Raw genomic sequence first — 121,896 nt, forward strand, 5'->3', positions numbered from 1 at the left:
AGCTGACCCTTGAATAGTGCAGGGGTGAGGGGTGCTGACTCCTGCACAGTTGAAAATTTGCACATGACTTTTGACTCCCCAGAAACTTAGCTACTAATAACCTGCTATTGACTGAAAGCCCTGCTGATAATATAAATAATAAGTTAACACACACTTTGTGTGTTATATATACTCTATACTATATTTTCTTACAATAAAGTAAGCTAGAAAAAATGTTATTAAGAAAATCATAAGAAAAAAAATACTTTTACAGCACTGTACTGTATTTATGGAAATCATGTTTTATGTCATCTGTTTATATCATCTGTCAGTACCTACATCAACATTGAATGTATTGAATGTTGAAACACTAAAACTCTGTAGACGTTATATGTATTACTAACACTAGACATTAGAAATGAAAATGTGGTGTGATAAATCATATTTATTTACAGATGCAACAGTTCATGCACTGATAATGAAGAAACAGCAATATGATGGCTTTATGGTAGCCTGGTATAATCGATAGGATTGCTTCACAGTAGCCTACCTTATACACTAATGGATAAATTGTTATAGAAATGTTATGGTATACAATATTACATTCATATTTATAACACAACATTGGAAACATTGTTATATTTTTTAAAAACCACTCACTTGTGATGATAGGTTAATACACAGTTTCTCTCATTATGAGAGAGGGGCTTACTCTACAGTAATTTAATTCTTTGAAAGTAAAACAATAAAACAGTAAAAAAAAAAAAACTAACACATTACTAAGTTTATATTAAATATCACTTCCCTTACACCTATGTAAGGATAGGCTGTCCACTTCAATACAAGTCTTACACACAATGTTCTCAGTTCAGTTCAGTCGCTCAATAGCGTCTGACTCTTTGCGACCCCATGAATCGCAGCACACCAGGCCTCCCTGTCTATCACAAACTCCCAGAGTTCACTCAAACTCACGTCCATCGAGTCAGTGATGCCATCCAGCCATCTCATCCTCTGTCGTCCCCTTCTCCTCCTGCCCCCAATCCCTTCCAGCATCAGAGTCTTTTCTAATGAGTCAACTCTTGGAATGAGGTGGCCAAAGTACTGGAGTTTCAGCTTCAGTATTATTCCCTCCAAAGAAATCCCAGGGCTGATCTCCTTCAGAATGGATTGATTGGATCTCCTTGCAGTCCAAGGGACTCTCAAGAGTCTTCTCCAACACCACAGTTCAAAAGCATCAATTCTTCGGCTCTCAGCCTTCTTCACAGTCCAACTCTCACATCCATACATAACCACTGGAAAAACCATAGCCTTAACTAGATGGACCTTTGTTGGCAAAGTAATGTCTCTGCTTTTGAATATGCTATCTAGGTTGGTCAAAACTTTCCTTCCAAGGAGTAAGTGTCTTTTAATTTCATGGCTGCAGTCACCATCTGCAATGATTTTGGAGCCCAAAAAAATAAAGTCTGACACTGTTTCCACTGTTTCCCCATCTATTTCCCATGAGGTGATGGGACCAGATGCCATTATCTTTGTTTTCTGAATGTTGAGCTTTAAGCCAACTTTTTGACTCTCCACTTTCACTTTCATCAAGAGGCTCTTTAGTTCCTCTTCACTTTCTGCCATAAGGGTGGTGTCATCTGCATATCTGAGGTTATTGATATTTCTCCCGGCAATCTTGATTCCAGCTTGTGTTTCTTCCAGCCCCGCGTTTCTCATGATGTACTCTGCATAGAAGTTAAATAAGCAGGGTGACAATATACAGCCTTGACACGATGATGATAGTGACACTTAAACATCTCATACAGTTCTTGCCATGCAGTATTACATTTTCACACTCACAGACATACACAACAGATAAGTTTACTAACTATACTGCATGATGATTAATTTCTATTCATTAAGGGAAACTGGATCATCGTTAAGGCCTTCATCCTTGTTGTCTTCACATTGAGTAGTGTGAGGAGGAAGAGGACAAGGAGAGGTTGATCTTGCTGTCTCCAAGGTGGCAGAAGCAGAAGAGATAGAAGAAGTGGAAGGGAAGGCAGGAGAGACAGATACACTCAGCGTACATAGTAATTTCCACCTGAATATTTTGCTTTTCCATTTCTCTAAAAATGTTTCTGTATGGTACCAATTCTTTTTTCACCATTTCCTTTAGTTTCAGTGCCTATATCACAGAAGGTTCTGTGTCATAAAAGAAGTCAAAAGTAGTCTTGAATAATCAAAACCCTTCTGCCAGATTGCCTAATGTCGATTTATTTTTTGGCACTGCTTCTTCTATGTCTTCTTTCTTATCATGTGGCACTGGTTCAGAAGCACTCATCTCCATCACATGGGCTTCTGTTCATTTCTCTGGGGTGGTGTCTATTAACTTCAAGAGCCATATCTCGAAACCTTTCACCCTCATCTTTTTTCCCCATATCCATAATCTTTTTCATGATTCCCTTGTTTGGCTCTGTAATAAATCCTGTGAAGTCATGCACAACAGCTGGGCACATTTTTTCCAGCAGGAATTTATTGTTTTAGGCTGGGTGGCTTTCACGACATTTTCTATTACAAAAATGATATCCTCAATGGTGTGATTTTTTCAAGTTTTCATGGTGTTCTCTCTGTTGAAGTTCCCTTCCATTGCACTGACAATCTTTTCCGTAGAGTACCATGTGTAATGAGGCTTAAAGGTTCTTGATTTACAGGCAGAATTAGAAATATTGTGTTTGGGGGCAAGGAGACCACTTTGATGCCTTTGGTGTTGAACTCATGGGGTTCGGGGTGGCCAGAAACATTGTACAATAGTGAAAGAACATTAAAAGGCAGCCCTATACCCTAAGTTCAGGGACAAAGCATCAGAGGAATAAATCCAGAAAATTTGATCTCATTGTTCATGGCTTCTTATTGTACAACCAAAAGACTGGCATCTGGTATTTATCTTTTTCTCTCAAGACCCAGGAGTTTGTGGCTTTATAGATAAAGGTAGTCCTGATCATAAGCTTAGTAATTTTCTTAATGGTGTCTGGGAACTCGTCTGCTGCCTCTTGGTCAGCAGAAGCTACTTCTTCTGCCATCTTGACATTTTTAAAGCCAAACCACTTTATAAAATGATCAGACCATTCTACACTTGCATTAAATTCTCCAGTTTTAGATTCTTCCCCTTATTTTTGTTTTAAGTTGTCATATAATGACTTTGCTTTTTCTTGAATCATATTAGAGTCTACAGATGTGACTTTTTTAGAGCAATCCTGAACCCACATAAGAGCTGCATTTTCAATAAGAGATAAAAAGGTATTTCTTGAAAAGTACAAGGTTTTCATGCCTTCTGTCCTGGCCAGAGTGACAGTTTCATGGGGGAATTTCTTTTTTTTGCAGGGGGGGTGGTGGTGGTGGTGGTGGTGTCATTTTGCTGGATTCATCTATCTTGGAATGGTGGGCAACCATCATTGCAGACCTCAATCTACAGTACATATTAAACAATTGAACTTTTTCTTGTCATGCCATGACTTTTCTCTGTTTCTTGGAAGAACTTCTAGCATCACTGGGGCACCATGGTGTTATTCAAGGTTATGGTATTGCACTAAACACTATGAAAAATACACACGAATCTCAAGAGTACAGTTTTTATTGCAATATCCAATTTCCTGGAGAGATGAGCTGTTCATGTGGAGATGATTAGAGTTACAAAGTGTCTCAAGAAAATACTTGCAACGCTTTAGTTCTCTGCAATAGCAACAGGAGGTGGCTACACAACTATTACAGCAAGACAGTGTGTACTATTTACATTATGTAGATTTGGGCTTCCCTGGTAGCTCAGCTGGTAAAAAGTCTGCCTGCATGCAGGAGACCCTGGTTCAATTCCTGGGTCAGGACGATCCCCTGGAGAAGGGATAGGTTCCCCACTCCATTATTTGGACTTCCCTAGTGGCTCAGATGATAAAGAATCAGTACTTCGTCTTTATGTTTGTTTACATTTCCTTCAACTGTGAATGCTACCATGTATAATGTGTATGCATAAGTTTTTATAAAGTTTCTCTGTAATAGATTTGTATATATTTTATGGTGGTAAATGATAGAATAGCATCTACTTCTGGGGTGGCACAGAGTCAGACATGACTGAAGCGACTTAGCAGCAGCAGCAGATTTTATGCATTCCTATCATAACTTTTTCTTAATTTTTTCAACATTTCAAGGCTATACAATTTATCAGCAAGTATTCTCAAATTCTCAAAGGTCTCCAAATTTTGTTTCCATAATATTTATTGAAATAAAATCCACATATAAGTAGACCCACACAATTCAAACCCATATTTTTCAAGGGTCAATCATACTTAGGAAATGATTCCACAGATGCTTTACTTTCATCTAAGGTGAGGTAATGATAAATCACACAATAATTTAAAGTTTTGAGTTCCTAAAAATATACATCATTATCTGCTTTCTAATGTCAATTTGAGAATGTGTCAATTTCTCACAATTTATATCAACTGAGTAAAATTTCACTGTCAAAATTATAGGATAAGTTTTTGAACAAAATGCCTAAGATTATAAATCCATTATTGAAAGACTACAATTTACTCTGCCATGCACATTTAAAAAGTGTCTGACTACAATGAAAAAAAAAAACACCTCAATATTTGAAATTTTGTTCATATGATGGCTTATAATCTGATTTGGAAAAAAATGTTGACTTTTTTACATGGTTACAATTTCAAAAGTGCTTAATTTCTTACAGAAGTCAGTCTGTATCAGAAAACATCACTACAGCAATCATTATATTAGTAATGGTGAAATTAAACTTGTTTACTGAAGGCCTCACTAAAAATTTGTTCAAAAGATATAGGAGGAACTTGGCGGGGCTGGGGGGGTGCAAATTATTTGAAAGATACAACACAGTAATGCAGCATATATTTTTCAGATTCTTCCTTTCTCCAAGAACTGTCCTAAATCTTTGGCATACAATGATGAATAAGGTAAAATACCATCCCCTCCTTTAGTGCACAGTAAAGAGAAGATCTCTGTCTAAAGAATGATGGTATGATCAAATGAATGTCATGGCAGAGGCGAAAACTCAATGCTGAGCAGGATGGAAAAGAAGTGCTAAGGTTTTGTTGAGGGCTGGGACTAAGGAAAGTTGTCGAACAGATAGTAGACTGTAAAAAGAGTCATTAGATTACATACTCCAAATTAATAATTCAAACTTGTAGAGTCATGGTCACATAATACATATATTTTTAGAAATATTACTCTGGCAACAATGTGGAAATAGATTAGAGTGAGTGAGGCTGAAACAAGAGCACAAGAAGAAAGATATTTCAAGAGGGAAGAATTAGGAGAGAGATGGGTAAATGGACAAGAAAATTATATGTGAGGATATTTAGAAGGTAAGATTCAGAAAACTTTGTGAGTGAGCAAAAAGAGGGAAATGGAATAAGAAAAGCAGTTAAGTCAATGGTTCTTATAGCAGGATACCTAGAACAGCAGCAGTAGCAGCCCCTGGGAACTTTTTAAGAAATGTATATTCTTTAGCCTCACTCCAGACCTTCTGAATAATAAACTCTGGGATCGGGGCCCAACGGTCCATGTTTAACAAGCTTTCTGGACAATTCTGATGCATGCTACAGTTTGAAAAGCACTTTCAGCTACAGCTGGTTCTCAAATCAGCTGCAAATTGAACAGGGATCTTAGAAAAAGAAAATTCCCATCCCAGAAATTCTCGTTTCACTGGGCCAGACTGTAACCTAGATGTCAGGATTTATATATTACTGGTGGTGGTTTAGTCTCTAAGTTGTGTCCAACTCTTGCGACCCCATGGACTGTAGCCCGCCAGGCTCCTCTGTCCATGGGGATTCTCCAGGCAAGAATACTGAAGTGGGTTGCCATTTCCTTCTCCAGGGGATCTTCCCAACCCAGTAATCAAACCTGGTTCTCCTGCGTTGCAGGCAGATTCTTTACTAACTGAGCTACAAGAGAAGCCTTGTGGCTTTCATGTTTCTTAAAGGGGATGCACCCAGATTTTCATGGACTGGACTGTAGGTCCTTACACTCTCTTCCCATTTAGCCAGTTACTGGAACACATGCCCATTGGGAACAGGCTTATCCATTCTACATTGCTGCAATCTCCTCCAGTCCCTATTAACCCAGTCACTGTTTCTGTATACAATATGGTTCCCATCCTAGGCCTTCTTAGATCTTAAGTTCATGGACATACACCTACATGGTTTTTTTCTTCAGGACACACAACTTCTATGGTGGGTCTCAGAAGACAGGTATCTCTCAATTTTACCATGGGATGTCCACTAAATTCAAGGGCCCCAACTCAGGCTACAGCCAAATACTACTGTTTCCAAACCATTTGCCCCAAATGATTATGGATAGATCCACAAATAATCTTCACATCTAGGGCATGAGATCCTGGTGCAGGGGCCCTTCAGACTTTCCTAGGAAGCCTCAAGAAGCAATATGAGTAGGCCAAATTTACACTGAGAGCTGTTCATTGCCTTCCTGCTATTTCTTTTGGGACACAAAAAGTTAAAGAGTAAAGGTAGCTTAAACAATAAGACCTAGGAGAGGAATGGAATAGGAAGTTGTCGGTTACACACACACACACACACACACACACACACATATATATATACACACATTCTTTTTGTATTCTTTTCTATTATGGTTTATCTGGAGAAGGCAATGGCAACCCACTCCAGTACTCTTGCCTGGAGAATCCCATGGGCGGAGGAGCCTGGTAGGCTGCAGTCCGTGGGGTCACTAAGAGTTGGACACGACTGAGCAACTTCACTTTCACTTTCCACTTTCATGCATTGGAGAAGGAAATGGCAACCCACTCCAGTGTTCTTGCCTGGAGAATCCCAGGGATGGGGGGGCTCGGCCTGGTGGGCTGCGGTCTATGGGGTCGCACAGAGTCGGACACGACTGAAGCAACTTAGCAGTAGTAGCAGCAGCATGGTTTATCATAGGATATTGAATATAGTTCTCTGTGCTGTACAGTGGGACCTTCTTATTTATCCATTCTATATATACATAAAAATTTACATCTGCTAACCCCCATCCCACCCCATCCTTTCCTCATCCCTCCTCTTGGAAACAGTCTATTCTCTATGTCCATGATTCTGTTTCATCAATAGGTTCATTTGTGAACCTATTTTAGATTCCACATGTAAGAGATCTTGCATTTGTCTTTCTCTTTCTGACTTTCTTTACTTAGTATGATAATTTCTAGTTGCATCCATGTTCCTGCAAATGGTATTATTTCATTCTTTTTATAACTGAGTAGTATTCCATTGTATGTACGTACCAATTCTTGTTTATCCATTCATCTGTCAATGGACACTTAAGTTGCTTATATATCTTGGCTATTGTAACAGTGGTGCTATGAACATACTGGTGCATGTACCTTTTTGAATTCAGTTGTTGGATCATATGATGATTCTGTTTTTAGTTTTTTGAGGAACCTCCATACTGTTTTCTATAGTGGCTTCACTAATTTGCATTCCTACCAACAGTGTAGGGGGGTTGCCTTTTCTCCACACCCTCTCTGGCCTTTGTTATTTGTAGACTTTTTAAAAGTGGCCATTCTGACTGGTGTGAGGTGGTACCTCATTGTAGTTTTGATTTGCATTTTCATTGCATTTGATTTGCAATAGTTAGCAATGATGAGCATCTTTTCTTAGACATCAGGATATTTAAAGTTCTCCCAGGTGATTTCAGTGTACGTGCACTTATGGTAAACTGCTGGTTCTTGCTGGGAGGCTGGGTAGACAGTGTTAATGCCAAGGAAAGAGTGGAGGTTTAAGAGAAAATCTGATACTGAATCTCTAAATAAGCACACAAGACCTTATTTAACTAGCTTTCTCTAGTCATGACCAATTCTTTGGGACCCCATGGACTATACAGTCCATGGAATTCTCCAGGCCAGAATACTGGAGTGGGTAGCCTTTCCCTTCTCCAGGGGATCTTCCCAACCCAGGGATCAAACCCAGGTCTCCCTCATTGCAGGCAGATTCTTCACCAGCTGAACCACAAGGGAAGCCCAAGAAAACTGGAGTGGGCAGCCTATCCCTTCTCCAGTGGATCTTCCCGACCCAGGAATCAAACGGGGATCTCCTGCATTGCAAGTGGATTATTTACCAACTGGGCTATGAAGGAAGCCCTTACTCTAAGCCAACAGATGAAAAATAAACAGCAGTATCAAAACATGAGCACATTACAAGGGTATCAAAACTTCGAAAGTTTTCAATAAAACTCTTTTCATTCTCTGAATCTTTTGCCAACTAATCTCCAAAAGCTTTAATGTTCTTCTACTCTCCTCTTCCTTTTATTGCTAAATATGGAACTCATCAGTGCTCCCTCTTCATTTAGTCAACATTTGGTCCTTAATGTAGTGGATAAGTACACATGCTTCAAATCCCTACTTTACCACTTGCTAACTCTGGGGGTTTAGCCAACTTAAATTCTCTGTCTGTCAGTTTCTCCATTTTTAAGTGGGAATAACAATAGAACCTGTTAGGATTGACCAAGGATTTAAAGCATTAATAGAGCTTTCCCGGTGGCTTAGTGGTAAAGAAACCACCTGCCAGTGCAGGAGACATGGGTTCAATCCCTGATCCAGGAATATTCCACAGGCCATGGAGCAACAAAGCCTGTGCAACACAACCATTGAGCCTGTGCTCTAGAGCCCAGGAGCCGCAACTCTGAGCCCATGTGCTGCAACCACTGTAACCCAAGTACTCTAGAGTCTGTGTTCTACAATGAGAGAAATCACCGCAATGAGAAACCCATGCACTGCAACTAGAGAAAAGCCCGCACAGCAACAAAGACCCAGCGTAGCCAGAAATAATAAAATTATTTTAAAAATAAGGCAGTCTACGAACAATAAATGCTGGAGACGGTGTAGAGAAAGAAAACTCTCTTGCACTATTGGTGGGGATGTAAATTGATATAGCCACTATGGAGAACAACATGGGGATTCCTTAAAAAACTAGAAATAAAGCTACCATATGAAAAGACACATGCACCCTGGTGCTCATCATAGCACTATTTACAACACCCCGGACATGAAACAACCTGGATGTCCATCAACAGATAAATGGATAAAGAAGATGTGGTGTATATATATACAATGGAATATTACTCAGACACAACAAGGAATGCATTTGTGTCAGTTCTAGTGAGGTGGATGAACCTAGAGCCTATTATACAGAATGAAGTAAGTCAGAAAGAGAAAAACAAATATCATATATTAATGCATATACATGGAATCTAGAAAGATGGTACTGATGAACCTATTTGCAGGGCAGCAATGGAGAGTCAGACGTAAAGAACAGACTTTTGGACATAGTGAGGGAAGGAGAGGGGGGGATGATTTGCAAGAGTAGCATTGAAGTATATACATTACCATATGTAAGACAGATAGCCAGTGGAAATTTGCTGTTCGACTCAGGGAGCTCAAACCTGGGTGCTCACTGACAACCTAGAGGGGTGGGATGGAGTGGGAGGTGGGAGGGAGGTTCAAGAGGAAAGGGACATATATATACCTATGGCTGTTTCATGTTGATATATGGTAAAAAACCAACAAAATATTGTAAAGTTATTATCCTCCAATTAAAAGTAAAATTAAATTAAAAATAAAGCATTAATAATCATAAAGTTTTTGGAACAATGCCTGGCACATGGTAAGTTCCATGCAAATACTATTAAGTAATTTTTTAAAAATTAGCTTTGACCATTTGGTATATAAACCAAGAGGCAATTCAAGGGCTTCCTAGTCCAAGAGAGGTAATTAGCATCAGGTGAGCCTCACTCGTGTCTCCAGGAAACACATACAACATTATAACTCCTGTAACTAGACTGCCAAATCCTTGCAGACAGTGTCATGGCTTACTCACCTTGTATTCCCACTTTCTATCACAAAGCTTAGCTGACGGTAATTAATAAATATTCATTGAATAAAGGAACTAAAAATGGATTATTCACTTCAGTCATTAATTTTTACTCTATGTAGAAAATAAGATCTCATATGGTATCTTCCTTGGAGAAGGAAATGGCAGCCCACTCCAGTGTTCTTGCCTGGAGAATCCCAGGGATGCAGGAGCCTGGTGGGCTGCCATCTCGGGGGTCGCACAGAGTCGGACATGACTGAAGCGACTTAGCAGCAGCAGCAGCAGCAGCATGGTATCTTCCAAGAGGCTATAACCATTTGGGCATGGTGATTGAAGCCAAAGTGTCCCAAGACAAAGCTAGAAGATAAAGAGAACCACTCTACATACCTTACCTCATTCAGCTCTAGCCAGAAAATCTGAGCCTGCAGAAGAATCTATCAGAGATTTTGGGAGGGGCAGAAGCAGGGAAATGGGCCTAGGGCTAACGTTTGGAGTGGATGGGGAAAAAAGATTTAGACAATCAGAAAATCATTCTGAAGCAGTTTTCATTAGCATAGCAGAAGAATAGCACAGTTTTCATTAGCATAGCAGAAGAATAGCACAGTTTTATAAACTCAGAAATTCTGCCAAAGAAATTAAAGCATTATTTAAGACTTGATGGACTTGGAATCAGGGCCAACTTTGCCATTAGCAAGCTCCTGACCTTGGATGAGTCACCTAGCCTCCCTAAGCCTCAGTTTCCTCCTCTCCAAAATAAGGCATTGATTAATGATTCAAAAGGTTCTTTATAGTTCTGTAGTTCTTTGATTCTAACAGCTGACTGAAAATTTCAGCTCTTCAAGGAAAAATAAAATGCTTTCTTCTAATTCATGGAGCTATTGTGGGGACTCTATATCTCTTTTCTGTGTGTAATAATACTATTTCCTCCTAAAATTCATTCTGTGTTTTAGACTTCCATTTGTAATATATGGACTGACACCCAGCTTAGAATAATTACCAAAATATAGAGCTTAATACACCAGACCAAATTTATTTTTAGCTTTGAGTCATCCATCATGTCTATAATAGCAATATGCTATGAAATTCATAACAGTCTCTAAAGAGCCTTTGAAAATATTATAATACCTATTTAGTTCTTGAACAATTTATTAATAAAACTTAAAACTTAATAAAACCTTTATCTGAGTTAAGTTTCTCTTTTAGGCTTACAAAAATAAAACAAAACAGAACCACTAACTCTGAAGCATGTAGATAAGAATGAGTCAAAATTCTATGACTTTTATGTTTCAATACAAGTTGTGTGTAACATACCTCAGGATTTGTGTCAAACTCCAGGCTTAAACAGTGGAAACCGTTTTATCTATTTACTTGGTTCAGAAAGGCTCAGTGCCTCTAGGCAATCAATCTAACTCTTTGCAGCAAGACATAAGTTATTTGAGATTTCTACCTCAAAACCTATTATGCCCCCAAAGTGCTATCTCTGATTATTGTTAAACGAAGTCTCAGTTGGCAGAAGAGTTCACCATACTAGAACTCTTGATAGCTTCAGAGAAATACTTTATTAAATTCTAAAGCACTCAAGCCATACCTCCAAAATACAGGCAAACCTCCAGAGTCTCCTTGAAAAATTACTCATGGCCCAAGCACTATTGGAGCCATAAAAGGCAAAGCCTCAGAACCACAGAGTTAAGGTAGAAATCATGTCTTTGCTCTGCTAACTCTATAAGGAATCTTTTTTGTTATTGGGATCTCTAAAGCCCCACAAAATACCATGTTCTTGTCAACACCAACTTCAGACAAATAGTCCAAACAAGAAAGTAGTTCCCAGCTACTGTAATTCAGTTCTTGCTTTGACATATAAGTGGAGCTTGTCATTCTCAATGCAACATTTATCACATTGAGTATGTCTAAGCAATCCAGAAGGCTCATGCCACATATCAATTTATCAATAGTTTTGCCCAGTTGTACATGACAAGTCTCTCACATAAGAGTGAGACATTAAGCTAGTGAGTAAATCTAGCTGAACACACAGCACCTCAAACTCTACAACAGTTTTATTGTTATCTACTTGCAATCATAAAAACATTGTTCTTTATTAAAAATCTCCTCTGAAGGATAGTCAAATGCTCACAATGGTGATTAAAATGCAGAGAACCAAAGCTCCCCATAGTTCCTAACCAGAAAGAAGTTCTTTGGAGGAAATTATATGCTCTGGTAAATTACTGTTATGTACATGCTAAAATTTTTGAAATGCAGCAGTTGCAAGTGTTAAATGTCTGCTTTCCCATGCAAAAGGCAAATGATAGTGAACACTGGTAACTCTTTGTTAAATCAACTATACAGTATTAAGAGTAAACAAGATCACAATGTAGGTGAAATTGCTTAGTAACCTGTAAATCACTTTAGAAAGAGAAAAAATTAAGAGTTACACAGAGACAAATACTGAGATGCATGATCATTTAAGATGCTGGAGTGTAAGAAAAGATGAGACCATTTCTGTAATCTTTCTGAGAAAACAAAAATTCCTAGTTGTATTTTGCCTCTATATTTTTCATACTTCCACAAGTTCCTGAACGGAAATCCTGTGTTTGGAAGAGCTACACGAAAAACAAAAAGAGAGAGAGAAACAGAGAGAGAGAATCTAGGATTAGAAATTTTATACATTGCGTGTATTTAACGATGGACAAGTGGAACTATAAAAATAACATCTTATAGTTAATGTGTGTCATCGTCTCAATAAACTAATGCGAGTTGCATGTTTGCTATTGGCTATGTTAACAGTATGGTAAAACTCCCTTCTGAGAAAGCATTTAAGAGAGACAAGTGTATTTTATTGGTTTATATTAGTCAAATATTAACCAATCCGAAAATTTATTACTTTGTGTTCCTAAATCTTAAAAAAGTTTAAATCTACTGATAAAATCAACACCTCAATTGAGAGCCCATATACATATTTAAATTTTATGTAAATATAGTTGATATACTATATTATGTACAAAGTGATTCACTTATACATATATATTCTTTTTCATATTCTTTTCCATTGTGGTTTATCACAAGATATTGAATATAGTTCCCTGTGCTATTCAGTAGGACCTTGTTATTTATCCATCCTATATATAATAGTTTGCATCTGTTAATCCCAAATTCCCAGTCTTTCCTCCCTCCAACTCCCCCCACCTCTCCTTGGCAACCACAAGTTTGTTCTCTATATCTGTGAGTCTGTTTCTGTTTTTGTAGATATGTTCATCTGTGTTGTATTTTAGGTTACACATACAAGTGATATCACATGGGATTTGTCTTTGTCTTTCTGACTTACTTCACTTTGTATGATAATCTCTATGTTGCTGCAAATATCATCATTCTTTTTCCTGGCTGAGTAATATTTGATTTTATATATATATATATCTCACATTTTTTTAGCCATTCACCTGTCAATGGACATTTAGATGCTTCCATGTCTTGGTTATTATATTAATAAAGAGTGCTGCTATGATATAGAGGAGCATGGATCATTTTGAATTATAGTTTTGTCTGGATATATGCCCAGGAATGGGATTGCTGGGTCATATAGCAATTCCATTTTTAGTTTTCTGAGGAACATCCATACTGTTCTTCATAGTATCTGAACCAATTTACACTCCCACCAACAGTGTAAAAGGGATCCCTTTTCTCCACATCCTGTCCAGCATTTGTTATTTGTAGACTTTTTAATGGTGGCCATTCTAACTGGTGTGAGTAGGTATAGCTCATTGTAGTTTTGCTTTGTCTATTTGTTAAATTAATAGAGAATTCTATTAATTAGCAGTGATGAGCATCATGTGTTTAATGGCCATCTGTATTTCTTCTTTGGGGAAATTCTTATTTAGGTCTTCTGGCCACTTTTCAATTGGATTGTTTTTCTATTATTGAGCTGTATGAACAGTTTGTATATTTTGGCAAAAGCCCTTTTGTGCACATCAGTTGAGCTATTTCAAATCCTAAAAGATGATGCTGTGAAAGTACTGCACTCAGTATGCCAGCAAATTTGGAAAACTCAGCAGTGGTCACAGGATTGGAAAGGGTCAGTTTTCATTCCAATCCCAAAGAAAGGCAATGCCAAAGAATATTCAAACTACCGCACAATTGCATTCATCTCACATGCTAGTAAAGTAATGCTCAAAATCCTCCAAGTCAGACTTCAACAGTACATGACCCATGAACTTCCAGATGTTCAAGCTGGATTTAGGAAAGACAGAGGAACCAGAGATCAAATTGCCAACATCTGTTGGATCATCAGAAAAGCAAGAGAATTCCAGAAAAATATCTACTTCTGCTTTATTGACTATGCCAAAGCCTTTGACTGTGTGGATCACAATAAACTGGAAAATTCTGAGAGAGATGGGAATACCAGACCACCTGACCTGCCTCCTGAGAAATCTGTATGTAGGTCAAGAAGTATCAGTTAGTACTGGACATGGAACAATAGACTGATTACAAATCTGGAAAGGAGTATGTCAAGGCTATATGTTGTCACCCTGCTTATTTGACTTATAGGCAGAGTACATTATGTGAAATGCTGGGCTGGAGGAAGCACAAGCTGGAATCAAGATTGCTGGGAGAAATATCAATAACCTCAGATATGAAGATGACACCACCCTTATGGCAGAAAGCGAGGAAGAACTAAAGAGCCTCTTGATGAGAGTGAAAAAGGAGAGTGAAAAAGTGGGCTTAAAACTCAACATTCAGAAAACTAAGCTCATGGCATCTGGTCCCATCACTTCATGACAAATAAATGGGGAAACAATGGATAGAGTAAGAGACTTTGTATTTTTGGTATCCAAAATCATTGCTCCTTGGAAGAAAAACTATGACCAACTTAGCAATTAAAAAGCAGAGACATTACTTTGTCTGTCTAGTCTTTTTTTCAGCAGTCATGTATGGATGTGAGAGTTGCACCATAAAGAAAGCTAAGCGCCTAAGAATTGATGCTTTTGAACTGTAGTGTTAGAGAAGACCCTTGAGTCCCTTTGACTGCGAGGAGATCCAACCAGTGCATCCTAAAGGATGTTAGTCCTGAATATTCAGTGGAAGGACTGATGCTGAAGGTGAAACTCCAATACATTGATCACCTGATCCAAAGAACTGACTCATTGGAAAAGACCCTGATGCTGGGAAAGATTGAAAGTGGGAGGAAAAGGGGACAACAGAGGATGAGATGGTTGAATGGCATCACCAACTCGATGGACATGAATTTGAGTAAGCTCTGGGAATTGGTGATTGGAAGCCTGGCATGCTGCAGTCCATGGGGTCGCAAAGCATTGGACACAACTGAGCGACTGAACTGAACTGAAAGATGACTTGCTGTCTTTAGTGAGACCCGAGAAACGAATTCTAGAACAGTATTTTTCAGAATTGGAGAGTCTTTCTGTGTCATCTATATAACTTGAAACTGAAATTCTGAATTATCTCTAAAATATCTCAAGCCACTGGAAACCCAAGTTCTCTTTGGAGACCTCCCATAATGAGGAATCTCACTGCTTCAGGAGATCTTCACTTAAATTTCAAAGAGTTCCATGGATTCTTTTAAAAATTCATATATTCACTTTAAATCTGCTCTTTCTACAGCTAATTTCACAGCTTAGTTCCAGTTCTCCATAAGAACCAAAGAATAATCCCACTTCTATATGAAAACTCCACAAATGTTCAGAGGTAAGTATCATAAGTAAAGCACCTGTAAGACACTCCAGCTTGTATTCAAATAAATGCAAGCTATTATAATTTCTATCATCAAAGTCATAAAAATATTTCTTTCTCAGACTCCACATAACTAGTTTTTTCATGCCTCTATTGTTAAATCAAACAAGGAGTCCATTAGATATAGGAGGTTCCATGCTATAGCAGCATACATAAGCAAACTAAAATTAATCCTGTAAATGCCTCAAGCTTACAAAATTGAAATGTAAGGACAACCATTCACCAACAGCCAACCAGGCTTTATGCTATAGACAACCAATAATTTTCTTTCTTTGCTTATGCACCTTTTCTATATTAGTAATTCTCCCAGCTCCTGTTGGTGAAGCACTCCTAAACACTTCTGGTTTGAGGCTGCCAAATTCCAATCAATTCTCATTCAAATGAATTCTTAAAAATTTTTAATATACTTTAGTTTATCTTTTAATACTGTAGTCCAGTACAGAGTTATACAAAAATCTGTTAAATTGTGTATTTTGAAACAGAGAATATGTCTTCTCTTTAAGTATTCAAAATCTGTCATTGAAGTGAACCAAACATTATACCACTAAGGAAACCTAAACATTCCAAAAGTTAGAAATAATGTTGGCCATTTTCTCACATCCAAAGTAATAAAAACTAGAAAGAATGTAAAAATAATTTTTAATTCATCTACCTGGAAATTAAAATGAAACTCTTTCAAACAATTCTGGATCAAAGTGAAAAACAGTCCAAATTACATATGATTTAAAAAATAATGATCATGAAAGTAATATGAACCCCTATATTCTCCTTCATCTACCTCTCCTCTGTTGCTTATTCCATGTAAATCTTCTGTTTTATAATAAGGCATCTAAGAAGACCTCAGTGTTCACCATACCAGAGAAAAGCCTAAGGGAAAAATCAAAACCCCAAACAGAAAGTTATGTCAAGCAGCAGGCAAGTCATATTGTAATTGGAAGGATTTGCCATTGAGATTAGAGTCAGATTCTAATTTGATGGTCAGTCATTCAATGAAATAAACACATCCACACAGTTGGAAATGGAGAAGCAAAATTCTCCTGAGCTCAAGAAAAACGCTACTTTACTCTTGAATTATTTTCCCATTGGCAACAATATAGTCACAATTAGAAAACACCATCTGGTTCTAGACAAATACTTCCATTCTGACTCCAAATTAGGATTTATGGGGTTTAGCTATAATAGAAAATAGATTTTTAAAAAATAATATATATGTTTACCTATATGTATATCTTCAAGCATTCATATTACCAAATAAGAACAAATAGTATTAACTATAATTATGCAATGGGGCTTCCCTAGTGGCTCAGATAGTAAAAAATCTGTCTGCAATGTGGGAGATCCGAGTTTGATCCCCGGGTCAGTAAGACCCCTTGGAGAAAGGAATGGCAACCCACTCCAGTATTCTTGCCTGGAGAATTCCATGGAAAAAAGAGCCTGGCATGCTACAGTCCATGTGGTCCCAAAGAGTCAGACATGATTGAGTGACTAACACTTTTATGCAATCTAAGAATTTAAAAAATAAAAATAAGTTGATTTTTTTTAATTCAGCAAATTAAAAAGAAGAGAAACAGTGAGCTGATAAATACACCTAGAAACTGGTACTTTGAATAAAGCAACAAAATATATTACTAACTATAATCAAATCAAGGAAGAAAAATGCCAAAACACAAATAGTCCAAATGGAACAGATGGAGGCAGCCAAGACACTGGTAAATTTTAAGAATTATTTGCTCAACTCTATGCAGATATACTTGAAAACTCCCATGAAATAGATTATTTTTTTATTTTTTCTCTTTATTTTTATACCCTATTCCCATTTTCCTTACCCCTTAGAGATCTAACTTACTGTATTTAATATTGACACTTTAATTTGTAAAATGTCTTTACAAAATGTGAGTTGATGTTTTATGTGCATTTCTTTCTAACACATGTAAACAGTATTGTACCATACATTTCCCTTCTTTTACTTAGTGTTGTTTTAAAAACACAAGTTTCTAAGATCCATCCATGTTGCCCTGTGTGCAACACCAGCACTTCTCATGGCTGCTTGTGTGTACCGACCACATTTTGCCTATCTTCTCTTCCAGCTACGAACACCCAGGTTACCACCAACTTACCACACTGCTAAGACTACAATGAACACACTGTGGCATGTCCACATGAGTATGGATGAAAACTTCATACAAATACCAGATTGTAGGATGAATTTCCTTAATCTCTCTGAAGAGTGCTTTCTCAAAATGGTTACACCACTCTACACTCCCACCGGCAATGCAAATGTGACTCTATTTTCATAGCTCTGCTAAACTTTGGCATCTTCCAGCTTTCTTATTTTTGTCAGTTGACTCGGTGCAAAATGGCATCTCATCACTTTTTAAAATTGAATTTAAAATTGAATTTTTTGCATCTCTTCATCTTTGATAAATTGCCAGCTCATACCCTTTGCCCATTTTTCTTTGGGGATGGTTGTCTTCTGAATGTTGACTTAAAACTATTGTAGCAAGAACACATCATGAGGTCTATGTACCCTCCGAAATTTTTTCAAATGTGTAATTCAGCATTGTTAGCTATTTCAAAGAAATATTAGCACTTTCATGCTCATTGACACACTATTCACAATAGCCAAGATGTAGAAACAACCAAATGTCTGTTGATAGATGAACAGATAAAGAAAATACAGTATATGTGTGCATGCTAAGTTGATTCAGTCATGTCTGACTCTTTGCAACCCTCTGGACTGCAGCCTCCCAGGCTTCTCTGTCTTTGGAATTCTCCAGGCAAGAATACTAGAGTGGGTTGCCACTACCTCCTACAGGGGATCTTCCCAAGGATTGAACCTACATCTCTTATGTCTCCCACATTGGCAGGTGAGTTCTTTACTACTAGCGCCACTTGGGAATATTGTTCAGCCTTTAAAAAGAAGGAAATTGTGTAATATGAGCCAATATGGATAAACCTTAAGGATATTATCTTAAATGAAATAAGCCAGTTAGAGATGGAGCTCTTCCCGTTAATTGATTTTAATCATCTTTTGTTTTTCTCAGGTTTTAGCAATTGCAAAAATTTGCTTTTGTTGTCTCTCCAGAAACCATGTCCATGGTATTCATCTTTTTAGCAGAAATTCTTCATTCTTAGTTTTGAGGTAAAAAGTTGCATCAATATTTTTTCCTTATGATTTGTAAGTTTTCTGTTTTAATTAATAAGACCTTCACTACCCTGGCTTAATGAGAACATAATAGTTTGCCTTTTATGTGTAAGTGCTTGATCCACCTACGATTATCTGTATATACAGGATCAAGATCAATTTTTATTTTTATCCATAAAGTTAAGTGATGATGTTTCATGGGGAAATGCTTGTAATATGTTGTTATATAAATGTATAGGCCTATCTTCAAACATTCTGTTCTGTTGCACTGGTAGTTTATATGTTTTTGTACTAATATTACACTGTTTTTAGAACAATGGCTTCATTGCATGAATAACTGCTTTTTATAGCACTGACTTAGCTCTTCACGGACCTCTATCCTTCCAAATAAATTTAAGTTTATTGAGTTTTTCAAGAAATTCAACTAGAAATTTAATTGGGATTATGTTGAATATATTGGAGAAGGAAATGTCAACTCTCTCCAGTATTCTTGCCTGGGAAATTTCATGGACAGAGGAGCCTGATGGGCTACAGTCCATGGAGTTGCAAAGAGTTGGACACCACTTAGTGACTAAACGACAACAAAATATTGAATATATAAATTTAGAACAAATTTACATCATTTTAATAGTAAATATTTTATCCAGAATCATGGAATACCTCTCCATTTATTTAGATCATCTTCCATGATCTTTTATTAATGTTTTCAAGTTTTATGTAAATAGGGGTTCAGTGTTTTTGATTAAAATAGTTCCTTAGATAGTTCATGATTTTTATCACTTCAAGGATTTAAATTATGAAAATATATATATTTTATTACACTTTCTAGTTAGTTTTTACTGCTATTGATTTTAAAAATTGATCCTTTGCCCAGCAATTGAATTCTCTTTTTAGTTGTAATCATTTGTCTGTGAGTTCTTTTGCTACCCAGGTATATGATTACAGCATCTGCACACAATGATAATTTTCTTTCTGAACTTCCACCCTGTCCAATCTCTTCTTTCTATTTTTTTCTTCATAGCATTGGCTAGGACCTCTGTCAAAATGTTAAACAGTAATTGTGGACTTATTTGTCCTGTTTCTCCTGAGAGTTAATTTCCATGCATATCTTGCATTTCTGCATGTCTTACAAGCAGAAATGCTGACTGCTTCTATATTCTCTTTTTAGAGATGCTTGTATCCAAAGTAAAAGGCAGATTTGGCTACATCCTTGGGATTAAGGGATAGTGTCTCTCTCCAGAGAGAAGGACAGGCATACTTCTCATGATACACCATTTGTGTTCCTAAATTAGTTCAGGGTTTCTCTCCTATAACACAGCCTTCATTGTGTATGCAGTGTCACTGAGTCCTCTGCATGTAACCTGTGGGAATTTGGGCTTGGGAAACTAGCACAAGAAAATACTGATTTCTGCTGTTGTAAATAATAAAGTCCTATATTTCTAAACCAGCAATCCCCTGTAGTCTGCTATGAAACTGCAGCAAATTAACTTGTAAGCCTGCAAGGATAAAATCTACAAGCATTTGTTTGTAATCACCCTAAATTGATGACACAAATGTTTATCTATGATGGAACTGATACATAAATTGTAGGCTGTTCATAAATTTGGAGTGTGATAAATCAAAAACAAAGAACCACTGTATTAAAAAACACGGAAGAATCTTGCACATATGATTCTGACTAAAGGAAGCTAGACTCAAAGGAGCACATACTTTCTTTTCAAGTAAAACTAGTATCTGACTACAGATTAGAAGTCAGGACACTAGTTATCCTTGGCATGCACTGTTGCAGAGGTGGTAAGTGATAGCTAGAAGAGATACATGGGGGCTTCTAACATTCTGGTTATGTGTTTCTTCATTTAGGTGCTATAACACAGAGAGCTCACTTTGTGAAAGTTTATGTATTTATCACTTGCACACTTTTCTGTATGCATGTTATATTCTAACAAAATTTATAATATATATATTATTTCACTAGAAAGGAATCAACAGAGAATAATTTGTATCAAAATAGACACAATTCATAGGGGAAATGATTATACCTTAAAGGTGTCATATCAAATCAGTTGAGAAAAGATAGACTACATAAAATTATGTTGAAGCAACTGGATAATGACTTAGGAAATAAAAATCAAGCAAAATCCTTTTCTAAATCCTTGTACCAAAATACATGTAGCAGAAAAATTTCAAATGCAATACGTGATTCAAATATGGATTCAATATGGATTCAAATGCAATTCATAGTAGTATAAAAATGACATAACTTATTTTACACTTTTGATGTGAAATATTTTGTGGGATACAAAGGAAAATGTCAATCAATTTGCCTAAAAAGTAAAAACTCCTTTTAAAAATAAACCATAATAAGATTAACAAGTACCCTTGAGAGACTATTTCTTAGACCCTGCTTCAACTTACCAAGTATTTGATTACCTCTAACTTGTTCAGCCATGAAATTAAAAATGCTTACTCCTTGGAAGGAAAGTTATGATCAACCTCGATAGCATATTCAAAAGCAGACACATTACTTTGCCAACAAAGGTCCATCTAGTCAAGGCTATAGTTTTTCTAGTGGTCATGTATGGTTGTGAGAGTTGGACTGTGAAGAAAGCTGAGCGCTGAAGAATTGATGCTTTTGAACTGTGGTGTTGGAGAAGACTCTTGAGAGTCCCTTGGACTGCAAGGAGATCCAACCAGTCCATTCTAAAGGAGATCAGTCCTGGGTGTTCATTGGAAGGACTGATGCTGAAGCTGAAACTCCAATACTTTGGCCACCTCATGCGAAGAGTTGACTCATTGGAAAAGACCCTGATGCTAGGAGGGATTGGGGGCAGGAGGAGAAGGGGATGACAGAGGACAAGATGGCTGGATGGCATCACCGACTCAATGCACATGAGTTTGGGTGAACTCCAGGAGTTGGTGATGGACAGGGAGGCCTGGCGTGCTGCAATTCACGGGGTCGCAAAGAGTCGGACATGACTGAGAGACTGAACTGAACTGAACTGAAATTGTTCAGCAACATAATTTATTTAGAACAAAAGGAGAGAATGACAATTTTCAACTTTAGCTGAACCCTTTGCTCCCAGAAAGCAGTAATGGTTGAGAGCTTTCCACTCTTTATTCTCTGGGAAATGGCTAAATCCAATGATCCACCATATTCTGGCATTTCCCAAGATAAAACCCACCTTCATCCTTATCAATAATTCCTTCGTTTACTTCCCTCTGTACAAACAAGGCCCCTTCCTTTTCTTTGAGTGTACTTGGTCGCTCAGTCATGTCCAACTCTTTGCAACCCCATGGACTGTAGCTTACCAGTCTCCTCTGTCCATGGGGATTCTCCAAGCAAGAATACTGAAGTGGGTTGGCATGGCCTCCTTCAGAGGACCTTCCCAACCCAGAGATCAAACCCAAGTCTCCTGCATTGTGGATTCTTTACCATCTGAGTCACCAAGGAAGCCTTTATTTGAGTAATTTCTCATTAATGAATGCTTTCCCAATTGCAATAGTCTGAATGAAATAATTTCCTAAAATATTAATAAACAAAATTATAATAGAAATGATAAATTCATAACAAATATCTGAACATATAATGTTCTTATTTCCTTAATACCAACAGACACTTATAAATCAATATTTTTTAATTAATTTATTTCTTAATTGAAGGATAATTGCTTTACAGAATTTTGTTGTTTTCTGTCAATCCTCAACATGAATCAGACATAGATATACATATATCCCCTCCCTCTTGGACCTCCCTCCCATCTCCCTTCCCATCCCACCCCTCTAGCTTGATACAGAACCCCTGTTTGAGTTGCCTGAGCCATACAGCAAATTCCCATTGGCTATCTATTTTATATTCGGTAATATGTTTCCATGTTACTCTCAACATACATCTCACCCTCTCCTTCCCTCTCCCCATGTCCATAAGTCTATCCTCTATGTCTGTTTCTCCACTGCTGCCCTGCAAATAAATTTTTCAGTACCATTTTTCTAGATTCTGTATATATATGTTAGTATACAATATTTGTCTTTCTCTTTCTGACTGACTTCACTCTGTATAATAGGCTCTAGGTTCATCCACTTTATGAGAACTGACTCAAGTGTGTTCCTTTTTATGGCTTAGTAATATTCATATTGTGTATATATACCACAACTTCTTTATCCATTCATCTGTCAGTGGACATCTAGGTTGCTTCCATCTTCTAGCTATTGTAAATAGTGCTGCAGTGAACAATGGGATACATGTGTCTTTTTCAATTTTGGCTTCCTCAGGGTATATGCCAAGGAATGAGATTGCTGGGTCATATGGAGGTTTTATTCCTAGTTCTTTAAGGAATCTCCATACTGTCTTTCATCATGGCTGTATCAGCTTACATTCCCACCAACAATGCAAGAGCGTTCCCTTTCCTCCACACCCTCTCCAGCATTTATCATTTGTAGACTCTTTGATGATGGCCATTCTGACCAGTGTGAAATGATATATCATTGTAGTTTTGTAAATCAATATTTTTTAACCTAGCAGATTGATCAAAAAACTTTTATTATTATTATTTTTTTATTTTATTTTTTAACTTTACAATATTGTATTGGTTTTGCCACATATCAAAATGAATCCACCACAGGTATACATGTGTTCCCCATCCTGAACCCTCCTCCCTCCTCCCTCCCCATACCATCCCTCTGGGTCGTCCCAGTGCACCAGCCCCAAGCATCCAGTATCGTGCGTTGAACCTGGACTGGCGACTCATTTCATATATGATATTATACATGTTTCAATGCCATTCTCCCAAATCATCCCACCCACTCCCTCTCCCTCTCCTACAGAGTCCAAAAGACTGTTCTATACATCAATGTCTCTTTTGCTGTCTCATATACAGGGTTATTACCATCTTTCTAAATTCCATATATATGCATTAATATACTGTATTGGTGTTTTTCTTTCTGGCTTACTTCACTCTGTATAATAGGCTCCAGTTTCATCCACATCATTAGAACTGATTCAAATGTATTCTTTTTAATGGCTGAGTAATACTCCATTGTGTATATGTACCACTGCTTTCTTATCCATTCATCTGCTGATGGACATCTAGGTTGCTTCCATGTCCTGGCTATTATAAACAGTGCTGCGATGAATATTGGGGTACACGTGTCTCTTTCAATTCTGGTTTCCTCAGTGTGTGTGCCCAGCAGTGGGATTGCTGGATCATAAGGCAGTTCTATTTCCAGTTTTTTAAGGATCTCCACACTGTTCTCCATAGTGGCTGTACTAGTTTGCATTCCCACCAACAGTGTAAGAGGGTTCCCTTTCCTCCACGCCCTCTCCAGCATTTATTGCTTGTAGACTTTTGGATCACAGCCATTCTGACTGGCGTGAAATGGTACCTCATAGTGGTTTTGATTTGCATTGCTCTGATAATGAGTGATGTTGAGCATCTTTTCATGTGTTTGTTAGCCATCTGTATGTCTTCTTTGGAGAAGTGTCTATTTAGATCTTTGGCCCATTTTTTGATTGGGTCATTTATTTTTCTGGAATTGAGCTGCAGGAGTTGCTTGTGTGTTCAGTATTGGTGAGAATGTCGGAGAAACAGTCTTAATATATTTGAGTTTATACTACCATTGTTGTACAACTTTTTGGTAGGCACATAGATAAATATGTCAAAACTGAAAAAAAAAAATTGGCCCAGCAATTTCAACTTTGGGAATTTACCTTGAGTATGTACTTGCAAAAAGGTGCCTTGGCATGTGTACAAGGATGTTCACTAAACATTATTGTTTTAGAGCAAAAAAAAAAAAAAAAATAGGGGAAAAATCCTTACATGCTCTTTAATAAAGAATTAACTAAATAAATTCTAGTTCATCTATGCAGCCAAATGGCTTCCCCGGTGGCTCAGTGATAAAGAATCCGCCTGCCAATGCAGGAGATTTGGATTTGATCCCTGGGTTGAGAAGATCCCCTGGAGAAGGAAATGGCAACCCTCTCCAGTATTCTTGCAATCTGACCCGTCTTACTTACTAAACAACAACGACAACAATGTAGCCAACACAGCCAAACATAAAATAGATTCCCGCCATCCCCATGGCTCAGTGGTAAAGAATTTGCCTGCCAGTGTGAAGGTGCAGGAGACATGGATTCGATCCCTGGGTCAGGAAGATCTTCTGGAGAAAGAAATGGCAACCCACTGCAGTATTCTTGCCTGGGAATTCCATGGACAGAGGAGCCCCTGACTACAGTCCATGGAGCTGAAAAGAGTCAGACACGACTGAGTGACTGAACAACAGCAACAACAACATATAATAGGAAATAAGTGCTTACATGAAGTGATTCACAAGATGATTTCATACATTTAACAACAACAACAAAAAAAAACAAGATGTAAGTGTGATTCCATTTATGTATCAATTCCATTTGTGAGTACACATGAAACTGCTGATAGTCATCGCTTCTGCACCCTGAAAGCAAGATTTTCTTTTGTAGTTTTGTATGTCTTTTTTTCCTTTGACATATCTTTACAGTTACATTTAACCCATTTTCATGTCTGACTTACTGGTTTTCAACTCCAGTCCTTTCTGGAACAAGTCGATTTTAAAATATAGAATCTGTGTCTATCAGTTTCTTTTTGTCTTCTATCCTGACCTTGCTGGGTCAGCCATATTCCTTCCAACTCCAATGCCTGTCACCAGCAGTGCCCCAGTATATTAGTCCAGATGCTTTCCTACTAGGCATTCATTTATCCTCATTCTCTCTCTCTCTGCCTTCCTCTCCCCATCATTTCTCCTTTTCCTCTATCCTCTCTCCATTGCACATTTCATTAATTTGATCATCAAATGAGAAATAACATGATGTGTTCAGTGACGTTTATGGTTGTGATATGCATCAGATGTGGAAATAGAGTGGAATGGAAAGGATAAATGCTCCATCACAACAGCTTCTCCTGTATTGTCATCTACTAGACAACCCAGAGCTGGTGCTGGCGTAGCATTTCACTGCGAAGAAAACCGCCACTTACAGAAAGAAGTACATGGAAACTCATCATTATGTATTCTAAACTTTTATGATGCTTTTCTTCTGAGCTTTTAAAATTCTGCTGCATAGGTATCATTTTCCTGTCTATGAAGATAGAGGAACTGAGCCATAGGTGAGATTAAGTGTCTTGTTGTAAGAGTTCAAAGCAAGCCTGATAAGAGTTAGAAATCATTCTGGTTGTTGAGCCCAGCTTCTCCACCACAGTGATCAGAGGATCAATATCACTTTTCACCTCTGCAGGACGACAATTTCTAAGCCTTTACTGTGTCTGTCATGCAAAATTTTAAAAATGCTTCATAAATATATAACCTTTTCATTTCAAATACACCCCAAACCCTGGGGTATTTCTCACTACATAGCCCAGAGACACTGCTGCCCCTGGGTGTAGAGACAAATTGAGAAAAGGAAGAAAGTACATTTAATTTCCACCTCAGTCCCTGAATTACAGCATCTTCAACAAGTGATTTTGCTTGTGTGCTCTGACTTCTCAGCTACAGAGTTTGGATAAAACTTTACTTCTCCTTAACTAAAAGCTATGGAGATAATTTGTTTAAAACCGTTGGACCTCAATGATATGAAATGAAAAGGAAGAACAGGAGCCATCTGTATCATTCTATTACTGAGTTAGGACCTCAGAAATCTGTATTGCTTCAGGAAGTTGTCTTCCCCAGCAATCCCTCTGATTTATTAAAGCTCACAGCGTGTTTGCAAAGGCAAGAAATCTAGAGAATAGGGCGTAAAAATGAACCGCATACAACTTTGCCTCTGTAAGCCATTGTTATGTCTCTGAATAACCTGGGTCAAATCCATTTACAGGCAGTGTAATTTTAGGTGGGTTATTTACTCACTGTGTCTCAATTCCTTTGTTTAGAGAAAGGGGTCTAAAACTGTTATCAATATCCTAGTATTGTGAAATTAAATTAGTTGATATGTATAGATAACTTAGAAGAATGTCCAGCACATTATATAGACTAAAAATGTGTTAGCTATTGCTATTGTTGTTATTGATATTAATTATATATTTATGTACAAATATATATAATTTATTATATAATATAGTATATATATTATATTATTGTTACATATGTTAGAATACATGAGATGTGGATTTGTCTAAATCTCACAAATGACCCAGTCATTCTATTAATTGGAGTTACTTTGCACTGAAATGTTCCTGTTTTAGATAAGCCAAGGATCAACAAATTTTTTTCTGTGAAGTGCTGGATAGTAAATATTTTTGGCACAGTCTCTGTCACAACTACTTAGGATTCAACTGTTATTGTACCTTGAAAACAATCATAAAAAGACTTAAACAAATGGGTGTGGTTATGTTCCAGTAAAACTACACTTCTAAAAACAAATCATAGCTTGCCAGCCCCTAAAATGAACTGAGAAACCTTTCATAGTCGTTGTTTTTACTTAGTGAAGAAAACTGGGACCTCAAGAAGGAAATTGCTCTTCCTCCCAAAAGACATGAGATAAAACATATTTCCCATTATTATGCCCCAGATATCACCTCAAGGCAAAACAATGATACTCCTACAGGACAGAGTGCTCAGATTACAAAGTAAAGCCATAGCACTGAGAGAGAAGCCACTCCTAGGGCAATGAGTAGATTCATTTTGTAAAGAATCAGAAAAAAAAAATCATCTCTGAAAACATGGTTGATGAAGTTTTGGTACTTAAAATGAATCTTGAGCCTTATTAAATGTAGAGACTGAGAAATTTCTGAAATACTAAGAAATGCTTTATTTAAACGGCTTCCCCTGTGGCTCAATGGTAAAGAACATACCTGCTGATGCAGGAGACACAAGAGACAGGGTTCGATCCCTGGGTTGGGAAGATCCCCTGGAGAAGGAAATGGCAACCCACTCCAGTATTCTTGCCTGGGAAATCCCATGGACATAGGAGCCTGGCGGTCTACAGACTATGGGGAAGCAAAAGAGTCAGACACAACCGAGCAATTAAATAGCAAACAGATCCCAGCACACATTGGTGTGGGTCAGGAACAATGTGGAGGTGGCAGGGGTGAGGGGGCATCACAGAAAAATTAAGGATCCAGCATAACACAAGCCATGCAGGATGAAGAGAAATCTGGACCAGAACAGAACCAAGAACTATTCTCATAGCTACTTAAGAGTTTTTATCAGGTCTATAGTGAAAAGAAGCTAAATAATAATATCGCAACTGCTTCAATTGTCACTTACAGTTTTAGTACTTCGCTGAGGATATTATTCAGTCCTCAGGGTATTAGCTGCTCAGTTGTATTCAACTCTTTGATACCCCATGGACTGTAGCCTGCCAGCCCCATGGACAGTAGCCATGCCTGCTCAGTTGTGTCTGACTCTTTGTGACCCCATGGAATTCTCCAGGAAAGAATACTGGAGTGGTTTGCTATTTCTTACTCCAGGAGATCTTCCCAACCCAGGGATTGAACCCAGGTCTCCTGCATTGCAGGCAGAATCTTTACTGGCTCAGACGGTAAAGAATTCTATCCTCAAGATACTGAGATATTGAAATAATGTCATTGAAACCTTGGAGACCTGGTGGCTCAGCTGGTAAAGAATCTGCCTGCCAATGCAGGAGACGCAAGAGTTGTGGGTTTGATACCTGGGTTGGGAAGATCCCTTGAAGAAGGAAATGACAACTTGCTCCAGTATTCCTGCCTGGAGAATCCCATGGACAGAGGAGTCTGGCAGGGTATAGTCCACGGGGTCACAAAAAGTCAGACACAACTGAGCAGGCATGAACAGCCCAAATGGGTCTAGGGAAAATAAGATGCAGGGCTCCTCCTGCATTACCTCATTACTAATTTAAGACTTGGTCAATTTGTTGTGCATAAGGACATTCTCATCCTAAGCATTAAATATTTACTGTATGGAATCCCTTGGGATGAGAGGTTTTTGAGAGGAATTTAAGGAAGAAGATAATTTGAAAAATGACTGGACCATAAGCTTCTTAAAGGCAGGAACTCTAACGTTCTGTTTACCATTAATGTACATTGTCTGAACCTTAGACATCCAAACAGATGTTGAATGAATGAATGAATGATAGTTTACACTGTATAGTTATATTTGGAATGACTGTGTCTGCACTCAGTTGTATCCTACTCTTTGTGAACCTATGGACTGTAGCCCACCAGGCTCCTCTGTCCATGGAATTTTCCAGGCAAGGATATTAGAGTGAGTTGCCATTTTCTCTTCCAGGGGATCTCTCCAATTCAGGGATCAAACCCACATCTTTTGTGTCTCATTCATTGGCAGGCAGATTCTTTACCAACTGTGCCACCTGGGAAGCCCATATAATTATGTTTAGAATAACTGTATATTATTTATGTTTTTATTCTATTGGATAAATTCGATCATTCTCAATCCACTCAGTGCTTCACAGAGCTCTATATTAAAATTCTCCTCCAGATATTATCTTTATTATATGGCAAGGTGGACCTTCAGAACTACCATGGTCAAGAGCATTGCCCAGATTGAGTAAAAAGAGCAAGCATTAACAATAAATCTATTTCTCTCTATAAATGTTCTATATTATCATATATAAGACTTCATAAACTAAAAGCCTAATGAAATGTTTTCCATGTAATTCTCTCTAGGTTGTTTTATAGTCTGTAATGCTACATTTTTAAAGTAACCAAAACAGCATTGGGGCAATAAATGCATCTTCACCTAAGCTATTCTGCCATAATCATAATTTTAATTTAAATCAATATAAATTTGCATTATTAAATAATTTGAAGACAGGATTTTAAATAATTGAGATATAAGCTTTACCATAAGTGAGACAGAGGAACAAGGCTCACTCACAAGAACTAAGAAATCTTTCTCCTCAGCCTCCTAAATGTTGTCCTGGTTAGCTGAAAGGCATTTAGAGTGTTTTTTTTTTAAGTGCGGGAGGATATTGCAGAGAGATGGAGATTTTGGTAAGTGGAAGGCTTACAACTTTCAAGAAACTCATAATATACATATATATATATACATATATATATATATATATATATCCCTTGGAGATATATATATATCCCTTGGAGATATATATATATCTCCAAGGGATCTTCCCAACCCAGGTTTCAAACCCAAGCTTTATGTTTTATATATATATACATATATATATATATATAAAATACAGGAGCCTGGCAGGCTACAGCTATGGGGTCACAAAGAGTCAGACACGACTAAGCGACTGAACACACTTGCAATATATGTGTGTGTGTGTGTATATATATATATATAACATAAAGCTTGGTCAAAGGTTGTCTATAAATTAAAACTTTGAAAAATTAGATATATCAAATATTCTTTCTGAGAAAGAAAAACAAACAAAACTTTATAATTGTCAAAAGTCATTGGAAGTGTTCCCAATCACGTGGTGCTAAAAGTGGGCAATTAGAAAATGTTTGTATGTGTTGTAATTAAGAATGCAAAGCCAGTCTACAATTTTAAAAATTGGCCCCATCACTTTCTAAGTGTGTGGGGACAACCATGTGCTTAATGGCATTAGGATAAGCTAGGCTACCATCCAATAACAGCCCCCCTAAAACACAGTGACTTACACAATAAACTTTACTTCTTACTCATACAAAGCTTGCTATAGGTTCTCACAGTCCTCCAGGGCAGCTATGATCCTTCAGTTGACCTAACATTCCAGACTGCTTGAATCTGATACATTCTTCATGTTGGCAAAGGCCTCCATGTCATCATAACAGGGAAAGAGAAAGCATGGAGAACCCAAGCATCAGTTCAATATTGATTATTGTGAAGTAGGCAGAAAAGAAAATTAAGACAAAGTTAACCTGAACTATTTAAAAACCATATCATCGAAATTCAGAACTTGAAAGGGCATAAAAATGATCCAGTCAAGCCCTGTATTTTACAGATGTGGAAACAGACACCAGAGAAAGTATAAGAACGTTTACCCAAGGTTATACAATCAGCAGTAGCACCGTCTGGAATGGAATCCAGATTTCTCTCCTAGCCCCCTACTGGCTGAAAATTCTACCACTAACCTTTGGAAGTGTAGTAACTCTCTTGCCCCTCTGTCATATGGTAGAGACCCGGGCAACATGATGCTTAGGTATCCTATCCCTTTTCCAAAATTACCTTTAATAGAAAACCCAGAAATGATGGTAATGATAGGGAGAATGTCTGCAGGCCTCAAATGTTATTGTGCCACTTATTATTTATTCCTACTCATGGCATTTTAGCAATGTGATACATATTATCCAACCCAACTACAAAGCCAAGGTTAAACACCATATTGAAAATTAACTGAGAACCTTTTTACTCACACTACTCTGCAAGGTCCATTGCTATCAGTAGGAAGAGTCAGAGTGCTGAGTTAGCTGTCACAGGTGACTTTTGTTTCCATTTGCTGAGTGAAAGAGAAATTGAACAGTATGTCAAGATTAGTGAAGGGTCTACTGTGTCTATTGAAGGGTATGGCCGGCAATGACTAATACAGTCACTTTTCATTTGCATAAAGTCAGGTTCAAAATGTAGCTCCACTTATCTTTAATATGAAAGGAATGATCAGAGTTCTATTACCACATCTATTTACTTAGATCATTACCATATGAACCTCGTCCTTTCCCTTTCCCTGCTTTGCTTCAGACTCCAGCACTGAGTGTGAAAAGGCAGCCTTCATTCATGTCACGAAGCTGAGCTGTGAAGGAATACTACCCTAGAGCATCCTGGGAAATATTGGACCAGAGCTATTGCTGTTACTTCTTTGTTAAGCCCCACATCTTTCAAAATTGATGATTTTTAAAATGAGTTAAGAAATTCATTTATTGTACAAAGCACCCCAAATACTCTGGTTAAAAATGTTTTTGTGAGGTAACCTCCCTTGTATGCCCTATATACTGTTATCTAACTTTAACAACTAGAAATTGTTATTTATTCAAAAAGCAGCTTGCTTACTTTATGACATTGGCATAAAATAGTTACATGCCTAAAGTTAGAATGTCTCCACCCGAAGAGTCTCCAAAATCTTGTTTAGTGTAGTAAGGACCGTAATGACATTCTTAAGTACAATAGATATTTTAAAAACAAACAAAGCTGGTACCTCCTATTTTCTTTAAAATAGCATTGATGATATTCTTCCTCCAGTGGATTATAGATCAGAGTTCTATGAGAATTTTATAAGAATAAAAGCAGCCCCTTAGCAGAGTAGCTTGGGCCTCTGAAATGAAAACAAGATGCTATTTTTCATTCACATCAAGCCTGAGCAAGTATTTGGGTTAGTTTTATATGTCAAAACCAAAAGGGTAGGCTTAGCAAAGACATTGTCTCTTGCTTCAAATAAGGCAGGCTGAGGAGATGTACATCATTTCGCTCACACACAGAACTCCCCTCCCTTTTGTTCCTGCTTCTCTCCTGCTTAGAGCTGACTGACTCCTCCTTCCTGCAGCTCTGAGGATCACAGGCTGATTGAAGAACACAGCAATTCCGATGGGGAGCTGTGCTCAGTGACTCTCTCTCGTTTTCTGTCTCCCAGTCTGTGAACCGGCCAAGCTGAAATCTACCCGATAATCTCTCTGCCTTTGAATCCAGCTCTGGAACCAAATGCATCATTTTACTGCTCTTAAAAAGTGAATAGAGTTTGATTACCTCAAGCCAAAGCTGCTTTGCTCCAAAGAAGGACCCAAAAGGATCCAGACATCATTGTTTTCCAGTCTACTTAAGGAGCTTTTGCTTTCATGCCTGAAACTTGCTGGTTTCAGGAGGGAGTTTTTGGCTTTTTTTTTTTTAATTGAAATGTTGAAAAGTTTCTTATTGCTGCTTTAAGTGGAACCCATTTTTCAAATATGAGTTGAGTCAGGTCTAATGGAGACTTGTCTGACCGTTTTCCGCAGGAATGACCGTGGAACATTTTGAGGGAAACTTGGTAGGAGAAAATGAGATCTGATTTGCAACTATTAATGCTTATTAATCGTGAGACTATTTACAGACCTATTGAAAAAGAAATTGAATATTGACCAAGGATAATGTCTGTGTTTCTCAGTAACTTATCAACAAATGACTCTAACTTGTGGAAAGGAAACCATAATTCGACAGACCCTTTAAATCCGCCAGGAACCGTGAATATCTATCTTTTTTGCCTGACATGCCTAATGACTCTGGCAGCCCTGGCAGGCAGCATTTATTCACTAGTTTCTCTGCTGAAAATGCGGAACAGAACTGTTGTGTCCATGCTTGTGGCTTCCTGGTCTGGGGATGATCTCATGAGCGTCTTGTCGGTGACCATCTTCATGTATTTGCAGTGGCCAAATGGGGTCTCTGACTACTTCCAGTCTCTGTGCACCATCTCTGCCTTACTTTATTTATGCCAGGGCCTCTCAAGCAACTTGAAGGCGACTCTCTTAGTCTCCTACAACTTTTACACGATGCACAGGGCTGTGGGGAGCCAGGCAACCTCCAGAAGATCCGGCCAGGTGCTCGGCGTGGCGCTGACCGTGTGGGCAGCCAGTCTGCTGCTCTCGGCGCTCCCTCTGTGCGGCTGGGGCGCCTTCGTGCGCACGCCTTGGGGCTGTCTGGCCGACTGCTCCAGCTCCTACGTGCTGCTCCTCTTCGCTGTGTACACTTCGGCTTTCGGAATACTAGCCGGCCTCTCGGTCCCGCTCACTCACCAGTTGCTGTGTTCCGAGCAGCCGCCAAGACTTCACGCCAACTACCAGGAAATTTCCCGCGGCACTTCCACTCCAGGGACCCCTGCAACTGGAGGGAGAGTGCTTTCCCTGTCCCCAGATGAGGCTCCAGGTCCGGCCCCGCGGTACTCTGGAGGATGCTCCCCGAGCTCGGACACCGTGTTTGGACCGGGTCCACCCGCGAGGAGCTCAGGGCCAGGGCAGGAGCCGGGGCACGGTGCTGCCGCTGTGGCTGGAGACTGCAGGCGCAAGAACCGGGGGACTCTCTTTGGCACCAGGAGCTTCACCGTGAGCGTAGCGCAGAAGCGCTTTTCTTTGATCTTAGCGCTGATAAAAGTCACCCTTTGGCTGCCCATGATGGTAAAAGTGCGGTTGCTCACGGTGTGCGGATGTGTGTTCCAGACAGTATGAGTGCGTGTTGAGACCAGCGCCCCTGGTTTGGAGGGTCACCCAGAGATGTTCAGTTTAGTCCGTTTACAAATGTATCTCGGTTGGTTTTCAAGAAGCACTTGGAGGAAAGCAGTTCACGAGTAGGACTAGCAGCCGCGAAGCCTTTGCTAAGTGCTTCTCGATTCAAAATTAGGGAGGAGGGCGGGGAGCGCTTTCAGGCGCGGTAGACTTAGTTTTCCCAGATCTGTCATGGTCAAGGGTGTTCTCTCTCCGAGCAACGTCTGGGAGTATTCAGAAAAGGAGGGAGGCAGTGAAGGAAAACAGTGTATGCCTCTATTATTCCCAGAGTCTCCTATCCTGCGCTCATCTTTGCTCCATTCCTCCATAGTAAGGTCGCAGCCCATCCCCATCAGGAAGAGAGGAGAGGCATAACCACTAGTAGAGAGAACAGAGAGTAGACAAAACCGGCTTTTGTTCACGCCTCCAAGAGAGAGCCAGAGGAGAGAAGTGGCAGGTGGTGACCTAGAGTGACAAGCATGGCCTGGCAGGGCTGAGGGGCTAGGGATATGACAAAGGACATCTGGAGTACCAGGTACAGGTTTCACAGATGCTTGCCTGTTTTCTGGGATAGCGTTTTTTCATGTTGTGAACTGTGCTTTTCTGGTGGAAACTTGAGCTGGCAGCCAGCACAGACCAGGCACTCAGGAGTGGAAACCCTCAAAAGCCTGTGCAGTCCGAGGAAGCTGGCCTCTTCCCAAAGGATCCTGGTAGCCCAAAACCAATGATGCCAGCTCAGGAGCCGAGCTTCTAGCTCTCAGATAGGAAAGGGGCCTGGAGAAGGGAGCTGAAGGGAAAGGAGCCTTTCCCCTTGGGGGAAAAGGCTTGGCAAAGTGGAAAACATTTTCTTGGGGTAGGTCTGAAGCTCTCTGCTTTTACAGATCCACATGGCGGTCCAGCACATCTTGGGGTTTAAGAGCCTTCCCTTTGAGATGCTCAGCTTTATGCTAACCCTCCTGGCCACCACTGTAACTCCAGTGTTTGTCTTGTCTAAACATTGGACACACTTGCCCTGTGGCTGCATCATCAACTGCAAGCAGAACACATATGCAGTGACATCGGATGGGAAAAAACGTAAGTCCTGGATAGTGCAGAGGTTGAGAACAATATGCAGAGGGTCAAATACAGAAAGGTGGTCTTTTGAGAAAGTTGCCTTAGTAGGTGATGAAGAGTCCAAGGACAAGTGAAATGGTACATAAAAGGAAGAAATGTTAAACAATTATCAGCACAGTGCTGGAGTAAATTTTAAATGAGACGGGTTTAAAACAACTCTGTGGACTGCATGTACATTGAATGGTTATTTTAGGTGATTAAAAAAAGAGAGAGAATTCATTCAACCCAGCATGAAATCAACAAAGGACTTTAGATGTTATATCCACCATAACTCTTAGCTGAGTAGAAAATCAATTCCCCTCCCAAGTCTACATAGGAGAAGCCTGCATTTTTGAAAAGTTAAAATTCATTATGTTAAAGTTTATTATTATTGAGTGGAACAGTAAAGAAAAGCATTTCCATTATTTTGCAGATTGTATTCTTCCAGGGTGTTGGAAAGTTTTCAGAGTAAGCAATAAGAGCACCTAAAAACATTTCCAAAACAAATTTTAAGTGTATGCCTCTGCCTTTAGAAAAAATACAGATATATACACAAATGACAACCCCCACCCCCAGCCCAATACCTGTAATTTCAAGAAAGGACAAAGGTTGGCAGAGTTGTTCATGTATAAATCTCATCATTAGTTACTAAAAAAAATCTGTTTTAAAAACTGCATCTTTAACAGGAATGGAGTCAATTATAAAGCTCACTAGAGTGTAATTGTTCCTATACTAAGACAGGAAAAGTTGAGGAATGACCTGTATATTTTTACTCTATCAGGAAGGAAAAGGATATCTTTTTTGTCATTCCAGAAAAAAGATAGGATGTTCTACCATTTAATAAATCCAATACACTAATAAATGCATTAGTGTATGCTGAATTAACTCTTCCATTAATTGTCCTTTGCTCAGAATAAGCAAGTATATTTTTGTTTAACAGAGAAGAAAGAGTGAATGAAAACAGTCCATCTCAGACTATATTAGGGCTATAAAAACTGGAGACTATTAAAAAATACTCTGTAATCAGTTCTTCAACAGGGTTATTTTATAACATTCAATAGTCATGAACTGCTCATTTTCCATGTATTCATGACATTTAACGTCTAGATAATTTTCAAATAACCTGAAGATTTTTTTAGTGTTAAGGGTGCCATAAACTTTTATTGTCAATAGACGCCAAATTTGTCTATGCCCTTAAAATACAATAACCACAGAACTTGTAATAGTATGTGCTTCTGGAGATTAATATCCAGAGCAACTGTGACACAGAAAATGAAAAATAAATCTTTTTGATAGAAAACACAGAAGAACATAGAACATATAAAAATTACTTACAGACCTGAAAGTTCTACCATTCTATCAAACATTAATATTTTGTCAGTAAATTAATGAAACAATCCCACCTTATATATTTAAAATTGTAAGAGAGACAAAAAGAATTTAAGAATAAAAGACAAAAAGAATGTCCTTTTTAAGAACTAAAGGACACTTCTATCAAAGTCAAAAACCAAGCAGTACAACATATCTATCACTGTAAATCATCTAGGAAGCAGTGTCTCTGGTACTGCACAGGACAGAAGAACCTACAGCAGGCTAGTAGAATCAATAATCAAGTTAATATCTCATGTTTGAAATTCGAACCACATCTTTCAAGATCAAAGTAATATTTTTCCTCTAAAATTCCCATTGCCCTTATTTGTATAGGGCCATACAGGGAGAGACATAAAAATTCAAGGAAGATGTTGAAATGTAAGCCTAGAGAAGCATGGCTTCAGAAACAAAACGTGAAAACATTCATTTAAAATGGCTTCATTCTCTTTTGATCCCAGGCTCTGCCACAGGGAAATTATAAGAATAAGAATGGTGTATTTTCACTGTCTGACCCACCATAAATTTTCCTTTTGCTAGGATGACACACAATTTTGAAACTCCAAAAATGGCTCATCCTCAGGTGGGCAGGAGCTTGGTCAGTTACTTGATATAGTACTTTGATTCTATATAGTTATAGTACTTTGATGGCTCCAGTTTCACACTTAAGCTTTTTCTCCTTAACAGATTAATGTTCGCCTTTAATGTTTTTTTGTTGCCATTGTTTTGTTTTTTGCTGAAAACTCCAGGAACAAGAAAAGGAACATATTTTTTCCTAATTCACACTTACCGTGAATATGATATAAACATGATTCTACATCTCAGCTTCACTATACGGAAACTGAGAGACATGCAACCATAAAATGAAGTTTCCAGGGATAATAGTTCTCTCCTTTTTCCAACAATAATCTGTATTACTAATGTCTCAAGACAAAAGTGGTTTTAAAACAGGATGATTTTAACACAGAGGTCTCAGGTGGCAGACATATGGATTGGATATGCCTTTCACACCCATTTTGTTTTAAAATTAAACAGACAGTTCAAGTAAAATACTTTCTAAGTATAAAAATCAGATTTTCGGCTTCCTTTTTTTGATGGAGTCAAAGTATCTGGTGGCATATTACGCTGAAGAATTGTATTTATACGCTGACAAAATTACTTATGTCTAAAACTGTCGTTGGCAAAATGTGATTAAAATCAGAAGACTAGAGCTAATTCATGTCCTAAATAGGATTTTGCTTTTCAGAACAAATGAGCGTTTGTGCTCAGTTGTGTCCAATTCTTTGTGACCTCGTGGACTATAAGCCCACCAGGCTCCTCTGTCTGTGGAATAGTCCAGGCAAGAATACTAGAGTAGGTTGCCATTTCCTCCTCCAGGGGATCTTCCCCACCCAGGGATTTAACTCACGTCTTCTGCATTGGCAGACGGATTCTTTACCATTGTGCCACCTGGGAATCCCCAGAACAAATATAACAGTGTACTTATTTCTCATAAGTGTAGTATTGATTTCCAAAAGATCCTGACTCTATCCTGATGGTCCTTAAGCTTCTTATAAGCTACTAGTCAGTCATTGACCACCCTGTTATATTGTTATAGCCAATTACCTTCATTAGTTAGTCAGAATTTACCTCTAGTGTTAAGGAAAAGTAACTAACAAGAAATATTTCTATTGGTTACATTTTATAATTAACATACTTCCCTTAACTTAAAGATAGCCTATTGGAGACATTCTGCTTTTATTAACATATTTCTGTTGCGAGTCTGATTAGCAGTACAGCAATGTCCCATAGAAGCTAATAACTGCAATTCTGGAGTCAGCTTTAAATTCACATCTCTTTAAGTAAGTAATCTTAGGTTTCCTTTAACAGCCTCAGTTTTCTCAAACGCAAAATAGAACCAATTTGCCTATTATTATGTAGGGTTGTTGTTTTGTTAAATGACATGACCCCTGTGCCTAACTGGCCCTGGAATGCTCTAGTTCCCCATCGTATCTTTCGCAATCAGACTTCCTTCTTGAAGCCTACCTCAGACTGCCTCTTGCACCTCATAACATGCAGGTAAATTGTCCATTGAATTAATTCTTTAAAAATCTTGCTCATTTTTTCTTTCTATACTTTATAGTTGTGATGTGTAGCTAATAAGATATATAGCTACGGATATCAATTTACGTGATAAAATTGGAGTTTTATGACAGTTTTTGTTTGCTTAATATCTTTGAATTGACCACTTGTCACTTTGTATCTTATTTTAGAGAAAAAGAAAACCTATCAATAATTGAAACATCCCTTTATTCAGCTTTCATACTATTAAAACAAACTAAAAATTCTAATTTAATTTTATTGAACTATATTATTAGAAAAACTTAAGTAGTACTATAAATGAGACAGTGGATGGTGTTAACATCTGTTTCTACTTTTCCATTTTCTTTGAATAGAAATTTTTATTTGTGTCCTGGTTCAAACAAAGAGTGTTTTTGGCTCAAATAATGAATGATAACTATAAATTCTATCTTTCAGTCAGTGAAATTGGTTTGTAAATCTTCAGTTCTCAGACAATTTCAGTAATAGAATCAGCATATGAATGACACAAGGGTGTACTATGAAATAAATCAAACTTTACCTGTTGTTTTCATAGACAGTTTATAGTTTTTAATAAACTTTTCCCCCAAGGATCTCTCAATGTGTGCTAAGGGTGTGCTATAAAACACAGAGCTATCCAAGTAGAAAAAAGTTTTGAAATGAGCCATATTTGAAAGATGAAAACCAAAATATTACATGGTATTTTGTCTACCATCTTGATATAGCTTCATTCTTAATACTCAAAAACTATCTAGTATTTAATGATATTCACACAAAACAATTATATCACTTCTGTCACATTCTCACTTGTTATTTTAGTAAAACTTTATACTGTATTCACTAAACAGTAGTAGTGTATATAGGATATCATCATATTTCATCTGATTTAAACCATAGAAAGTTTTATGCATTCCTGCTAAACTCATCTTGTAATTAATAAGGTATAGACATGTTGTAAAATGCTTCATCTCACAGAAATATAAATATATGCATATTTTTACAGTTCATTTCAAATTATTCATGCTATTTTTAAACGTTTAAAAAGTATTTCAGCATTATCTAATTTTTAATGTATTCATTTATAAACATAAATGTCAGCAATGATATACATTAAAATATTGAAAGCAGTTATATCTATTGTTGGTATTGCCAGCTGAATAGCTCAAAGAATATTAAAAGCTTCCTTCCCAAGTTGTTTTTTTTTTAAGGATAAATTGCTTTTGTTATGTTTATTTATTTATTTGGCTGTGTTCGTTTATAGTTCTGGCATGCTGGAACCTCATTGTATCATGTAGATCTTTTGTTGAACACACAGACTTTCTCTAGTTGTGGCACATGGGTTCAGTAGAAGTTGTGGCAACATGGACAATCTACTTGTGGTGTGCAAGTTTAGTTACCCTGACGCATGTGGGGTCTTAGTTCCCAGACCAGGGATAGAACTCACATCCCCTGCACCAAAAGGCAGATTCTTAACCACTGGACCACCAGAGAAGTCTCTATTAAGAGCTTCTTAGTTAATATCTAGTAAAATAAAATTTATAAACTATGTATTTTATCCTAAAATAAAGAAATGCACAATTGGTAGACCAATATAGCTACTCTAAAACTGAAAGTATATGAGACTTTTTAAATTTATAGCTAAAGTTTTAAATAAAATTTGTTTAAAGACTTCAGGGTTCTGGATCTGTATGTATGTCAAGGCTTTCATTGTGTAAGTGACAACAATTAGGCCCAGAATGATATGATGGCTTGAACTTGTAAGGACTATTTCTTTGCATAATTGACAAGATCATTTTAAGATTTCATACTAATCAGGTAACTCACTTTCTTATTTTTATTCACTTTGTATATTCAACTGCTGTTTACATCTACCTTCCTAATCATGGAATTTTGTTTTTGTTTTTACGTAGCCAAGAGGAGATGCTTTGAATTCAATCTATCATTCCAGCAAAGTTATGGAATTTATAAAATAGCACATGAAGATTACTATGATGATGATGAAAATTCTACAGCCTGTCACAATCTCATGAACTATGAGTGCACAACTACAAAAGACTCTCAGAGAGACACTCATATCTTCAGTGCCATAAAAGTGGAAATCAGCACCACACCCTCTCTGGACAGCTCCACACTAACAGGCATCAACAAATGCACAAACACTGACATTATAGAAGCTGAAGAGGAGTCCCACAATGAAAGAGGTGTTGATCCTCTACTCTCTGAAAAAGCAGAAGGTGATATTAAATATGATGAAACCACCTTTTTGGAAGGGCCAGAAAGAAGACTTTCTCATGAAGAGAGTCAGAAACCAGACCTTTCAGACTGGGAATGGTGTAGGAGTAAATCAGAAAGAACCCCTCGTCAGGTACAGTAAAGATTGCTATTATTGTAAAGTAAAAATGAGACCAAGCATGACAGCATGCAAAAAAATTATCAGTTGTTTATTTCATTCAAGATAGCATTCACTTTCAATTAATTTACATAATATTAGATTTATTTCAAAGTGTCTTTTGAAGGACTTCTAAATGTTTTTAATTAGTTCTATACTTTCATTCAAATTCTATATATTTGGGGATTGGCAGAGTTAAATATGCTTTTTGAGAAGAGTAGAGCATTCTAACTTCATGTAATCCGTATAAATTCAGACTAGACCCTTGAAACTTATCTCAAGTTAATTAACTTACAGGTTTTATTTTTCTTCACCTTAAAACTTTACACAAGTCCCTGAAAGAGGTTTGGGGGCAAAAGTTTATATAACTAGTGATGAAGAAATAGTCCTATTGCAACTGTATTAGATAGCTTACCTATTAACCTTGCTGAAATTAGTCCCTCTAATACTCAGGAAGGAAAAAAAGATCTATTTCAGAATACACCCAAGTGAACCTTTACAAAACCCTGCTTAATGTTCCATCTTTTTAAGGATTGAAGAATGTTTATATAATGTTTTTTAATGAAATAATTTGTATGGTAAGCTCATCTCATTCTTTCCTAGATTACAGCCTGCCTATAATGGTGAGGAGTACTTATTTTATTAAAATCATAGTGTGATATTGATATGATTGTTCTTTCCTCTAAATGCTCATATCTGATAATTAAAGTTGCCCTTGCTTTCCACACAATTGATTTACTAGGAAAAGATACCTTTTTATACCTGACAGTGTAAATCAAAGTCCACTTGCCCATAGTCTCTGAAATTAAAAATACAATTCTTCAAATACCCACTAGTAATAATGCAATCATTGATCACAAATATGACCATAAAGCACCAATTATGAATATGAACAGAATTATCTGAGATTTCCTTTATTCTTCTAATTAATTAAAACTACTAGTTTTACTTTGATATCATCAGTTTTAAAAGTTGGATAATAAAACAAAGCATACAAAACATATGATTAAAAATAATTACACATAGGGTTCAGTGATTGGATATCTCAAAAAAAATCACCAAATATTTACTGTAAATTGAAAAATATCATAAAAAGTATACTACTAATAGGACATGTTGTTCTGTCAGTGTGGACACATGGACAGGACACACACAGTTTTAAAACAATGTGGTATCCCAGCTAAAAGGGGCCTCCCTACAATATCATCATCAATTTGCTCCTAAATAATCTAAGCCTCCTGGTTTTCTTGCACTTAAAAATTAAGTAATATTCATGATGAAGTGAGTATGTATATGTGTCATTGTGCACCCATCTTCACCCAGGAACTTGGAACTACAGTACCCTGTGTTACTCCTCTGTTCCATCCTCATGCTTACCTCTTATCAGTTACAGGACAGCTATCTTGACTCTTGCTCATGCTTTTTGGTTTTACTATTTTATCACAAATGAGTGTGTTTCTAGCATAATATAGTCCTTACTTTTGCTTGTTTTGAGTTTCCTAAAGATAGTAACATATCTGGGTGGGACTTGTGTTTTTTTTCCATACTACCTTACTTTAAATAACTTCATTTTCTAATTTATTTTGTCAAAACAATGGGAAATGCTGCCTCAGTTATCACAACTTATAGCTCTTATTTAAAAGCCTTAGTTATATTTTTGGAGAATATAATCCATTCTCTTAGAATTGGGGGAATATGTAAAAAGATCAGACACTGCTTACAACTAAGTATATTGTCTTATGAGAATAGTAAAGTACAACTTACAAACCTCTGTAAATCAAAAACCAAAATGATATAAGGAAAGCAAAAAATCAATCCAGATAATCTTTTAACTACAAAGATTGCTTATTAAGTATTAATATTGTAACATCTGTGAAGAACAAATAATTCAGGAAACTGATTTTAAATGATCCTTTAAAAATATTTAGTGGTAATATAGATAATACAATGCTTAGGAAAGGTAAATTTATATTTTAAGATACTAATTAAAATTAAATGAAATACTATCATAAATTTTAAAACAACAGCAAGAAATCCTTAAGCTACAGGCTCATGTTATTGGTATGACTTTTCCTTAGCATATCACCTACAGACTTTAAGGCTAACATTATAACCAAAATGTGTTTTAGGGTTGAAAAGCTTTTCCTCTGACCAAAGATTGGTTTTAACTCTTAACCTATTCTTCACCAGCAGATATTTCATGGGAAAAGGTAATGACTTAAAAAGCACTTTCTTTTCATTCTCTCCTTCCAAGTTCTTTCTTTGCTCTGAAATCAACTTAACTTATATATCTTATAGTGATACATTAAACTTTGGTAGATATTGTAGTAATTATGAAAACACTATCTTTTTATCTTCTATGGTTGTATTTTCAAATATTTAGGTTCAATTTATCAGTTCATTGAATTATCCACGTTCTTTGTTTTGGGGCTATAAAAAACACAGGTTTGATTTAAAATGTATTTAACTGTCCCTACCATATTTTTACAATGTGCTCAATCATTCAGTTGTGGCTGACTCTTTGCAACCTGATGGACTGTTGCCCACCAGGATCCTCTGTCCATGGGGTTCTCCAGGCAAGAATACTGGAATGGGTTGCCATTTCCTACTCCAGGGGATCTTCTCAACCCAGGGATCAAACCTATGTCTCCTGCATCTCTGCACTGGCAGGTGGATTCTTTATCACCTCACCATCTGGGTAGCCTTTTTTTTTTTTTTTTAGAATACAATAAACATTGCTTTTTTTTTTTAGCGTTTATGCAAGTAAACAAATTCTCAGTATATCGTGTTGGAAATTCTGGTAGGTGTGAGAGTGTCAGATCAAGGTTAAGTTATAAAGAAAATGGTAGAAGAATGACTTGAGTAGGTTTAAATGCTGTCCGATAAAATGTATCAGAGTGAGAGTGTTTGTAAGACTAAAATTCAGTGTTATACTTAGCCACACAATTGCTTCTTTTTGGACCCCTAGTAGGTTGAATCCTAAGCAGTTTATTGTTTTAAAGTTCAGGAAAAAAAATAGAAATGTCAGAGGTCTTCAGTTACAAAGATTTAGTGTGACTGTCCCTCAAATGAAATAACGATTTTCTAGAACCTCAAAGTTTTGTCATCTCTGAATAAAGAAAACTGTACTTATAAAATAACTTGCTAGCTTATTGGAGATCACTTTGGGCTTCCCTGGTGGCTCAGAGGGTAAAGCATCTGCCCACAATGCGGGAGACCTGGGTTCCATCCCTGGGTCAGGAAGATCCCCTGGAGAAGGAAAAGGCAACCCACTCCGGTACTCTTGCCTGGAAAATCCCATGGACAGAGAAGCCTGGTAGGCTACAGTCCATAGGATCGCAAAGAGTCAAACACAACTTCACTTTCACTTTTTATCTTTTAATACTAATCTCATCAGGTTATCCATGGATTTCATTTTCTTTTCTTTTAACTTGTTGTCTTAGAGCCCTAGAAATTCATTTATTACTATGAATTAGCAACAAAGATATGCTGTTATCATGCACTTCAGTTCAGTTTAGTTCAGTCGCTCAGTCGTGTCTGACTCTTTGCGACCCCATGAATTGCAGCACGCCAGGCATCCCTGTCCGTCACCAACTCCCGGAGTTCACTCAAACTCACATCCATCAAGTCTGTGATGCCATCCAGCCATCTCATCTTCTGCCGTCCCCTTCTCCTCCTGCCCACAATCCCTCCCAGCATCAGAGTCTTTTCCAATGAGTCAACTCTTCACATGAGGTGGCCAAAGTACTGGAGTTTCAGCTTTAGCATCATTCCTTCCAAAGAACACCCAGGACTGATCTCCTTCAGAATGGACTGGTTGGATCTCCTTGCAGTCCAAGGGACTCTCAAGAGTCTTCTCCAACACCACAGTTCAAAAGCATCAATTCTTCAGCACTCAGCTTTCTTCACAGTCCAACTCTCACATCCATACCTGACCACTGGAAAAACCATAGCCTTGACTAGATGGACCTTTTAGTCCCACTTGTAATTCTTTATCATCATAGCATTTAAAAGATGAAAGGTCCTCTACTACACCAGTAGAATATAGAAAAACAGATTCTGAAACAATCCTCAAAGGAGAGTCAAGTGCTGGAAGTGACTGCTTTTTGAATTAGCCATACCAACCATTTGGAATAATGAAGAATAAACCAGTAAGAACTAACTTAAAAGTCACCAGGGAAATCAAAGAAATTTTAATTTTAAGGAAAATGTTTTAACTATCTAAAAATAGTTTTACAAATCAAAGTTGAGTACTTCTTTGTAATATTTAAGTACAGCTTTAATAACTAATCACCAAGAGATAGATATTAGTTTAAAGAATGGGGCAAAGTCATTCATATCAATGTATGGCAAGAGCTATCACAATGTTGTAAAGTAATTAGCCTTCAGTTAAAATTAATTAATTAATTTTTTAAAAGTAAAACAAGAATGTGGGGATAAAACATTTAAGTGATGTAACATCAAAACTCTAATAAAGAAATACACTGTAAAAAATAGAATGGGACAAAATCAATCCTTGTCACTTCATATATGCCCCAAAGTGAAATAAGACTTGAATACCCCAGTGTACATATCTCTTTCCTCTCCCTAAAAAAGTGCTTCTTCCCTTTTCATTTTAAAAAATCAACTATTAAAAATTTAAATCAAGCATAAGATGTTAGTGTTTCCTCTGACACTGTCACCTTGGTAATTGCAAATGCTTAAACTTGTTCTCTGAGTAATTTTTGGTATTTTTAAACTGAAGTGACATAAGGGGAAAACGCACATATCACCTCCTGTTTGTAGCCTCAAGGCAAAGATGTAGCCTCATCTAAACACAAAATGAGTGTTTGGAATATAGATTTTTTTATATTTAGCTACATCTGTTTGTTTGGAGTGGTTAATTCCACTCACTATTCAGAGATCTGAAAATTGTTACACTGCTTTCTTTTTTCAAAACATTTATAATCCTTTTTGTTTTATGATTACAAGATAATATAATTATTGTAGAAAAAGTTTAGAGATTGCTGCTAAGTGAAGAAAAACACCCACTTGTAACCACCCAGAGTTAATTACTGTTTACATTTTATCATATAAAATTTTAGGCTCGTTTCTAAGCATATATTTTCACTTTTGACAGAAATGGGATTGTAGTGCATGTATTGTTTTGAAATCTGTTTTTTTTCCACGTAAGAGTATAATTTTCACCTGATTTAAATTGTTTGAGCCATTTGTGTGATTATCTGGTATAGTTTAGAATGGATGTTTAGAGTGTGGTTTAAAAACTTGTTCACGAATATAAATTTGTTCTCAAGTATTTAAAGTCTTGAAAGTTGAAACTAAGGAAATTTCATTGTAAGCTAATTTGAATATTTCATAACACATTTTGCGATCCTCACAGCACGTACCATTTGCTAAAATGAAATAAGTTGGGCTAACTGTTCAATTTCTATGGATTCAAGAGGATTAGCATTGGGTCAAAGCTTATGTAGAATCTTACTCACTTTTTAAGCTAAGGGTTGTTAATATCCTCAAAAAACGCTCATGGTTTAAACCTTAAAGGCTTTGTGTTGGACCTGCCCAGTTATAGCTTAGATCTCTTCTACAGCTCCAATTGTTATCCCTTATTTGAACTCAAGTAGCTGGAAACACTACATTTTAAAATCTTTTTAAATACGAATTCACTAATTTTAAACACTCATTTTAAACACTATTTTAAAACACTCATTTTAAAATAGTATGAGAGTTCTAATATATCCTTCATCTAGTTCTATTAATGTTAACATGCTACATGATGATAATATAATTATTAGGGAATTAATAACTAATTTATAGACCTTATTTCAGTTTTACTAGCGTCCTGCTTATGTCCTCTTTTCTGGTCCAGAACCTGTTCCTCAATTCATTACTGCAGTTACTGTCATGCCTCCTCAGATTCCTCAGTCTCCAGCAATTCCACAGTCTTTCTGTGTCTTATTACAGATGACTTTGACACTTTTGAAGACAACCAGCCAGTTTGTTTCACTTTGCTTTGTTTCTAGGATATCCTTGAGTTTGTAATTAACACGTTTTCTATTAATCAAATTGAAGTTATAAATTTTTGACAAGAATAACACAGAAGTGATGTTTGCCCTCCCCAGCACACCATATCAAGAGGTTTGTGATGTTGATATGTCTTATGACAATGATATAAACTTTGATCACTTGTGGTGTCTGCCAGATTTCTCTATGTAAAGTTACTATTTTTCCCTTTGTAAATTATAACTATTTTGTAGGGACATATTTTTGAGGCCATGCTATGCAAATATTGTTTCCTATCATACTTTTGCCCACTAATTTTAGCATTAATTTATGAATCTTGCCTGTAACAATTATTATGTGAAAGTGATTTTCTATTTCTATAATTTCTCTATATTTATTATTGGAATTATCCTGCAAGAAAAAAATGATCTCTTCTCCTGTTATTTGTGTTAGTATGAGATCAGATACTTATTTTAATCTATATGTTATTAGTAATACTATTTATTTTATTACTCCAGTTAGCCTACATTTGGCCATTGGGCTATTTTGACTTATTCAGGTTTATGCCTTTATCCATTCAATATGCCATTCTCATCTCTTTTTAGCACGTCCTTACTTTCTAGCAGTACAAGGTATTAGTCAGTATCATCTTGTATTTTTCCTGACCCATCCCTAGAATCAATCATTTTCCTAAGGAGTTCTAGTTCCTTTTGTTAAAGAATGGAATTTAGAAACCAACATCTGGGTTCTAGTTATTGTTACTAGTTATTGTTATTGTTACTGAGATGTCTTGCTTCTAGACTCTCTCATTGGACAGATCTAGGAATATATGTATGTATGCTCATGTGTGTGTGTGTGTATATATATATATATTTCCATATCAATTTCTCTTTAAAAATCATTTAAAACCATGAGTTTAAACTGATAGCTCCCAGTCCAATCGAATATCACAGCATTCATTCAAACCCTTCCTTTTTCTTTTTCTGATAGTGAGAAAACTGGTTCTCATTCTCCACAAATTTATTTACTTATCTGCTCAATCCTGATATACACATAAAGTAGTTTTAGAAATGCTAACCCTAGTGGTCCAGTGACTAAGATCCAGGGCTCCCAATGCAGGGGGGTCCATGTTCGATCCCTGGTCAGGGAACTAGATCCCACATGCTGCAACTGAGAGTTCACATGCCTCAACCAAAGAACCCCCATCTTGCAACTAAAAGAAAACACATGCTGCAGTGAAGACCGAAGATCCTATGTGCTGCAACTAAGATCCAATACAGCCAACTAAATAAATAAATATTTGAGAAAGAACTACTAACCCATACTGCTGCTGCTGCTGCTGCTAAGTCACTTCAGTCCTGTCTGACTCTGTGCGACCCCATGGACTGCAGCCTACCAGGATCCTCTGTCCATAGGATTTTCTAGGCAAGAGTACTGGAGTGGGTTGCCATTGCCTTCTCCCCTAACCCATACTAATGTGGGAAAAAATATTAACTAGAATATAATAGTTGTGTATAGTTCTTTTTATTTTTAACCTTAGAGTTGACACGGTTGTCCACTTTTAGTTAGGTTAGTTATTTTCATTTCCATTCCCTTCATTTTGTATTACATATTGAGTTTCTCTCACATTCTTTTTTATTTTGATTATTTATGTTTAAGTATGTGAAATTACTGGGTTTTCCAGGTCACTCAGTAGTAAAGAATCTGCCTGCCAATGCAGGAGACATAAGAGATGAAGGTTCAATCCCTGGGTCAGGATGATCCCATGAAAGAGGAAATGGCAACCCACTCCAGTATTCTTGCCTGGGAAATCCCACAGACAAAGGAGCCTGGCAGACTATCGTCCATGGGGTCGCGAAGAGTTCAGTTTGACTTAGCAACTAAGCAGCAGCAGCAGCAGCAGCATGTGAAATTATTACCGTGTTTCCAAGAGTCAGAACTATTGAAAAGGTAGACCATCCACTCTCATTCCTTTTTCCCACTCTCATTCCTTTTTCCCACTCTCATTTTCCTATTCTTACCTCCTGTTCCCACCTAGCCCCTGTAAATAATCAATATCATACTTTCTAGTTTAATCATCCTGTATTTCTTTTAGCACAAAGAGCAGATACATGCATATCTTCTTATATCTTCTTCTTCCTTACATATATTCTTTTGTACTTTGCTTTTTTCATTAAGTAATGTCCTAGAAGTTTCTATATATCAGTCATAGATATTTCTCATTCTTTATATAGCTGCATAATAATCTATAGTGCAGATACACTATAGTTAATTCCACTACTCTTTTATATGAGCCTTAGATTATTTCTGATACTTTGCAATTAAAAATAATATTGCAGTGAATAACCTTATGCAAATGCATTTTCATGTTGTTGGAAGTGTGTCTTTAGGATAAATGCCTAGAATTAGAATTTCTAGGTTAAAAATTAAGGGTAATTTTGTTAGAAATGGTCATACAAATTTGCACTGCCACCAGCAGGGTGTAACAGAAGACCCTTTCCACCACCTCCTCAATAATAGAATATATTATCGTGCTTTTTAGTTCTTGCCAGTCTGATAGTAAAGAAATGCTATCTCAGGGTTGTTTCAAATTATAGTTACATAATTATAAATGAATTTAAGTTGTTTTCATTTAAGAGCCTATTTATCTTTTCTGTTTTTTGTAAATTGTTTTTATCTTTTCCCATTTTTCTATTGGATTTTTGTCCCTTTAGCCTTTAATTTTTAAAGGTTCCTTACATATTGGGGATATTAGTTCTTTGTGACATATGCTGTAAATATTTCCGCAAGTTTTCCATTTGTCTATTTAACTTTACTTACGCTGTCTTTAGTATGTATAATTTTTAATATTTTTATAGTAAAAATATCATTTTTTATTACTTGTCTCTGGATTTAGAAAGTCAGTTTTTTATTTTATTTTAATGAAGTATAGTTGTTTTACAATGTTATGTTGGTTTCAGATGCATAGCTCAGTGGTTCAGTTATACGTTCTTTTTCAGATTCTTTTCTTTATAGGTTATTAGAGTATGTTGAGTATAATTCCCTGTGCTATAGAGTAGGTGTTTGTTGGTTATCTGTTTTATATAGTATAAATATGTTAATCCCAATCTCCTAATTTATCCCTCCCTGACTTTCCACTTTGGTAACCGTAAGTGTGATTTCTATGTCTGTGTGCCTATTTCTGTTTTATAAATATGTTCATTTGTGTAACTTTTTTAGATTCCACATATTGGTAATGTCATATGATATTTGTCTTTCTCTGTCTGCCTTACTTCATTTAGTATGATAATCTCCAGGTCCATCCATGTTGCTAGAAATAGCATAATTTCATTCTTTTTATAGCTAAGTAATATTCCATTGTGTGTATGTATATGTGTGTGTGTGTGTATACACATACACATGTATATCTCACATCTTTAATTCATTCATATGTCAATGGACATTTAAGTTGCTTCCCTGTCTTGGCTACTGAGAATAGTGCTGCCGTGAACATTGGGGTGAATATTTTCAAATTATAGTTATTTCTGGATCTATGCCTAGGAGTGGGGTTGCAGGATTGTACAGTAACCCTGTTTTTAGTTTTTGGGGGATCTCCATACTATTCTCCATAATGGCTGTATATAGTGGCTTCAGTATACATTCCCACCAACAGTATAGGAGGGTCCCTTTTTCTCTACAATCTCTTCGGCATTTGTTGTTTGTAGACTTTTTGATGATGACCATGATGACCAGAGTAGAAAGCCAATTTTAAATGGAGTTTACTCGAGTTTTCTTACTTGTAGCGTTTCACTTTTTACATTTATATCTCCAATCCGTTTGGAATTTATTTTTGTGTTTGGTATAACATATGAGTATAATTTTATCTTTTTTCCAAAGGTTGACCCATTATTTTATAAAAGGAGTCATTTATTTAAAACTCAAATATTATCCACAGTGTTTTGAGACATTATCTTTATCTTATAATAAATTTCCATATTTACTTGGGTCTACCTCTGGTCTTTCTATTCTATTCCACTATTTGTCTATTCGTGCACTGGTATCTCACTGTTTCAATTAGAGAGACTTTTAGATTATAATAAATTTTAATGTCTAGTAGTCCTGACCTCCCCATTCCCCTTACATTTTTCTTTCTCAGTATTTTTCTTGCTATTCTCGTATGCTTGCTTTTCCATAACAACTTTGATTTCAACTTGTTTACTTCCTTTAAAAAAGCTTTATCAGGATATTGTTAAGTTTATAAGTTGGTCCAAAGAAAATGTTAATCATGTTAAGTTGTCCTATCCTTTTCATTTGTTCTAGTCCACACTTGTATCTTTCTTATAAAAGATTTAAAAATGTTCTTCCTATAAGCTTTACACATTTTAGTTAGGTTTATTCATGAATACTTGATCTTCTTTTTTTAATTGTAAATGAGGTTTTTCTCTAATGTCAGGTACTCTAAATGGTTATTGTTTGTGTGTATAAAAGATATTGATTTCTGCCTCTTAGTACTATATCTGTTATACTACTACATTATTTTATTGTTCAAATAAAATCATTGGTTATCATTAGTTATCTAGGATTTTCTCAGTGTACCATCATACCATCAACAAATAGAGTAGTTTTACTTCTTTATCAGTACTTATGCCTCTGTTTAATTTCTTCTCTCTAGTTGTATTTGCTGATCCCTCTAGAATAATATTGAATAGGGAAAGAGACAGGGAAATCAATCTTGCCTTGTTCCTGATCTCAGTGAAAGATTACTGATGTTGTCCCATTGAGGAAAATCCTGGCTCTTGTTACTTTCTAAGGCAGTTAATTTAATCTTTGGTGATGATGATGATGACTATAATTAATACTTATGGAGCACTTGCTATGTGTCCTACACAGTACATATAATTGTTTAGAATTCATAAGGGATTATCTAGCAGATCAGTTCAATTCAGTTCAGTCGCTCAGTCATATCTGACTCTTTGCGACCCCATGGATTGCAGCACACCGGGCTTCCCTGTCCATCACCAACTCCTGGAGTTTACACAAACTCATGTCCATTGAGTCGGTGATGCCATCCAACCATCTCATTCTCTGTTGTCCCCTTCTCCGCCTGCCCTCAATCTTTCCCCGCATCAGGGTCTTTTCAATGAGTCAGCTCTTCCCGTGAGGTGGCCAAAGTATTGGAGTTTCAGCTTCAACATCAGTCATTCCAATGAACACCCAGGACTGATCTCCTTTAGGATGGACTGGTTGGATCTGCTTGCAGTCCAACAGACTCTCAAGAGTCTTCTCCAACACCACAGTTCAAAAGCATCAATTCTTCACCGCTCAGCTTTTTTTATAGTCCAACTCTCATATCCGTACAAGACTACTGAAAAAACCATAGCCTTGACCAGACAGACTTTGTTTGGCAAAGTAATGTCTCTGCTTTTTAATATGCTGTCTAGGTTGGTAATAGCTTTCCTTGAAAGGAGTAAGCATCTTTTAATTTCATGGCTGCAGTCACCATCCACAGTGATTTTGGAGCCCCCCCAAATAAAGTCTGTCACTGTTTCCACTGTTTCCCCATCTATTTGCCATGAAGTGATGGGACAAGATACTGTGATCTTAATTTTCTGAATGTTGAGATTTAAGCCAACTTTTTCACTATTCTCTTTCACTTTCATCAAGAGGCTCTTTAGTAGTTCTTCACTTTCTGCCATAAGGGTGGTGTCATAAGGGTGGTATCTGGTAGATATCATTACCCAATTTTATAAATGAAAAAAACTGAAGTAAGTTAAGTCTAAAGTCTATCAGAGCCTGGGTGCAAACTCAGACCATGTGACTCCAGAGATGGTCCACATATCCATTAACATAACTACTCCAGAGAGATCGATTTGATAGTTAATACATCATTTCTTACACTAAATTCTAATCTATTCCTCTCACATAGTCAGATTAATATCACTTGGGACACTTTTTAAAGTGTCTTGACCCTACCCACAGAAATTTTGATTTAATTGATAATTTGATTTAATTGGATATCAGCATTGTGTAAACCTTTCTAAGGGTGGATATTTGCAAAATATATAATCAACAAACTTGTATTTAGAATATATAATTCATAAAGAACACCAATAAATCAATAAAAACATGACAGATAACACAGTAGCATATAATCCAAAGATGTAAACTGATACTTCTCATAACAGGAAATTCAAATAGCCATATACATATACAAAGGTATACCACATCATGAATAATATGGAAATCTCATTTAAAAAAGCAATGAGAGACCACTGCATGCCCACAAGAATAGCTAAAATTAAACAATATGACAACGCCAAGAGTTTGGGAATGTAGAAAAACAGTAAATCATACGACCTGCCTGTGGAGTAAATTGTTAAAATCACTTTAGAAAACAGATAGTAGCTACAAAAGTTAAATATGAACAGGCATTATGCCCTAGCAGTTCCACTCTTGGATATGCACTCTAGAATGCACTGTCCAATACAGTAGTCACTGCTGCTGTGTTACTTTAGTCGTGTCCGACTCTACGACCCCATAGATGGCAGCCCACCAGGCTTCCCGTCCCTGGGATTCTCCAGCTAAGAACACTGGAGTGGGTTGCCATTTCCTTCTCCAATGCATGAAAGTGAAAAGTGAAAGTGAAGTCGCTCAGTTGTGCCCGACTCTTAGCGACCCCATGGACTGCAGCCTACCAGGCTCCTCCGTCCATGGGATTTTACAGGCAAGAATACTGGAGTGGGGTGCCATTTCCTTCTCCACAGTAGTCACTAGCCACATGTAACCATTTAAATCTAAATTTCTATAACTTTTTTAAATTTAAAATTCAGTTGCCCATTTGTACTAACCACCATTCAAAGTGCTCAGTGTCTAAACATGACTAGTGGCTACTGTATTGAACAGGACAAATACAAAACATTTCCTTGACTGCAGTTATATTGGACAATTCTTCAGTTTAGTTCAGACGCTCAGTTATGTCCAACTCTTTGAGACCACATGGATGGCAGCATGCCAGGCCTCTATGTCCATCACCAACTCCCAGAGTTTACTCAAACTCATGTCCATTGAGTCAGTGATACCATCCAACCATCTCATCCTCTGTCATCCCCTTCTCCTCCTGCCTTCAATCTTGCCCAGCATCAGGGCCTTTTCCAATGAGTCATTTCTTCGCATCAGGTGGCCAAAATATTAGAGCTTCAGCTTCAACATCAGTCCTTCAAATAAATATTCAGGACTGATTTCCTTTAGGATGGACTAGTTGGATCTCCTTGCAGGCCAAGGGACTCTCAAGAGTCTTCTCCAACACCACAGTTCAAAAGCATCAATTCTTTGGGATTCAGCTTTCTTTATAGTCCAACTCTCACATCCATACATGACAAAGGGAAAAACCATATCTTTAACTAGATGGACCTTTGTTGGCAAAGTAATGTCTCTGCTTTTTAATATGCTAAGTTGGTTATAACTTTTCTTTCAAGAAGTAAGCATCTTTTAATTTCATGGCAGCAGTCCCCATCTGCAGTGATTTTGGAACCCCCCAAAATAAAGTCTCTCACTGTTTCCATGTTTCCCCATCTATTTGCCATGAAGTAATGGGACTGGATGCCATGATCTTAGCTTTCTGAATGTTGAGCTTTAAGTCAACTTTTTCACTCTTCTCTTTTACTTTTGAAGCCTGGCTTGGAGAATTTTGAGCATTACTTTACTAACGTGTGCTGCCGCTGCTGCTAAATCACTTCAGTGGTGTCCAACTCTGTGCGACCCCATAGACAGCAGCCTACCAGGCTCCTCTGTCCCTAGGATTCTCCAGGCAAGAATACTGGAGTGTGTTGTCATTTCCTTCTCCATTGCATGCATGCATGCTAAGTCGCCTCAGTTGTGTCCGACTCTGTGCAACCGTATGGACAGCAGCCCAGCAGGCTCCTCTGTCCACGGGATTCTCTTGACAAGAATACTGGAGTGGGTTGCCATTTCCTTTCCTGTGTGAGATGAGTGCAATTGTGCGGTAGTTTGAGCATTCTTTGGCATTGCCTTTCTTTGGGATTGGAATGAAAACTGATCTATTCTAGTCCTGTGGCCACTGCTGAGTTTTCCAAATTTGCTGGCATATTGAGCACAGCACTTTCACAGCATCATCTTTCAGGATTTGAAAGAGCTCAGTGGAATTCCATCACCTCCACTAGCTTTGTTCGTAGTGATGCTTCCTAAGGCCCACTTGACTTCACATTCCGGGATGTCTGGCTCTAGGTGAGTGATCACATCATCATGATTATCTGGGTCATGAAGATCTTTTTTGTACAGTTCTTCTGTGTATTCTTGCCACCTCTTCTTAATATCTTCTGCTTGTTATGTCCAACCATTTCTGTCCTTTATTGAGCCCATCTTTGCGTGGAATGTTCCCTTGGTATCTCTAATTTTCTTGAAGAGATCTCTAGTATTTCCCTTTCTATTGTTTCCCTCTATTACTTTGCACTGATCACTGAGGAAGAATTTCTTATCTCTCTTTGCTATTCTTTGGAAGACTGCATTCAAATGCTAGCTTAGAACACATTTATGTTTTTGGAAAATCAGTTCATAATAACCATAGCATTTAGGGATAGACCAAAAGTCCATCAACATCAGAATAGGTAAATAAGTTGTTGGATTTTTTTACAATAAAATACCACAACCAGAATACATTTTTCATAAAGCCAACGAAGCTAAACTTTAAGTCCTTGGCTTGCCCTGATCTCTTCCTAGGCTGGCAGTAGGCTTAGCAATGTGTTCATATGAACATACATTTTTATTAAATTAAGAAAAACAACTTTTCTTATCTTTTCTCTTAATAAACACCAATACTAGTTTCAAGTCCCTCAAAATCTGTTTCAACCCCTAACCAAAATAACGTGCAATTTAATAAACTAGAGTTATGCATAATGTCTCCCAAAGAAAGGCAATGTCAAAGAATGCTCAAACTAGTGCACGATTGCATTCGTCTCACATGATAACAAAGTAATGCTCAAAATTCTCCAAGGCAGGCTTCAACAGTACCTGAACCATGAACTTCCAGATGTTCAATCTGGATTTAGAAAAGCCAGTGGAACAAGAGATCAAATTGCCAACATCTGTTGGATCATCAAAAATGCAAGAGAGTTCCAGAAAAACATCTGTTTCTGCTTTATTCACTATGCCAAAGCCTTTGACTGTGTGGATCACAACAAACTGTGGAGAATTCTTCAAGAGATGGGAATACCAGACCACATGACCTGTCTCCTGAGAAATCTGTGTGCAGGTCAAGAAGCAATAGTTGGAACTGGACATGGAACAACAGACTGGTTCTAAATCAGGAAAGGAGTATATCAAGGCTGTATATTGTCACCCTGCTTATTTAACTTATATGCAGAGTACATCATGAGAAACGCTGGGCTGGATAAAACACAAGCTGGAATGAAGATTGCTGGGAGAAACATCAATAACCTCAGATATGCAGGTAACACCACCCTTACGGCAGAAAATGAAGAAGAACTAAAGAGCCTCTTGATGAAAGTGAGAGAAGAGTGGAAAAGTTGACTTAAAGCTCAACATTCAGAAAGCGAAGATCATGGCATCCAGTCCCATCACTTCATGACAAATAGATGGGGAAACATGGAAACAGTGAGAGACTTTATTTTTGGGGGGGCTCCAAAATCACTGCAGATGGTGACTGCTGCCATGAAATTTAAAGACAGTTACTTCTTGGAAGAAAAGTTATATCCGACGTAGACAGCATAATAAAAAGCAGAGACATTACTTTGCCAACAAAGTTCCATCTAATCAAAGCTATGGTTTTTCCCCTTGTCATGTATGGATGTGAGAGTTGGAATATAAAGAAAGCTGAGTCCAGAAGAATTGATGCTTTTGAACTGTGGTGTTGGATAAGACTCTTGAGAGTCCCTTGGCCTGCAAGGAGATCCAACTAGTCCATCCTAAAGGAAATCAGTCCTGAATATTCACTGACAGTACTGATGCTGAAGCTGAAAGTCCAATACTTTGGCCACCTGATGCGAAGAACCAACTCATTTGAAAAGACATTTATGCTGGGTAAGATTGAAGGTGGGAGGAGAAGGGGACGACAGAGAATGAGATGGTTGGCTGGCATCACTGACTCAGTGGACATGAATTTGAGTAAGCTACAGGAGTTGTGATGGACAGGGAAACCTGGCATGTTGCAGTCCATGGGGTCACAAAGAGTCAGACGCAACTGAGCAACTGAACTGAACTAACATAATATGAATGAATTTTACAGATATAATGAAAGAAACATAACAGAAAAGGAGCATGTAATTTATTTATTTATTTTTGATTGAAAGATAATTGTTTTACAGTATTGTGTTGGTTTATTCAAAACATCATCGTGAATCAGCCATAGCTATACCTATGTCCCCTCCCTGTTGAACCTCCTTCCCACCTCCCTCCACATGCCACCTCTCCAGGTTGTTTCAGAGCCCTGGTTTGAGTTCCCTGAGTCATACAGCAAATTCCCATTGGCTATCAGTTTTACATATGGTAATAATGAATGTTTCCATATTACTGTCTCCATATATCCTACCCTCTCCTTCTCCTCCTCCTCCATCTTCATAAGTCTGTTCTCTATGTCTGGGTCTCCATGGTTGTAAATAATTTCATCAGTACCATCTTTCTAGATTCCATATATGTGTGTTAGTATACAATATTTCTTTTTCTTTTTCTGACTTACTTCACTCTGTATGATAAGCTGTAGGTTCACCCGCCTCATTAGAACTGACTCAAATGCATTCCTTTTGTGGCTGAGTAATATTCCATTGTATATATGTACCACAGCTTCTTTATCCATTCATCTGTCAATGGACATCTAGGTTGCTTCCATGTTCTAGCTATTGTAAATAGTGCTGGAGTAAACATTGGGTTCAGATCAGATTAGATCAGTCGCTCAGCTGTGTCCGACTCTTTTGCGACCCCATGAATCGCAGCACGCCCGGCCTCCCTATCCATCACCAACTCCCGGAGTTCACGCAGACTCACATCCATCGAGTCAGTGATGCCATCCAGGCATCTCATCCTCTGTCGTCCTCTTCTCCTCCTGCCCCCAATCCGTCCCAGCATCAGAGTCTTTTCCAGTGAGTCAACTCTTCGCGTGAGGTGACCAAAGTACTGGAGTTTCAGCTTTAGCATCATTCCTTCCAAAGAAATCCCATGGCTGATCTCCTTCAGAATGGACTGGTTGGATCTCCTTGCAGTCCAAGGGACTCTCAAGAGTCTTCTCCAATACCACAGTTCAAAAGCATCAATTCTTCGGTGCTCAGCTTTCTTCACAGTCCAACTCTCACATCCATACCTAACCACAGGAAAAACCATAGCCTTGACTAGACGAACCTTTGTTGGCAAAGTAATGTCTCTGCTTTTGAACATGCTATCTAGGTTGATCATAACTTTCCTTCCAAGGAGCAGGCATCTTTTAATTTGATGGCTGCAGTCACCATCTGTAGTGATTTTGGAGCCCAGAAAAATAAAGTCTGACACTGTTTCCACATCTATTTCCCATGAAGTGCTTGGACCGGATGCCATGATCTTCGTTTTCTGAATGTTGAGCTTTAAGGCAACTTTTTCACTCTCCACTTTCACTTTCATCAAGAGGCTTTTTAGTTCCTCTTCACTTTCTGCCATAAGGGTGGTGTCATCTGCATATCTGAGGTTATTGATATTTCTCCCAGCAATCTTGATTCCAATTTGTGCTTCTTCCAGCCCAGCGTTTCTCATGATGTATTCTGCATAGAAGTTAAATAAACAGGGTGACAATATACAGCCTTGACGAACTCCTTTTCCTATTTGGAACCAGTCTGTTGTTCCATGTCCAGTTCTAACTGTTGCTTCCTGACCTGCATACAAATTTCTCAAGAGGCAGATCAGGTGGTCTGGTATTCCCATCTCTCTCAGAATTTTCCACAGTTGATTGTGATCCACACAGTCAAAGGCTTTGGCATAGTCAATAAAGCAGAAATAGATGTTTTTCTGGAACTCTCTTGCTTTTTCTATGATCCAGTGGATGTTGGCAATTTGGTCTCTGGTTCCTCTGCCTTTTCTAAAACCAGCTTGAACATCAGGAAGTTCACGGTTCACATATTGCTGAAGCCTGGCTTGGAGAAGTTTGAGCATTACTTTACTAGTGTGTGAGATGAGTGCAATTGTGCGGTAGTTTGAGCATTCTTTGGCATTGCCTTTCTTTGGGATTGGAATGAAAACTGACCTTTTCCAGTCCTGTGGCCCCTGCTGAGTTTTCCAAATTTGCTGGCATATTGAGCACAGCACTTTCATAGCATCATCTTTCAGGATTTATAATAGCTCCACTGGAATTCCATCACCTCCACTAGCTTTGTTCGTAGTGATGCTTTCTAAGGCCCACTTGACTTCACATTCCGGGATGTCTGGCTCTAGGTGAGTGATCACACCATCGTGATTATCTGGGTCATGAAGATCTTTTTTGTATAGTTCTTCTGTGTATTCTTGCCATCTCTTCTTAATATCTTCTGCTTCTGTTAAGTCCATACCATTTCTGCCCTCTATCGAGCTCATCTTTGCATGAAATATTCCTTTGGTATCTCTGATTTTCTTGACGAGATCCCTAGTCTTTCCCATTCTGTTGTTTTCCTCTATTTCTTTGCATTGATCGCTGAAATAGGCGGGTTACATGTGTCTTTTTCAGTTTTGGTTTCCTCAAGGTATATGCTGAGGAGTGGGATTGCAGGGTCATATGGTGGTTTTATTCCTAGTTATTTAAGGAATCTCCGTACTGTCTTCCATAGTGGCTGTATCAATCTACATTCCCACCAACAGTGAAAAGGGTTACCTTTTCTCCACACCCTCTCCAGCACTTATTGTTTGTAGATGTTTTGATAATAGCCTTTCTGACTGGAGTGAGGTGATATATCATTGTAGTTTTGACTTGCATTTCTCTAATAATGAGAGTTGTTGAGCATCTTTTCATGTGTTTATTGGCCATCTGTATGTCTTCTTTGAAGAAATGCCTATTTAGGTCTCTCCCACTTTTTGATAGGGTTATTTGTTTTTCTGATATTGACTTATATGAGTTGCTTGTATGTTTTGGAAATTAATCATTTGTCAGTTGTTTCACTTGCTATTATTTCCTCCCATTCTGAGCATTGTCTTTTCACCTTCTTTATAGTTCCCTTTGCTGTGCAAAAACTTTGAAGTTTAATTTGGTACCACTTATTTATTTCTATTTTTATTTCCACTACTCTAGGAGGTGGGTTGTAGAGGCTCTTACGCCTGTGTTTTCCTCTAAAAGTTTTATAGCTTCCGGTATTACATTTAGGTCTTTAATCCATTTTGAGTTTATCTTTGTGTATGGTGTTAGGAAGTGTTCTAATTTTGTTCTTTTACATGTAGCTGTCCAGTTTTTCCACACCACTTATTGAAGAGGCTATCTTTGCCTCATTGTGTATTCTTGCATCCTTTGTCAAAAATAAGGTGCCTGTAGGTGTGTGGGTTCATCTCTGGGCTCTCTATCTTGTTCCATTGGTCTATATTTCTGTTTTTGTGCAGTACCATACTGTCTTGATGACTGTAGCTTTATAGTCTAAAATCAGGAAGGTTGATTTCTCCAGCTCCATTCTTCTTTCTCAAGATTGCTTTGGCTATTCAGGGTCTTTTGTTTCCCCATATGAATTGTGAATTTTTTTGTTCTAGTTCTGTGAAAAATACCATTGGTAATTTGATAGGGGATTGCATTGAATCTGTAGATTTCATTTGGTAGTTTAGTCATTTTCACAATATTGATTCTTCCAACATAGGAACATGGAATATCTCTCCATCTGATTATGCCATCTTTGATTTATTTCATCAGTGTCTCATAGTTTTCTGTATACAGCTCTTTTGTCTACTTAGGTAGGTTTATTCCTAGATATTTTATTCTTTTTGTTGCAATGGTGAATGGGATTGATTCCTTAATTTCTTTTTCTGAATTTTCATTGTTAGTATATAGGAATGTAAGTGATTTCTGTGTGATTTTGTATCCTGTGACTTTGCTAAATTCACTGATTAGCTCTACTAGTTTTCTGATATATCGTTGAGGTTTTCTATGTATAATATCATGTCATCTGAAACAGTGAGTTTTACTACTTCTTTTCTGATCTGGATTACTTTTATTTCTTTTTCTTCTCTGATTGCCATAGCTAGGACTTCAAAAACTATGTTGAATAGTGATGAGAGAGGGCACCCTTGTCTTATTCCTGATCTTAGAGGGAATGCTTTCAGTTTTATACCATTGAGAATAATGTTTGCTGTGGGTTTATCATATATGGCCTTTATCATGTTGAGGTAAATTCCTTCTATGCCCATTTTTTGAAGAATTTTTTATCATAAATGGGTACTGAATTTTATCAAAGGCTTTTTCTGCATCTATTGAGATTTTCATATGGTTTTTATCTTTCAGTCTGTTAATATGGTATATCACATTAATTAATTTGCATATATTGAAGAATCCTTGCATCCCTGGTGCGAACTTGACTTGATCATGATTTATAATCTTTTTGATGTGTTGTTGAGTTCTGTTTGCTAGAATTTTGTTAAGGATTTTTGCATCTATGTTCATTAGTAATATTGGCTGGTAACTTTCTTTTTTTGCATGTTGTTTTTGTCTGGTTTTGGTATCAGAGTGATTGTGGCCTCCTAGAATGAGTTTGGAAGTGTTCTTTCCTCTACAAATTTTTGAAAGAGTTTTAGAAGGATAGGCATTAGCTCTTCTCTAAATGGTTGATAGAATTCACCTGTGAAGCCATCTGGCCCTGGGCTCTTTTAGGAGTTGGGGGGAGACTTTTGATCACAGTTTCAATTTCAGGAGTATGTAATTTATGATTGTATTTAATAAAGTTTGAAAGCAGACACATCTAAATTAAGTGATTTAGGGATAAGTACAAAAATAGTAAAACCATAAAGAAGAGTTTGGAAGCAGTTATCACAGAAATCTGAACAGTGTTTGTCATTAGAAAGAAAATAAACTGAAAAGTACACATGGGGCCCCCGTGGGTGCTGAAAAGGCTCTATTTCTAATCTTGGGGAGTGATGATTATACTGTTTTATACTGTGTATTAATCTTTAATGCTCTTTCACAATTTTAAAGTTAAAAATAAATACAGTTTGTCTAGATGATTCTGATGAGCACCCATTGCCCTAGGCCTCTCATCCTGCTTTGCTTCTGCTGCTTGGGCCACCCAGAACCATTCTGCTACCTTTCTGACTTGCTGTTAAGTTAATGAAATATGGTTACCTAATTCTTCACATTGCTGTCCTTTCTCATCTAAATATTATTACTTTGCTCAATCTTTTTTTGTGTGACAAATTCACTTAAATTAGCCCATAGCCAACTAGGCCACTAAGCATATAGAATCAAACAGAATGTTCAGTCGGTCTTCTTTACTCTATGAGCTATACCTCTCTTAATGCATCTTAAGGTCACATTCAATTATTCGGCAGCCATATCACACTGCTGGTATGTTTAACATCAGCTGATACCCTTAAGCCATTTTTGCTCATGCTGCTGCTTAGCCATCTTGTTCCTTTGTAGTCTATTGTTAAGACTCATATCTTATCTGTTCAAGTTCATCTAGTTCCATTTAGTTCACTCTTCCATTTTTTCAGCAATCTTTTCTAATGCCATCAAAATGCTTTCAGATGCTGATTCTAAGACCTTACTTCTATACTATAATTCCAAAATTTGTACCACCCATGAATTTAATAAATCACCCTTCATATTTTTCATTAAACTGTTGATTAAAAATGTAGAGCAAGGCAGAGCTAAAGAAAGAAGCCTAATGTATACTACCAGAAACAAGTCCCTCCTTTTGTCTGGTTTGTTTAAAAACACCTTTGGTACTGTGGTTCTAATAGTTATTTATCTCCTTCATTACTTTTGCAATGAATATATTTTTACTCCCTCTTTTTCACATGAGTGTCATTAGGATATTGTATGATGCTTTAATGAAATACGAATATAAAATTTTCTATTGCATCTCTTTTATCTGCCATTAGTTAGTTTGTTTATTCAACAATTATTATTAATAGAAACACTATGGATACAAAAGAGCTTCCCAGGTTGTGCACTGATAATGAATTCACCTGCCAATGCAGGAGACTCAGGAGACATGGGTTCAATCCCTGGGTTGGGAAGATCTCCTGGAGTAGGAAATGGCAACCCACTCCAATATTCTTGCCTGGAAAATTCCATGGACAGAGGCGCCTGGCAGGCTACAGTCCATACAGTCAGTCTACGGGGTCACAAAGAGTTGGAAACATCTGAGTATGCACACAAACATGGATATAAACACGTAAGCTTCTTGCCTTCAAGTTAGGAAATAGACTTCCAAGCAAATAACTGCACCTCAGTGAGGAAAGAATGGACAGAACACAGACATTTTTAGACCATAGAAGATGACATGATTAGGTCCAGTAATGCTGAAGAAGAAATGAATTGGTCAAGTAAGACATAGTGTCAGTAAACTCATACTGTGTCATCATCTTAAATCATTTTTCTTGACTTTCAAACTCTATCTTTTCATCAAGTAAATCTTTGAAATTTTCATGGAGTTAATGAAATATCACTGGTCTAGTTTATTAATTTCACTTTCTTCCATTTGACAAAGGAGAAACATTTGCACATTTCCAGTGTTCAAATTCTCATTTGCTTAAAGGTCATCAACCATGTTTATACAGCAAATTTTCCTGGTAACTTTGAATATGATTATTTTGAGGGATATATCTTACACCCTTGCAGTTGCAAGATTCTCCCCTATTATTTCTTATTTCAAGTTGTACTTACTTTATTCTCACAGGTGTCTTCTTTACATTTTAAAATTCTTTGCAAAGGACATATAAGCAAATTAGGATCTGGGGATATATTCTTTTCTTGTATCATCCTTCACTTGATGACATTGACTGCAAGCAGTGGCCTACCCCTTTCTTTGATCTTCTGATCTGAATGTATTCCCATAGTTTGTTGCCCTCAATATTTTCACAAGCCACAGATAATTTTCTTCATTTATCCTTCCAAAAACTAATATTCCCATCTTTGGTGATGAGTCATTTATTCTAGAGGTCCCCTTAAGCCTGACCTGACCTACAGTGAATTTTTAATATACAATTGTTTCTTCTTCCTCAACTAGATCACTTATGACTACATAGCCAGAATTGTAATCTTGATGCTCATATCTATGTTTGTTTCTCAGTTTTTCTTTTCAAAGTTGGCTTATGAAAGTTTAAAGCTACATCCAACGTACAAGCTACACCCAAGCTTTCCCTCCCAGTTATCATGTGTTCTAGAAATAAACATTTTTCTCCTTACATGTCCAACTCTTCTAATTTGCCACTCACTTCCCTTATTGGTCAGAATTAGAGTCAAAGATACTGTACCCTTGAGAGTACTGCCTGTACTCTCTTTGAGGTGAAACTATGAGCAAATCAAGGCAAAAGCACGCTAGATGGCCTGCTTTATGTTTAAAAATACCTTCAAGCCGAATCTTCGGAAAACATTGCCTTGCCTCTGGGCAAACATATACACTCCACCTTCCTGAACATATATATGTTCAAGAGCCATCTTTCCTGTATCTTTAGCTATGATCTAGAAATCTAAATTCAGTTCACAGACACTATCTGCAAAGCCAGAACAGTTTTGAAATAACCACTAAACTAATTTCACTTCTGACCAATTCATGATAGCAAGTGATTTTAAGCAGCTACAGGAATAAAGGGGGAAAAGACTTTTAAGAATTTAAGAAAATAGCTAATTGTGTTTTGCCTTTCATCTTTCAAAGAAAGATAACTTTTGAACCAATCCCCTCCTCCCATGAATCCTATAGCGAGAAGTGGTAAAACAAAGGCTCAAACACATGGGCCATCCTGTGAAACAACAATTCAATCATATTTTAGTGTAAAAGTCTAGCAAGCATCTTATCAACATCCATTCATTTTGGAGCAAACATTACTCTAAGCAAAATGAAATTTCATACTAGATTGTAATCATGGGTTATAATGTATTTTCACTCTAGTAGTGACTAGTCTTTGATGGACTATTGTAGATAAAGCATGAGCTTTGAAAATGGGCAGGCCTGAGTTGTCTTGCCTCCACCTCCCTGTACTCCTGTATCTTCATAGATAACACAAATAATAAAACAGATGTTGAAAAAGTTAGATAAGATAATCATATCAAATATTTATTTCAGTGTTTAATGCATAATAATATAATAAGAATGTTTGATGCTATTATATTATTCATTCTTTCATTCAGCAGCTGGTCAGTGAATGCATACTAGGTGCCAGGCACTATGCTTGGTGCTGATGGTAGAATAATCAACAAAACACATCCTCTCTTTCATTGTGGGGTTAATTCTTAATATACAAGAGAAAATTTAAATTAATGAGTATTTAATAAGTAGAGGGCATAATAAGAGTGTCTAACTGAAAACCTAGCCAAAATATAAGGCTCTTGTTTAAACAGAGACCCAATGACAAGTAGGATTTAGCCATACAAAATGGGAGAGAACACATCCAGGAAAAGATCTGTCAGACTTAGCTTATCTTTGTAGAATTTCCTCATTTCTATTTTTTTTTTTTTTGAATTTCCTCATTTCTATAATCCTATAACAAATGAAGGACTTCCCTGGTGGCTCAGATGGTAAAGCGTCTGCCTACAACGTGGGAGACCCAGGTTCAATCCCTGGGATGGGAAGAACTCCTGGAGAAGAAAATGGCAATCCACCCCAGTATTCTTGCCTGGAAAATCCCATGGACAGAGAAGCCTGGTAGGCTACAGTCCATGGGGTCGCAGAGTCGGACATGACTAAGCGACTTCACTTCATAACAAATGAAAGTAGAGGATATACATTCTAGATACATTTCCCCAGATCTTCTGAGTAGTTTTAAATTTCCTATGAAGATATACAAGGTTACCTATAAAATGCTTCTCAACTTATTTCCAAGAACTGAGGAAGGTAGTTTTACAACTTCTGTTTCATTGCAGTAAAAATGAAGCAGGAATTACTCCAGAAACGATGTCACCTAATTCAATAGAATATAGTATTGTATCACGAGGGGAGGCTTTCAGATTTTTATATAAGCAGAGCATCAAAATGACAATCTGTTTGTAGAAGGGACTTATGTTAAAGTGGTATTTAACTCACTGATTATGTTAAGTGGTAGTAAGCTCACTGTTTTCTATTGGAGAGCAAATATATTGAAGTAACTTTGGGAGCATCATTGAAGAATATTGAGGAGGACTGAAAGAACTTCCCCTAGATTGTCCATTGGCACAACTACTATATGCTATAAGAAGTATTGTATAAGACAAGTAATGTAATCTCTGGCCATTAGTAAGCTCATAGGACTACTACAAGGATTTTTTAAAACATTTATTTAGTTAGTTAGTTACATCGGGTCTTAGTTGTTGCAGTGCGTGGACGGTGATAATTGTGGTCTGCAGGCTTTACTAGCAGCATGTGCACACATGGTCTTAGGTGCTCCACAGCATGTGGGATCTCGTTCTCCTACCAGCAAACAAACCCTCGCCCCCTGCATTGGGAGCATGGAGTTTTAGCCACTGGACCACCAGGGAAATTCCTGCTATAAGGATTTACTACTGTAATATAAAATGATTTCAAATACATGAAACCTTTTACACATGTATATGATTATGATATGACATATATATGCCTTCCCAAATAAGGGCAATGCTTATTTCACATGCTAGCAAAGTTATGCTCAAAATCCTTCAAGCTAGGCTTCAGCAGTACATGAACCGAGAACTTCCAAGTGTACAAGCTGGGTTTTGAAGAGGCAGAGGAATCAGAGATCAAATTGCCAATGTTCATTGGATCATGGAGAAAGCAAGGGAATTCCAGAAAAATATCTACTTCTGTTTCATTGACTACACTGGAGTCTTTGACTGTGTGGATCCCAACAAACTGTGGGAAATTCTTAAAAGGATGGGAACACCAGACCACCTTACTTGTCTCCTGAGAAACCTGTATGCACAGCATCAAGGAACAGTTAGAACTGGACATGGAACATCTGACTGGTTCAAAACTGGGAAAGGAGTGTGACAAGGCTGTGTATTGTATTTAACTTTTATGCAGAGTACATCATGCAAAATGCTGGCTGGATGAAGCACAAGCTGGAATCAAGATTGCTGGGAGAAATATCAACAACCTCAAATATGCAGATAATACCACTCAAATGGCGGAAAGCAAAGAGAAACTAAAGAGCCCAAAGACAAATGGTCCATTTACCTGGACAGGACTGTTAGAAGTATCTGAAGACATTACCTGAGGTATATTTGTGGCGCTATTATTCAAAAGTCTTTGTCATTTGACATCCTGACCCTGATGGTGGGAAAGATGGAAAGTAAGAGGAGGAGGCAGCAGAGGATGAGATGATTAGATAGCATCACCAAGTCAGTGGATGTGAATTTGAGCAAACTCTGGAAGATAGTGAAGAACAGAGAAGCCTGGTATGCTGCAGTCCGTGGGATCACAAACAGATGAACAGGACTTAACGACTGAACAACAACAACAATGGTTATGATAACATAAAAGTATCAATCAGAGAAACTTTTGGATATATATGTATGTCATATAGGGACTCTATATGACAATATAAACAATTATATTTATAATTGTATAGATATAATAATATAGAATACATCATGAGAAATGCTGGGCTGGAAGAAGCACAAGCTGGAATCAAGATTGCCAGAAGAAATATCAATAACCTCAGATATGCAGATGACACCACCCTTATGGCAGAAAGTGAAGAGGAACTCAAAAGCCTCTTGATGGAAGTGAAAGAGGAGACTGAAAAAGTTGGCTTAAAGCTCAACATTCAGAAAACGAAGATCATGGCATCTGGTCCCATCACTTCATGGGAAATAGATGGAGAAACAGTGGAAACAGTGTCAGACTTTATTTGGGGGGGCTCCAAAATCACTGCAGATGGTGACTACAGCCATGAAATTAGAAGATGCTTACTCCTTGGAAGGAAAGTTATGACCAACCTAGATGGCATATTCAAAAGCAGAGACATTACTTTGCCAACAAAGGTCTATCTAGTCATGGCTATGGTTTTTCCAGTGGTCATGTATGGATGTGAGAGTTGGACTGTGAAGAAAGCTGAACGCTGAAGAATTGATGCTTTTGAACTGTGGTGTTGGAGAGGACTCTTGTGAGTCCCTTGGACTGCAAGGAGATCCAACCAGTCCATCCTAAAAGATACCAGTCCTGGGTGTTTGTTGGAAGGCCTGATGTTAAGGCTGAAACTCCAATACTTTGGCCACTTCATGCCAAGAGTTGACTCATTGGAAAAGACCCTGATACTGGGAGGTATTGGGGCAGGAGAAGAAGGGGATGACAAAGGATGAGACGGCTGGATGGCATCACCGACTCGATGCACATGAGTTTGGGTACACTCTGGGAGTTGGTGATGGACAGGGAGGCCTGGTGTGCTTCAATTCATGCGGTCGCAAAGAGCTGGACATGACTGAGTGACTGAACTGAACTGAATAATATAGATATGATAATAATAGTGTATTATGCTATTGAATTAATGGATAAATGTCAGTGAAAGTAATTATGTATTTCAAGCTGGATAGTGGAAATGACTTAGGTATTTGTTAAAGAGTTATTTTCCTGCTCTCTGGTAAGGAGAACTCAGGATGTCAAATGACAAAGACTTTTGAATAATAGCACCACAAATATGCCTCAGGTAATATCTTCAGATACTTCTAACAGTCCTGTCCAGGTAAATGGACCATCTGTCTTTGGGCCAGAGGAAAGCTGCCAACAACTCTGGAAACACTCTATGGGAATTTTTGTTTCAAGTTCTGAGATGGATTTGGGTTTTAAAGATAGGAGTGAATAGAAGGGAGGAGTCCAAAACCAGTCAAAGGATAAAGGTGATATTTATTACACAAAATAATAATTGACAATTTTTAAACATTTATGGAAAAATATAGGTTACAACTTGCTTTTCTTATTCTCAAAATATTAACTTTTTAGTAGCATTTATTCACTTTTTAATGTTGTTTAAGATCAACTTTTACATGAAAATTATAGTTTTATACAAAAGTGAGAAAAAATCATTGCAGTCTGAATATGTGGCAAGATATTCATGTTATGAATACAAGCTTTGCTTTATGTTTAATGAGCCTAATCTCTGGAGAAATAATTAATGAAGAAAAGCACCGTAAATCCAGTGGTCCTCAACTCTGTGTGAGCTGGTAAGTTATATGAGGTATTTTCAAGAAATACCAATACAAAGTCCCCACTTCAAACCAACCAAGTGAGGATCTCAACTGATCAGCTCTAGTATTCAATGTTTCTTAGGCTGTTGATTTCAATGAATAGCTTAGCTTTAGTACTACTAGTCTGTACTTTATAAACCAAAGTTACAAAGTAGTGAGAAAAACTGCCCCACCTGTAATTAATCCTTTCCTCTGCCTCTTATTGTTACTGGAATCACGTTCAGCTCTATGAATGGGATGAGACATCATTCTTCAATGGTGAAAACTAAACAAGGTTGACTTGCTCCAGTCATTCTTCAGTCGGCCAAGTCAATCAGGTGTTAATGTCACTGAACAAATGGCATTGCTTCCTCTGAATCAGTTCCTACATTGATGAGGTGAATCATGGCCACTTTTAGTTATTTTAAGATCCAAGAGCATATATGGAAATATTTGGGTCTTTGAACTTGTCATTTCAGCCAGATTTCAATTATGGTAACTATATTCTGCTTACCTCATTTCCCCATGATTTTTCAAGGTCATTGTTTCTTTGTTTCTTCTTTCTTCCGGTCTTTTCTTTTTAAAATTACACCCAAAGCTTCCTGTTCTCAGTTGCATATATTGAGAAACTATAATGGTTTCAATTCAGCTAGAAATAATCATTCTAAATGGTCTAATTTTTAATTTAGGATAAAAGACTATAAAAATAAGCAAGAAAAATATCAGAGATGGATGAAATTGACACTTTACCTAATCAATAAAGCGATTTTCTTCCCTAGTGAGTCTTTATTTCATAAAGGTTCTTTCCTTTTAAAGCCTTTGAGAAAATCTGGATGAAAAGGAAAAAGGATGCTTTAACTTCTCTAATCATAATCTTAACGGGAATTTGTATAGCACTTCACAGTGTATAAAGAACTTTCACATACGTTGCCTAATTTTATCTTTCCCCTAGACAGTCACAGAAGATGTTTTCATCTGTTTGAGGGATAAATAAATTGAAATGAGATTAATATTTCAGTGGTGTAAATATATATCTAGGGATATAAGTGGGCTTCCCTGGTGGCTCAGATGGTAGAGATTCCGCTATAAGTACACGAGATTAAAAATTTTGGTGATATAAAGGATATATGGCAAACAATTCTTTTACAAATAAAACATGCTGCTCTTAATTGTACATTCCATATAGCCACTTGATTCTCACAGAATACTTTCATTGATTTCTACCAAAATTTTGAATTCATATTTAAGTCGCAATTGTCAAACAGATGTATTTCTAATAGGAATATTGGTTAGCATTCTCATATGGTAACGAGTAGATTAAAGTAAAACAACAAAGGTGTGTTGTCCTTTGTTTGTCAATAATATAGGAAAAACTTCATTGAAATCAGATAACACTTTTTAATTTTCTGTGCTTTTCGTAATGTAATTGGCTATAGACAAGACACACTTTAATTCTAATAGCATTGTTAATATTTTCTCCATTACTTTCTTAAGTCTAGGCAATTAATAAAACAAAAAAAAAATCAAAATCAAGCACCAATTTATAGCATTTGCTAAGTTCCATGGTACAAATACTCCCTCCCTGACTGATTTCAAGTTATCAAAGTAGTATCACTGAGTGCAGAGTTAGGAAGATATGTGCAGTAGCAATTTATATAGTATTTCCAACGTACAGATACAATAGATATAAATAACATCCAGAGCACATGAAATAACAAAATGTAGTAAGATAAATAGGAAATGATAAATCTTGAGCATTCCTTACCTTTGTTTTTAATGTAATTTTAGCTTACTGTTAAATTTAATATATAAATAGTATTTGTTATATAATATATAATATACAATAATTTAATGTATATATATAATGTATAATTTATATGATTTAATTTTTAACAACTGGCATTCAAGATTGCTGAAAATTTCATGTGTTAGTATGAAACCAGCTGCAGCACACCGTTGGCATACTCCGTTAAGAAGACTCAACACAAAACACGTTAACACCCAGTGTCTGATCACATGAGTCATAGTCCTTCCAGGCTGACTGTCTTGAACCCCTTCTTCCCTGCCTGCCTTCTCTTGGCATGAACATTTGACTCTGTCTCTTCTTAGAATCGTTGTTTTCCCATGAGTTTGTCCTTTACCAGGCACCTCACCCAGAACTGATTTAATTTAGGCATTTGGTCTTCCTAGCATGACTCTCATCTTTTCCCAAATAATAGGAATTAGATTTGCTTCCATTTCAAATGTGCTCTCTAATTCACAAACCCTTACTTCCCTCCCTGCCCCACCACTCCCAGTGGATATACAGAATAGTGGGAAGGATTCAACACCCAATTTACGTAGCTAACATTAGAAACTTTAAAGTTAAGGCCATGTCTCCTAGTTCAGTGTTTAGGCACCATTTTTAAAAATGTATTTTTTAAAATAAGAAGAAACTAATTGACAGAAGAAATAATTCTCACTTTTTAACCTATCTCTCTCCCTATCCCAGGCTAGTGGAAATGATTGTAAAAGGATTAACAAGATATAAGAAAGAGAGAAAAGATCTCTATCTCCTAAGTATACTTATTTATATAAATAGTATACATTGTTATACATAATATAAATCTGAAAATATATTTTATATATAGTATTATCATATATTCCTAAAAATATTTTATTGATGTCAAGTTTTATTTGAAATTCTAGTTTCAGAATCATGATATTTTGTTCACCTTGAGATATAATTTATATTTTTAAACCCTCTTGAGTATGACTTAGTAGTTATGTATGGATGTGAGAGTTGAACTGTAAAGAAAGCTGAGCTCCAAAGAATTGATGCTTTTGAACTGTGGTGTTGGAGAAGACTCTTGAGAGTCCCTTGGACTGCAAGGAGAGCCAACCAGTCCATCCTAAAGGAAATCAGTCCTGAATGTTCATTGGAATGATTGATGCTGACACCGAAGCTCCAATACTTCGGCAACCTGATGTGAAAAGCTAACTCATTAGAAAAGACCGTGATGCTGGGAAAGATTGAAGGCAGGAGGAGAAGGGGACGACAGAGGATGAGATGGTTGCATGGCATCACCGACATGGTGGACATGAGTTTGAGCAAGCTTCGGGAGTTAGTGATGGACAGGGAAGCCTGGCGTGCTGCAGTCCATGGAGTCACAAAGAGTCAGACATGACTGAGAGACTGAACTGAACTCAGTTTGACACCCTTTCAAATTATGTAACATTTAATTTAGATGGATAGTTCCTATATTGAATCGCAAGAAGTTTTAGATTTAGGGAAACTTTGAAGCAAAAGAAGAGTAATAATATCAACTCATTACAGACCAAAAAGTTTTTAAGACTCTCATTATAGTAAGTTAAAAGTCACAAAAGAAAAGAAATATATACATATATTTGAGCATATATATTTATAGTTAAGAATACTGTTTCTTTAGTTATATCATAAAATATAAATTCCTTAACAGAAATAACCTGTGACCTGTGAGCAGTTTTCTAAGAGATACTGAGATGCTATCTCCCAGGCTCAGAGTCCTAAACCTTACCACAAAATAAAATAACTCTCTACTTTCAGGTTGACTGTATTTTTTAGTCGACAGTTTTCGTGACCAACACGAAGGGACCCAGAGCAGAATTCTCTTCTCCACCTGAACTCTATGAGAAACCAGAGCCATGGTACCAGCAGAGGCTCCCTGTGCTCATCCACTTCCTGGGGAGTTTGGGTTGGATTTGAATAAGTCTCTCCTGGTCCTCAGATCTCTGGTTGAGATCCTGATTTTTTATTTGATGGAAGTATAGCAGCTATCTGCCCCCTCTCAGTAGGGTACTAGTGGGTAGCCGGTGGGAAGACACTGGGAAATACCCACCCAGGCTCGGTTGGAAGATACCAAGAGAATTCCCACCTAGTTGAAACACACTGAGAGCGGGAGGGAGTCAGTTAAGGACACTCAGGGCTTGGTTGAAACATAGCAAGAAAACACCTACCTATGGAAAGGCACAGGTTGGGGCAGGCTCGGTTTTTACTGAGAAAAACCCGGGGCTTGGTTGAAAGACACCGAGGTGGCTCTGTTGTAGAAAAATGTAATCAATGGAGCTCACACTTGAAAGTAACTAGTTAACTGGAGAAATTAAATCTTGCCCTAAATATTGAGGGGGCTCTTTAATGCACGGGCAGTTAAAAATTAAAAGTTGGCCTGATAGAATCTTGAGCAAGGCCTTATAGAGAGAAGCTCAGATTTCTGTGTCTTTGAGATGTAAATATCCTATCTGATCTTCCTAGGTTGTACTATTGTGTGTTTTTTTGTTTATATTAGGCCTATAAGAGGTCTTTTTGCATTCTTAATTGGTGGCCAAACGATGACCCTTTTAAAATTACAGAAATTAAAAATTATTAAATCTAGAGTGCTCTTATTGTAAATAGCTGTTTTGTTGGTAACCTATAAAACAAAAGTCAAGTTAACTTAAGAACTTTTCTGAATGAGAAAAACCAGTTTAGGAGGCTTCTTTGAGGCCTTCTCAGCGGGTGTTACAGATACTAATAAGAGCAATTAAGAATATCAGCAAAAAACTTGGGAAAAAATATCTAGCTATTATTTCAATAAGGTAAAAAATTTTTTTCTTTTTAAAAAAAGGAGTTATCACAAATGAATTTTAAAAAATTCTTTGGATGGTTATTTAAAATGGAATAAATAAAACAGATTTTATGATGATTAAAACAATATTTCATATTACTATGCTACCTAAAGTTGGCTTCCCTGGTGGCTCAGACTAAAAAATTCGGCTGCCAGTGCAGGAGACCCAGGTTTGATCCTTAGTCAGAATGATCCCTTGGAGAAGGGAATGGCAACCCACTCCAGTATTCTTGCCTGGAGAATTCCTTGGATAGAGGAGCCTGGCAGGCCTCAGTCCATGGGGTCACAAAGAGGCGGACACGACTGAGTGACTACCACTTTCAACCTGTGACCTCCCCTAAGTCTTGACAACTAATCATCTGCTTGGCTTTATTTCTTACTGTTTAATTTATCTGACATAAAAATGGAAATAGCTACATTGGTCTCACACTAAACAAAGGTTCCTTAATAAGAAATGGAAGTTGATCTGAATAACAATATCAGTTGATCTGATTTAAATATAATTTATAAGTTTAAGCTTGTCTAGGCAACATTAAAAAAAAAACTCTGCTTGGAATTAAATGATCCAGTGAGAATCTTACATGTCTCCAACCACCTCAGTACTCTAGATATTTAGATTCAAAACTGGACACACTTTAGTGCATTTATAATTCTTAATAGCTGCTGTTGTTCCTATATAAGACTCCCTGGAGAAGGAAATGGCTACCCACTCCAGAATTCTTGCCTGGGAAATCCCATGGACAGAAGAGCCTGGTGGGCTACAGTCCACAGAGTTGCAAAAGAGTTGTACGTGACTTAGCAACTGAGCACGACTATACGAGTCTAAAAGATCAGGAAAACTATTAATAGTCAAGAAACATACAGCTTTCAAATATTACATAAATATTTTGAAGGCCCTGACTGTGTTTTCATATCAATAAATTTAAATTACTTTTACATGATTTCCTGCTTTCCCACATATGGTTTGGTTTTGTTGTTGCTATTGGCTGTATTCATCAAAGTTTGGAAAACATTGTCTTTACTTGACAGAGTGTGTGACTTATTAGGTATCCACAGTTTTAGTCTTGCTCTAGAAACTACTGAACAACCTGATTTTAAATACACTAGATTTCCCCAAATCTACCTCCTGACTTTTTTATTCACATCCTAAGAATAAATCAGTTCTTTAAGAGTATTATTTGGGAGAAGGCGATGGTACCCCAGTCCAGTACTCTTGCCTGGAAAATCCCATGGACAGAGGAGCCTGGTAGGCTGCAGTCCATGGGGTCGCTAAGAGTTGGACACGACTGAGCGACTTCACTTTCACTTTTCACTTTCATGCATTGGTGGAGGAAATGGCAACCCACTCCAGTGTTCTTGCCTGGAGAATCCCAGGGATGGGAGAGGCTGGTGGGCTGCCATCTATGGGGTCGCACAGAGTCGGACACGACTGAAGCGACTTAGCAGCAGCAGCAGCAACAGCAAGAGTATTATTTATTTGCTTTTTTAGGGCAATATCTACAAGTCTGATTTTGCTTCCCAGGTTAGTATCCCAACACTCACATTTTCTCTAAAATATGCCAACTTTTAAACTTTCTTCTCTATGATAGCTTTTCACATATATGAATTAGACTTGCTGATCTAAGACAATATAATTCAGATATGCAATATGTAAGAAAGTATTTACTCTTTTTACAAAGTCAAAAGGAAGGATCAGCTTGAATGATAACTAGGAGACAGAAACTACTTACTGAAGAGTTGGAATGCAGGCTCCTTAGAAGATAATTATCATAAGGCCTCTGGCAGCTGATTGGTTAGTGCTAATCAATGAACATCTGCATATCTATATAACTGGAATGTTTAAAGCATTTAGATTTGTATAGAAGCCTATAGTATCTAAAACTTTCTTCCAGATGTATTCTAGAGTAACTAATCTTGTTAACTTAGTTGTTAATCTAAATTGGACTTTTCATCTCAGTTTTCTGGGACCAGATCTTCTATACTCTAAAGATGCACTGTCTAATAATGTTAGCCACTAACCAAATGTAGCTTAGATTACATTAATTAAAATTAGATAAAATTTAAAAAGTCATTTTCTCAGTATCATTAGTCACATTCCAAGTGCTCAGTACTTCATGTCTCTATGGCTACTTCATTGGAGGAGAGTGAAGTCAGAACGTTTCTATCATTGCAGAAAGTTCTACTGGATGGAACTCATCTATGACTTCCATGTTTTAAAGCTTATTTAAATAGCTGAAGTGCATTTTTTTTCCCTCATCTGTTACTGCCCAAATCAGGTTATTAAAAGGAAGAAATCGGGGAGACTCAGAACTCAAATTTCATCCTACCTGTTCCCAACCCAACAGTAGTGCCAGCCCAAACTCAGGAGGCTTCAGTCTGCACTAAAACACCTACAAAACATTTGATCTTATATATACTAATCGCAAACAGCCGGACACAACTTAGCAACTGAACAACAACAATACTAATCCCAGGAGACATATGTTTCCCTTGCTTTCTCTGATCTGGAAGTCTCATAGGAGAAAAGGTCATTTCCAACGATGATTTGGACCTATCTCCCAGGTGGCTTCAGTAATTCAGATGGACTCTGCCCCCAGCCTAAGCGAAGGTTCTTTCCTCTGTGCCTTTGTAAAGGCATCTTGTGCTTGTGTTCAGTTGCTAAATTGGGTCCAACTCTTTTGCAATCCCATGAACTGCAGCCCTCCAGGCTCTTCTGTCCATTGGGTTTTCTAGGCAAGAATACTGGAGTTGGTTGCCATTTCCTACTCTGTGGGTTCTTCCCAACCCTGAGATAGAACCTGTGTCTCCTGCATTGGCAGGTGGATTCTTTGCCACTGAGCCACCTAGGAAGCCTAAATACAGCTGTGCTCAGTCGCTTCAGTTGTGTCCAGCTCTTTGTGATCACATGACTGTAGCCCACTAGGTTCCTCTGTCCATGAAATTCTCCAAGCAAGAATACTGGATTGGGTTGCCATTTCCTTCTCCAGGGGATCTTCCCGACCCAAGGATCAAATCTGCATCTCTGTCTCCTGGATTGGCAAGTTCTTTACCACTAGCACCAATTATAAAGCCCAGGTGCATCTAACCTGTCTTTAAACATGTGCTTTTGTAATTATGTATTTGCATGTCTGCCACCTCCACCAGACTGTGATTGAATCTTTGTGCCTCCTAGAGTCTTTATATGGTGCCTGGCATAAGCCTGGCATGAATTCCATAATGATGAAAAAAATGAATGAATAAATTATCTGGGACTCAACTACTCCCAGATTTTCTACAAGTGGTTACTTTTTCTCAAAACTCTGAGGTAATCCATTCGTTCCTTCTCCTCTCCTGTGTTAGTTCCCACTCACAGTCACTAGGAAGTGTCCTCATACAGACAAAGTGGTTTCTTTACTTTATTTGAATATATATTTGTATTCATGAAGTGTTTAGCTTAACAGTGGGATCCTGGTTTTCCTGACAGTGGCCAATTCGTGAGTCAAAATTCTGCTCTCCCTCTGTCTGTGCAATGAATGATACGGTTCTGTGCTCCTGTAGTCCACCTGCAGGTCTCGTTGATTGGAATCTTCAGAGCAATAGAGTTGAGTGGAATAGAGTCACAGGATGGTTAAATAATTATAGCCTGTCTGTCCCTGTTCCTGCCTTTCAGCTCTACAGACCTTGCTATAGTCGTATTTTCTTTTCTAACCACTGGACCACCAGGGAAGTCCCATATATTTTCTGAATACTGCTTTCAAGGAACCAAAAAGTCATTGCTTAGTCAGTCCTCAGGTAAGAGCATATAGTTAAAAGCTGAAGTATTGGGCTTCCCTTGTGGCTTAGCTGGTAAAGAATCCACCTGCAAACAGGAGACCTGGGTTCAATCCCTGGGTTGGGAATATCCCCCGGAGAAGGGAAAGGCTACCTACTCCAGTATTCTGGCCTGGAGAATTCTTGAGGTCGCAGAGTTGGACACGACTGAGCAACTTTCAGGTTCACTATCAAGTATTTATAGACTCAGAAATAAGAGATTAGATGCATGGAAAAATGGGGAGGGGGGGCGGATACAGGGACAAAGACAGACAGATGTTTGAAATTCTCCTAATACACACAGGAAAAACAAAAGGAAAATTAAATTCCAAATTGGTACTTTTCCCACAAATTACAGTTCATAACAGTCCACAGACTTTGAAATGCTGTTATTTTCCACAGTTCATTTTATAGATGAGAAAAACTAAATGTAAATGTACTTAAAATGTAAGGTAACAGAATCATTGGGATTTTCCAAATAAGTTATTAACTAAAACTTAATTTTCCAAAACAACCTGAAAAAACAGTGGTATTATTTCAAAATACATGTTATTAGAAACTGTGTATGGTTCACACATGCGTGTGCTTCCTCCAACTCAAAGTAGGCAAAAAAATTTTATTTCTTTTAAAAGCCTTTGCCTCTTGAGGCAAATTATAAATATCATTGGTCCTCCACAAAAGTAATGCTCAGGCTTATTTTTCTCACTGTCTTATTTTTTGCTTCATATTTCTAGAGTCATACCATAGGGGTTCACAGGATGTGTACTGTTTAATAATAGAAAGCACAAGTATAGTGAAAATGTTTCCAGGTTCTTTTCTCTTCTCAGGGTAAATTTTTCAGCACTCTGGAGAGTGCCAGGAGCTTGCTTGATGTGACAATAATAGACTCTATAATAAGAAATCCTGGTTCTCTAAATGTGGTTTTATTTATTTTCCACCATTCCTGTGAGGTAGGAGAAGGTATAGTTTTCTGAAGTTTAATAAGACATCCAGATATAGAATATAACTGAAACGGAAATCATTTAGGCTCACTGATTCCTGCTCTACCAAAATTAAAGAAGACAATGAACCCTGATGTATGCTTGGGCCCAGTCAGGTTTGAGTTTATGTCAGGTCACTGCATCTTGACTTTATTGGGAGAATGTTAAGGTACATGAACTGGGACTATATTATTCACTCAAAAAAAAAAATTCATTGAGTCCAGGACTTAGGTATTATTATTCAAGGCAATAAAATAGAGCCTTTGCTCTCAAAAGGGATCAGAAAGGGAGGAGGGCACAGATAATACTATCTCAAGATAATTGATTACTATGGTTTAGGCAAAAATGCTACAGGCATACTTAATTCTACTGAAGAGAAAACTAAAATAATCACATCTTTCTCTGTCAGCTTTGAAGAGAATAATAGTTCATCCTGAAGAAAGAGTGGGAGGAAGAGAGCACACAGAAGCATGAAAAGTCCAGGAACTTTCCACATTTTTGTTTCAGTACAAAATTTCTATTAAAAAATTGCACTTATAGGTATTGTTTATATATATTCAATTATGCATTTTAAAACTGAGCATGTGGTGAGCATAATTCTGAGATTTTCTTAGATACTTCTTTTAAAGGGGAAAAGAGAAGAAAAATACACTTCAACCCTTCTTCTAGAAGAGAAAAGCTGAATTTACCACAGATGGATAGAAAGGAAATACATATTTAATACATTATTGAACATATTAAAATGCAATATTTAAAAATATTATAATATTTAAAAATATTGACTCTCCTATTTAGACACTCCTAACTTTATTAATTAGATATGTCTTTACAAGAAAAAGATAATGTTTTTAGATGACCAAATCTTAGTGTCAGCTCTGCAAGAATTAAATCTGCAGTGGCTATGTTTCTTTTTTGTCCCCAGTCCTGTGTTTTTTTCAGCAGCATCTTTTAACAGGAGTATCTTGCCTATAGAGAATGAATAGTCTCTCTAAGGCAAGTGGCTGGGTGGACTCAAAGACTGAGAGGTGGTCTCTTCTGAAGATATGATGAATGTGGCCTTAAGGAACTGGTTTATACTACAAAGGGCTTCCTATTCAGTCAGGTAGATGGATACAGGCTCCACTGTGGAAACATGATCTCTTTTAAAATTTCTGTACAAACAGCCTTTTCCTATGATCACAGCATCACACCGTGAGACACCATCATCCTTCTACCTCAATAGACTATTCTGTTAAGGTCATGTCTGAATTGGGGCTTCCCTTGTGGCTCAGCTGATAAAGAATCTGCCTGCAATGAGGGAGACCTGGGTTCGATCCCTGGGTTGGGAAGATCCTCTGGAGAAGGGAAAGGCTACCTACTCCAGTATTCTGGCCTAGATAACTCCATGGACTGTATTGTCCATTGGGTCGTAAAGAGTCAGACGCGACTGAGCAACTTTCACTCACTTGAATTTGGAGGTGGGGAAGTCACCTGTCAGGCTGATTCTATGCTGGTGCAGACAAAGGTAGAGGGCACTCTTTGTCTTAAGGAACAATGTCTAGCTTTTTGCAGTTGTGTTAAGTTGTAATTGTGGTCTCATAAGCACAAAAGCTGACACTTTCTAGTTCTGATTTATGACCATTTTTCAACCTTGACTTGACATTCAATTCCTCTAACTGTGAAGGGAGATAAAAACATTCTCGTCACAGGGTATTGATGTGAAATAAGCTAAAAGTGGGATGCATCTTTCAAATACTAGGTGTTTATTGTTGATTAAATACCTATTTATTCATGTATTCACCTAACTAATATTTGTTATGAGCCATTAGTCATTCCCCTTATCTATACCAAAGAGTCAGAAGGTTACAGAAATTTGCAAGTTATCACATCGGAGGTCTTTGAATTCATGCCTGTCTCTCAACCAGTTCTTAAGCGTATATAGTTCATCTGTGGACTTGATGGTAAACAGATCAAAAGGAGGTCCCCTAAAATCACATAGCTGGTAAGTACCTAGACAAGATTGTAATCATGGTGTCAGACTCCAGGGTTCTCTTTTACTTCTCTTCTTGTTCTACTCTGCTCCATAAGTAGCCTTGAGAGGACTAGACAGTTGCTCAAATTGAGGACAGTGATTGGTTTATTGGAATTTTACAAGAAATTTGAACCCGGGCTGTCATGCCTATGGTAAGAGTTCCTCTTCTGAATTTAAGCTTCTTAAGTTTAACAAGGTAAACTCAGGTGTCTTCCAGCCCTAAAATGCTATGGTATATAATTCTTTCACACACTGGACTTATCACCAGTCAAAAAAAATATTTGAGTGTCTACTCTGGATTTTCCAACTCCAAAGGGTATACAGGGTTTGAATAACCTCCAAACTCATTGTCCTTGCTCGCCCTATAGTAGGCATGCTTCAAGTTTCTTTGCAGTGAACAAGTTCTCCACCTAACATCTAAAAACCCAAGACCTCAAACATCAGTTCAGTTCAGTTCAGTCACTCAGTCATGTCCAACTCTTTATGACCCCATGAATTGCAGCATGCCAGGCCTCCCTGTCCATCACCAACTCTCAGAGTTTACCCAAACTCATGTCCATCGAGTTGGTGATGCCATCCAGCCATCTCATCCTCTGTCGTCCCCTTCTCCTCTTGCCCCCAATCCCTCCCAGCATCAGGGTCTTTTCCAATGAGTCAACTCTTCGCATGAGGTGGCCAAAGTACTGGAGTTTCAGCTTCAGCATCAGTCCTTCCAATGAACACCCAGGGCTGATCTCCTTTAGGATGGACTGGTTGGATCTCCTTGCAGTCCAAGGGACTCTCAAGAGTCTTCTCCAACACCACAGTTCAAAAGCATCAATTCTTCGGCACTCAGCTTTCTTCACAGTCCAACTCTCACATCCGTACATGACCACTGGAAAAACCATAGCCTTGACTAAATGGCCCTCAAACATAGACTGATTCATATACAATCCATAAGCTCAGATATGCACTATAAACTCATATAATTAAAGAAATAGTATTTCTCAAAACATAGGCATATATGCAACCATACTCACAAAGCAAATAATACACATTCACAGCTGTAGCTTACTTACATACCCATTTGGGGGAAGTCCATGAGATAAGTGGTAGAAGAGAAGATGAAGAAGAATCAGCAGTGACTCATACATCATCCTCTTCTGCATAGAAGTACTAATAGTCTATAGTTAGTCAATGACCAAAAAGGAGTAGTCATCCTGATGATGGAATTTCAACCATGATCCCCAAGTTAGCTCTATTTTTGTTGTTCAGTAACTAAGTTTTGTCTCTTTGCTACCTCATGGACTGCAGCACCCCAGGCTTCCCTTTCCTTCACTACTATGTCCCAGAATTTGATCAGACTCATGTCCATTGAGTCGGTAATGCTCTACCCTTACACAGAGTAATTACACATAAAGTCACATAAGCCCCAGGATCTTGGTTGGCTTTCTTGTTGCTAGGCAGAATTTGGATTCTGTCTCTGGCTTGGGGACTAATGTGTGACATGGGGCAGACTCTTTGCCTTTTTATCATACCTGAAAAATGAGACGTTTGAGAAAATGAAAAGATTGGAACTAGGTAAACTCAGGTCTCTCCCAGCCCTAGAATGCTATTGTATATAATTCTTTCACACATTGCACTGTCCCCAGATTTCACTTCAAAAAGCTTCTCCCCAAGGTAGTATGGCTTCTCTATCCCAGTTATGTAAGCTCAAATTTTAGGCTTTCTCAGCTTACTATGGAAGGTACCACTAGGCTAGGTGGCAGTAACGGTAAAGAACCCACCTACCAATACAGGAAACATAAGAGACACAGTTTCAATCCCTGGGTCAGGAAGATCCCCTGAAGAAGGAAATGGCAACCCACTCCAGTATACTTGCCTAGAGAATACTGTGAACAAAGAAGCCTGGCAGGCTACAGTTCATGAGGTCACAAAGAGCTGGGAACAACATAGTACACACGCACATGGCAACTGAATTATTGCCTTGATATTTCTTATTGAAGATGTTTGTATCTATTAATACTACTTAGCTGTGCACCTTGAGGCAGTGATTGGTGAAGCAAACAGACTTCCATTTTGAATAAATCTTTCCATGTTTGAGCAGTTCCTAATTACTTTATGTGATAAAAGAGTCTGAAAATGTTTCTACATGAGAAAATGACTAGACCTTTGCTTTGCTAGTAATAGCAATTTATAACTTTTATTCTTTTAAGGTGAGTTTACTGGAAATAAAGTCTCACCTCAGGCTTCAGGAAAATGCCTGGAGCTTTAAAATCGTCAGTTTTCTAAATCTCCTCTGAACTTGCAAGTGCAGAGGGCTTGGTTTCAATTCAGCATCTGTATGTAACTTTCTTCCTCAAAGGTCAAGGTCAAACTGTAGCATCTCTGTGTCTCAAGCATATGCCTGTGAAATATGGGACTCTTACTACTGGGAAATTTGCCAAACAAAGCATAAATTAGAACTTTGTCAGGAGAAAACCCATCAATGATTTGACTCGAGTTTTCAAGAGTCTACATATAACTATATCAAGTCAACAAGCACTTTTTAACCCATTTCAGTGCGCCCAATACTGTGTTTCGTACTCACTGCTGGGGACTGAAACAAATAAGAACTGAAAATACTGGTTCTTGGACTTCCCTGGTGACCCAGTGATTGAGAATCCACCTGCCAATGCAGGGGACATAGGTTTGATTCCTTGATGGGGAGGATTCCACATGCTGTGGGACAACTAGGCCTCTGCACCACAACTACAGAAGCCTGTACCCTAGAGCCCATGCTCCAAAAGAGAATAGCCCCCACTATCCACAACCAGAGAAAGCCCCTGTGTAACAAAGAAGACCCAGCACAGCCAATAATAAAATAAATAAATAAATAATTTTTTTTAAAAGTCTCAACATCATCATTCAAGAAGAAAAAATTTTTTTTCAAATACTGCTTCTTTTTAAAGAGAGAAATCCACATAGAAGTAGGTGCCTACAGCCTCAGCCAAACCCTATTTAAATTACCTCCTATCTTGGGACCACCCATGACTTAAAGGAAGTAGAGATGAGTGTGTGCTCTGAGATGGTTTAACTGTGGCCTGCTCAGTAAAGATTCTGAGCCCCAAGCCTATTTTCTGAGTTTCCTCTTTGCCCAGTTCTCCCACAGCTGGGTCAACTAATTTCATCTTCTGCAGATCCAGCCTATTTATTTTCAGAGCAATTGGAGTTTTAGAGGCTATAAATAAGTGGCCTCTGGCCCAATGCCTCCATTCATCCAGGATTATTATAACAGCCCTTTTCAGATATGGGGCATAGGCAGTGTGTCCTGGGCTACCCTCGCTATGATCTAAACCAGAGCCATTTTCTACTCTTTCCAGATCTTGACTTCCTTATCTCAGCCTTAATCCTACCCCAAATTCCAGCTAACAGCAATTTATCAAAAATCAGTTCTCTGAAGAAGCAATTTTCTGAATGACTAATTCACTGAATTTAATACATTTATCAACATATCAACAATTTTTTAGAGAAATTTCTTTTTGAGTATATTAAATGAATTTGGATATATTCTTTGTGAATATATATTTGAAAATATATTTTAGTTGAATATGATCAAGCATATGTTGTTGTTTATTTGCTAAGTCATGTCCAGCATTTTTTGTGACCCCATGGAATATATTTCTTATAAACTTATTCTTCATAAAAATATTCATAAGAAAAATGAATGACACATATGACCTCCAGCATTTAATAAATTGAGCATTATTTAAAATAAAGCTAGAGTGAAACATTAATAAATTAAAAAAAACCTGTTGATCTGTCTGAGCTTTTGATAATCAGCAGCTTGATTAAATGGTTAAATTTGACAAATTGATCTTTTAGTAAACTGGCTTTCTGCAAAATAAATTTTGGTGAAAGAATCTAGATTGACCACGGTGCTGTGTCTGTGTTTCCATGGACAGACTGATGGCTAACCTTCCTGGATTTCTATTTCCTTCACCATCCACCTGTGGCTGAACTCAGCTACGTGGCCCCAGGTGTTGATGGGAGAATGGATGCCACTTCCTGAATAGCTGAGATTTACTCATGTGACTGAAATGCCTTTGCTGGCTATCTTATATCATCAATGTACTCAACTCCCCTTCTCCTCACTCCCTCCTGCTCAGCCTCACTGGCAAATTTCAAGATGCAACAGAGCCAAAGGCCTGTCCTCTTTTTCTTTCAAACTTGAAGTTTTTAAATGTTAACTTGTCTTTCATAGTAATGCCAGAGTTCTAAGAATTCTTGAAACCCAAAGGGAAATATCAACTTCCTGTGTTGAAAAATACTTTCCAGCTTTTAACAGAATAAGCTCTGTTGGAAGATGTCTTATTGTTTGGAGTATGATGGAAGTAGTTGGGCAGGAAAATAGGTAATTGTAACATCAATTGGACTCATTTAGGTTGAGAATTACTCCTTACTCTCTTCTAAAGACAAATGAGTATTTCTAAGAAACTTGTGCTAGGAAGTAATCACATCTTTTAAAACAGTGCATATCATGACATTCAATTTTAAGTGCTATCACAATAACATATAACTCCATGCTCTTGCATAAAAGGACTTCAGATCATCAAATCATTATCTTTATTTCTCTGATTAGCTCTTAGTTAAGGTGTTGGAGAAGGAAATGGCAACCCACTCCAGTATTCTTGCCTGGAGAATCCCAGGGACAGAGGAGCCTTGTGGGCTGCTGTCTATGGGGTCGCAGAGTTGGACACGACTGAAGTGACTTAGCAGCAGCAAGGTGTTAGTTCCACATCAAATATCTTTTTTTTTTTTTTCTTCAGCTGTGCAGAGCCTGAGTTGTGGCTTTCAGACTCTTAGTTGCAGCATGTGGGGTCTAGTTCCCTGACCAGGGATAAAACCCGGGCCTCTTACATTGGGAACACAGAGTCTTAGCCACTGGACCACCAGGAAACTCCCACATCAAAAGTCTTAAAACAAAAAAGACTGTTTTAATCTTGAAGCTTCTCACTCCCACTAACACCAAATACATTGACTTTATATTAAAAATCTTAAAGCAACTAGAGACTTCTGGTATGGTAGGGAAAATTTCAAAACAGTCATTAGTTGTAAGAAAAATGAGATCCTAAATATTTGGAGACCAACAGAACTGAATTATTAATTAACAGAACTGAATTAATTAATAATTAATTAACAGAACTGAATTAACTTAAAAATACAGCAATTCAAACAATAAAACTTTATTTTGTCAGCACTCTTGAAAAATGCTACTTGAAAAAGACTACTTGAAAAATCTTTATATCTCAAATCAAAATTGTGTAGTGATTGTTGATCTACAGCATTTATAACGTACAGTTATTTGAAAAGCAAGTATGCACTGAGCAACAAGAACACCAGTTCTTTAGAGTATTATCTGTCAGACTGTGGCCACATGAATGGAAGAGACAAGCTCACATGAATAGAAACAGGCCTTGATGTCTAGTGAATGCACCTGGATAGTCTGCAGAGACCGTCTCCCAAGGGCATCCATGTTGTTTTTCAATATATTTTAACCGGGGAAAAAAAAATCTCTCTTGCATCCATTATGTTGTTGCACTTAACCGCCACTTTGAGGTTTTGCCTAGAACAGTGATTCTTAAGCCTGACTGACCATTAGAATTACCTAATAATGCCCAGTCCCCACCTAGACTAATTAATTAAAAATTTCTGAGTGTGATATCCTGGTATTTGTATTTTTTTTAATTTTCCTGAAGAACTGCTGGTGCTTATCTAGATTTGGGAACCACTGGTTTAGAGTATAATATCTGCTAAATGCAAAAATTAAATTAGTTATAGGATTTTTCCACCTGCTTATTCAACCCTTGGGCTTTGTTGTTAGCTTTCAAGGTCCTACTTTTAAAATCCCGTATATGACATTAAAGTAGCTCAATAGGTGGTGTCCTTGGGTTTGCTCAGAATTTATTTGGACATATGGCCTAATAGCATGCAGTTAAGCTAACAAGTGTTTTTTTCTTTTTTACTCTATATGAATAATCTTAGCCTTAAGTGCTTTTACAGAATCAGATATTGACAGTTTGGATTTAATTTACTTAGGCACAACAGTTTTGACCTTGAAATAGTCAAAATTTCGTGCTAATTATTAATTTAAACATTAAATTTGAAGCATGGTAAGTTCTAAAAGAAAGATGGGAAAGAAATTAATCTGGGGTGATATTAAAGGGCTATTTGCAGAATAAAGGAGTCTATTTGATGAAGCACCTGATGAAAGAATGATCTCTGTTTTTCTTAGTCATAGTAAGGCTCACATAATTCTCATCAGTATAAAGGTTAATCATTAATGAGCAATTATCTCTACATTTAGTGAAATTAGGTACAAAGAGAATCACGAAATGCTTTGAGAAGATTCAGCAAATGGATTCGTCACTTAAGTGACACTTCAAGGTGGTTCCTTGAACACACCTGATATTAAGGAAATCAGGCATCTAGATAATAAAAATCACTACATTTGTGAGTTATCTGTTTAATATTTCCATTCTGTGAGAGCAGTCAGCACCATGCTGGTGTGATCCTGTAACAGTAAACTGAGCATGGCATCTTGTGTGCAGATGGAGCCCTGAGGTGAGGTGTGGAGGAAAGGACAACAGCTAAGTCAAAGAATGTGTCATGGTAATCTCAATTATTCTTCATGTAAAAGGCATTACATGGAATAATATTGATTTACTTCTATAAATTATGTGAATAATAATTTAATGTAGTTACATAAATGTAGGAATTAATAGTGTAGAAACAATTCTCTTGCAGAAAGGACAGTTTTCCAGCTTACCTAATTTTGTTTTGTGCCATATTTGTGTTAAATGGCAAGAGTAGGGGTTTGGGAAATGAGCATCCGTTCAAATACTAGGAAAAAAATCTTTCCACCAAGCAATAATTATATGGATTTTTCTGGTACAAAATAACGCGTGCAGTTAACTCCCTGGCAGTGGACTTTCAGTATAAAAGTTCAGCCCCGTAAGGAACGGTATATCATTGATGCTTACAAGTTTAACCAATAGGAAAACAGACACTCACTTTATCAGAGGAGTTAATGAACAAGGACTAGCTAATGTGTGCCACAACAAAAATATTTATATTTATTTACCATACAATCTTAAACCTTTGATTTTATAGGATATATGTGAGCGTTGGGGGTATTTTGTTGGTTTTTTTGTTTGTTTGTTTGAGTGTTTCAACCAAAAAGATGAATAGAAAACACACCCCCCAACATTTACATCTTAGATTTTTTAATGTAAAGAATGCTATGATGGTATGAAGGATGAACAACAGAGTCATAAGTCATGCACTCCCCAGTTTCAAAACTTACTATAAAGGCACAGTAGTCAATTCAGTGTGGTGCTAGCATAAGGATAAACATATAGACAAATGAAACAGAGTTGAGTCCAGGAAAGAAATCTTTACATTAATGTACAATTGATTCTTGACAAAGAAACCAAACAATTCAATAGGGAAAAGGTAGACTTTTCACCAAATGGTGCTAAGAGTTGGATGTCAATATGTTAAAAAAAAAAACTTAGACCCTTACTTTATATCATATACACAAGTTTGGACTCTGTGGGAGAGGTGGAGGGGATGATTTGGGAGAATGGCATTGAAACATGTATAATATCATATAAGAAATGAATCGCCAGTCCAGGTTCGATGCAGGATACAGGATGCTTGGGGCTGGTGCAGTGGGATGACCCATAGGGATGGTATGGGGAGGGAGGTGGGAGGGGGGTTCAGGATTGGGAACACGTGTACACCCGTGACAGATTCATGTTGATGTATGGCCAAACCAATACAATATTGTAATTAGCCTCTAATTAAAATAAATAAATTTTTTTAAAAAGGTCAAAGATATAAATAAACTTAAACTACAAAACTTGTAAAGGAAAACACAGGAAAAAATATAACTTTGGATTAGGCAAAGAGTTCTTAGATATGATATCAAAAGCATAATTCATAAAAGAAAAAAATTGATAAAATTGAATATGAAAATAAATAATTAAATAGGTTTGAAATTAAAATACACTTGCTCCTTGGAAGAAAAGTTATGACCAACCTAGACAGCATATTAAAAAGCAGAGACATTACTTTGCCAACAAAGTACTTTTCCATCTAGTCAAAGCTATGGTTTTTCCAGTAGTCATGTATGGATGTGAGAGTTGGACTGTGAAGAAAGCTGAGTGCTGAAGAATTGATGCTTTTGAACTGTGGTGTTGGAGAAGACTCTTGAGAGTCTTTTGGACAGCAAGAAGGTCCAACCAGTCCATCCTAAAGGAAATCGGTCCTGAATATTCATAGGACTGATGCTGAAGCTGAAACTCCAATACTTTGGCCACCTGATGTGAAGAACTGACACATTTGAAAAGCCCCTGATGCTGGGAAAGATTGAAGGCAGGAGGAGAAGGGGACGGCAGAGGATGAGATGGTTGGAAAGCATCACCAACTCAATGGACATAAGTTTGAGTAAGCCCAGGAGTTGGTGATGGACAGGGAAGCTTGGTGTGCTGCAGTCCATGGGGTCGCAAAGAGTCAGACACGACTGAATGACTGAACTAAACTGAAATTTATAAAAGAAAGTAAATAGATAACCATGTGCTCCAAAAGGCAAGACTAAGAAAATTAATAAAACAGCCACAGACTGGAAGAAAATATTTGCAAATTATTCTTCTGATTAAGAAACTTGCATCCATGATATACAAAAAACTCTCACAAACCATTATGAAGATAAAAACAACTAAATTTTTAAAATGAGCATAATATTTGAAAAGATAATTAACTAAATAATATACAGAATGATTAATAAGCAATGATCCTTAACATTATAGAGAAATGCAAATTAAAGCCACAATCAGATGCCACTACACACTTACTAAAATGGCTGCAATTTACACAAAATAGTAATAAAAGTTGGCGAGGATGTAAAGAAAATGGAACATTTCACGTTGCTGGTAGGAATGTAAAATAGTATTCCCACTTTGGAAAAAAGTTCAATGGTTTCCCAAAAAGGTAAACATAAGTTTATATAATCCAGCAATCCTAGGATTATAACACAAGAGAAATGAAAACATATACCCGAAGACATGTACATGAATGTTTATAGCAGCACTATTTATGAGAGCCCCAAACTCCATCAAGTAGAGAACGGATAGAAGTTGTGATATCCAAATATCTATCAAGTAGAGAATGGATAATGGCACCCCACTCCAGTACTCTTGCCTGGAAAATCCCATGGATGGAGGAGCCTGGTGGGCTGCAGTCCATGGGGTCACCAAGAGTCGGACACGACTGAGCGACTTCACTTTCATTTTTTCACTTTCATGCATTAGAGAAGGAAATGGCAACCCACTCCAGTGTTCTTGCCTGGAGAATCCCAGGGGCAGGAGAGCCCGGTGGGCTGACGTCTATGGGGTCACACAGAGTCGGACATGACTGAAGTGACTTAGCAGTAGCAGTAGCAGTAAAGAATGGATAAAAGTTGTGATATACTCAAGCAAAACAAGATTCTATTCAGCAATGAATAGGAATGAGCTACCAATAGATACTACCACATGAAACCAATTCAAAAAAGTATGCAAAGTGAGAGAAGCCAGACCCAAAAGACTATATATTGTATAATTCCATTTATATGAATGTCCATAAGATTTAAATCAATGTAAATAGCAAATTAGTGGTTGCCAGGGGCTGAAAGCCAGAATAGGAATTATCTTCAAATGGTCATGAGGAAACATCTTGGGGTGGGAGGAGTGATGGAAATGTTCTAAAACTAGATTGTGGTGATGGTTGTACAACTCAGTTTACTAGAAATCGTTGCATGGTGCATTTACAATGGGTGACTTTAGCAGTATGTAAATTATACCTTACTAAAGCTGTTTGTAAAAGCAAAAAATAATTGTAGACCAAGATGTTCTACCCCAGAGCACATTGCTCATACTGGCTTACACAAATATGTTTTATAGATTTAAAACCAAAACACCCTTTACCTAAAACCTTTCTTTTCTTTTAATATTTTATTCTCGCTCAAGGACCATACTATCAAATATTCATTAAGTAATGATACAACATTGGAGAAACATAGAGCAGCCTATTCCAGTATTCTTGCCTAGGAAATCCCATGGACAAAGGAACCTGGCAGGCTACAGTCCAAGGGGTCACAAAGAGCTAAGTCACATGACTTAGCAACTAAACAGCAACAACAGTACAACATATTTTCTTCCCACACACTTTAGAATTATTTTGTTTCACTGCCATTTCATATCTTTTTACTTTCTAAATACCAGCCATGATCTACCATCCCCATTTACCCTCTATATTTTATTATTATCTTCTGTTTTAAAATTCAGGACTAGTGGTGCTTTCTTCTTGTTGCTCAGTCACGAAGTCGTGTCTGACTCTTTGTACCCCCATGGACTGTAGCAGGCCTCCCTGTCATTAACCATCTCTTGGAGTTTGCTCAAACTCATGTCCATTGAGTCGTCCCCTTATCCTCCTGCCTTCAATCTTTCTCAGCATCAGGGTCTTTTCCAATGAGTCAGCTCTTCACATCAGGTGGCCAAAGTATTGTAGCTTCAGCTTCAGCATCAGTCCTTCCAAGGAATATTCAGGGTTGATTTCCTTTTGGATTGACTGGTTGGATCTCCTTGCAGTCCAAGGGACTCTCAAGAGTCTTCTCCAACACCACAGTTCAAAAGCATCAATTCTTTGCTGCTCAGCCTTCTTTATGGTCCAACTCTCACATCCATTCATGGCTACTGGAAAAACCATAGCTTAGACTATATGGACCTTTGTCAGCAAAGTGATGTCTCTGCTTTTTAATATGCTGTCTAGTTTTGTCAGCTTTTCTTCCAAGGAGCAAGCATCTTTTAATTTCATGGCTGCAGTCACTGTCCACAGTGATTTTGGAGCCAAAGAATAGAAAGTTTGTCATTGTTTCCATTGTTTCAGCATCTATTTGCCATAAAGTGATGGGACTGGATGCCATGATCTTTGTTTTTTGAATGTTTTAAGTCAGCTTTTTTTACTGATTTTTTGAGTAAAAAAATTACTAATGTTTTGAGTTTTAAGTCAGCTTTTTTACTCTCCTCTTTCATCTTCATTAAGAGGCTCTTTAGTTCCTCTTCACTTTCATCTGCATATCTGAGGTTGTTGACATTTCTCCCAGCAATCTTGATTCCAGCTTGGAATTAATTCAGCCTGGCATTTCACATGATGTACTCTGCATATAAGTTAAATGAACAGGGTGACAATATACAGCCTTGACATACTCCTTTCCTGATTTTGAACCAGTCTGTTGTTCCATGTCCGGTTCCAACTGTTGCTTCTTGACCTGCATACAGGTTTCAGAGGAGGTAGGTAAAGGGAGTCTGGTATTCCCATCTCTTTTTAAGAATTTTCCACAGTTTGTTGTGATCCACACTGTCAAAGACTTTAGTGTAGTCAGTGAAGCAGAAGTAAATGGTTTTCTGGAATACTCTCACTTTTTCAATGATCCAACAGATGTTTGCAATTTGATCTCTGGGTTCCTCTGCCTTTTCTAAATCCAGCTTGTACATCTGGTGCTTACAATAATAGTTAACCTTTTTGGAAACATAGCCTCTTCTACATACTTTATGGCTTCCCTGATTGCTCAGTTGATAAATAATCCACCTGCAATGCAGGAGACCCTGGTTCGATTGCTGGGTTGGGAAGATCCCCTGGAGAAGGGAAAGGCTACCCACTCCAGTATTCTAGCCTGGAGAATTCCATGGACTGAATAGTCCGTGGAGTCACAAAGAGTCAGACTTCTTACCTTACTTCATTTAATTCTCAAAATATTCCTATGAAACAGGCATTATTGTAATCCCTTTATAATATGTTAAAGGAGACGGAAGCACAGGGAAATTGCCCAGTGTTACCCCTGTCTAAAGTGATAGAGCCAGATATGACTCCAGAGTCCAGCCTCTTAACCACTGAGCTGAATGTCTCTCAAGAGCATTGCCAGGTAGGGAGTGTTTTACAGCTGTCTCCATTTCTGTTACAATGGACTTCCCAGATATCACAGTGGTAAAGAATCCTCCTACCAATGCAGGAGACACAAAAGACCCAAGTTTGATCCCTGGGTCAGGAAGATACCCTGGGGTAGGAAATGGCAACCTACTCCAGTATTCTTATCTGAAAGATTTCATGAACATAGAAGCCTGGCAGACGATAGTTCATGGGATCACAAAGAGTGGCACATGACTGAGCAGCTGCTCACGCATGCATTTCTGTTATAATGGCCTTGTTTACTTGAATATTTTTATATAAAACTCTCTAAGACAGGAATGCCCTAAGTGTATGCTGCTCCTTTCTTCGTGTTTCCCTAAGACAAACAGTGTGTGGGTATATTATATGAATTTGTTATCCACTCCTCCAAAATGGGCTTCCCTGGAGGCTCAGACAGTTAAGAATCTGCCTGCCAGTGCAGGAGACCCAGCTTTGATCCCTGGGTCAGGAAGATGTCCTGGAGAAGGAAATGGCAACCCACTCCAGTATTCTTGCCTGGAGAATTCCATGTATAGAGGAGCCTGGCAGGCTACAGTCCACGGGGTTGCAAAGAATCAGACACAACTGAGCAACTAGCACACACACACACACACACCACCAAAATAGCATTTGTTTGGTATTAGTAACTGGGAAAAAGTATACACATACATATATATGTTATGAATATACACACATTATTTGACTTTCTGGTAGAACTTTAAATTTAATCCCAGTAACTAATCTCTTTGTACACATTGCTTCATCCTGAAATGTATAATGTACATAACAAGGAATAACTTGAACAGAGAGAATTGGCTTATTAAAGAACAAAGCTACTACAGATGCAGTTTTAGAAACTTTAGTTGTAGCAGAAGAAATGAGTATCTTTAAGAAAATCAAAGTCCTGACTCTAAGTGTTCTTTTTAAACAATGAGATGGGTATTGTAAAAAAAAAAAAAAGCCTCTTTTAGCAATTAAAATTTGAATAACGAAGGAACTAATGATGAAAACAAGGGAATTGTTTTATACTTTTAATCAGGGATATGTACAAACACCTAGTTCCAGTATAGCTCATCTTTTATGGCTTTTTTAAGATTGACTGCCACTATGGGTTATGAGTTATGACAAAATATAATTTGGTTCATGATAATTTTCACTACTAGGGTCTGTTCAGCATGTTAAAAAATTAACATTCTGGCACATCTAGTCCTCTGGTGAAAATAATGTCCCAGTTTCAAGTTGACAAAATAGCCTAAAGGTGTTTTGGACAGGAATTTATACGTGTTTAATACCGACAAAGATGCCCTGTGGTAAGTTTTGATGATAGTATTGAAGAGAGTTCACAGGGGAGAAAAAAAAAAACTTTTAAAAGAGATGAAAGTCACTTGAAAAAATACAATATTTACACAATGTAATATTTTGGCATGCAACTGTTGTGGACAAAATGTTCTCAAACCATTTAAAATTTTTTCAGGGAATGTTTCCTACTTCAGTTCAGTTCACTATCTCAGTCGTGTCTGACTCTTTGCGACCCCATGGACTGCAGCATGCCAGGCTTCCCTGTCCATCACCAACTCCCAGAGCTTGTTCAAACTTATGTCCATCGAGTCAGTGATGCCATCTAGCCATCTCATCCTCTATTGTCCCCTTCTCCTGCCTTCAGTCTTTCCCAGCATCAGGGTCTTTTCCAATGAGTCAGTTCTTCGCATCAGGTGGCCAAAGTATTGGAGTTTCAGTGTCAACATCAGACCTTCCAGTGAATATTCAGGACTGATTTCCTTTATGATTGACTGGTTGGTTCTCCTTGCAGTCCAAAGGACTCTCAAGAGTCTTCTCCAACACCACAGTTCAAAAGCATTAATTCTTCAGCGCTCATCTTTCTATATAGTCCAACTCTTACATCCATACATGACTACTGGAAAAACCATAGCCTTGACTAGACAGATCTTTGTGGACAAAGTAATGTCTCTGCTTTTTATTGTGCTGTCAAAGGTGGTCATAACTTTTCTTCCAAGGAGTAAGCATCTTTTAATTTCATGGCTGCAGTCACCATCTGCAGTGATTTTGGAGCCCCAAAAAATAATGTCTGCCACTGTTTCCACTATTTCTCCATCTATTCGCTATGAAATGATGGGACTAGATGCCATGATCTTTGTTTCCTGAATGTTGAGCTTTAAGTCAACTTTTTCACTCTCCTCTTTCACTTTCATCAAGAGGCTCTTTAGTTCTTCTTTGCTTTCTGCCAGAAGGGTGGTGTCATCTGCACATCTGAAGTTATTGATATTCCTCCCAGAAATATTGATTCCAGCTTTTGCTTCATCCAGCCCAGCATTTCTCATGATGTACTCTGCATATAAGTTAAATAAGCAGGGTGACAATATACAGTCTTAACGTACTCCTTTTCCTATGTGGAACCATCTGTTGTTCCATGTCCAATTCTAACTGTTGCTTCCTGACCTGCAGATTTCTTAACAGGAAGAATTTCCCAAGGGCTTCTCAAAATGGATTTCATAAGCTGCTGTCCTCACCTTGGGCCCTGAGTAGGAAGAGTATATGCCTCTTTGCATTGACTCCATCTGGATTGACCTGATTTCCCATCTCATTTCTTACCTGTCCCTGGATCAATGGACTTTTGGGTCATTATCCTAGCTGGCATCCCAGTAGCATTTGACATTATTATATCTCTATTCTAGAAAGTGAAGAAGAACTAAGGGGCCTCTTGATGAAAGTAAAAGAGGAGAGTGTAAAGTTGACTTAAAGCTCAACATTCAGAAAACTAAGATCATCGTATCCGGTCCTATCACTTCATGGCAAATGGATGGGGAAAAAGTGGCAGACTTTATTTTTGGGGGATCCAAAATCACTGTAGATGGTGACTGCAGCCATGAAATTGAGACTCTTGCTCCTTGGAAGAAAAGTTATGACCACCCTAGACAGCATACTAAAAAGCAGAGACATTACTTTGCCAACAAAGTTCTCTCTAGTCAAGGCTATGGTTTTTCCAGTAGTCATGTATGGATGTGAGAGTTGGGCTATAAAGAAAGCTGAGCAGCGAAGAATTGATGCTTTTGAACTGTGGTGTTGGAGAAGGTCTTGAGAGTCCCTTGCAGAACAAGGAGATCCAACCAGTCAGTCCTAAAGGAAATCAATCCTGAGTGTTCATTAGAAGGACTGATGTTGAAGCTGAAACTCCAATACTTTGGCCACCTGATGTGAAGAGCTGACTCATTGGAAAAGACCCTGATGCTGGGAAAGATTGAGAGCAAGAGGAGAAGGGGACAACAGAGGATGAGATGGTTGGATGGCATCACCAACTCAATGGACACAAGTTTGGGTAGACTCTGGGAGTTGGTAATGGACAGGGAGTCCTCGTGTGCTGTAGTCCATGGGGGTCACAAAGAGCTGGACATGACTGAGTAATTGAACTGAACTGAACTGAACTCTTTCCTTGGTTCCCATTACATTCTACATTTCTGATTATTCTCCTTGCTCTTTGGCTTCCCTTCATGGAGTCCTTTATGATCTCTCTTATCTCTGCCCATTCCTTAAATGTTCATGTTCTTCAGGTTCCTCTTCTCATTTCACATACTCTCCTGATTCAGTCTCATCTCAAATATATAAACAGGTGGATTCTTTACTAGCTGAGCCACAAAGGAAGCCCAGACAAATGTATATTTCAGGTCAGTTCTCTCCTGAACCCCAAGCCCCAATATCCAACTTCCTGCTGAATTTCCCCAGTTGGACACTCATCAAGCACCTCAGTTCCAGCTTTCCAACACTGAATTCTTAATTTCCTCCTGACCCTTACATCCCATCCCTCCAAACTTGCTTCTCCTCTGTGTTCCTTCTCTGGAAATAAAACTACCATCCATCTAGTTGACTAAGACAGATATCTGGTCAACCTTCTTGATTCCTATTTCTCTGTCACAGCTCCCATGAAAGCAGTCTCTAAGTCCTTCATCATAAACATATCTTGCTATTCCCATGTCTTCATAGCCATTGTTTCTCCCCTGATTTAAATCACTATTCTCTCTCCTTTGATGGCCTCTTTGCTGGTCCTCCTTCAAAGTCTGAACCCTTCCAAGATGTTTACTGACCACGGACCAGAATAAATGTGCAAAAATGCAATTTTCATCATATCAACCATTTGTTTAGAACACTTTGTGGTTCCTTCATCATTCAGGACAGGGTTGAAAGTCCTTAATGTGGCTCAAGTGATTGGTTCCTGTGTTTTCATCTCTCCTCAATCCTCTCTTAAACTCCTTGCTCCAGTTTTTCTGACTATTAATAACTTTACTTTTTGAATGTGTCCATGCTTTTTCTTTCCACCAGACCTTTGAACCCTCTAGTCAAGTGTTCCCTCTAAGAACTGTTTTTAGAGGATCCTTCAAAGATGATCTAGTACTGCATACTATTATGTGATCTCATGTCTAATGCTTCACCAGTGGTGGTGGTTTAGTCACTAAGTCATGTGCAACTCTTGCCACCCCATGGACTCTAGCCTGCCAGACTTCTATGTCCATGGGACTTCCCCAGCAAGAATACTCAAATGAGATGCCATTTTCTTCCCCAGGGGATCTTCCTGACCCAGAGATCTAACATGCATCTCCTGCACTACAGGCAAATTCTATACCATTGAGCCACCAGGAGAGCCCAACAGTAGTGTGTCTCTAAATAAGCCTGATATTCATTCTATGATTTCTTACTACTATCACTTAAGACATGTATACAGGTTATGTGGGACTTGAATATTACATATTCGGAGGAGATATCTTTTTTAAGTATACAAATCATGAATAAAAATAAGGTATGAAAATTAATATTTATTTAGAATAAGAGAAGAAATCACAACAAATGTATCAGTACCCTGGAGATTCAGGCATCTTTTTTTCTGAGATCTCTTTAGGCCATTTCCCAGGCACACTTACCTAGAAATGCTTTTTAATTGTAACCTCATTTCTTATTCCCCACTCTGAGTACTTCCAACAATAATCAGTTCTCAGAGTAGCCCATTTCTTGTGAGTGGCTCTGGAACATTAAGTTTATGATAGATTCGTCTCCTCCCTGAAGTTTTGATATTTTTAATAGATTTTTACGTCATAACCAATGCACATACTCATTTGCTTCTTTTAAAATTTGTAATTCTGACTAAAGCTTTGAAATCAGAGACTAGGAGCTTGTAGCAAGATATTTCTTAACATCCTTATCTGAAGTGTTCAGTAAATTAACCAGGAATTATTTACTTTGTGTGACATCACAGCTCTATCTTCATTTTCTTGTATTTTCTAACTCAGTGGTTCCCAAATCAGGCTTTATATAGGAATCATTGGGAGAGCTCTTTACAAATTAAATTCTTGGTTCCAGTTGTAAACCTACTTAGTTAGATTCTTCCTGAGTGAGACCAAAAATCTATATTTTTAACGAAATATGCTGGCAATTCTTGTGGAGTCAGTTCAGCACAAATCTTGGCATTTGAAAACCACTGGTCTAAAGAACTGAAGAAGGCAGGTTGAAGGCCTGACTCATTGAAGAACAAACAGTGCCAATCAGTAAATTAAATTTTCTTCAAACACTTTCATAATACAGAATCATCAGTTCTCAGAACCTAGATGCTCTACTGCAAATTTCTAGGACTGCCACATTAGGATAACCAACTTATTCTGAAACCTTAATTGATTGGGAAGAGAGAAAAAACACTATGAATTGGCCTAAAAATTTTTTTAAAGACTTTGGAGCATCACCAATTTTCACCGTGTAAAGTCAAAAACATGCATTAGTGCATATGGCTGTCCTGTCACCCACTACACAAATAACTTACATAAAACAAAAATTCAGGAAAAGTTTAAACTTAAGTGTCTGAGTAATTCCATCATTTTATACCCTCCCTGGAATAGTGTCTGGCTAAAACATGTAGATTTTATTAGCACAAAGATTTCAATCTATTCCTGATGTTGTTATATATGTGTATGTTATTCTCTCCCAGAAATAAAAACACTATGTCAGATATGCCCTTTCCACTTTCACAAGACTCATTTCCTCTGAAAGCAAGTGGTTTCTGAGAAGTGTTCAAATGCGTGATGTATAACTACATCATTAACATTCTCCTCTTTGAGATCTAATAATATCACTAAGACTTTTTAGTTAATATTTTCTAAAGATCCTTTGTAATAATGTTTTTAAAAGAATTGCTTTAGTATTTTCTGTGTGGAATAGAAAGGTTTTGGAGACCTTGACTTCTAAATCAGACTGAGAAAACAATTTCCACATGTCATATTCTATTGCTTTGCATGTAGTGAAAAGAAAGAATGAAGCAGTCTTTTCATACTCCTTTGAATTTAAGTTTGAAAATTTTCTTTGTGTTTTCTTCAAAAGAGAAATGAGTCACATTAGGTTTTCTCTTAAGAATAATGACCTTATTGTTTTAATAAAAATAACTTATGATTCTATTTTATAAATTCAAGCAATACAGAAAAGTACCAAAAAGAGAAAGACAACTAACCTTAAATTATGCAACCAAGGAAGAACCATAGTTTTCCATGCGCATATACAGAGAGAAAGGTGGATGGATGGATGGATGGATGGATGGGTGGGTGGGTGAAAATCACTTTATACCCTCCCTGGAATACTGTCTGGCTTATAGTAGATACTCAGTAAAAACACAGTAAATGAATGTATGAATAACATAAATTAGCTTTTTTCTGGAACCATACTGCCCAAATTAGAATCTCACTTCTACCAGTTAATATAGTTTGGCCTTGAAAAAGACACTTAACATCTCTGTGATTCAGTTAATTCATCTGTAAAGTGGGGATAATAATACTACTCACCTTAATCAATGACATTCTTAAGTGATACTGGATTGTGTGTGTGTGTGTGTGTGTGTGCGTGCGTGCGTGCGTGCATATACATACATGTACGGTGGTGGAAGGCACAATGCCTACTAGTAGATTTAGGGCCGACTGCCATGAAACTTGTTAAAATGCAAGCAGTTTTAGCAATCATTGCTTTTGTACTAGCAATGAACATGTCAGCACAATGAAAATAGCAAACAAAGCTTTCATATTATTATAAAAATTAGTTTTGACTATACAGATCTCCCTCATTTCAAGAACTACTTCTTGCCAAAATAAAATTTACAGCCAGAATTCTCAGGATATTTTCAAGTCATCTTCTTTCTGTACAACTGCTTTTGGAAGTGGGTATCTCCTTTGTTTCTTTTTGGGGTCACTACTCTGCATGAGGCCGAGCTCTTCATTTGGTTGTTGCTTGAACTCATGGCTGTTATTTTTTCCCCTCATTTTATTACTGGATGAGAGAGATTCTGTGACTGGACTGCATTCCACCACCTTCATCCATAAATATATTTTGGTTTTTGAGTTAATTATAAATAATTGCATTTTTTAAAAACTATTAAGGTTGGGGTTTCTCTTCCATTGAATGGGATTTTGATCAGATAAGGTTTAGTCAGGAGAGCAGAAGCACAATAGTTATGGGATAAGAGACTTATTTAGAATTGTGGGAAATCTGGGGAAGAGAAGAGTTTAGAAGAGAAGTTGGAGGCTCAGATCTACAGTTAACAATCAGTCAGTTTAAGAAGCCATGTATGTCTTGTCCCCAAGTAGGAATAGGAAGGGGGAATTTGTATAGAGTTCTATGAAAAACTGTTGCCTGTGAAAGATCTGGGTTAGATTGTAAAGAATTTGCCTGCAATGCAGGAGAACCGGGTTCAATCCTTGTCTCAGGAAGATTCCTTGGAGGAGGAAATAGCAACTCACTCCACTATTCTTGCCTGGAGAAACCCATGGACAGAGGAGCCTGGCAGGGCCAGGAGTCCATGGGGCCCCAAAGAGTCAGACACGACTGAACAACTAAACTTTTCACTTTTCACTAAGAAAAACTGTTCCTATGAATAAGCCACAGCCTCTGTGGGTCCACAGCCAAGTATCCAAGGGCGGATCTGAGCCACTGTTGGTGTCAGAAGCTACTGCCAGGAGTCAGGAAGCAAAGTTAGATGTGGAGCAAGGGAGTCAGATGACATGGTGGCACATGCTATGTATGTCTGCTTCTGTCTGTCTCTGTGCCTGCTTGTGAAAGGAATTCCAGATGGTTGTGGTCGCTACCTTTTCTCTACCTTCCAAATACTGAGCAAGCCCTGTCTTGGCCAGTTCTAACCTGGAAGCATACAAGGAAGACATAGAGAAGGTAATTCTAAAGTTAGCTACACAGATAGAGCAGAGTTTAATGACATACACTGTCTTTTGTTAAGGTATAAATATTAGATTTATCAAATGATTATCTAGATAAAGATGTATAGGAAACTTTCCAGAGAATTTTGCCACTGTTTTACTAAAAATAATTTTGCAAAATATTAGGAGAAATTCCCATTAATTTAGGTAACTCATAATATCTACATAGGCTGTAGAGTTGAATGATTCTTTTATTCAAAAGGATTAAAATTCTTAAAATTATAGTCACATGGAAGTCATCCTTAATTTTCTATGACCTGAGAGCTATTTGGTGCATATTCTTAAGATAATTTACAGTAATGTATTATTTTTATCATTGAAGAAAGTTAACTATAAATTATTATACATACATGTATAATACACACATACACAAACACATATATACTCATATATGTAGGATTCTACATGGTCTCTTAACTATATCTAGTGTTCAGTAGATATTTCCTATGGTTGAAGATTTAAATTAGAACTATATAACCATCACGTAACTCTCCTTACAGGTTTATTTCTAAACAATGGCTTATAATCTGCTTCATTTTCTTCCTTGCTGCTTTATTTTCCCACCACAGGCATTTTCACTGAAGAGAAAGCATGGCAGCCTAGATTGAATATACTTTGAAAGAATAAAAGTGTTCCATCAACAGCAATGTCCTATTGATAAAGGAGGGGGGTGTGTCTTTGAAGGGTCTTAGATCCCTAATTTGGGGGGGCACATTTTTAAAGGAAATTTTTGTATTTCAATTTCTTTCAGAAGAGCATCTCTGCTTAGATATTTTTCAAGGAACAAAATGCTTTCTTTGAGGTTAGCTTTGCCAAAGTAGAGTCAAAGAATATTGAAATGCAAGAACCAAGAGATAGTTTGGGGGTCATATGCTTGACCCCCTCTTTATATGGATAATGAAATAAAGGCCTAGAGGGAATATGCTACTTGTCTAGAGTCACATAGTTATTATTTATTGGAGAACAGTGGTTTATTTCAGGGTCTCCTGAAAATGCTCTTTTAAAAATACTTGTTTTTTAAGGAACTTCCATACTGTTCTCCATATTGGCTGTATCAATTTACATTCCTACCAACAGTGCAGGAAGGTTCCCTTTTCTCCACACCCTCTCCAGCATTTACTGTTCATAGATTTTTTGATGGTGGCCATTCTGACCGTGTGACATGATACCTCATTGTAGTGCTGATTTGCATTTCTTTGATGATGATTGATGTTGACCAATTTTTCAAGGGTCTGTTGGCCATCTCTGTATCTTGAGTGGGGGAGGAAAGAGAGGGCAGGACGAATTGAGAGAATAGTATTGACATATATGAGTAAAATAGATAGATACAAGGAATCTGCTATATAGCACAGGGAACTCAGCTTGGTGCTCTGCGATAACGATGAGGGGTGGGATGGGGAGGTGGTAAGAGGAAAGCTTATGAGGGAGGGGATATATGTATACATATAGCTGATTCACTTTGTTGTACAGGAGAAACCAACACAACTGTGTAAAGCAATTATACTCCAATGAAAATAGTTTAATTAAATAAATTTAATTGAGGAACATTTTATATAATATATAATTCTCTCAAGTGTACAAGTCAATGATTTCTAGTCAATGTGTTATAGAACATTTTCATTGCACTGGTTAGATCCCCTGTGGCCACTTATGCTTAACCTATCACCATCCCTGTCCCACGATACCCCTAATCTGCTATCTATCTCCATGTGTTTCTTGGTTCTTTTTCCTATATTATGCAGTCTGATAAAAATATTTTGTCTACTACATTTTTATGAATACCATCAACATGAATTTTAACACATTTTCTAAAGTATAGTCATCTTACTAAAAAAAATTGTATTTATCCTTTGAAACTGTCTTACGAATGAAAATATACATTCATTCTTGACCTAATTCAGGTTCATGAAGTGTGAGAAAAGAAATTTGTGCAACAGTTTTTAGTAGGATATCCCTAAGTGATACAACACCAATTGAATGGTGTTTATTATTTAGATGAGAAAAACCACTTCATTTCTTATAATTCATTATTCCTGATAAAATTGTATATTCTAAATAGAATCAATGCATGTTGATTCTTTTAGAATCATGATGTTTTCTTTCAAATTACAGTCTATTCTCTATTTGTTAGAAGAACAGAAAGAGTTGGTAGCACATGGAAATAAATTTGGATACATACCATGTTGTCACGGAATGTTTAACAGGATTCCTATGTGCTGTTTCTCATAAATCCTCTGTTCCTTATCAGTTTCTGGCAACAGAAGCGAGTGGAACGGCACACCGCTCCCAGGACTGAGGTCATAGGATGAGACATGTATGAATCTCCTTCAGTAAACATTCTCCTTACGACAAAACTGCTTAGTCTCAATCCTCTTTCTTGAGATATGGATTGTCTCCTGACCTTAGGACCATTGTTAATCCCTGTTCCCTTGGTAACAGTTGCTGTATGTTTGGTATTCTGATCTTTATCATTGTCAAAAGAAATTCCTTGTTCAACAGCCTATATATACTCACAGAAAGATCATTAAAGCACTTTTGCTCCATCAGAGCTTGGGGCCCTGTGTCTTCCTTCCTTTCTTTCTCTTTCTCTCTCTCTCTCTTTCATTTTCTTATCGTCGACTCCAGACCACCAGGTTCCGGTCCACTAACGGACCACAACACCATGTCTAAACCGAAATGTCATTATTAGAGATACAACAAGAGATTCAGTTTCTATTAGACCAGAGAATGGAAAACCTAGCCAACAATCCCAAGAGCTACAACACAGTTAAATTCAGAATACCCACAGAATTTCTTATAGCCTGTGATGATTGTGCTCATGGGTTCAGATAAAGTCCCAAAGTATGAACTGAAAATACGAGAAGAATAATTACCATAAATAAAAAATAAAGCAGTTTAAATGCAAAGATATATTCATTTCAGAAGCTTATGTTTTGGTCATAAGATCAATGTAAAATTAAGATTCATGCTGAAACATGATCATTTTTCATCAGATGGTTACTCATTTATAATAGATGTCATTTGAATAAAATATTAGAATAGATGAAAGGCATGTGAAAAGATAAGAGTTTGTTTCTCATCGCATTCAGCTATAAATTGGCTCTTGGGGCCTTTCTATTAACCTGTCAACTGAAATTGAATTCTCTCCTCTACTTCTCTTAACTGCTAACACTAGAAAATAACAAAATCTGTTCACTTGTGAAATCATATAATTTGAGAACCATAAAGTGTATGTCCTTTGCTGCTTAAAGTGTGGCCCATGGACCAGCAGCCTCAGCATCATCTGAGAAATCTTTTTAAGTATAGAATCTCGGACCACCACAGACCTACTGAATCAGAATCTGCATTTGCACAGAACAAAAGTTTTTAATTTTGATGGTCTAATTTATTAATTTTCCTATTACAAATTGTGCTTTTGATACCACATCTAAGAGCTCTTTGCCTAGCCTTAGGTCTCAAAGATTTTCACCTATGTTTGTACTAAAATGTTTATAGTTTTACATTTTATATTTAAGTCTGTGATCCATTTTGATTCAATTTTTGAATAAAATATGAAACTTAGTTCTAGGTAATTTTTTTTACCTATGGATGTCAGTTGTTTCTGCATCACTTGCTGAAAAGTCTATGGAATTGGTTTTGCACCTTTGTCAAAAAGCAGTTGGGCATATTTGTGTGGGTCTACTACTTCTGGGTTCTGTATTCTATTCCATTGATCTACATGTCTATCCCTGCACCAATAACACAGTCTTGATTTTTGCAGCTACATTGAAATTAGATAGACTGACTGCTCTCACTATATTAACTTTTTTTCAGAATAAGTTAATGATTCTGTTCATTTGTCTTTTCATATTAACTTTAGAATAAACATGTCTGTATCTGCAAAAAACTTGATATTTTATTAGGGATTACATTAAATCTATCGGAGAAGGCAATGGCACCCCACTCAAGTACTCTTGCCTGGAAAATCCCATGGAGGGAGGAACCTGGTGGGCTGCGGTCCATGGGATTGCTGAGAGTCGGACAAGACTGAGCGACTTCATTTTCCCTTTTCACTTTCATGCATTGGAGAAGGAAATGGCAACCCACTCCAGTGTTCTTGCCTGGAGAATTCCAGGGATGCAGGAGCCTGGTGGGCTGACATCTATGGGGTCGCACAGAGTCAGACACAACTGAAGCAACTTAGCAGCAGCAGCACATTAAATCTATATATCTATTTGTGGAAAACTGAAATATTTAATGTAATGAGTCTTTCAACCCATGTACATGATATGTCTCTCCATTTATTTGGAGCTTCTTTAATTTTTTTTATGCATCATATAGTTTTCCAGCATATAAATTCTATATAGGCTTTGTTAGACTAACAGTTAAGTATTTCAATTTTTGAGCAATTGTAATTTCCAATTTTGATGTCCGTACAGTCATTTGCTTGTATATAGAAATAGAATGATTTTGCATGTTTAACTTGAAGGCAATGTTGATTAGCTCATGTATTAGTTTTAGGAGTTTTTATAGATTCCTTGGGATTTTCTGCCTAAACCAAATAGTTTTTCTGCATCAACTCATTTAATTATATGACTCTTCTTATTTAACCTATTAATATGGTGGGTCACATTAACCTATTCCTGAGTAGTGAAACTAGCTTTGTATTTGAAATAAACCTCACTTAGTCATGAAGTTTAATTCTTTTTATTGATTGCTTAATTCCATTTACTTATATTTGTTAAAATGTTTGCATTTATATTAATGTTATATCTTCTGGAGTTTTCTTTTGGGGGATTGTCTCTGTTTAGTTTTAGTTTCAGGGCAAAACTAGCCTTTATAAAATGATTAGGAAATAAAGATTGTTACAGTAGCATTAAATTATCAACATCCTCCTAAGGCCCTTATCTCAACTACTAGTACTCGACACTAGCAAAATCATTGTGGTTTCCTCCCTTTTACTTGCCTCCCAAAACAGCTAATAGTTTTGGAGCACTTAGTGAAAGGCACTCAGCTTACATTTTACATTCATTAACTTAACTTAATCATTTTACATTCATTAACTCATTTATTCTTCATATTTTGCAAATGAGACAAAGATACTGACTCGGCTGATTTCAAAGGTAGGTATACATGACTCCATAGCTGTATTTTCCCAGGACCATCCACAATCACAAGAGTTTTGCCTCTGCAATTCCCCTATAGTCCATCCCACATATGCATTTTCTACTACCTGTACTGAAGTTCAGATCTCCTTTTCTTTTGTACATCTGCATGCTCAGTCACAATGAGTTAAAAAACTTCCTAATTGGTTTCCCTAAAACCACACTCTTCTTCCTCCAATCTGTCATTCACAGGCTACCCAGTTATGTTAGACCAGAAGAAGCATAGCAGAAAGCATATGAACTCTGGGATGAGTTTAAATCACAACTCAAAACTTAACTTTCTATCTAACCTAAGTCAATTAACTTCTTCTCACTTCATTTATCTATAAAATGAAAATAATTTTTCCTTCCTTATGGATTATTATATTACGTTTCGCCTGTAAAGTGCCTGTATAAAATGCAGGGCCTCTACATAGTAGGCCCTTCATACATCTTGATTTCCTTCCTTTTTGTAAACAAAAATGAGTGGTCCCTTCTTGCTTATGAGATGCAGTCAGAGCTTGTTATCCTGGTGGACAGAGCTCTTGACCCTAAGCCCAACCTCTGTTTTCAGTCTTATTTCCCTCTGCTATGTCATTTCCTCCAAATTCCAATTTGTCTTCCCTCATCCTGGAGTACATTTTTCCTATTTTCCTGCCAACTTGTCCTACTTACCTGCCAACTTGTCCTACTTAGAAATCATTCTCTCTCTCTCTCTCTTTTTTTTTCCAGTTTGGAAAATGGCATTTGACTTTATACTTGACAATGTTTGGGTGGGTTTACAATAAACTTATGGAAGCACATTAAAAATTCCATGAAGATTACCAGGGAGCCTGGTGCTCTTCACTAGTTATGCCATAAATGCTTGTGAGATACGTGCAAAGTGCCTGATAGTAATGGTCTGAGTTTTCTAAGTTTAAATTTATTTTTAAACCAAGTGTTTTGTATGTTTCTTTTCAATAAGTGCCAAAATTTGTCAGTATTACATGTAAATAATTGGGTTATTTACTTATTTATATATTTATTTGCCACACAATGTGGCTTGCAGGATCTTAGTTCCCTGACCAGAGATTGAACCCATGGTAGTGAAAGCACCAAGTCCTAACCACTGGACAACCAGGGAATTTCCATTTAAAAAATGTTAATTCTTTTATTGTAGCATAGATTCTATTTAGAAAATGGTTATAAAGTTTTATGGACTTTTACAGTAAAGTGTAGAAAGGATTTTCTAAAAGATCTCTAAATACTCCCTTCACTTCCTACAGTGCATAAATCCCTCCATCTCCTTTGTTCCCACAAGACATCACAAGTTCCAGCTGGATTAGGAGAGTAAAGTGTTACTCATATTTTATTCCCTAACTCTACTCCTTGAAGTAGCAAAAGGGCGAAAAACAGAGTGCTTGAGACAGATAGTCCTGGATCTGGATTTGACCATCCCATTTCCTAACAGGTGCTTCCCTGGTGGTTCAGACGATAAAGAATCTGCCAGCAATGCAGGAGATCCAGGTTCAATCCCTGGGTCAGAGAGGACCCAGTGGAGAAGGACATGGCAACCCACTCCAGTATTCTTGCCTGGAGAATCCCATGGACAGAGGAGCCTGGCGGGCTGTAGTCCATGGGGTCACAAAAAGTCAGACATGACTGAGTGATTAACACACACACATATTTCTTAACTGGAGTTATTGCCCCATGATCCAGTTATGTCATCTATAAAATTAGGATGATGAGAGTCTTTATTTAAAAAGGTTGATGTGAAAATTAAATAAGAAAATGTACATAAAGTGTTTTAGTAAGAAGTCTAATATATGTTTGGCAGATCAGTAAATATTTGTTATGGTGATTATCAATCCCAAATTTGGTACTCAGTTGTGAGACTCTTCATCACTATAAAGACAAATCTTAATTTATAGCTCAAAGGTCTGTGAGAATTGAAGGTGGAATATGCTAAAATACCTAACACTTTCTGTGCCAGATAGTAGGAGCATAGAGGCCCTGCTTTCTCACTCTTACTCTTTTCTTTGAGCAATTCATGTGTCTCCTTCATTTTGGTTTACTAAAGATTTAAATGAAGGTGACGAGATGACACAAGGAATATTTGGGAACTTGAATATATGAAAATATATTAATCACATAGTTTTAAATACATTTCCAAATGTAAATTATTAAAAGTATAGTTTGTTATTTTTCTTACAAAGTTTTCACTCTCCCTGCTATTTATTTAAGTGTCCCTATATCTTCTCCTCCAATCTATCTTTGATACACTGCTTAATTCCTCAGTGTCTATACTTTGAAATGCCTAAAATTCACCTAAATCACCTCAAGATCCATCTATATATTTTTAATTTGGATTAAAATTGTCAGTCGCTTGGATTATTTGTGAGTTAGTGATAGAATTCTAGCTTCTAGGGCAGAAAAATCCATGATCCACCACTTCCGGCGAAAGCAGATTTCTTTCAAAGTGGCAACATGGTGAAGTGGAAAGAGCATTTAACTCAGAGTTAAACCACCCAAGTCCTGGTGCCAGTGCTACTGTTACCCATGTGGCCCTGGGCAGATTCACTGCTCTGGCTGCCAGGTCTCCTTTTATAAAATGGTCTCTTATGAGCCCTATGATCCCACGTGTTGTAATACCGCTTTCATAAATTGAACGACTCAGATAATCATCAGAAACTTCACCTGTTAGGAGAGATATTTTAGAGCAACTCTTTTATATTATAATTTCACCCTGGATTCACCTAGAGGCTTACAGTGAAGAAATAAAAAGTTCACTATGCTCAAGGTCAGTTAGTCTGAATCAATGATCACAGCAGATTATTTGTGCTAATGTGTTTACATGACATGCTGGCTCCTCCTGAAGCATTTCTGAGCAGACTGCTTTTCATTTTCAGATAAAAGAGCTCCCAGCCACCTACGCTCAGGAATACAGAAATAATGGATTAGCATTAATCCTGACAGCATATGCTAATTCATAGACTTTTAAATGAAAAGAAAGCAGAGACTACGAAATGAGTAGGTTTATGTTCTCTGAATCTATCATTTTTTATCATGCAAGAAACTTTCACATACAATTCAGTCCCTCAATATTCTATTTGAATTTTAAAAAGAGTATGGTCTGACACGACCTTCTGATGCACTTTAACTATCATTATTTATTGTATAAGACTGTTAAAATAAAAATAGATAAATTTTAAATGGCAATACAGTTATCCTCTGCTTTTCGAAAATTCACTGTATTCCACTTCACTTTTATGAAAGACCTACACTAGTACCTTTTTTCACTAACTGAAAGAAATCAAAAGAGGATTTTTTATTTTAATAAGAAAGGCAAAAAATGAAAATAACATTCAGTGTTTGTTTTGCAACAAGCCTTTATAGGAGCAGCACACACCCAGAGCTGTGGGAATGGCACCACTCAGCTCCTTCTCTGGAAAATATACTCAGCATCTCAGCATCAAGCTGCCATAGCTTTGAACTGTGTCTGTGAGCATCTGTGCTTTATCTCAGTTTATTTTGTGTATCTATTGGTAAGATGTGTCCTAGAGGAACTGCTTTTTCACTTTACACCACTTCAGCTTATGAAAGCGTTCATAGGAATGCTCTACTTTCAGATAGCAAAGGAAATCTGAATTTTTAAAAGTTGATCTTATGTTTTGTGCTTTAGAAAGTCAAGATAAACAAAGCACTACTGTATAGGACAAGGAACTATATTCCATATGCTATGATAAGCCATAATAGGAAAGAATTTTTAAAAGGATGTTATGTATATATATATGAACCACTTTGCTGTACAGCAGAAATTAACATTGTAAATCAACCATACTTCAATTTAATAAAAAGAAAGAAAAGATATGGAATCTAAAAACTCTACAAAGTCAATGCTGTGGGTTCATTCATTCATGGAAACATTTATTCACTCAACAAATATTTTTTGAGGGGTTGTCATGTGCTAGCCACTGTTAGAGATAGCAGAGAAAATTAAGATCAACAAGGAAATGTTCCTTTCCCTTGAGGAGATTACATTCTATGTGGATTTGACAGACTTGTAACAGTTCCAGTCTCCATAGGCAATAGGCAGTTGTACAACTTAGCAAAACATTTATATGCATATTTATTTTTGTGCTTCTTTGCATAAAATATTGTATTAGTTTTCTAGGGCAGCTGTAACAAGTTATCACAAACTTAGATAGCTTAAAACAACAGAAATCTATTGACTCATGTTTTTATGCTCCTCTGAGGCTCTAGAGGAGCCTTGGTTTATGACAGCATAACTCCAAATGCTGTATCCTTTACATGTTCACCTTCTTTATGTGAATCTATATCCAAAATCTTGGGATTAAGGTTTACTCTAATCCAGTATGACTTCATCCTAATTTGAGAACATCTACAATGATGCTAGGCTTCCCTGGTGGCTCACTGGTAAAGGATCCGCTTGTGATGCAGGAGACACAGGTTCAATCGCTGGGTGGGGAAGATCCCCTGGAGAAGGGAATGGCCACCCACTCCAGTATTCTCGCTTGGGGAATCCCACGGACAGAGGAGCTTGGCTGGCTACAGTCTATGGGGTCGCAAAAGAGTCAGACGGCACTTAGCAACTAAACAACAGCAACAAAGATTCTATTTCCAAATAAGGTCATATTTATGACTATCAAATTTTATCTTCTATGTGCTACAAAAATATTATCTCCAAGACTACCAATTGTCTTTACCATTGCTTTCAGCATATACTTCTACACAGACATTTTGAAATATATATATTTATTATTTATTTGGCTGCACTGGGTTCTAATTGCAGCATGTGGGATCTAGTTCTCTGACCAGGGATCAAACTTCAGCCCCCTGCATTGGGAGTCTGGAGTCTTAGTGACTGGACCACCAGGGAGGCCCCCTACACATTTTTAATTATTCTGCAATCAAACCTGTCCATCTTGGACTTTGTCATTTCTAATTTTCATTCCAGATTTGCAAAGATCTTCTTCACTCAGATTTTTAAAGAATTACTAAGATTCAAGAAATAATTTTTGCATATTGAAAAGGGAGTCTGATTTCATTTTGTAGTGAATAGCCAATAATATGTAAAGGCCCACTTGAATCCTTATTTTGAAATGCCATCTTCGTGACATACTATGCCTGGTTTCTTGACTCAGACTTGCTTGATCAAATCTTGCCATTAACATCTTGTATTAATTACATAGCTTCATATCATGTTTGCAAAGTCCCCTCATTAGTCTGCTTTCAAATTTCTTGGTTATCCATAAGCATTTACTCTTTGAAATAAATCTTAGAAGAAATTTTTCATGCTCTAAAATAAAAGTCCATTGGTATTCCATTGGAATTTTTATTAAATTGTATTAAATCAATAAAGTAAAAGAAAATTGTCATATTTAAACATAGAGTTTTCCCATATGGAACCATTGTTTCTTCTGTCTCCTATTTATTTTGAACTTTTTTTTCAGGCCTCCTTTTCCCTCACTTCACCTAGGTTAGGTGCTGCTTTTCCATATTTTCGTAATAGTCCAGCCTGGGTCTATTATACAGCTAATCACAGGGAAATCCAATTGTTTATAAGCTTCAGTACTCTGCATTTTATGGGCTCTTAAGAGAGTCTCTTCATTCCATTACTATAGACCTACCAGCTAGCCAAGTCCCAGTATACAAATCTATCTGTTCTCCTACTTCTAATCTGTCTCCATTTGAGTCCTTCTTCCATAACCATAGTCCTCCTTCCATATCCTTGGGCTTCCCTTGTGGTTCAGCTGGTAAAGAATCTGCCTGCAATGCAGGAGACCTGGGTCCAATCCCCAGGTCCCCAGGTTGGGGAGATCCCCTGGAGAAGGGAAAGGCTACCCACTCCAGTATTCTGGCCTGGAGAATTCCATGAACTGTATAGTCCATGGGGTTGCAAAGAGTCGGACGTGACCAAGCCACTTTCACTTTCACTTTCCATATCCTAAAAGAGGTGGAAAATCCTGCTGTTCTATTCAAATTCTTTCAGCTCCCTCCTTGAATCTCTATTATTGCTCCATTAGTTCAAGTTCCATTTTCTCTCACTTAGAGCAATGTTTCTCTAACTTAAATAAAAGACAAAAGAAAAAAATTATATAAACCTCTTATGATATTGCTTAAAGACATGCAAAATTTGGTGTAAACTCCTTACTCTTGTACTTCATATACAACTCTAAACAACTTATATATTACTTTCATAACCAGTAAAATTTAAATTACTGAATTAGCTTAAAGTAACAGTATGATTTTCCTGAAACTAACCTTCCAACTTTGAATTATGAGTATAAAGTATGCTCAGATATATTTCTTTATAATCTGCCTCTTTGTTTTTACTTCTGTAACTCTCAATCATAGCCTTTGGAATATTTCACAAAATAATTTCGATAACTGGGGACTCTGTACTATTTCAGAATAACCAGTCTTCATACTTAGCTAAACTCTGGCACTATGCACCTCTCAAATGCCAGTTTTAATGAGTTGTCATTTGATAACTCAGTAAAGCTTGTTTTCTCATTCAAAAATAAGGTTAGCATGGAGGAGCTATTGAAATCTGCAGTATTTAGATGTATAAAATCAGATACAAAAAATGTCATATTTGCTTTTGCTTTGATATTAACTGCTCATCAGTGATGCAAGTTGGTTACATATAAAAATATAGCTACACTGTTGATTACACAGTGAAAATTCTTTTTAAGAGACATGCCAATACTTCTGGGCACTGACAACTTAGTTTTCTCATCCCATCTTTTTTAAACTAGCATACTCCATAGGAGTTTGTTTATAGAATGTACCATGCTAATGAGAAAACTTAGGAACAATTTTTAGAGTACCGATGTAGGGATTTTTTTTCCTTGCGATAAAGTATAATGTAAGAAGGGTCACTTTCATGTTAACTAGCTCTCAGAATAAAGAAGGCTGTACATATAATTCACATTATTAAATGACAGCCACATTTTCTGATTAAATAATGTGTTGGTCAATTTTGATTTAGAAAAAGAAAAGAAGTTTCTGGATTTTTCTCAGGATGGAAAGTTTTTAGGTTGGCCCTTAAACTCACAACTTACTACTCAGAAAGCAAGGCTTTAAAAACTGTCAATCTTTTCTTGATTCTTAAGATCAATTTCAAATGACACCCCTACATAAAATCTAGCAGAGGTCCTAGCTCTACTGTTGTTGTTCAGTTGCTCAGTCGTGTCTGACTCTTTGCAACCCTATGGACTGAAGCACGCCAGGCCTCCCTGTCCTTCACCATCTCCTGGAGTTTACTCAACGTCATGTCCATCAAGTCAGTAATGCCATCCAACCATCTCATCCTCTGTGATCCCCTCCTCCTGCCTTCAGTCTTTCCCAGCATCACGGTCTTTTCTAATGAGTCAGCTCTTCGCATCAGGTGGCCAAAGTATTGGAGCTTCAGCTTCAGCATCAGTCCTTCCAATGAGTATTCAGGATTGATTTCCTTTAGAATGGACTGGTTTGATCTCCTTGCAGTCCAAGGGACTCACAAGAGTCTTCTTCAACACCACAGTTCAGAAGCATCAATTCTTCAGCCTTCGGCCTTCTTTATGATCCAACTCTCACATCCATACATGACTACTGGAAAAACCATAGCTTTGACTAGACAGACCTTTGTTGGCAAGGTAATGTCTCTGCTTTTTATTATGCTGTCTAGGTTTGTCATAACTTTTCTTCCAAGGAGCAATCGTCTTTTAATTTCATTGCTGAAGTCACCATCTGCAGTGATTTTGGAGCCTAAGAAAATAGTCTGTCATTGTTTCCATTGTTTCCCCATCTATTTGCCATGAAGTGATGGGACCAGTGATCCCATGGTCCATGATCTTTGTTTTTTGAATGTAGAGTTTTAAGCCAACTTTTTCACTCTCCTCTTTCACTTTCATCAAGAGGCTCTTTAGTTCTTCTTTGCTTTCTGTCATTAGAGTGGTGTCACCCACTTATCTGAGGTTATTGATATTTCTCCCAGAAATCTTGATTCCAGCTTGTGCTTCATCCAGCCTGGCATTTCACATGATGTACTCTGCATACAAGTTACATAAGCAGAGTGACAATATACAGCTTTGACATATTCCTTTCCCAATTTTGAATCAGTCCATTGTTGCATGTACAGTTCTAACTGTTGCTTCTTGACGAGCATGTAGATTTCTCAGGAGGCAAATAAGATGGTTTGGTATTCCCATCTCTTTCAGAATTTTCTAGTTTGTTGTGATCCACACAGTCAAAGGCTTTAGTGTAGTCAATGAAGCAGAAGTAGATGTTTACCTGGAATTCTCTTCCTTTTCCGATGATCTAACAGATGTTGGCAACTTGAACTCTGGCTCCTCTATCTTTTCTAAATCCAGCTTGAACATCTGGAAGTTCACGGTTCACGTACTGTTGAAGCCTGGCTTGAAAAATTTTGAGCATTACTTTGCTAGCGCGTGAGATGAGTGCAATTGTGTGGTAGTTTGAACATTCTTTGGCATTGCCTTTCTTTGGGATTGGAATGAAAACTGACCATTTCCAGTCCTGTGGTCAGTGCTGAGTTTTCCAAATTTGCTGGCATATTGAGTGCAGCACTTTAACAGCATCACCTTTGGGGATTTTAAATAGCTCACCTGGAATTCCATTACCTCCAGGATCTTTGTTCGTAGTGATGCTTCCTAAGGCCCATTTGACTTCACACTCCAAGATCTCTGGTGCTAGGTGAGTGATCATGATCACACCATTGTGGTTATCTGGGTCATTAGGATCTTTTTTATATAGTTCTTCTGTGTATTATTGCCACCTTTTCTTAATATCTTCTGCTTCTGTTAGGTTGATACTGTTCTTGTCCATTATTGTGCCCATCTTTGCAAAAAATGTTCCCTTGGTATCTCTAATTTTCTTGAGGAGATCTCGAGTCTTTCCTATTCTATTGTTTTCCTCTATTTCTTTGTACTGATTGCTGAGGAAGGCTTTCTTATCTATCCTTGCTATTCTTTGAAACTCTGCATTCAGATGGGGATATCTTTTCTTTTCTCCTTTGCCTTTAGCTTCTCTTCTTTTCTCAGCTATTTGTAAGGCCTCCTCAGACAACCATTTTACTTTTTGCATTTCTTTTTCTTGGGGATGGTCTTGATCTCCACCTCCTTACTCTATCAGGATAGATAAAGCTGAAATTTTTATTTTTTACACATCTTTCCCACTCAGTCATCTGTGAGGTCTTCGGATGCATGTAGTGAAAATTTAGAATCTTACAGAAAGTATTCAGAAATGTTTAACAAATGATGAATACATAATAAATAAAGTTTACCCAAAGTCGCCACCACTCTAACGATGCTCTGCTGCAGTACTGAACTTAGGTATTGTCTCTCTGTCTTTCCTGTTTCAGTCATACAAGTAAAATTGGTAAAGTTGTTTCTTTGCCTCAGTAGAAAAGCAAACTTAACTTTATGGTGTAAATTTTCAAAGTTTATGTCCCTTTATGGTGCAAGGCCTTAAATCTAGGTCCCTAGGTTCTCTTATGGATAAACAGAATTGAAGCCTTCTCTTTAGTATTTAACTGGGAAAGACTAGTGATGTGTCTCAAGTGTCCTAGACTGTATTTTTCTTGGTCCCTAAATTCAATGGGTGTGATATGAAGGCACCTGAATGAAGCTCATGATGCATCCTCCCTTAAAAATTTTACCTAAGTAGATAAGAATCCACACTGTTCCTTAATAGAGGATCCCAATTCTAGGCTTCCCCTAGCCACTCATAGGTCCATGGCAAATAGGGTGACCAACTGTCCTCATTTTCCTCAGACTGAGAGGCTTCCTAAATGCAGGAATTTCAGTGCTGGAACTGAGACAGCCACAGGCAAACTGGGAAGGGCAATCATCCTAGACTGACAAAATGCTATGAGCCCTCATGCCCATTCCCCTGATGAAAGAAACATTTAAGCTGGTCCAGTGAGTAATTCCAGTCTCTCTCTCTCTCTCTCTCTCTCTCTCTAAATATATATATATATATATATAAAGTGTCTGCTAACCATCCCCTTACCCCACCTTCTTCTGGACTAACGACATTTCTTTAGTTACAGCAATGGGTTGTGAATCTTACCCACATGATAGAATTGCCTGGAGGGCTTGCTAAGTACAGATTATTTTGAACCTCACCCCTAGAGCTTTTATTTCAGTAGGCCTGGAGTCGGACTCAAAAATAGCATTTCTTGTACGTTATGAGCTGATGCTGATAATGCTGCTCTGGAGATCTAGCTTTTAGAACCAATGCTCTAAAAGTTTGCATATTACTGTCTTCTTCTGAAACTAACTGGGCTTCCCTTGTGGCTCAGATGGTCAAGAATCTGCTTGCAATGCAGGAGACCAAGTTTGGGTTGGGAAGATCCCCTGGAGAAGGGAATGACAACCCAGTTCAGTATTCTTGCTGGGAGAATTCCATGGACAGAAGAGCCTGGTGGGCTATAGTCCTTAGGGTTGCAAAGAATTGGACACAACTGAGTGACTAACACTGTCACTTGTCTAAAACGAACATGTAATCAAAAAAGTCAATTGAAAGTATGAAGGCATGAATCAATAATATAAACTACACACTATTGGAAGAATTAATCTTTATTTCTTATGCAGTTCTCAGTGGTGAGTACAGTTTAAAACCAAAATTTTAATACTTTAAAATGTAATATAAATTTTTGTAGGGGTGTGGGGGAGTTCTCTATTACCAGGTTTACTTTAATGACTGTGATTTCTCTGTGGAAAAGTAAGCACACTGTACCACACAGTTCTGGTGACATTTGGTTCCTCTGTGCACATTTGAGCACTGTGTGCTCAAATCTGCAGTTGAAATACTCTTTATATTTAATCTGAACCACAGTTTCACAATTGTCACTGTCTCTGCTTCCCTAGTGGCTCAGAGGCTAAAGCGTCTGCCTGCAATGCGGGAGACCCGGGCTTGATCCCTGAGTCTAGAAGATCCCTTGGAGAAGGAAATGGCAACCCACTCCAGTACTCTTGCCTGGAAAATCCCATGGACAGATGAACCTGGTAGGCTACAGTCCATGGGGTCGCAATGAGTTGGACACAACTGAGTGACTTCACTTACTTACTTACTGGCATACAAAGGGAGGGAAAGTGCATTCAAATCACAGTCTGCACTTCTCTCAACCTATGAAAAGTTTTTAACAAAACTGAACATGTAACAAAAATATAAAAGCAATTCCGAAGTGTATACATACATTTGATTTTATCCTTATATTCTGCCCAACTCCTGCTGGCCACAGTACACACACTTTGCTTTCAACTGTAGAAATAGATCCCTTATCCTCAAAGGTAGGTTTCTGACTGCCCTCATTTAGATGTAGTATTTGACCTAGAAGAAACTAAGTACAGAGCTTTGATGACAGAATTTCAATCCTGTATCTGTAAAAGGTTTCCATGGAAATGAGTCTGAACCAGAATAACGTTACCATTATCATGAAAAAAAAAAATGATGAAAAAATGAAATGGCCCCCTCTCAGACACTAGTTTTCAATAATAACCATTTTTGTCTTTGTCCCCAGCGTTCCGGAGGTGCTCTGGCCATTCCCTTGTGTGCATTCCAGGGGACCGTGTCTCTCCAAGCCCCGACCGGGAAAACCCTATCTCTGTCTACCTATGAGGTGAGCGCAGAAGGGCAAAAAATAACCCCAGCCTCTAAGAAAATAGAAGTCTACCGATCCAAAAGTGTTGGCCATGAACCAAACTCAGAAGATTCTGCCTCCACAATTGCGGACACCAGTGTGAAAATACACTTGGAGGTTCTTGAAATTTGTGATAATGAAGAGGCCCTGGACACGGTGTCAATCATTAGCAACATCAGCCAGTCCTCCACGCAGGTCAGATCGCCTTCCCTACGCTACTCACGGAAGGAGAACAGATTCGTTTCCTGTGATTTAGGGGAAACAGCCTCATATTCTCTCTTTTTACCCACAACTAATCCCGATGGTGATATCAACATCTCCATTCCAGACACTGTGGAGGCACACAGGCAGAACAGTAAAAGGCAGAGCCAAGAGACTGTTGGCTACCAGGAGGAAATCCAGCTGTTAAATAAAGCTTATCGGAAAAGAGAAGAAGAAAGCAAGGGTGACTAGTGATCATTTAGCCTGATAAAGGCAAGAATGGCTCTGCAACTTCAAATGACTAAACTAACACCTTTGTTCTGAAGCTTATTGATTTTCTTTATTATTTGTTGGTTTACATAAGCTTAACAGACTTAATTATTTTTAGCACAAACAGCTGAAATTAGTGCAAACACTTAAGTGCTTTTGATGTGTTACTTATAGATCACTCACTGTGGCAATTAAAAGGTTCTGTTTCTTATCCGATTTCTAAAAATCTTTTCTAAATCAAAACCCTGGTCTAGTTTACTAATGTTTTCACCTATATCTGTCAACCTCAGAGTAAACAGAAAATTGTATAAAGTCATTGAAAATATTGTTCTCATGCATGTGTCTTGACACATAATGTTGGCCCTTACTGCAAGGGGGAAAATGACATTTTGGGAATGGAAAGAATGTAGCAAAACTCTGAGTTGTATGTGAAGAAAGAAAGAGAGAAAAAGAAGTCTCTCCATCGTGTCCGACTCTGTGACCCCATAGACTGTAGCCTACCAGGCTCCTCTGTCCATGGGATTTTCCAGGCAAGAGTACTGGAATGGGTTATATGTGAAGAGGCTTGCCTAAATGTGGCTTGCAAAGCAAGCTTATTACAGTTACTGCTTTAGCTTCATACTGATATCTAGGAAATACATTCCTGCATAAAATAGCAAATAAGCTTCCAACTCTGAAACATGCATGTCCCTAGTCTGTACCTAGTTGTTCCCTTCATTTCTATAAAGTACAAATTGTTTACTGATTTTTTTATTTCTCTCTTAAATATGAGTGTTCTCCTTTCATCTTTTCAGTATGTTGACTGCTCTTAAATATATTGTATGTTAGAAGTAGAATTGGAAGTAGCTCTTAAACATATTGGAAAATGTTGTAAATATATACTTATCATTTCTAGAAGTGTTTTGTTTATTTGAACAGAAACTAGGAAAAAAACACTCCAAGTTCTGTGAGGTACACCCAAGTAGAGTAACAAAATTCTGGGTAGAGCAGAGGAAAAATCCTCTAAGTCCAAATTAAAGGGTCTGTTTCTAAAGCTGCAGATTTGGCAAACCTCCTTAGCTGCTCTTGAAGTATAGAAAATTTTAGTTCACCTATCTTCCAAGTTTAGGTGCTTTTTCATTTCCTTCCCAAAGATGTGTGTGCCTCAAGCAAAGAAACAATTCAATATAATTTATTGATTGTGAGGTATATGTTTCAAGATTAATTTTTAAATGTGTTACATTGCAAAAATGCAGATATCACCTTGTTAGAATAATAGTAACATACGTATCAAAAATTAAGAAGTGATTTTTCTTTAAATTGCTTTATTCTGATCTTTGTGTAAATATATATTAAATGTATTACTTAAATGTTTATTTTTCAAAGTTATTAAGTTGACATTCTACATTTTTAAACTTTGTACTCTCTCACTTTACTCACATATCTTTATTATTAATTACAGACTGAATTATTTTTTTAAATGATTTATTTTGGCTCCCATTTCATTATGTTGAATCAGAATGCTAAATTACTTCACATAATCCTTCAGATTGTTTTATCTTTAGATTATTTTTTTTGCTACCAAGAAATCATTTTCAAAATAATTCAGATGTATTCACTACAAATGTAGTTAATTTAATATTTTTTAAGATCAAACTTGAGGGTTAATTTAATATATGACAAATGGCCAGATTAATCTGACAGTATAAATCAACAGTGTTAAATGCCTGTTATAAAAGCAAAAGTTGAATATTCTAATAATGCTTTGTAAAAGATGGGTTTTGATATATTAAACTTAGTTGTATAACTTTATAAAACAGAAAAGTGATTTTGCTGCTTAAAGTATAATTTCTACCAGCAAGGAAATTACAAACAGAATCATAATAAAAATGAAGAAATGCAGCACTTTGAGTGGAAAGGAGGAGATGACAAAAATTAATGTTTAATGAACATAAGGACTTGATTGTAAGACAGTAACAGCCCTTTCTCTCCTGTGTGCTATTTTCTTTTCACTGGACTTGGGCCTATGCCGGAGGAACTGAATACAAAACAAAAAAACACTAGCATATTCCCATTTAATTGTCTTTGGTTGTTGAATTAACTATATGATGGATACACTTAAAAGTTCTGTTGTATTGATACAATACCAGGATTATTTACCCTCAAGCCATAGACTAATCAGCATCACAATGGTAACCTGTAACACTTCAAACTCCAAGGCAACAGGAAGTGGATCTCAAGAAAAATCTACAGGGGCCTATGCCAAAGCATGAACGGCTCCTATCAATCCCTGTTAAGAGAGGGGAAAGTTTGACTACACCAGTATAAAATCTGCTTACTCTTTAATGTGATTATGATTGTAAAAATGTGTTCTGGTATAGGACATATCCTTATAGATATTTTGTGCTATGTTTAAATATATTACCTTTGCATTGTTATATTGTTCTTATTATTAATAAATGCTCTACTTCATATAGTTTATCTCTTTTCTACACAGATTGATATAGCTGAAGACAAAAACTGTTTACTTAATAAAAATATCACCACCTGGTGGTGACTCCTATAAACTGAAAAGTCATAATACCTATAATTTCCCAATAATATAAAAGCATATTACATAATCCCAAAGACTTCCAAGAGTTATGACTGACAGAGGCAACCATTTTGAAGATAGCAAATATCACAGTATTAATTAAAACAATTTTTAAAAGGCTTGGTAATGCATTGTTTGGAAGTTTTTTTCTCAATATAGTTCTGTAGTACTGAATTTAATAAATAGATTTTCTCTTAATTTCTTGTACTATTCAGCTACTTTCATTCATGTATTCATCATAATATTTAGTGAATGCCTATTTCATGCTAAAAATTATTCTAGGTACACAGGATTATAACTATGTAATAATTATGTAATATTTTGCAAAAAAAAACAAAAAAAATGTGTGTGTATATACACATATATACTGTGAATAGACTGTGAGCACACACGAGACTTCTTTGACTTCCTTTTTTCTTGGGGAGTATAGTTGTTTTACAATGTTGTGTTGGTTTCGGCTGTAAAGACTTTCCTCACATCTGACATCATGTGTGAGTTCTGGTGTTCCCCAAACCACTATCAATTTTAATAATTCACTAGAAGAACTCATAGAACTCCTTGAAAGTTGTATAGTCACAGTTATGGTATGTTACAAGGAAAGGATACAGATCACAATCAGCCAAGAGAAGAAGCACATACAGCAGAATCCAGAAAAAAGGCCTAAGTATGGAGCCTCTGCTTTCCTTTCCCTGAGGAGTCATGAACAGCACTACTTCCCTAGCATCAATGTGTGACAACACACGTGGAATATTGCCAATAAGGAATGAATCTTGTTGTGCAGTCTTTAATGGGACTTCATCATGTAGGAGTAGGGCAAAGATGGTTGACTTCTCACAAGACTGATCTCAGTTTCCATCTCCTCAGGAGGTCAAGCTTATATGGAATGAATAACTCAAAGGTACTACACTAAATCACATTTTTACTATCTGGCTGATCTAAGGACCTCAAAGTCACTTCTATCACGTATAACATTCCAAGGGTTTAGAGCAAAGGTCAGGCCTCTCTTTGGATAGGATTAAGCTCTTCACTACATATATGTACATTGGTCATATACAGCTCTTATACAGGTCATATACAGAGCTTCACTACATATATATGTATATATGCATATATGTCTGGAAAAGGCAATGGCACCCCACTCCAGTACTCTTGCTTGGAAAATCCCATGGAGGGAGGAGCCTGGTGGGCTGCAGTCCATGGGATCGAGAAGAGTCGGACATGACTGAGCGACTTCATTTTCACGTGTCACTTTCATGCGCTGGAGAAGGAAATGGCAACACACTCCAGTGTTCTTGCCTGGAGAATCCCAGGGATGGGGGAGCCTGGCGGGCTGCCGTCTATGGGGTCGCACAGAGTCGAACACGACTGAAGAGATTTAGC

General features: G+C 37.4%; 1 protein-coding gene across 1 annotated transcript; it reads left to right on the forward strand.

Moving 5' to 3' along the window:
- The first annotated feature begins 32,032 nt into the window (after positions 1-32,032).
- Positions 32,033-119,250, forward strand: GPR149 (G protein-coupled receptor 149). The gene is made up of 4 exons (XM_003585692.6): positions 32,033-33,779; positions 34,748-34,940; positions 40,316-40,770; positions 117,354-119,250. The coding sequence occupies exons 1-4, from the start codon at positions 32,760-32,762 to the stop codon at positions 117,924-117,926; spliced, it is 2,241 nt and encodes a 746-aa protein (XP_003585740.3). The 5' UTR covers positions 32,033-32,759; the 3' UTR covers positions 117,927-119,250.
- Positions 119,251-121,896: the final 2,646 nt, after the last annotated feature.

This window comes from Bos taurus, chromosome 1, assembly GCF_002263795.3.
Source record: "Bos taurus isolate L1 Dominette 01449 registration number 42190680 breed Hereford chromosome 1, ARS-UCD2.0, whole genome shotgun sequence".
NCBI lineage: Eukaryota > Metazoa > Chordata > Mammalia > Artiodactyla > Bovidae > Bos > Bos taurus.

Bases quoted from the DNA above. Each gene is read 5' to 3' on its own strand.
- GPR149 (XM_003585692.6), top strand. From the start codon at position 32,760: ATGTCTGTGTTTCTCAGTAACTTATCAACAAATGACTCTAACTTGTGG. The intron at 33,780-34,747 runs GTAAAAGTGCGG...CTGCTTTTACAG, and splicing joins CCCTTTGGCTGCCCATGATG to ATCCACATGGCGGTCCAGCA. The intron at 40,771-117,353 runs GTACAGTAAAGA...CTTTGTCCCCAG, and splicing joins CAGAAAGAACCCCTCGTCAG to CGTTCCGGAGGTGCTCTGGC.